Genomic DNA, 144179 nt, shown 5'->3' on the forward strand with positions numbered 1-144179 from the left:
ATTATACCTCGTTCAAAAGGATTTATATTTTTCTTTCTATACATACCCATATTTTAAAAGAAAATCTGAAGAACAACAGACAACATCATCTTTACTAAATCTGTGAAAAGTAGAAAAAAAGAATAATTGATGACGTTTAATATAATTTTTTTTCCCCTGCAGAGTACTACAGCCATCCAAGATCAAAAAACAGTCTGGTGAAAGGAAACTCATTTTAATGCTTCAGATTAAATCGTGTCCACAGTAATGTTCAGTTCCATTGGCATGAGCAGTCTATAGGCTCTTGAATGACGTACATAATTTCAGTGCCATTTCCTGAGCAGCGTAATGGTACAGTCAGGTTACGTGTTCCAGTTTCTCGACAACATTTACAGAATCTTAAATGGCTATCAATATTGACATTGAAAATTGTTGCAGATGGGCATTTTCCGTCACAAGACGCCACGTTTATCTATGAGTAAAATAAGAGCTGAAATTAGCCATCTCAAATGTTATTACGAAGATATTACATTTCAAACTTCTTTGTGACTAAAACACATTTTCACATTTGAAAAGGACTCTGGTCTTAAAAATATTTTCTCTTCTAAGACTCTTTCATTTATTCATTCAAAGTGTAGACACATATTCAATTAAACTTTTTTGTTGTTGTTTAATCATGTGTTCTGCCTTAACCTTGAGCAAAGTGTGCTGTGGATACCAAACTTGAATCCCTAGTTTAAAAATTCATAACTTCAAAACAGCATAGCAAAATTGATGTTCTCTTCATGTTCACTGCTGAAAAGTTAAATTCTTCTAAGCAAAATGAAGGAAAGTCTGTCCTTCTCCTCAAACATTCAACAGCAAAAGCATATCAGTGCAAAAGCTTTTCCCTTTCTTGTTCATACTGCTTGTGACTAATGGCACACCAATATCAGCTGTGTTATCACTGGAGCAAATATATTCAAAAAGCAGATGCAGTAACAAACCAGCAAGGGCAGAGACTGGCCATAAAATTATTTGTGCTCTCAACTTCAGCAGAGCAAAGATTTCTCTTCACTAATGCATTGTGTGAAAAGTCTTCTTAGCTGATACTTTGACAGAAAATAAATTGGTACTCTTTGACGAAAACTTAAGCAGAGGTCATGTGCTGGGAAATCAAGAATGGCCATAATAGATTTAGTTCTTTTGTGGCAGTTTTAAATATGATTTCTTATGCAAGTGAGGTGTACGAAAGGTGCTTTGATCCACTCACTTCCAAATAAACCGTGAACAAATGGGCCATGTCCAAACAAGCTAGACCAAAAGGTTACTCCTACAGCTTTCCTGAAATTTGACATAGGGAAAAAAAAAAAGGCCTTGTCCTAGGCATTAATAATCTCAGTTACTATTAATAATTAATTAATTAAATGTAATTTTGCTCAACCCTATCCAATGTTTGACAGCATTAATCCAGCTGAAGAGCATATATGTAGTTCCAAACCAGCTACAGTAGACACCACCATTTGATGGGCCAAATTCACACAATTGAAATAGAGCACCAAGGGTTTTGGGTGGGGGAAGTGGAGAGGAAAGGAGATAGAGCTAAGGGTATTAATAGAGATCTTGAGGGCATGAAAACTTGGAGGTAGTTCTGGGTGATAGGCAAGGGAATTTGGACTGTGGGAAGGGTGAGTAGCCATCAAGGACATGGGGAACAAGAAGATTCTAGGGAAAGAGATGTGGATAGAGATGGGACGTGGGTAGGTCTTTTTGGAAGATGGCTAGAGGGTGAAGATAAGGAATCTACACTGGAAAGTCATTAAAAGGAAGGCTTCATTTCTCGTGCCATTCATGGAATGACCTGGCCAACATTCTGGTTTCTCCTCTCTGAACCCTCTCTAGTTCTGCAGCAGGGTAGAGGGATCATAACATCACAGAGCACCCTCAGTAGTACAGCACCATTGGCTCGTAACAGACACTAAAATGAGTTTGTTTTCACTCCCTGTCCTGTTCCCTAAATGTCGTAACTTTTAGCCTTTCTGTCTGCAGGAGAGTATTTGGCAGAGGTTTCCACAGAACTGGATGTAAAGGCAAAGTCCTTTTCATTTAGCTTAAAAACTAATGAGCTTTGACTAAATCATTCTTTTTAACAGCCTTTGCTTTAGTCAATACCATATCAATATTTTGTCATATTGCTGCCCCTTAACCTACTTTGTTGAAGTATCTGTGAAGGTCTCCACAGTCTTCTCTTAACTGTGGCAAATAACTGTATTTTCATCTACATACTTAAACTCCCTCACTAACAACCCTTCTTCTAAAACTGAATAAATACACGCCACACTCTTCCATCTGCTATTAAACTTTGAGCACGTCACTGTTGGCCTCCTTTCAGGATGGAAATGAACCTGCTGAACTTTCAATCTGTGATGATACTTTGCCTCTTCCCTTATGACTGTTCAGGTTCCTCAAGAGAATCTCACCAGAGACCTTTTGGAAGTCTGAATATGTTGTGTTGATCGCTTCTCCTTTAAGTGCTTCATGAGAAGCACATTTGCCCTTGGATATGTCCTGGGTTTGTAGCTGGGGCTACACAGAAGCTGAGAATTAAGATCTCTTAAGCACATCCATAAATAAATGGGATTGTGAATTCGTGATATGGAGACATGTGCTATGTGGAGAAGATGCCTAGAAAGTAAATGTTTTCAAAGCGGAATGCAGCAGTGCTCCCATCACCTCCTAACTGGAAACATTTCTACTCCTCTTTTGGAGTGGGATGTTATTTCATGGTGAAGAGTTCAATGGCTCTGTTAGTTCCAAGCAATTCTGCTGTGTACTTTCCATTTGAAGCCAGATGTTTTTCTAGGTAGGAGGGTAGAGTCTTTCAGCCATAGGAACAGCTAATTTTACTCCATTTAGTAGAATAACATTCCTAGGGTGAACGGTCTGCTTTTGTGAAGACAGCAGCATTTTTTGTTGCTTGTTGATAGCTGTAACCGACTTCTTAATAGTTGATTTGGTATGCCATAGGCTCAGAATTAAACAAAGCTCTCTTATGCTTACCGGGCTTTGACTTATACAGTCGTGTTTTCTTATGGTTGTCCTGATTGTCATTTTCTGGCAAATCCTTTCTTCCTTTTTGCCTGATAAAATACAGAAAATGCATAATGAATCTATGCACTTTTTGTGCTGTATTTCCTACTAAAAAAGTGAAACTATTAAAACAATTTTAATAATTAAACTTTGTTTTCTTTGATGTACAAAATGAAAGTGTTACTCATAATTAAATATTTTTAGAAAATACGTTAATAAATCCTTCCTGTGCAGAATTATCAATTTTATAGCTGACACATGAGGCATCAAATGGCCCATTAAGCTATACAGATTTTATAATTATTAAAATAATAATATGATTTTAAATCGTACATATGGTAAGACAAATATAAGATTTAGAAAAACAAGGATGTCTCAAGTAATTTTGAATGGTATTAGAATTAATTCTGTTTTAATAGGAAAATTGAATGTAAATGAGATTTTGACTCTGCATTTTAGAAAATTTTCAGAACTTCACATTTGGTAAGGTAAAGCTGTGAATGTAATTACAGCCTTGATGCTATTTTGAATGATTAAAATGTAAATAAAACTGTATAATGTCAATATATTTTTGAGAAACGTACTTCAAGGAAGCTTTGAAAGAGAGAGATGCATATATTTGCTAAATATGGTGCAGTGGTTGCTACCAGAACAGAACCGTGTAGCACTGAGTCAGCATATGTATCTAGGAGCAGGGAAATACTGAATTTTTAAGTACATTCTGGAAGATATTGGTAGGAGGGTTTTTCTTTTATTTGAAACATAAAGCTGTAGAGTGCAATGCAATTTTTAACATAATAAAAATCATAATATAATACAGAAATAATTAAACATATTACTTTTTTATGCTTCACTCTATATCAGCAGTTTTTAAGATATTTAAAAATCAGGCTAGCCATGGAGTACAGCTAGATTTTATTCTGTGCATTGCAGGATCAAACAAGATTCTGTTACTGAAGTAGCAGATCACTGTACGATGGAAGTTGTTATCCTACAGGGTCTTGGCTTTCCTTCCTCAACAACACTTAAGAAAAAGAAGTCCTGTGGTATTTCCATCAGAAAGCACTTGCCAGCATGGACATGTGTAGGCAACACAGTCTGTACTTCTACAAGTCGTACAGAGGGATATATGACATTTCAGCATATAAGGTGCTGATGTCTACTGAAAACTCTGCTGCTATACTTTTCTTGCTCCCACCTTCAGCTATCAAGAAGATTTGCATTCAGTATCAGGTGTGCTTTTTTCACTCACTCCTTATTTGAGTAAGGAGCTTCTGTGACTTACCTATCCTTAAAAGCAAATAATTACAATCATAATGCCACAGTTCTGTAACATTCTGTGATTTCTGGCGCAAAGAATATTTATTAACATGTAAATGTATGTTCCCCCACCTCCCAACATATTTATAACTTCGTAAAACATGTTATTTGCGACAAAGAAATACAGCATAAATCCATATCTGCAAAGGTGAGATCAGGCATTAGTGCACGCTTTTGCTCTATTTTAAGGCAAAAACAGTTCATTCAGAGACTTGGAATCAGATTTAGAATCTCTTGGTAACAGTATTCATGGTGATGGTATTTTTTAAAGTAGCATTTCTTACTAGAGCTACCCTGCTCAGTAAGTTCACGTATTAAAACCAGTTTCAGAAGTGGACAGGAGGAGGATCCATCAGCATCATATACCATAAATGGACAAGACTAATTCTGACAACAGGTGCTGAGCAGTGAACCCCAACCAGGCTTTAGGAAATGACTGATCTGGGAGGCTAATAGGGGATCAGCATCTCTCAGTATCAGCCCCAATACCATTAACTTCACGGTAACATTTAACAGTGAGTACAGCTATATGCATATATCAAGCAGTGTTTAAACTATTATTTTAAAAAAGAAAAAAAAAAAAAGAAGATACGTTATTAAAAGTAATACCTGGTTCACAATTAATACTATCAGTAGGCACTACTGGACTAATGGCAAAGGGCAATAGACCCAATCCAGAACCTGGCAGAATCATTAGGAATGTAAGTTTCTCATGAAATAAAAACATTTTTATATAAATGACATTTCATTAATTCTTACACTGCCAGCTACAATTTATCTTTTAGCAAAAGATGATGAACTTTCCTGTTAGTCTTCCAAATTTAGAAACTCTGCAGCTGCTTCAAGTCTCACTAAGTATGGCCTAAACTTTATTGCTCTCCTGGTTAACACAAAATTGGAATGATGCTTCCTTGTAAATCAAACTTGTGCAATGAGTCTCTCTAAGGCAAGGTAAGAATTAAATATATGCTCTCACTTTTGCATGCATTGAATCAAGCTCTTTTAGAAAGATTATTTGTTCCCATTAAAACCCCAAGGTGTTGCAAGCTCTATTTGTAAGTACTCTTTTTAACTGCTTCACCACAAGGCACATGCTTTTAGTTAAAACAAAATAAAATAGCATATCATGTAGGAATTATATCTGGGTTTGTAGCAGCCACCTCAGCAAGTATTTCTGAAGTATAACGATGCATTTCCTGAGGCCACAGCATATGGCCAAAATGATGAATCTTCCTGGTCAACAGAAAGCCAGTAGTCACTAATAATTTAGGTAATTTGGAGGAATTTATAAATATTTTTCAACATAGCTTATCTCATTAGAGGAAAAATACTGAATAATAAGATTTTAGTGCAATTCTGGTATGTGACTTTGCTGCTTCTCATTAAAAAAAATAGCTTCTATTTTCTTTGTTTTGGGTACAATAGAACAAGAATACTTGTAATTCACTTTAAAAGCTTTGTATATCTTAGAAACCTGAGTACAGTTTCGTGTTTAATAAATATTAATATTTCCCCTTATATCACCAAATTATTTACAATACGTTGCACTTCTGAATTTTAATAACTGTGCAATGCATAGTTATGTCTGTGATTTCCTTTTCAATATTATCAAATAAAGGCTTGCCTAAAAATGTTCCAAAGACTAATTTTCTTATAAAGTTGAACATAAAATAGGCTAAAAAAAAAAGAGGGGGGGAGGATTTTCTGTGGCATTTAACAAGTTTTTGCTCTACACAATTAGTTTTACACAACAGTGTTTTATTTTTATGTATACATAATTAAATAGCTTGATAATAAAACCTTTTCTAGTCAAAACTGCAGAGAAAACCAGTTTGTTCTCAATTAACATTTAAAATTGCGTGTCTTATGAAACCTTTAAATTAGGTTTCATCACAATTCTTCATGTTTTAAAGTTATACACTCAGAAAATGTGAATGTATTCCCAGATAGTAAAAAGTCAAATTTATGTAATGGTTGCTAATATCAGTATTACTATAAATTTTCCTCATTTGGAATTAAAAAATAATAATAATAAAAAAAAAATCCAATATTTTAGCCCTAGAAAATACATACTTGTGATAAAGAATAAACTGGTAAGTTTAGAGACGTATTTCAAAACAAAAAATTAGGAATCAATTTTAGGGAAGGAAATCCTTATCCTTTTTGGTGAAAATCATATTTTAGAGGCAGCTTAGGAAGAAAGTATTTATCTTTGAATACTTTGAAAGAGATGAATACTTTGAATACTTCTTATCTTCCACAGGTTATATTTGGAGAAATTTGGTTATACTCCAGAACAACAGTGTTACAAATCACCAAGTCAGCAGCCAGATGAAGCAAGACCTTTTAAAAGGAATAGTTAGTTAACTATAACATTTTTCTGTGATTTGGAGAGGGACTGCATGCTTTTTCCTTCTTTATGTCCCAGCAACTGAGGTTAAAAAACAAGCCCTCCAAAACCAAAGCCAAACTAGCACATACTGCAGCCTTCAGCACTTACAGGTCTTGCAGCAGCCATCATTGTACGTCTGCACAGTTCCTCCGTTCTAGGAAAATAAGAGGAGAATATATCAAGAAAGACTGTGCCCAATGCAAATGTGAATTGTATCTCAAGACATTCTATGTTTTAAATATGTCCAACTAATGAAAGATAATATCACTGATAATTGCACAAATATAATCAGCTGAAGGTTTGGTTTACAAATTCTTTACAGCCTTTGACATCGAAAACAAACTTGTCACTGCGTATCTGATCTAGTCCCTTTGAATAAGCCACTTTGTTTCTATGAGCATCTTTTTATGTCATCCACTACCATCTATTTCCTCACCACTGAGATTTATTAGGATAGTTCAAAAAATTCATATATGCAGCTTTGCTGATTATTTACACTGATCATATGCCAAAGAGAAAATTAATACCTAATAAGTAGCTCTTTACAATATTAACGATATATGTGTATGTACACACTTTTGAAAGAGAACATTATCTGCAGAATTTCAGAACCATCAGTGTGCTCAATTCTTTTTCTCGGTTATAGTCTGTTACTGATTCCTCCTAAAATTGCTTGTTAGCTAGAAAGTAGAAATGTATGACAGTGAAGAAAATGTCCTTTTGAAATTAAAAGAGAGCATGAGAGGAAGAAACAGAGAGACTGATTTGGAACCTGTCAGAACGCGTGCAAGCAATAAACATGGACCCACAATTTTAGTATATAGCTCAGATCTGTCTGTCAAGCAGACAACCGAACACAAATAGCACCCTTACAGCAGCAGCAGACAAAAGCCCTTTTAAAACTTCCATCTTTTCATGCTAGTATACATACTTTATCTCATTAATGAAAAAATACTGAATTAGTTGTTTCAAAACTTCTTAAAAGAGCACTTAAACTCGGCCTCTTAAATCCCTGTTCCCAAGCTGCCTGTCAGAAGAGCCTTCTCCTTGACTGCTGGCTCAAGTTTATGCTCAGTATCTCTGGAAAACAGGTCAGGCTGAGTCAAGATGTGAATTTCAGGGCTTCATTCTTTAAAATCTTAACCATTATTACTAAGGAAAGATCCTAATAGACATTGGCAAAAAGGGTTCCAAGGAAGAAACTAGAGCATAAAGTCAAAGTAGAACAAACATTAATTTTAGATAGAATGCCTTCTTCAGGACTGGAATAAATAAGGACTTTCTGAAACAAAAGCAATGCGTAAATAGGACTTGTGCTAAATTTATAATCTGTAGTTAAGACAGCAATGGTACTTACCCTCTCTACATGTATATTTGTTTTATTTTTATTTGTAGCTTATATTAAATATATGGTGTACTACAAGTGCAAGAATTATAAGAAGTAGTATAAAGTTAGAGAAGTATTAAATTAGGAATTAAAATTGTAAACAAACACGTGATATACATGAAGCATCCACATTCTTCAAACCAGTTTATATGTATATGCCAAATTTACATTTTTAGATATATGATGATGGTAGATCCCCATTCTTGCATGATAGATATTTTTTGTTATGTTACACAATGGTTAGTTTAAGAGACAATAAAGTTTATATATACTCTGTCATCTTTCTCATCTTTGCACAGCTTAAGGAATTTTAAATATAGCCCACTTCAGCCTCCAGAATTGCTGAATTGCCTGATCTAATTTATTCAGTGTATGTACACTAGGAACTTGGCAAAGTGTTTTTCCAAACTAAAGTAAAACATGGTGATTAGCACTTTATATAATGCTGTCTCAAGCATGATTCCAATTCCACAATACTTTAACATCAGTCACCATTAAGACAAACTTTCATACTCTTCACAGATATTTTGTCAGTCAAAAAGCAAACAGGAACATAGAAAACAACACTGTAAATTGCTCACTTACATGTTTTTACTTACCACTTTTTCAGTTTAAAGAAAGTGCATGTGGTGTGCATGCACTGTCAAGTGTAAACCAAACTCCAGATCAGTTATTGTCACTTACCTCACCCAAAGTACAAACCTTTGTACACTCAGTGTCATTAAAAGGAGGGCAGACAACACCTGATGCCAGTATGACAGCCCCCACAGCAGTCTTTGCACACTTGTAGTTGGTGCAGTTGGAGCTCCATGTGCTCCCTTCCTGAATACATAAAACAAAATCATTGACAGGAGAAAAAATAAAACTTTCCAGCTTTATCTTCAACACCAAATGTCTGAAAAAGTGGTGCACTCATGCTATAGCACCTATTGCAGTGGAAAGTTTGCTGCAGACCACCCATGGGCAGCAAAGGGAAAGACTGTCCTCTAAATACCACTGGCTACTCCTGCCTGGATCCATGACTCTAGTCTCCAGCATGCTTAGCACAGCTTCCCTAGTGCAGAACGAAAGGGCTCTGGGCCAGAAAAAAGGTCTGGTAGTTTCTTTTGCTCCAAAAGCAATGGGAAGTATTAATCAAGTCATGGCTGCATCTAAATTTTCTCATATGTGGATGCTGGAACACACCATCAGGATCCTGAACCCCAGTGCTTCAGTTTGCACACTTTCCTTCTGTAGCAACCAAAATGAAGAGAGGAGTGGGCCTGGGAACAGGGGGACATAGGAGTCCTGATGTGGACTCAGAAACTGCTAACTCATCTAAATCCCAGTATATGACTTTTTCAATTTGAACCCTGCCCTGCATTTAGAGCATATCCAGCCTTAAGCAAATGCTGACATTCACGTATTTTTGTAGAAAATATTACAACCAATAAAATGAAATAAGGTGTTCACCTAGAGTGAACTGACAAGTCTTTAAATAAACATGCTTTTTTCCTATCATATACCATAAATATTCCCTAATTGCATAGCCAGCAGTTAGGAAGAATGAAGAAGGACATGCAGTATGAGTTAAGTGAGAAGTGACTGTCAGATGACTGTTTAGCATATCATTATGGCTATTTTCTATCTCTGCACAAAGGCACTTACCTCGTACACAATCAGTGTTCCATTCTCAGTATGAAAAGAGCAGGACACATTTTGGCAAGTACCACAACAAGTATGGTGACTGGAGGAAGGAATATATATTTGATGCTGGAAAGAAAGAAAAACAAAACAAAACAAAACCAAAACAAAATAAAACAAACAAAAAAAAAAAAAGGAAAAAAAACATAGAGTATTTGAAAATTAATTGATTTCTGAAACTAAAAATAACAAGAGAAACAATATATAAACAAATGAATGTATGTGTTTACATATTCTGATATACTTAGATATGGTGCTAGAAATTACATCTCAGAATAATCCTAGAGACAAAAGGTACACATCATCACTATTAATTTCTCAGGTTCTTGCTGAGCAAACAGGACTAGCAAAAGTCTTCACTTTGACTTCGATCCTAATTGTGTAGTTTTTCTCACAAATGGCATCATTCCTCTATTTTAAGGATACTCACCCCTTCACATTGCTGGGAGCAGTTCACCATTGTAAAATGCATGGCATTGTATCCTGTGTTCTGGTCTTTTTCTTGTAAACACTGTACTGTGTAACAAAGGTCTCCATCCAAGTACTGAATCACTGACTGTCCAGGATTCAGTACTGTGACATCTTGGAAGATACACACATCATCCTTCTCTAACACCAAAAGAAACAAATGTTACCAGAAGGGGAAAAAAAATCATCAAGCAAATTAACAGAATCACTGAAGGCAAAAGTAAGGCAAGGTCCTACTCTCTGCTAAAGTTTGCTCACTTTTAGACTTGATTAGTCTGTGATTTTGATTACCAAGCAAGGAGGAGAGGGAGATATAATTCAGCTTAAGAAAATACTACAAAATGCAAAACTGTCTAAAATGTATAGTGTTATTGTTATGGAAATAACAAAAATATCTGTTGTTCTTATTTTGAAAGAGTTCTAATATTTAACATTAGGCTAAGCACACTGTACGAATTATTCTGTACATCACAAAATGTAGCCTTTCTGTCAATTAAAATAGTATGTCTACAGTTACCTGTGGGAAACAACCATGCTCAAGCTGTACTCGAAGTGTGTGCCTTGCTCCCAGAGACAGTTTAGCCTGGGCTGCAGTGAGGATTGCAGCACATCTGAAGAACCCACATGCACAGTACAGCTGAAATTTGGTCTGCCTGGGGTAGCTGAGTGAGGGAAGGGAGCAGAGATTGGATCTTAAGACTGGGCACCTGCCCTTGTGCTGTCTGACAGGTCTGTGAGATGTCATCTCCTTTGTGCTCAATAGTTCAACATGCAGTTGAACATGAGTCAAGAGTGTTTGAACATGAGTCAACACTGTACCAGGGGAGGTTCAGGTTGGACATTAGGAAAAGGTTCTCCACCCAGAGGGTGGTGGAGCATTGGAACAGGCTCCAAACAGAGGTGTCACAGCCTCAGGCCTGACAGTGTTCAAGAAGAGATTGGACAATGTCCTTAGACATACGGTGTGAATTTTGGGTTTGTCCTATGCAGAGACAGGAGTTGGACTCAATGATCCTTGTGGATCTCTTCCAACTCAGGACATAATATGACAGTGAGCTAGGAGCAGTTGCACTGCTGAGACTCAACAAAGTTTCAGAACCCACTTCCTACCTGCCTCTTGCCATAGAGACAGTACCTGGCTCTGAAACCACGGGTACTTTTACAACACTCCTGTGCCCCATCAATACAGACAGAAAATGGATGGGTTAGCAGACAAAGTATCATCTTCAGAAAAGAGAGCATAATTGCATAGATAGGCAGACATCCAGAAAATCAAGATAATAGACTGTTTATGTTTGAGAAGGTTGTTATGGTCCTACTTCTGCTTCCTTTGTGTGCCCTTTTACTAAAAACTAAAAAAGAAAAAACAGATAGCAACATGAAAAAGTTACCACAAATGTAGTGAGTGCATCCACAAGCACTGGAAACACTACTGTCTATTCTTTTAACTTCTCCCTGAGTATAAAAATATAAAAGAGTTTCCAAAGTCATACACAATTAAATGTAGTGCTAAACAGACAGTTTTTCTCTAAAAATGTAAAATATTACTTTCCTTACTTCCACCCCTGCTTTCATGAAAGAGAAAAATTGCAATGCACTCAAGGAACAGCTGCATGTTCAGTGTATTTATCTCTTTTAAAAGGAGCAAAGGACTTCATTTTCCTCTAGGAATGCATATAAAGAGCAGAGGGGCTAAACAGCAATTTTTCCTAAAGCAAAAAGTTATTTCAATCATAAACATATTAGCAGAAGACTGCCTTCTATGAATTTTCTTCCAAAAGATCAGTGAAAACTACTCAAATTTGTAGCTCCTGCTCAGACTTTACATTATGCAGTCTTCACAGAAAGGTAAGAGAAAGTCAAGCTACAGGCACTACCCCTGTCACTGTAATAATAATGGGAGTTTCAAAATTTACTCATCATTGTTTTCCAGATCACAGTCTCTATTACAAAAAGGTTTGTGAAGAGCAAGATGTTTATGATTTCTTATATCAGCTAAATTCTGTAATGTTTAATCATTTTAATTAAAAGCATAAATGATTAACAAAATAACACATTTCTCCAGATGATACATATGATCATAAAGCTCATTCCTCATTAATTATTGAAAGCAATTGGGAATTATTTACATGGAAAACCTTCCCAGCATATTGCTTCAAGTCAGCATTGAACAGAATAATATTACAGTTGTTTTTTTCTTTTGATGTTTTTGATGTCTTAGAACACACAAAGCGAAAATTCCCCAAGGAACAGCTGACAACACTGGGCAGACACTTGATGAAGTTACAGCCTGTCTCTGTCCAGCCTCATCACATTGTACAACAAATTGAAACAAGGAAAGGAAAGGCTGAAAGGCAAGAGGGCTGAACATCACTAATAAAAATATCTAAAGGACAGTGCTTACCAATTTACAGGTCAGCATAGTAGTGTTTTCACAGCTACATTCTGAGAACAAGATAAGTATATTAGTCAGTTAGCTAATCGTTAGCTTTTGTTAACAGCAATGATAAGGAATAAAGCACTAATTACCACAGTGCCATTCTGGACAACACTGCCCAGGTATTTTTTCCTTCACAAGTGTCTTTTCATCTGTGCAATTCATAGGAGGCTCAGAACAAAGATTTTCATCGCAAACTAAATGGAGGGAAAAGATACGTATGAGAATTTACTCTTCCTTTTTTTTTTTTTTTCTCTCAGCTGTAAAGCACATTTCTGTAAGATAACAGGGAGTGACGGCCCTCCTAGGATGACACTAAGAAGAAAATACTTGCCTGTCTTATCAGAGGTGGTTTCCTGGGACTCTGGAAGAGGACTACATACTAAGATCTAACTTTCTACCTGCCAGAATCTGGCCAAACGAGTGCCAAACACCTTTGCAGAAACTTTCACCTGGGTACAAATGCTAGGAAAAGGAAAGGACCCAAATATGGAACCAGCTGAAGAAAAAATTACTGAACTCCAAACTTACTGGAAGGCAATTTAACTACTTGAAATTACCCAAAGGCTGCAATAGGAGAGAAGTTAATCAAAACTAAGCAGTTGCCCTTGTGGACAGTACTAAGAACGTACAACACAGTTTGTTTTATGAGGCTACCAAAGAGACTACATTACACTGCAAATATTTTTATTCTGGCTGCTTATTGTTTGAATAGTAGTCAACCCAGGAGTATTTGAAACCCTTGGCCTACTCCTTCCCCTAAAAGCTAAAAGTGCGAAGAAACTGCCTAAACACTAATGAATGGTAGAATAGAACAACACATAGACATAATTGGATATTTATACTCCAAGAATGGGATTCAGTTCCATGGTAACTAATGGGTATTTAGATCACCCTGAAAGTGGCTATATATTGTCTTGTGAACTATATAACCTCTTCAGACTCCACTGACTGGGTTGATTAGACCACCACTGAGTATACCAAGGACTTTGAACCTACCTCAAATGCAGACACCCTCATTTAGCTTTCAATTCCTATCTGAAGCCCACCCTAAACGATGAATCAAAAAAATACCCACACACACAGACTGTCATTTTTACTAAATCTGGTAACTTATTAAACTGACAATTATCACACTCACCACAGTAGTAATGAGGACAACAGTAATGTATGGTATGAAGGTCTACAGTCAGAATTTCCCCTTCATTACACAATGGAACTGGCTCAATACAGGATTCACAAACTAAATTAAAAAACATCAGACATTTACAAAGTTTTAAATAATAAAAAGTTAGCACATGTGAATTCTATTTAACAAGCTATATAAAAAGTTTGGATAACTGAGGTTTTATGGATTGACATTGAAATATAAAAATATAGCGAAGTTCAAGTATGAGATTCAAAATGATGTTAGAAATAAAAGATCTCAGCACCCAAGAATAATTCATGCTTCAGTCAGCCTGACCCATGTGAAGTCTCACATCTCCAAGAATTCCTGGCTTAATTTGTTAGGTTTAGAACTGTAGACTTTTTTCATAAATACCTGACTATTTCTTAGTTATTCATAAAAATTGTAGAGGCTTTTTTACCACAGAGATAAGAGAAACAACAGGGATCTTCCTGTTTTGCTTCAACAATAAATTGATCTTCTCTGCAGTCCAGCTGGGAAGCATTGAAACAAACTGAAGGATCACATTCTGTAGGACGTGAAATAAACAGTCTTTTTAAAAGAGTCAGAGAAACAATACTAAAAAAAAAAGATAAAGAAAATCTATTCTTCATCTCCTTATTAAAACAATATATCCCAAACTGACTGCAAATCAAAAGTGACACAAAAAATATTGGAGAGTGAGAAAAAGAAATACACGATTGCCTGGTGCTATTTACAGTGTCCCATTCTGTTAACAATCAAAACAACTTGTAGGACAGATTTTCTTACAACACATAATACAAGTATGGAAAATGTCCCAGTAACTGTGTTTTTGTGTTTCCCTTACCACAACGGTACTCTGGACAGCAGGAGAGGGGGTGGTAGCCTAGCACTAATTTTTCATTTGGTTTGCATGTTGGAATAATGGCATCACACAAGGACATGTTACATTCTGTGGGATAAAAAGACAATCAATTTCATCATATTTGAACAGATACAAGTGCAGACCCTATAGTTTGAGATATTTATACCATCTAGTATAGAGATCCACAAACTAAGAGCAGCCCAAGTCAGCTTGAAGTACACTCCATACCATGACGTAAACCTCCAGGCTCAGCCTGGGGCTGGTACAGCTCCATTCACATGGCACTGTGCAAGCACAGTTATATCCCTCTTAAAGTGGGTATTTACTTGCTCTGCTTCCTACACATGAAGTCAGCTAAAATCTGTCAGTGAAAATATTCCTTAAGTAAATCAACAATACAGTGTTGGTTACAGGTATCTAACTGACAGTCAAAAGCACCATGTCAGCTTGACCATTCGTTCTCATTTTCCTTGAAGATGTTGTGAAGAATTAAATATCTTTAGCTCGACATCTTTTTCTAACAACCATGGCCAGATAGAATATTAGTATTCAGTGATCAGGTCACAGGATACTGCTTCTGGGAAACAGCAGCAGGTCAGAGGATACTGCTCTTGACACCAAATCACTAATAGGAAAAGTGCTTCAGCACACATGGCTCTGATGACTGTGCCAATTACCAAGGTACTTCTATCACTGAGTATTTATCAATTTCTTTTGAAGTTCCACCCAAGAGCTTAAAAACAAATTTTTAACAGAAGTTTTGTTTCACAAGTGGACTTCTAAGAAAAAAAAATAAAATCAGTCCATTCGCAGAAAGAAAACAAACCTGCTTCTCTGGCCTGACAAGTCACAAGTACCTAAAAATCTGTTCTGAAAAATGTTACATCAAACCCTCTCTAAAGATTATCATCTGTCAGAGAATGTCAAGCACTAACTTTATACTTCTGTTACTGAAAACAAGCATGGTACATACCACAAACTTTCTTTGGACAACAAGCTCTCTCTTCAATAATATGGACAATAACTTCCCCTTCTCTTTCACAGACTGGTGGTGGATCTTCATGGCATTCAGGTTCTACAGCAACAATGGTTCCATTTTCTAAACAGTTGTACATGCAACAGCCTCTCATGGACCCATTCCAGATCTCCCCAGCAGAACGGGGTTGTCCTTTGTTATCTGTACACGCTGAGAGAAAAACATGATATCCCTTCAACAAACAGAGAGCGCAGATTTCCCGCAAGCAGCTCTCAGTTGTAGAAAATTAATGCATAAAATAAAAGCACTGTTGAGCATTATGATCAAGGAATCCAAGAAAAGATTATTATCGTAAAAACTCCAAATGGACAAATGCTTTACTATGGGTGAAAATAAATACTGACTGCAAGGGAAAGAACCTGCCCATGCTTTTCCTTTCTGAGGACACCAGAAAAGAAAGACAGAGACCTAGGGAAGAATGACCGTCATTTTTCCCCCACAGAAGTCCATCAGCACAGGGTCTTCAGTCCAAGTCAACTGAAAGCACAAAATGCTGTAGCTTGAGATATAGCTGGACTCTGTTGAATGGACCTGTACCAGAATCACACTTACTGAGGACTAACACAAAACTTAAACATCGATTACAATGAGCTGCAGTTAATATTAGCATAACTGCAAAACCACTCTGTCCTGCTTTACTTACTACATTTTTCTTCTGGTATACAGAGGTCAGAGTCTGTTCTATGCAGAACAGTGCCATTTTTACACACACAGTCTTCCCTTAAGTAAGAACAGTGAGAATCTTCATAGAACCACTTATTCAAGCATGTCTTGGCTTCACAGGGTTGCACACAAGGCTGGTATTCCTTCCCCTCAGGACAACTCAATGCTGAAAGTCATAAAAATAGGACATTGGGTGTTGCTGTCATTCAGCATTTCATTGGATAAACAGCTAGTAAGAACGAGTGGATCATAGAAAGCATACATTTATATTTTTAACAGTACCTTAGGTAAGAAACTCATTTAATCAAGATTCAAAATTATTAACACCACTTTGACTAAAACAATAAATCTTCAGAACTTGTACCCTGATTTACTAATGCTGTGATAGAATGAGATGGTATTTCCAATAACAATAGATCTTTTTTTAAACTCATCACTAAACACTACAGCAGTTTAAAGTCACATTCGGGTATAGAACGTGGCTATCTGCTTACAGCAGTAATCAGATGTCCTCCATTTAATGCAAATGTTGTGCTTGTTGCATAAAGCCACATATGCAGAAAGTGCATCACACTCATAATTCCAAAAATAAGTACTGTTGATCCACATCTTCTCACAAAACTCCTGTGGTGAAACCTAGGAACATATTGTAATTGAGAATTAACAAGTAGAAGAGCCTTCTGTAATTAAAATAAATCATTAATTACAAGAAATAACACAGCTGGAAGGGGAGAAATCACAAGCAGTGTTTAAAGTAAAAATCTAATTTTTCTGCCAGAAAGTTCATTACACTGATGACTCTGTTATGTATCCTTGTCCAGTTGCTTCATGGCTGTGAAGTACACAATACACTCCATCCACTCTGATTCTGCCACCATTGGGTTTAGGAAAGAAAACAAATTTCACAATGGATGAACAAAACGCTTAGCAATTTTGATGTTATGTCAGGTTTTGTTATAAACCAGGAAAAGACGCAATTGCATTGTATCTGAGGCTATGAGGGTTGTCCTGGAAGCACATAAGAAGTAGGAATTCTGACTATTCAGATTACTTTTTGTTATTATAGAATAAGATCTTTTAAAACAATTATGAAAAGCATCCTGCTACCCACTGGTACTATTCTCCCTTCTTGATTCCAAACTACTTAACGCTGCTTCCTCCTATTAGGTTTCTGTGGCAAATATCTATTAATATAAAAAAAAAAAATCTATTTAACTCCTTTCTTTCAGAAGAACTCCCTCCATTTTTTTCCATCTGAGGAAGGTGAAGAGAGGTCTTTGGAGTTCGAAGGAAGAGGCTCAGCTGCCTGTAGTACCTTTAACAGCATTTGTCTGTGATGAAAACCTAAGAGTAACACAATGCAAAACAAGGTTGTGAAGGCAAAACAGCAAGAAATGAATCACGAATCTGGACACATCTGCCTCTGAGAAAGAAAGGGTCAACTGAGTAATCAGTCCTTTTTATTTTAAATTAAGTGGGAAAAGTATGTCAGACCTCAGAGATTTGGGGCTTCCTCATTTCCCATTCCTGGAAGTAGCGACACTGCACTACCCAACTCTAGAAGTAGTCTGCATGCTATAGGTATATTCCCCTCAGAAAGTACAATGTCCAGAAAAAAATGATCATGATTTCTTTTAGAAATGCTACCAAATTGTCAAAATAATAGTGACTACATCAAAATTTGCTTAACTGGAAATTTCTTTAGTCCAATTAGTCTCAGACTGGATGAGTTGCTGTTGTGTGTGGCAGAAGCACGAGGCTTTCCATTCTAGTGACCCATGTCAAGCCTTTATCAAAAATAACTCTTTTGGAATGTGTTTGTGTTGAGATGATAATTTGGTATCTTGCCTTTGAGCTTTGCCTACTCAATAATTTAAGAAACAGCATAATAGCACAGGGATCCATATAGATGTGTGTTTACAATGGACAACATGCCAGAAGTATTAAAGCCAGTATGACAGAAGTATTAAAGCCACTCATCCAGTTGTCAATTCATGAAAGTAAGCAAAACATAAAAATGTGCATCTGTCTTTTCTTAACTATACATGTTTTATTTAACTTTCACCTGGAATTTCTCTGATCTTCATACTCACTTGCTTGTGACAAGGGATGAAAACGCTTCTGTTTAATAGTTCCATACAGTATGTGCAGTTATCTTCAGTACAGTTTCTCGCTGGTCTCCTGGTTGTCACATCAAGTGATTTCTCAATTTCCCAACTCTTAATGAACACTTCAATTTCCTCCATACTTGTAATTATGGTCCTGTTTTGCATTTTTAGGTCATCAGTAGGGTCTCCATTACACATCCCTGGAAATAGAGCATCACATTCAGAGCACAAAAAAACATGCCGTAGTACTTCCTTTGGGAAAGAAAAGCACTCTTAGGTAAGTTTAACATTGCATCAGGCTCACCTGTGAGACATAGTCATCTGAATTTATACATGAAAGCAGCTATATGTCCACTTGTGATTTTGTCAGCTCCACGGCTTAGCAAAACAAGCAGCTCATACAATAGAAATGATGATATTTTTCACAACAATGAATTTACTTTTGAGAAAAACTGCTATCCAACTGCCACTTCTCTATTGGAAACTTTTCCCTTTTCTTTACTTGATTTCAATGATATTCTTAAACACAGGCAGAAGATAAGTACATTTTTTGAAAGTTAATTAAACACAATATACTGATCATTACTTGCTCTGAGAACTACTTTATTAGCAAGTAGTGCTTTGAAACAGAATTATTGATTTATTACTGTTAATTAACAGAATTTCACACGCCCACCTCAAATAGGATTGTCAATGTAGTTAATGGAGGTCACAAAGAGAGTTATAGGGACAAAAGTCACAAACACAAAAGGGAGGTGTAAATTTTAAATTATAAACTACTAAGAAAAAAATAGCCACCATAGCCTCACCACAAAGTCCTTCTGTCTTCATCGTTGTGTTAGAGTATAATCCATACTGAATATCTATGATGCCTGTAACATGAGCCCACTTGATGCTAACACCTGCTGGGGTATTAATGACGTACATTGCACCAGTATCCTGAATACTCAGTCCTTCTTTTGAAAATGGTAATGATTGAAATACAGAATCCACTACTACCTAAAATAAACCAAATAGATTTTAGGGATAAAAACAGATTGTGATGATGTCTTTACATCTTATAGCAAAAAACATTTTTTACAGTCTCTGCCACATGCAATAACAGTCACAGTGCTTAAACCACAGTTTCCTGTCAGTGCCATTTCCTATAATTGCAAATGAAGTAGGCAGGAGAAAAAATAATTATATTGAAATATTTTCTAATTAAGGAAGTAATTAATCTCTTTCATCACATACCATATGATTAAAAACAAACAAACAAACAAAACCCACAAAAAACAACACACACACAAACAAACAAAACAGCTCATGCTGGTTATTCAAAGTTATCTGCTCTGTCCTGTTATTGACAAGCAGGAAAGGCAGCTAAAGTATTTCTGAAGTATTTATCACATCTTGGAACATTTCTGTCCAGTTCTAGATTATCTGGAAATGTAGTCTCAAGTATAAATGCCTTTTACAGCTTCTTTAAAATATTAAAAAAAAAAACTTTGAAGTGTCATTTTGGATAAATGACATGTAAGTGAAGCATGGTATTAGAAATGTGTGTTCTTTGATTCTAGCATACCATGAACTACTGGGAACCTGAACTGCAAAAGTAATCCCAGTTCTCTAGTACATTCATTATCAGTCTGATCTATTGCATCCTGCAGCTCTCCAGCTGTCTCTTAAGTGTACAAATAGTATATACTGGTGATATATACTTACCTTTCTTGCTAAACGATTGATAAGTAATTTATGTGTGCGTGTTGTTACATTTAGTTTCTTAAAGCAGAGCCCTGAAGTGCTTGCAGGGGGCACCTTGAAAGAAAAGTGACAAGTTTAGTTACTATTGTTTTTCTAATCGTCTACCAGTGCCATAGGGAATTTTTTCAATATGTGTAATATTAATGTGTTTTAAAATTAGTAAAAGAAAAAAGTACTCACTTGTTTTCTTATTGAATTTGCACTCTGTAAAACATTAAAAAATATATTAGAAATGAAATTATAACTAGCAGTATTCTTGTTTGGCAAAAATCCATTGACTATTTTCTTTGTGTTTGAAGTTCTTCTACAATCAGCATCATAATTAAACTAATTTAATATGTTCCTTATAAATAATAAAAAACACACATTTCCCAGCTAGTGTAGTGCACCTTTCAACGGACTATGTTTAGAAACTTGATTTACTCATTAAAGATCTAATTCAAAGAACACAATTAGCAGAACCAGTTGAGTTAAAAATATACAGAAAGACAATGGTCATGCCAATAAAATCACCTGCCTTGAACTTTGGTGAAACTGCTATTTTACCCAAGGCCTCTTTCTGCACAAGATTGTAGCTCATATATATCTCAGCTGGCTTTTAACTAAACAGCTTTAACATTGAGAGCAACTCATTGCCAGCATCACAAGACTCAGCATATGCTGCAAAGCCGTTTAAAAAAATATTTCCTAAAGAACTGCACCTCCAGATTTCCAAAGCCCATCTGCCTATGTGAGCTGTTTTCACACCTTTAGACTGCAACCAAGAAACAGTGAAGAGAGCAATTTAAAGGAAAACCTCTAAAATAGTGCAAGACTCAGGACTTAAAAGAGAAATGTGCAGTTGCCTAGTGAGAGTAGATAAGAGACCAAATAGGGACGGGAAGGAAAGAAGCTTGATGAGGTTCCTCGTCAGGAACTTGTTTATCCACAAAACAAAGATGGAAATACAAGCCTGTTGTGCAATGGCTGCATAGATTAGGACTCTGGATAATGCAAAGGAAACATATGTACAGACTCTGAGGATGAGACTGACCTGACCTATACTGGGAGTCTGAAAATAAAGTGGCTGCATCCCCCCTGTAGGTAGTGCAGAGAGTGAGACAACTACAAAGAATAACCCATCACACTAATCCCAAACTCACAAATACCTTCCTAAAATAACTATAAAATATTTTCATGAGTGTTCAAAAGATTTTAGTGGTTTGACTATATTGTAAAGTACAAATTCGAGGCCTCAAGAAGATTTGTGGGTGGAGAGCCTGAAAATATTCAAAGTTTTGTCACATCTGATAATTTAAAAGGAATACATGTGAATTTCCTTATAACATAATACAACAATAAAAATTTAAGCAGATAAAATTTGTTTTTCTAGATAGCATGATGAAGCATGCTCCTTGAAAATTAAATAACTTGCGATTTTTCTATGGGTATGGCTTTTGTCTCAGAGTTTTAAGTGACATATATTTGCAGAATTTCATACCTACAACACAAAAATTCAAGGAAGTATTACAATTATTGTGGAAATGCAAGAATCTTACCTGATTAGCAGGACATTTTTCAATATGAGCAACAATAATTTCTCCTGGTAACTTGACTAAAATGTAGGAAGCCATATTGCAAAGGGCGATGTTGTTTCCATCAAATGTAATAATACTCAGTTCTGACAATACAGAACACTGACCTGAAAAAGAACTGTCATTTAATGAGGTTACCACAAAACTGAACATGAGGCATTTCTAAAAACCTCTGTAAAAAACAACTTCTGTAAAAAATCTGTAGTTAGAGTTAACTGAAATTTGGGGGCTCTGGTTTTCAGAAAATGCCAGTATTTAATTTGCTTTCTTCACAAAATGTTGAAATCTCACCATTTCTAGTGAAAGAAATTCTGAAAAGTCTCAGCTGGAAAATGTTGATGTTTATGTTGCAGATTGCATTTCAATGTTTTCATTCAAAGCAAAATATTTTGACTGTCTTGAATGTTAATTCAAAGATACAAAAACATTCACTATATTTCATTCTGTTTTGCTGATGAAGAGCTCTTTTAAATTCATTCCATCGTTCAACCTCATGTTCCCACTGTAATTAATCCTTCATTTATTACTTGAAATTTACAGATAAAGGCTCCATGTTGTATTTAGAAATAAAACTGTGACTTACAGGGACATTTCCATTCTGGGCAACAACTATCGGTGTTAACTTGAACTGGCATTCCTCGAAAGCCACAGTCTGGCTTCTGCACATTCTTCGGGCAGTTCCTTGAAAGGTTGTATAACATCCAACCCATATTAACACATACATACTGGCTACATTTGTCAACAGGTTCAAGGTATCTTGGCTGTCATACAAGGGAAAAACAACCAGAATCAACTTTATATTCATTGCCCTTATGGAGTCCAAGTGATCATTGCCCTGCTCTGAGACAGGATCAACCTATCTATATGACTTCTCACTGGCTAATTTGGAATTAATTGGTTTTGTGTGGTTGTAATAGGTGAATATGATGCACATCCATTCATCCATGTACTCGTTCCATCTAGCTTTGGTGGAATACCCTTTGTAAAGCGTTATGCATTGAGGCTATTATATTCACCAATGATCTGAAGCATTTTAAGAGATACAGAATCATGCATTCCCATCATTTTAAATTCTATGACAATGAAATAAAGGGGAAAAAAAGACAGAGTGAGATTATGCAGAAGTCCAAAAATTTCATGGATTATGGCTTTTTCTGCACCTCAGAAATATATTTTGCTAGCTAGAATCAGCACATAGCTTTAAAAGCCATGTTTTTCAGAGCAATACATCCAGGTTACAGAATATACCACAGCATCATAAGAGCAGCGATACAACAGACTTCTAAGTATAATAGAGTACTTTAAAATATACAAATAAAAACAAGCATAGGAAGTATTTGGTATTACATATGGTATTACATATGCAGCATAACAGAAATGGACTGAATAGCACCATATATTTTAACACATAAGGGTAAGTAAAACTGATCATACCACACATTCGGAAGACGTTACATCCGGAACTCCAGAAAGAGAGAGATTTTTCACTGAGGTTGTATTTCTTGAAAAAGGCGAACTCTGAACTGCAGATACTGTCAGATAAGGCAGGGAGGATTTCTCAGTTGTGGTTGACTTTATCTTGGTAACATTTCTTTGCTCATGTGAAGTCTGACCACTTTCTAAAATACCCACAGTTCTTTCAAATGAGGTTGCATATTTGACTTCTGAAGCTGTAAATGAGGTACTCTTCGTCTCTGATAATGGATTTGTAGTACCAGTTGTTTTCATGATCATGATTTTTTGAGTTTCTTTAGTGCTCTGTGAAGCTTGAGTCACTGCAGGTGTAAATAAAGATTTGTGTGACACATGCATGGGTGTTTCTATGGTGGTAGGAACTGAGGCTGAAGCTGTATAAAACTCCAAACTGGCAAGAAAAGCATCAGAGGTTTTTGTAGTATTCCTAGGGGCTACAGTAGTGCCAGAAGAAACTAATAAACTGGCTGAAGAGCTAGGTGGTATTTTTGCAAAAATGTAAGGTGCTTTTAAGGATGTAGCATTCACTGTTGTGTTCATGATCATTGGTGTAGTGAATTGAGTGATGATTCCAGCTGACGCGGCTGATTTTGTTCCATCTTCTTCTGAAGAACTTACCAAAGAACTCTGGTTTCCTAGAGAAACAGTAGAGATACGAGTAGTCTTAGTAGAAGGTGAAGACATAGAGACCCTGCCGGACTGGCTTTCTAAAGTGGCTTCAGGAACTTTAGTCATTAGTAAAGAGGGCATTACAGTGGATGTTTTGAGCGCTGCTGAAAGGCTGGTAGAAGGGCTTATTAATGTAGAAAAATCTACGGAAGAAGTTTCAAAGTGTGGACTTGTTGAGGTTCCTTCTGTATCTAGAGATGAAACTGATGTTTGAGTAATAGTTATATTTTGTGTTAATGATGATGTCATACTGACTGAGGGAATCAATGAAGAACTTGTAGTACGAGATGTCGCATAGGATGGTACTGATGTTGATAACAAGATTGTAAATAAAGATTATGACCTTGTAAAAGAAGGATCTTTAGGAATAAAAGCACCTGAACTTTGTGCCACAGGGTCAGTGGTCATTAATGTAGCATTTAGAGGTAATATCCATGTCCTAAGAGGGAAGACTGGCTTCTTAGAAATTGATGACACTGAAAAGGAATCGATGTGCGTTATGTATTAATTTTCTGTCAAGGATTTACTTGCTTTAGACATATCAGAGACTGTTGGATTGACTAGAAGAGTGGAAGCAGTAAAAGATACTTTATAAAGACTTTTGGAGGCAACTTGTGGTGAAGATAAGGTTGTTATGGGCAGAGCAGCAGAAATACTGCCTTTGGTTAATGGAGATGTCTGCTTGAGAACAATCACTGAAATTTCCACTAGAAACAGCTTTGGAGAAAAACTAGTTAAATAACTTGTATTTAATGATATCAGAGACGTTTTAGACAAGGGGTTTGCTGTTTCAAAGTAAGAAACTGTGATTAATAGAGGAAAACTTATCTCAAAGCTAGCAAATCTAGTAGTCACAGGAATTTGAAGAGCAGATAAGTCAATGCAGAAACAGGTGTTAGGTGAACTGCCGTTTGACCAACGTCAGACTTAGTTCTAACAGATGAAGTATATATAGGAGAAGTAGATGTGTTTAGTGTCAGCTGTGAACCTAGAAGAAATACAGGTCTTGTGAAAGTTGCTCTGCCAGCCAGCAAAGCAAAGACACTTCAGAGGGTACTTCTGCTCCCTTAGAATGACTTACTGAAGGACTCCTATTCTTCCCAATCCCTGAAGGCACCTCAGAAGTGACAAAAGATGGCTTGGAGGTTAAAGTTGTTAATGCTGAGGTAGAGGGAACAGTTCCTAACTGAACAGTTGATGTTTCAAGTGGAAATGGGACTGCCACTAGGGAAGTGGGTGTTAATAACACAGAACATATTGGAAAAGGACTTGCACTGAGTTGTTGAAGCTGCTGTTGTAATGTAACTGGATGCAGTTGAACTGACAGTATGTGATGTGATTGCTGAAGCCTGAAGAACAGTTGGAAAATCTGAGGAAGATATGAGTTTGGAAAGGACAGTAGGGCTGGCTGTGCTGGGAAATACATCAGAAGGTTCCACTGTACTTGGTAATGAAAACGTTGAGTAGGTGGCTGCATGAGACGCTTCCAGTGAATAAAAGTCTGTAATGGACTGTACTGACATATTCATTCCCGTTAAAGTTGTGTTTGCCTCCATGGTTATTTTGTCTGTCACACCAACATGAGTTGACTCAGTCCCTGAAGTAACAAATAAAGGAGGTATGTGAGGAAATCTCTCTGTGGTAGCACTCATGTGAGAGATTAACAATGAAGGTTTTGTTCCAATTGCTGATTCTGTAGGTGTCACAGGTATGCCTAAAAGGAAAAAATGATGTTTCACTGTCTTTTATGGATTATTGGTAAAGAAAAATAGCAACATCTATCTCTACTCAAGTCCCATTTAAACATTAACAAACCATTTTGCTGAGAAGATAACTTGCCAATGGTTCCAAGTTACTTGATGTCTTTGAGGAACTCAGCTAACTCAAGAAGTTTCCTAATTTTATTTGTGAAAGAAGTAGCTAATTTTTTATCATTAGTGAAAACTTTAATTTTGCAGAGCAGTTTTGAAGCAGCAAATTTAGTAAATCCAAAATAGTAGAATATTTGAAATAAAGATAACTTTGGAAGGTAGTATGCTATATAACTTTGTACTAGCAAATATCAGGCATTTAGGTATTGTACTAGCAAATATCAAGCATTTAGGTATTTAATTCAAAACTCAAAAAATAAAAAAAAAAAAGAGAGAGAGAATTAAAATGTGATTGTTATATTAAAATAATACTGTATCCCCCAAATAAGCAAACAATGTGCTGTCTTCACACACCAGAAATTATGAAATAGATGCACTGAATTTGTCAGTGGTGGCTCATCAGCTGAAAAGTCTGAAATTTTTGCCACAGTAGTGTTTCTTCCATTTGGGATCTTTCTCTTATATACATATGATATATTAGCAGCATATAGTCAAATATAGTTGTGATATAACACCATCACAAAAGGTTGAATTTAACACACTATTAGAGAAATGAAAGAAATCAACTTGTTTGGATATTGGAGATGTACTTGGGATGACTGGGAATGAAGTCTATGTCCCAGAGAGACATTCTTGGACAGAAAGGTATTCTGGTGAAGCGTTTAACAAAAAAAATCCCAAGAATGTACATTTGATTAAAACCTTTCCTGGGATCTGTAGAGTGATTTATAAGATTAAATCAATAAAATAAAATATACTTACAGTCTTCTGGATAAACACATTTAAGTGTGACTTCATCAAGGATCATGTTTTTGGGGCAGTATGGCAAGCATCCTTCAACCCTTTAAAATATTGTGTAGTTAATTCTAAAGCCACAGTAGAAATATAGATTAATTTTAAATTATTTTACTTTAGCAAAATTAAACATTTGAATGTCTTCCCCATCAGTCCTGAGAACTTTCCAGTGTAAATGGGAACACAGCATTTTGAGGCATTTTAATGTCAAAAAAGACACTGAACAGCACAATTCTGTTTCAAAATTGTTAATAATCAATTGTTTGCATAGGCTGAAGAACATGATAGCTTTGGACCATTCTACTTTCACAACCAGGTAGAAGTTCAGATCCCTAAGCAGAAAGGTTTCCCTTGGGATGAAGAACTTCTCCGTAAGACCACTTTTTTACCTTGATACATTTGAGACATTAAAATATTTAGACTGACTCCATAGAAAGTCTCATTGTTGTGCACTTTGAGCACAGGAGAGTGCAGACAAGTCCATATATGCCCTCACTTTTTCATTTTTGGGGAATTTTTAATAAGAAAATTATGACGTTAACAAGCAGTGTACCCATATGGAAAAAAAACCTAAGAATAACAACAGTGAAAATTAGTAATGTTAGTAATATTCCTAATTATAAAATGAATATGCTAGGGAGGTATTCCAAAATTTAAAATATCTTTGCTTTTCCATCAGATTGTTGTCTCTTGAGTTTTTAGGCATTTTTCCTTTTAGTTTATTGTGGCTCCATAGATGCCGGGGAGATTAACGGAGACACATCAGACGTGTGAAATCCCTCATGTCACACCAATGAGCATCTCCCAGTATAAAGTTCCTTTCTTTTACAGGAGAGGGCATAGTCCACCCTTATTATTCCTACAGTTTTCAGTCTTGGTCGTGTAAACAGGAGAGGTCGTCATTTACAGCATCGTGGAATGCTGTTTTAGGATGTGAATATAAATCTACAGAAGGGAATAGCCTTCATTTAATTTAATAAGTTTCTACTTAACCACTACCAGAAGCAAATCCCCTGGGCTATGTACAAACCCTCTTATTCTTGTGTTGAAGTATCACATGTAAACAGGAATATATACCGTGGGAAAAGAAAGGCTTGTTACAGATGTTTTCACATGACATGTGAGAGTTGCTCACTAGAGAGATACTGAAATCTGGACGAGTAAAAATATACGGATATTGCAGCTGCAGTAATTTTCAGATAGTTCACGGTACACATATTAAAAAAACAAACAAACAAACAAAAACTATGGCAGGAATATGAGCTTAATTTTACTTACGGGGGAAGGAATTTACATGCTATTCCTTCAGGATCACTACATGTTTTAACACAAGGATTAGCACAAGATTCATATCGCCATTCACACATTCTTCTATAAGGCACAGATGCATCGAGTTCTGAGAAAGAAGGAAAAGGTATTATTTATTGGCTGTGTAGTCAACAAATCATAAATTTTATACTTTTATACACTGGCATTTTCAGAAAAATGAAAAAAAGAAAACCAAGTAGAGAAATTTTTGAGACCTTTCAAACAGGGAAGATTTTGTTCATTTTCAGTTTCAACTATTTTAAGAAGTTAAATCAAGCTAAAACACACCGAAGCTTCAAAGATACAAACAGCAACTTACTTTTACAAAATACTCTGTTAAAAACCCTTAAAAATCAGTTAAAGGTACTGCTGGTTGCAGAAGCAATAAGGTTACCCCATTCATTTAAAAGAACTGTTATCTATAGCTCACTAAGAAGACATGAATGTGAATCTTTTTATGACACCATATTTATTTGGCAAGAGTAAAACAGTAAAAAATGTAGTTCAAAGATAAACTTATTATCATATCTGCAAAAATTAGAAAATAATAGCATTTGGAGGCTGAGTGGAAGACAAATCACAGAATCACAGAATGTTAGGGACTGGAAGGGACCTCAAAAGATCATCTAGTCCAATCCCCCTACTGGAGCAGGAACACCTAGATGAGGTTACACGGGAAGGCGGGTTTTGAATGTCTCCAGAGAAGGAGATACCACAACCTCCCTGGACAGCCTGTTCCAGTGCTCTGGCACCCTTATTGTGAAGAAGTTTCTTCTCATATATAAGTCCATCCTTGTGAAGGCAGAATAGTAATTAAAAATAGGATAAAACATATTTGTTACTATCACTGATGAAACACAAGTTCTCTGAAGGCCAGCAGAAAAAACATGCTTATCCCTGGGGATTATGTAGAATTTACCTTCAATATTAAAGCTACTCAAATGTTTGAATTCTTCTGAATCATCATACTTTGCCACTTTAACACCAGATGAGGTGAGAATGATGAAAAAGCCTTTTTTACTGTGCAGTTCAAAGGCGCTGAGCCTGGGACTCCAGAGGCCATGGTGGTGGAAAAAGGTGGCTCGTCTCCGAAAGGAGGCACTTGCCTGCCACTGTTCCAACCCAATGGTTTCATTGTTGTGTACATACAGAAAGTAGTTTGGCCTTTCAGCAGACTCAAGGGAAACAAGAGAGAGAACTTGCACAAAAGAAAAAAGAAAAATAAAATAGGTCAATTTTCACAGAAAACAACCTAAAAGTGAGATTACAGTCTAAATATTGGCTAAGTGACTCCTTTTAAACAACTGCTTTTCACAATAAAAAGTATTTCAGTTTTAGGTAACACACACAAAAAAGTTTAAATGCAGCGCCCAGAGCAGACTCGATCACATAATCCAGAGCCACCAAAGAAATAATCAGTTAGATCTATACATTATATATTAGTCTATAAATTACGTATGTTATTATATATCCTATGCATTCAGCCTACTGCTACCAGCTTTTGAAATTATTCATATGCAGTTTCAAGTTTGGACTTTCTCAAATTGGGACAGTTTTTTTTTCTCCATTTTGGACAAATGCCTGACAGTTCAGCTATACCAAAATTTCATTACTAAATAGTAACACACAAATATTGTAGTAACACGCTGGAGTTTAGCTTGAGGCCAGGCTTTTGGTTTACATTCAACCATATCCACCATTACAGTAAGAAAATTTGTGGCCAGATAGAAAACTCGACCTTTCATTTGCTCTACCTATGCCAGAAATCAAAAGTGAAGAAAATTCTCTGACCTTTTAAGCACTTAGAAGAACATTAATTTCAGATTCAGTTGTCAACTGGAATAAAGTCTTATAGTGTCTATAATCCATATGAATACTATCTCATTCCTCATAGATACGAAAACTACCTGTGTGCTGCACAGATATAGTGAATATTTCTCTTACAATTTACATTAGTTGGAGATGTACAAGACTGATTCTTCTGTTCTATATAATTTCTCCTTTCAAAATAATATCTAAAAAGCTAATTTCTCCACTGCAAAGTTGTCAACTGCTTATGAATATAGTTTCAAATTTTACTGTGAAAACAGCCCTTCTCTACATTGAGTTTTGAGAGTTTGAGATTTTTCAACAAATTAAATTCTATGAGAAAGCCATGACAGAATCTGTATTGACTTAATTGGCACAAACCAAATATATGTGAAGAAAGATATTATGCAGAAAGAAAAATATTTAAACATGTTTCTTTTGGGTTGTATAGCTTGGATCAGTCTCTGATAAGTGAAAAACAGAGTTTAGGAATAGCTGTTCACCTAAGAAACTTCCTTCTACATTGTATGGAGATGCTGCTCACTAACAATGCAGGAGACAGATTTGTTGTTGTAAGTTGCACATTTTATAGTCCACTGAAAGTCACAAAAAAGAAGAAAAGATAAGGCAGAAGTGATTTTACTAAAGACAAAAATATCCTACATTCGCCTTCAGTGTTGATATATACTGGATACACGTCCAAAATTTTCCAGTTTCCATTTATACAAACTATTTTTTTTCACAGAGAAATTCTATTTGCTTGTTGTTCACAATACTTCTAAAAAAAATCTTTGAAAAATCAGCTTTAAAGATGGCAGAAAGATTTTTCAATATTTTATTCTTTAAAAAAATGAGCATTTCTCCTCAAAAATAGAACACATGGTTTTGAAATGGGATGCTTCATCCTCATTTATTCCAGTAACTAAAAATGTCTAGACTGTTTGAAGAGATAGAGAAGATGCAGAAAAAATCATTCAATAGTTTGAAAAATATGTACTGAAATTAGCAAAATTGTTGAGAACACTTACATGAATCTTTATCTTTGAAAAGACCTGGAGTTATCATGAAACTGAAATATACGTTTCCATATGTTCTAGTTCTAGGCAGGGGAAATATCCTTCTGCTGGATATGTTAGCCCCTATAATTGTGTCATTCATTCCATAACTTGCCAAAATATAGGGTCCTTCACCAAGACCTAAGGGAAGAAAAATCAAATAGAGAAAAAAACCAAATCTTCTTGTATAACATACGAAACTTAAGTCTTAGTTGACATAATGTATTGCCTTAAATATTTCACCATACCTGGAATCAATAAATTTGGAACTACAGCTCAGTGCCTCAAGCTATTATGCTGGAGTAGCTCTGTATCTCTGTTCAATGTAGTCCCTTTTTCTTTGCTTTCTGCCCAATATACAACAGGTTTCCCTTCCTTTTCAATATTGTGCTCCCCACAAAGCACATGCACAGTATGCAAACATAAGAGGGGATGCCACAGGAATTCAGTTTGTTGAATGCATACTACTCTTATTCCAAGGAACTGTTCCTTACAGAACAATACTTGGGAGACTTGTGCATAAAATGCTGTAACCAATAAATTTCAAAATATAATACATCCCAGTCCCAAAATTTACAGTAGAAGCACAAGATAACATCCTTCTAGAGCTTCTCCCTGACTGCCAAGATACACTGCATGGTGCATTAATCCACCCCTGTATTGAATATGATGAGGTTATTAATTGAGACATTGGGGAATACTAAGATCATTCAACACAGCTGGGCTACTGACCTTCATCCATTAAAAATAGAAGCAGTGTTAAACTACATAAACTAAGTCAAGGAAAAAGCCCGTCAACTAATTCAATTGAGTTTTTAATTGAGCCAGATTAATCTCTTTTATATGTCATTGTAAGAAGGAAAAATAAAACAAAGCAAGCCACTTCAAGGTGAAAACCTAGAAGATAATTGTATAGTGTGACAAAGGTTCATAACATTTATGAATTTTTTAATTTTTGTTCCAAAAATCACACCAAATTAATTATTATTCCCATTAATCTTAATTAAGTATCATCTCAGATGCATTATTTCCACACTATTCATTTTTGGAGGACTTGAGTCTCCTTGTGCCAAAGGCAATTAATTCAGCAAGGTGAAAATTAAAATGGCAATAGCCATGTATAACCTTGTAAGATGCATACTACGTGTCAGTATTTGAATTCCTTACTAAAGTAGAATTATCTGTTTGTGTTTATATAGGACAAATGTCAAGTAATACATGAGGCATTTCACAGAAAACCAGTATTTTAGATATCCATAGCAGAACAGGAGGGAAGACCAAGTCAGTAAAATGACATAATGATATTAAATAGGCAAGGAATATGTTGCAAACTGACATGCAATACCCCAGGCTCATACAAGTCACCTCTCTTTTCTAATGAATTTGAAGGTCCAGTGAGCTCAAGGGATTGTGACTAAGGAATCCTACCCTAGGGAATGGGCAGAACGGAAAAGAGAGAACGTCCAGCACTGCTGCAGCTGACAGAGATTCTTCTCAGCACAAGTTGTGAAGGGTTTGATTTGCAGTGTGCACTGTATGACATTTCATCTGAGATTCCAGACGTGTCATTTTGCTTACAAGTATGATGTTTATTTCCATGCCACTACTGTCCCTGGACAGAGAGCAGAAAGGCCCGTGGGGACTTGCTTTGCTAGCTTGCTGAGCTTGTTAAACTCACAAAATCAGAAGTACCATAAAAAAAAAAAAAACAAAACAAACCTCTCTAACCTGTGAAAGATTTGTTTCTAGGTCATAGCTAGCTGATATGCTAGAAAACATGAAGCACAAGTGTATTCAGCAAGGCATATAAATATGAGTATGAGTCAAAGTCAGCAATATCAAATACTATGTACCTTGATTGTAGTATTCACAGTCATAAGCTAAAACAAAAAGAAAAGCACATTATTATTATTAAGCAACAACAGAATTTATGTATATCTGCATCCTAAAAATGTAAAATTCTCTTTCATCAGCAGAAGTTGCATTTCCCATGATGTATTTCAAGCCAGTGACTTTATTTTCTTAGGCTTTTATTCAGTGACATACAGCTGTATTTAAATAAATGTGTCAGGACAGCAGACCTAAAGCACAAGTTATTCTATAGCTGAGAACCCTTCTCGCTGTCAGTGAAGAGTAGAACAGACTGATTCTCTTTGCAGCCCCACATAGAACACTGGATATACCCCAGATCTGGTACACTGGTGCCTTTACAACACTCCACAGGGGCATACCGTCGCCACAGCCTCTTCAGTAAAACAGCAGAATTGGGTGTATGAGACTAACAACTAACATATAGACAAATTGAAATAAGTGAAGAAGTATCTTTATTAGCCACATGCTTCTGTCGTATCTGTATTACTGGGCAGCAAAAGGCCAAAGGTGGCTCAAACAGGAGCTCAGGTGCAAGGCCAGCCTTGGTACCTACCACAGAGTGAAGGAGATCGCCAGTGAATTGGTGCTCCTTGCTGGCAGCACTTGTGAGCATAAGCTGCAATACTGGTACACAAACACTCGCAGTCCCCACCAAGATTGCAGTTGCATGTGTCTGTGTGACAATTTTTGACAAAAGAGGTCACATCAATCTGGAGGGAAGGGGAAAAAAAAAGAGGGCTGGTGACTTAGTTGCATGAACTGCACAAATTCCTGTTGCACTGTTTTCATCACGAGTGCTACCTCTGTACTGACTGAAAGAATTTTACGTGAAAATAAGGCATTTTCTAAGGTTTGGATACTTTCCTATATAAAAAGTACACTCTTATTGTCAGCTTGTATCTACGTTGCAGGTCAAGAGAAAATGTCATTGAGTGACTATTAACACGTGTCTGTCCACACACTTGCTGTTCATCGATTTTGCAGAGTGTACTGAAACTGGCAGTTCTGTGTTTTTATAAGGCAAATACTGCCATCTATAGTCATCCTGTCAGTTGTGCATGAACAACAAAATCAGAGCTGCAGCTTTGATTATCAAGTAATTAACATAATAATTTGTAGCAGCGAATTTGGTCGGGCAAGAAAGCTTGAATGTGCTGGTGACATTTTGCAGAAAAATATTTCTGCCCTTATGAAGATTTTAATATCCTTTGTCCAAAAACCTTCATTAGAATAGAAACCCATGTCCTCACTCTAAAATCCTATCACATTATTTCGTGGTTTTACATGATAGGCTATTTCTTGGGGTTTAATCATCTTTTTTGTAATGTTGCGCAACGTTTCCAAAACAACATTCCTGTTCAACACATGGAATGTTTAAAGCAATGCTTTTCTTTCATTTAGGCTCTAGTCTAGCTCAGTTGGGGAGCACTCAAATGGCACACGTCAGATTACAGAAATACCATCACAGTAACAAAGCAGCACTTATCTAACACGGAGACAGCTTCTCAGCTGGCAGTTGCTAGAAGCTGGCAGGGATACGAAGACTGTTTTTCTGCCTTCAGTGGAGAGAGATGCCATTTTGGTTTAATTCTTTTTCTTGTTTTGAAAATAGGGACACCACTGGGGTGCGGCCACGAGCGTTAGCTCCATTGAAAATGGTTGTAATAGCTTTGCAGGAACCACCGAGCAGCAGATCAACTCCCAAGAGCTCAACCTGTCTCTCACATCTGCAGGACAGTCTCTCCATGGGTCAGCAACATCCCGCTGTTGTGACAAACTGGGAGCCTCAGGTCAAGGCTTCTGCTGAGTTCAGGAGTCATGGGGAAGCTCTTTTTTTCTGTGAGTGTTGAGGCTCCTCAGCCCCCACTGAGTTCAGCACTTAGCTGGGTAACCGCAACCCATTAGTCACTGCCAGCCAGAGACGCAAGATATTTTCTCCATGAAAACGGGGTTTTCCAGCCTCAGTTGAACTCTGAGGCAGCCTGTCCCAGGGGCAGGAACTTGCCTCTGGGCACAGCAGGACCCACCATTGCCTACACAGCAGAATCATCTCTAAAGGACTGCTCCAAGCACAGCCTGAAACCCACACCGACATTTTCTGTTCCTTCCGTGCCCCCAGTGTCAGTCCCTGCTTGGGCTTTTTCCCTTGGCATCCAGTTCCCCACTCATGCAGCCAGCAGTCGGCTGCAGAAATCCCTGACAGGAGGTCACTTTACATTAGTAAGAGCTGTATTTTCACACACTGATCAAGAGGTTGTAAAAACACCTGAAAGATGTTTGCTTTACAGTCTGTCCCATACAAGATAGATATGTGCATGTGAAAATACTTGGCTACTGATTAAATGACATGTTTTGCACCTGACATGGATTTTTTAACATAATTATGCTCAATTTTTTGGCATAATGTTTGCAAATTTAAATGACAACATGGATAAGATACAGAAAATGAATGTTCAAGAGAAAACATCTTTCTTTATGAGTTATAATAATACGGCTCCTTAAAAACTCTCAAAAGTTCCATTTTTATTTATTACTTTCCACTTTGAAAATACACTCATTGCTATGTTCTCAGGCATATGTCCAAAAAATTCTTTACATAGTAACTAGAGTCAACATTAATAAATATCTTGGGTTAAGCTACTGCAACCTCCTCCTCAGGCAAATTCCTAACCATGTTGATATCAAACTTAGTCTTGAAAGTCAGGAGGTTCAGCTGGGACTTCTAATGATCTAATTTAGTATTAATAGTCATAAAGAAAATAAGAGACTGAGATGAAGTTTTGTAGTGGTTCTTGCTTTCACAGGTGTAAAGAAGTACCTTCAATAGCTAAATAGCTTTGGGAGGATAAAACCAAAAACACCGAAAGATATATAGAGCATGTCTTGTGTTGATAAAGGGTGAACTAAAATGGAATAAAAGATCCCACACAAGCCGTTGTTGTCCCCATCTTGTCTAGAACAAACTTAAGGACATTCTTATAACTCAAATCCTGGGCTAAGACAGGTTTTGGGAAAATAAGAACACCAAACCTCAGAATTTTGATAAAAAGCAGATGATAAGCTGTTAGCCAATTAAAAATACCAATAATTCTGAAGCTGAAATCTCATTCTCTCATATTTCTTTCTAAATTGAGTAGGACAGTCAACAAAATACATTTGAGTTAAACTGAGGGAAATTACACAAATGTTTATTTTAGAATCCTGCAGTATATACAGAAGCCATAAAAATTTAGTTATCTATATAAATAAAATATATAAATAAAACATAAAGAGAGCAGAACCTTGATTATCCAGTCTACTAACTCATGGCTCCCAGTTATCACTATAATGCTTAGGCTCCACTCCAGGAACAAGGAGCACTGCACAAACATAGCCCACCCACATAGAGATACAGGGCTCTACTCTGTATCCTCTACGGCATTCAGGCTGAGGGGAATGGCAAGAAGAAATTAATTACTGGAATTTTAATATTTTCCTGCATGAGAGCACATCTTGGATATTTAATAAACTTACCACATTGCGACAAGGTGCAAAAACATCACTGTATAAAATTGAGCATTCCTTTTTGGCATAAGGGAACTTGCTCTGATGTACCTCACATGGTCTTAATGTTTCATTTGGGCTCTTGCACTTAAAAACAAGCAAAAACACCACAAATGTTATATAGGAAGGTGTGTTTACCATGGACTCAGCTATACTATAGTATCACAAAATTCAATACCTGCACACTCAGAAAAAATAAAATAAAGTTTGAATGCTACCTTCTTCATCTTCCTTTTTCCCTGATTTGTTGTTATAATTGAAAACATTTGCACAAAAAAGAATCTTTGTGTTTTGTTATGAAGTACTAAAATGTTCCTGCTGTCTGCTCAGCGTATAAAGACAAAATGTTTTCTTTGTGACACATTATAATCATTACCAGAGCAACCAACTGTAACATCACAAACAAATACATAGTCCAAACCCATCCCTGATGATTTTGCACTGACTTTAAATGGAGTCACACTACAGATGGCTTCAGCCTTGTAAGCTCAAATAAAGAAGCAGTGGTAGGAAGAGAGCAACTCATAAAAAAAATAGAGTCAAAGATCATTATGATAACTCAAAAACGGCTGAGATACAACTCCCTCTCTTTAAGTCTCTCTTCAAGAAGAAAAACAAACGAGCAGAGAAGTATAACAAAGTGACACTTAGCTCAGAAAACATGAGTTCATCCAAAACCATACACTCTTGGTGCAGCATAGAAGGGGGGTAGTGATGGATCCATAGGCAGATTTGGGGTGTCCTGGCACAGTTTCAATTGCAGCACAGTCGTCCACCTACACTGCCCTCCTGTGTGGATGCTCGGACACGGCCATGGGGGGATGTGCTGCCATGTGGGGTCCCACTGCCATGAGGGGATAATGCTGCCATGGGGAAATAGCACTGCCATGGGGGAATAATGCTGCCACCACCAGGAGGGAGATACCTTGGAAGCATCCCACACTTCACAGGGCTAATGCAAGTGCGTTTGCCAGAAGCAGAACTGAGTCCTAAGCATCTAGTTATGAAATACTCCTTTACAGTATTAAGATTTTGCAGAAAAGATGACCAGGATAGTTCTCTATGAATGCCAAAGGTCTTTTCTGAAAAAATCCCCAAAGTCTACTGTGGAGGTAGATGAAGTGTCAAGTCTGGTGTAGCCCAGGCTGCCTTTGAGGCCAATATTGAACTTAGATCCTGAGTTCTCTGGCAGCCACAGAGATCAGAATATTACATGAGATTTTACAAAAATATATGTATATGGCCACAAAAAAGACAAGTCCAAGTTTGGGCTGCATAAGCAAAGGTCATAACATCCTAGAAGTTAATGTGCTATGCAAATGCTGCACACTTTTAAAGCACCCACTGAACTATATTAATTCAAAAAGAAAATTTCATACACTTAATACAAAGTATTTACAGATATCTTTATGTACCACCTTCTAGATGAGCAGTATAACCTCCAACACTATATGTTTGCCTTGCTTGCTCACACACTTTGAACATTTTATGTAGAATAAAATAGATCCAATGGGAGTTATGGAGGGATAGAAGCCTCAAAATGTTTACTTCAATATAGAATAGGTATTATATGCTTTCATGAGGTAGTATAAGAGATTTTCATTCATTTTGCTGCTGTGAGTCAAGGAGAAAACAGATTAAAAACTGACTCTCACAGACATCTTAAGGGAGTGCTTTACAAATAATGATTTTTTGGGAGGTTCACAAGGCTCACCTTACATCACAAGGCTCACCCTACATCTTCTCAGCACAAATTAATAAAATATTTGTCCTACTGTGTTAAAAAACACAGCTGAGGTCATCCATTCTCTAGAGCCTTTTCCCTCCTTCTCAGAAACAAGTTTCCATACTGGGTTGTGCCTATCGCTGTCCGGAGCCTTTTCTGTCTCACCCCTTCACCACCACTGCTTGTCAGTTCCCTATTTACAAACTACAGCTAAAAATCACCATTTTTTTTCAGTGTTCAGAAAGAAAGCTTTTTTCCAGACCTTCAAATTCTATTTACTTTCAATATCCTGATGGCTCCAACACCAGAGATATTACAATTGTTTTTAAAATTTGGCTGAATCCAAAATATCAGAAGCAATGTATCTAACTTTGTAGAAAAGTATAATCCAGCCAGCTATGATAGTTACCTCATATAGGGAAAAATACATTCTTCCCTAAAGAGATTGTTTGGTCTCATTTAAATTCAGTACATATTTGCTATGACATAAGACATTTTCAACTCATTTCACATCTATAGACATAAAAATTTAAATGTCCTCTTATACAAAGACCATGTATTTAGAAAATCCCTGTACATCATGTGCTTATAACATGTTCATTTATAGATTAAAATTGTCATTTTTGCTGGACATGGGACTTACCTGCCCTAATACCCAGCTGTCTCCAAACACCTGTGCATTTCTCACCTCCATGTTATTTGATGTAGTCAGATCATTTGAAGTATATTTGTCAAAATTGCCACACAATCCTGCCAGTTTACCCTAAAAGAGATGGATTATATTTTTTACATATACTGACAGTCAATAACCAGTACAAATGACGTATGTGGAATAAAATATTCTTAAACTGAAAAAGGTGAATGCAACTCTAACTTATGCTTTGAAAATATCTGACACTCTGCTATGCTTACAGTTCTATATTGCGTATAACTTTTAATAGAAATTTATGTTTTCCTTTTCTCTTTCTTTTTTCCAGAACCTGTCCTTACTGTCTGTCTGTGAAAAGGGACTGGAATCTAGTCATATGTTTTTTTCTGAAAGCTTAGTACTTCATCCAGTCCAAGAGTCAAAAGTTCAGGTGAATTACCTCATTATTGTGAAGCCTGACTAGTTGTTGTCATTAAAACTTGCTGCCTCTAATTTTAGCTCACAATAGCAAGAATGTTTGTAACAGCAGTTACAAAAGAGCTGCAACTTTTTTGTGTTGGGGTATGTGCTGCTGATGGAAAAAGTATATATACATGCATACACATACGTAGACAAAAATATGTTTCTGCACAACACTAAAATGTGGAGTTGCATTTCTAGGGTGCTGTGGCTCACTCTCATGATTTTCTTTTTATTTAAGGTCTGCTGCAGATATTATCTTACTGGACTGAAGCCCCTGGAAGAAACAGTCATTGGAACCAGAAAGAGCTTGAAGTATTGGTGTCCTTGCATGCAACCTGTAGAATTCAGCTCCCTGCTAGCTTACTCAAAAACAGAAGAATTTTCTTTTTTTCACTGTGTGTACTGATGGCTGATATCAGCTTGTATGTGAAGTAAGCATTTTATGTTTACTGGGACAAAAGCCTGCAATAATGTTGTTTTAAAAACAGATTAGATGGTCATTGTAACTTTGAGTTACACTTCAAAAAATCTGATATTGTATTCCAGCATAGAGTGCCTTCTTTTACTGGATACAGCCCTTTCTCAATATGTGTATTCATCACAGTATCACAGAATGTTTGGGATTGGAAGGGACCTCAAAAGATCATCTAGTCCAATCCCCCTGCTGGAGCAGGAACGCCTAGGTGAGGTCACACAGGAACATGTCCAGGCGGGTTTTGAATGTCTCCAGCGAAGGAGACTCCACAACCCCCCTGGGCAGCCTGTTCCAGTGCTCTGGCACCCTCACTGAGAAGAAGTTTTTTCTCAAATTTAAGTGGAACCTCTTGTGTTCCAGCTTAATCACATTACCCCTTGTCCTATCATTGTTTGCCACTGAGAAGAGCCTGGCTCCATCCTCATGGCACTCACCCTTTATATATTTATAAACATTAATAAGGTCACCCCTCAGTCTCCTCTTCTCCAAACTAAAGAGACTCAGCTCTCTCAGCCTTTCCTCATAAGGGAGATGCTCCACTCCCTTAATCATCTTCGTTGCCCTACGCTGGACCCTCTCCAGCAGTTCCCTGTCCTTCTTGAACTGAGGGGCCCAGAACTGGACACAATATTCCAGATGTGGTCTCACCAGGGCAGAGTAGAGGGGAAGGAGGACTTCTTTCAATCTACTAACCACCCCGCTTCTAATACACCCCAGGATGCCATTGGCTTTCCTGGCCACAAGGGCACAGTGCTGGCTCATGGTCATCCTGTTGTCCACCAGGACACCCAGGTCCCTTTCCCCTACACTGCTCTCTAATACGTAATTTCCCAACCTATACTGAAACCTGGGGTTGTTCCTGCCCAGATGCAGGACCCTACACTTTCCCTTGTTAAATTTCATTAGGTTATTATATTCATGGTTGAGATGAAGCAGGAATGTATCACACAGTATCACAGTATGTTTGGGATTGGAAGGGACCTCAAAAGATCATCTAGTCCAATCCCCCTGCTGGAGCAGGAACGCCTAGGTGAGGTCGCACAGGAACATGTCCAGGCAGGTTTTGAATGTCTCCAGTGAAGAAGACTCCACAACCCCCCTGGGCAGCCTGTTCCAGTGTTCTGTCACCCTCACTGAAAATGTAATTAATGGATGTGCAGATAAGGTTACTCTGCTGAGACCCAAAGACTGAGTTGCAGAGACACCAAAGCAGATGATGGTGTAGGAATGGAATAGAGAAGAGCAACTGGCAAGAAAAGGAGCCTCATATTCCCTGCATCATGGCAGAACACCATCACAGTACACTTATTAGGTTAAAATGGCAAGCTTTGTCTAGAACTTCTCCTGCATCTTGTCTTCTTAAATTAAACCCAAGATGTGACTCCATCTGCTCATCTCAACAGCCTCTACTATACCTCAGGGTGCAATTCAATCATCAGCCTAATCCAATCTGTGCTACAAACCTGCTGTCTTCCACATCACTAGATATGGAAGCTTCTTTTCCATTGGCTTCAGCAATTATGAAAACAACACAGTGAACTGGGTAACTCAAAACTAACCCCCTCTTCCCACCCCCAGACCAGCTTTGGGTCAGAGCGCTGCATATCTGCAAGGCTGCAATGTATGGAACATGAGAGTAAACATGCCTGGAGGAAACACTCCGTCTCTTCAGGAGTCTGGCCATTAAATCACATTGACAGTCTCTTCTTACCTGGGAAATGCTAGCAGCTGAACTCCGTGATAAACAGCTATATCACTGCGAAAGTTAGTCGTGAAGAAAATACAATCACAGTTATTCAATGAGAGATCATACTAGCAACACAGTTACACAAAATCTCAGGTTTTTATTTCGGCTCACCTTCCATCGAGGTCCAACTTTAACATGCATCATTGTCTTCTTATCCCACAGAATTGTAATGTCCTGTTCTGGAAAGTGTATCACAGTATAATATCCAGCCTTCCAAAGCTGATAGTTAGATTTGTTTTTCTGTCCCCTTAAGGTCTTCTGACAGAAATGAATATTTATTAAGATCTAATAAAGTAACTCTACTAAGATATGCAGCCAAATAATAACAAAGTGTACACTGAACAATACTTTATATTTACCATATAGCTGTATCAATAATATTACTAGAAATGTTCTTTAATACTTTGATATTTTACCTTTTCAATTATTCAAGTTTGCTTTGATTTTGTATTTTGGTTTCCCTTTCAAAACCAAGTGGAGAGAAACAAATATATGCCAATATGCTCTGACTGCTTGAGGCTACCGAGCAGTCTTTGTAGGACAAATAGAACTTGGAAAAAAAAAATTTCTTGGGACCCGCTGCTTTATTCGGGCATAGGCACTTGTACTATGTTAGACTGAGAGTTGTTTTCTAAAAACACGCTCCTTTGGAGTTGTAACAATGCTTATCTTAAAGGGCAACCCAAAAAGGAAAGAAAACTAACCTGCTTCTCAGAAGGTTCACTAAAATAAATCTCAGTGTCTCCAACAGTGATGAAAACATTCTTCGAGCAAACAATATCATTATCAAAGCACTTTTTGTTCTGAGCAATTATAGATATATTTGAGTTATCTGTGCTCTGCAAGATTAAGAAGAAATCATTTTGCTTATAGATTCAATTGCATTTTACTCCTGCAGATTTATGCCAGGTTTACCATCACAAAGAAAGGTGGTTAACTCAGCATTTACACATCTTTGAAATTAAATTTAAGAAAGCTACCGAACAAGGAAATGCATCTTTAAATTCAAAGCTGAACTCACAACCAACTCAAGCTTTGGAGTTAAACATAAAAAGCCATTACTTTCAGCTGTGAGTCCTCTTTTTGAGGATCTCAGAAAACTAAGGAGGATCAGCCTACCTATAAAATAAGAGTCTGGTTAAGGCTTTTAAAATGAGCTCACACATGGAATCCGATATTTACTGTAGACTATGGTTGTCAAAATTGAGACATACTATAAAAAGAGCTTTATTTTTAAACCAAGATACATGAGATCAAGCTGGTTTCGTATTTTTAAAACCAAGAAACCTACCATCTGTCAGTAGTAGATAGAACAATTTTGGTACCACCACCCATCAAAGTTCGCAAAACCATGAGTCATACTCAATGTTATTAGAGGAGGCAAAGGTTTCTGCTGATAATTTTGTTTCTCTTTTTTTCATTAAGATTTGTCTACTCTGTTGCCTTTTGATTTACTGCCTTCCCAATCCCATATATGCTGGTTCTCCAGCCTGTAAATTATTTTGCATTCTGGGCACATAAAATCACTTTTGCACCTTTGGTCAACAAGTCTGTTTATTCACCTACAGCTTCTGTGGTTCTTCTGTACCCTGAGAGAAACACACATGCACCTTATAATTCACATGCTAGGATTGGTACTGGAACAAAGAAGACCAGCTATATTTTCACAGTTGATAATGTTATCACAAGCAAAAATAAAGTTGAGTTACTATTTCTAATTTTAATTTACCTTTCTTTTCATTTGTGTACCAACCCTTGCAAGTCAACAAGAAGCCATAACTATAGAAAAAAACTTGAGAATTAACTTGATAACATTAATAGAAGCCAATGACTGTACTTCTGAATCCACTTTAATTTTTGATTGAATTCAGTCCTACAGTCAGTGCAAACCTGAGGCAGATATGAAATAAAAATCTTGGAGGTGGCAAGCTATATATCTCACCTTCTGACTAATCCAGTCTTATGTGAGACACTTGGGTAGTGCTGGAAAAAAAAGATGTTTAAACTTCTCTTCTTCCTCCTGCTCTCCTTTAAACACTGAGACTATAACTAGCTGAAAATAATTGCAAGTGCTAATGGGCATGGTGGCCAAGACGGGAATGGTGGCTTTCAGTAGTTCCCCAGTCCTGGGATGTCCTCTTGGAGATCTCAGCTTGGACATGATAGGAGGGATCCCTTGCCTTGGTTTGGGCCCACAGCATCTCCCCCAGAGCTCTTGTCCCTACCTTGGTCACTGTGACCCTGAAAGGTCCTAACTATTCTTTCTCTGTTTCACATTAGTGCCCTTGTTCTGTGCTCATCAGAATTCAAGAATAAAAACATATTAGCAGTTTTTCCTCATCAGTGAGAAACATTGCATACAGAAAATATGGGTACTACAGGAAGCAGCTTTTTTTTTTTTTTCCTTAATAAAAGCCATAGTGACCAAACTGTTTAAAAAACACTTTCAATTAAAAAACAAACAAACAAACCTGCATGATGGGAAGTGTAGAGGTATTTTATTTTTGTCGCCACACAGAGCAGGTGCTACATCTTGGCTGCCATTAGTCTGACATAGCCCACAAGTCAGAGGATGCTGCGACTTGGCATAGATAACACTCCACAACAAGCGTGAGCACATGCAATGAACATAAGGTATCGGAGACTGTCTACAAGCTTTATGTTACCCTAATGCCAGGGTTTAAGAAACAGATGGTATGTTTCAGAAATTAGCTTGGAAGACAACAGTTAAGGTGAGTAAAATTAGGCACTAGTGTCTAGTGGTAAAGAGGGATACTAAATCAGCTCTTCATGATGAAATAGGGGAACTCAGTTTGAAAGTCCTGAAAGCTTCAGGGTAAAGCAAAGTTCATCTGTTGCATTTTGTTGTAAAATTGTTTTAGATTTCACTCAGAATAAAATTGGTCACTACCTTTTTGGGAAATACACTGTGTTTTAATTAAGCCAGGCTTGTTGCTGGAGTAAATCCAGTAATTATTCCCCTCCAAGTCAGATAACAGCCCAGAGCATTTTTGGATTTATTGGAGGTGATGTGGTAAATTAAAAAGGAGACAAACTCATTACTTGGGTAGATAGGATGCAAGCTGATATATTCTGTGCTGGACAAATGAAAAGTGAGCAAGGATGCTCCCTCCCGCCATGAGTCCCTTCAGAAAAGGACTTTGCTCACAGTTTCTGGGTCTATTTGATGCCCAGGACATTGTGGGCTGTTTTCATTGCAAAGTTCATTCCTCTTCAGTTATTATAGCTTAGCCTCAGCAAAACGGGACACTCTGAGTTAACAGGGTAGCAATGTCTTCACTGTAAGAAGAGAGATGGTGGGCTTTATTTTTTAAAAAAGGATGGTTAATTCAGGCTAATTATCCTACAGTAAAAATACACCTTTTTTGGCAATGAAGACCGGTTCTTGGAGCAGCAGCGGGTAGCTGTATTAACTCTGGTAATGGAAGCTGCTGCCTGTGCCTTCTGACAGCCCAGGCCAATCCCTTCAGTTGAACAGCATCAACATACTCAAGTCAGAAGTTTTTGTGTACGCTTGGGATTTGAGCCAAGGGCAAAAGTTGAGTTATATTTCAAGTTAACTCTGCAGTAGAGAGAAGCCTGGAGACAGGGAGTGTTTTGCTGACCAAAGCCAGAACAGGGAGTCCTGAAGACATGTGAAGTACTTCCTTACTTGTAAGACTGCATGTTTGTATTAAATTACTAGAAATGTTGCAGGATAGAAATGCAGAGAGACAGTGGTGGTGGTTCAGTAGAGCTATGAGTAAACCAGGCATTTAGGAAAAAGAGCTTTGCATTAAATCCTGAGCCTTCTGTGCTTTCTCTCTTTCTACTTAAATCTTAGACCTAAACCCATATATAAAAACACCATTATGGATTATGTATGTCTTGCAGCTCAAAGCTTTCATGGTAAGATTTGCTTTACATACATACCCTTGCCATTCTCTCTATACATCTCAATAAAAATTTAGTCCTTTTCCAGCCATACAGCACCAGCCAAATTCAAAGGTGAATGACAGTTTCTATCATGGTCGTCAAACAATTCTGTAGCTGGTACATGTGCAGCATCTTCTTTCAGCAGAGAAGAAATAAACTGCAATCGAAACTTAGCACTTAACTATTGGCAACACAAAAGAAAGAACAAGGACTATTTAGATAAACTAAGGATCATCTTTTAATGTTTGTATAAGACAGTGAGGTCCTGGGCAAATCTCAACAACTCTTAGGGATTGTTATAGTATAAATGATAATGATCGAGTTCCATCTCTCTAATCTGCACTGGATCCACCCAGGTATGAAAAGAAGCTTTTGTCACTACCTCTGGAAGAAATGTCTGAGTAGACACTAGGAGGAGGTCTAATGAATAACAAGGTGGGGGTTTTTGTTAGGTTTTCTTTTTTTTTTCTGCGCAGTCTCTTTCCAAGGCAGAGTCACTCTTTACCTTTTTAGGTAAAATGCACCCAACAGGGGATGTACTACAGTTCATCATGTGAAACCTACTTATGCTGACAGAAACTAGAAATAAAATGGTTTTCCCACTGCAAGAGTATCTTCCCACGTAAATTACCATATGCAGCCTGTTCCAACTTAATATCAGTTTCTTTGTGATAACACGGAGTTGCCAAGCAACAGGGAAGACAGAGTCACAGCTCCGGGCAATCAGTCAAAAGCTCATTGTCAGTCCCACTTCTCAGGACATTCTTTTTCTAGCTAGACTTCACTGCACTTTTCTTCCATATTTCTTCCATATTTCTTCCTAGATGAAAAAGCAAGGCATTTCTTTCCTTTTTTTTTTTTTTTTTTTTTTTTTTAGCAGTGCTTGGGAATGCTAGAGTTTATTTTTGTTAGAAACTTTCTATTTCAATATCCCATTAGAAATTTTCTATTGCTATCAACCAATAACAACACTGTGCAGTGTGCCTATGTAGTCACAATGCAGCCTGGGAGAAGAAAATTTAAAAGTGGCTGTATTTATCCTCTTTGAAAATTTTGTTAAAATCTCTCTAACTGTTCAGTGTAAAGACTCATTCTTTTCCATTCTTATTCTCCTGATTTCCCCCTCCTCCCTTTTTTTTGTTCCCTACAATACACCAACTTGCAAACTAGGGTGGCCATAATAGCATCTAGGGACATATTGGAAACTGGGTATAGATTAGTCCTGTTTTTCTTTTGTTTTAATGACTCTTTAGAGATTTTCATATATAGACACACACACAAATAAATGCAAAAGCTCTAAAAACACCGAAAAAAAATATACAGTAGCTTTAAAAGTAGGATTTTTTTTCTTCCTACCTATTTTCAGAGATACCATTAGCTCTTTTCAGATTTAGCCTTTCAGGAAATTTTATGGAAACTCAGAATTAGTTTGGTTGTTTATATTGGGCCCTGAGTTTCTTCAGAAGGAACCTAACATTACTTCCAGTGAGGTTGTTCCTAGGAGAAGCATGTTTGCCCAGATTTAGTGAGCATTTAGACTTAAATATTGAAGTGCTTTGGAGAGCAGACAAATGCCTTGACATCTCACACGATTTGCTCTCTTAGTTTCTTGTGCCATTTAATGGCTGGGTTTACCTCCAGATAATCAGTGAAAACATATTAATTGTGCCAAACTCATTCACTATTTACACTAAGAAACACTGCTGATTGAAAGGCTTTTTTCGTTTTGCCAGTGTGATAATTTCATCTGTACCATTTCAAAATGATACACATACGTTCTGTGTAACTCTATTTAATCTCTGGTTTTGCATCCTGTACAAATTTGTGTCAGCAAATGCTTTTCTGCATAGCTATTCAAACATTGCAGCAATATTGCTTGGAGTCAGCAGATGGCACTGATACACACTCAGTTTGGAAAGAAATCCATGTGAAAGTTGGGGTATAATATCACAAGAATTATAGTGGGTGATCCTCTTACAGGACAGAGAAAAGGAAGAGTAATATTACTTATTTTTCCACTGATGTTATGTATTTTTACACAAGTACTTAAAAAGACACATTTAGGAACTAAGAACCTATTCACACACACACGCACACACACAGAGGCACATAATATTTTTTCTCGGCATCTTCTACAGTGCAGCAGATTATGTTATTATTTTCACTTACAATATGGCAAAGAAACTTGCAACATACCTGTAAGATATGACATTTCTAGCACTGTAGCACAGTTGAGCAGAAATGAAGGAGAGCAACGTGACTGAGTAGATTCACCAATGCAAATTCAAAGGGAGTGAGATTATTCCAGCTACTCGTTCATCTTCAAACTACTTCCAGATGTCTGCTAATGCATCCATGATAACTCTTTCCTATTTCTTTAAGTGACTTCCAAAAAGGATGCACCTCAGGCAGAATAAACTCTCAAACAACTCTTGAGAAAGATACAAGTATCTGTGTTTATGTATACAAGCAATTAAAACAATAGCTCATTATATCATATTTTCTTTATTATGCATAGTTTTTCTGTAATAGATTTTAGGGAAATATAGTTGTTGGGTGTTCTGAGGATTTATCAACAATATTTTTTTTATTAAAATAATTTTTGAAATCTACTGCTAATAATGAAATTACATGACAGAATATTTTACTTTATATACTTCAAAACTTCGTCAATGTTTCTTAATTTTGAAAAATTTCATTAGATCAGATAGAGATCACTGGAAAGGTTTTGTTTTTCTTTTTTATATTTTAAGGGAACTATATTAAAAGGTTTGAGGAAAGATCATTTAAAGCAGATTTTCTTTTGTTTCATTTACTTAGCTTTGCTTGCTTGTGTATCAGATTTGGCTTTTGCACAGGTCACATTACTGCAATCCTTTTCTAATTAAAAATGAGATATTTTGAAGATCAAGGATTTGGGAACTTCCAAATATTTGTTTCCCAGTGACACATTCTGCAACACAAGCTATTCTGAATCACAAATCAGCAGCACAGCTGGTGGTGTTAGTTTTAAATATCTAAAAGCAGGTATATGTATGTATATATATGAGACCTATTAGTACTGTTTTATTAATAAGTGCATGATAAATGTCAATATTTTATTATTGTTGGTTGTAATGATAAAGCACAACATAATAGAGGAAAAAAAGGACAAGACACAGCCGTGATAAATTTGCCTTTTCTGAGCTCCAGCACACGGTGGCAGGAGCTAGAAAGCTGGAACTTGCAGAAAGCTTTTACTTTTTAAATATAATGAATGTTAATAGTGTTCATTTACACTGCTGAAGTTTAGTATCTATGCATTCAGAAATAAAAATACCTATAACCTGACCTAAACCAGAGTAAATTTAATTCACAGTTCTTTTAGTTCACCAACACCAAGGCAGATGCCAGAAAATGTGGAGCAGCACCTGCAGGGGACTTGTCTGAGCATCCTCCCACCTCAAACACAGCCAAAGGCTTTCATTTTACTGCTGCCAACATATCGCACCATTTCCTGAAACAGCAGCACATGATGCTGGTTTTTGCTTATCTTTTACTGCCGTTATCAGTAGAACATGGACATCAATAGTACCCACCAGAGGTGATCAAACTCAGGCAGTCGTTCTTACAGTGAACTGCCTTTTCAGGCAGCCATCAGATATAACATCTTGGAGTCAGTGTAGCCAAATGAATGTTGGATGCTGGACATTAACCCAAAAGCAGAAATTCAAGGTGAAAAGGTTGCTTTTCTTGAAGCTGTGTGGTCACTAAATGGCAAGTTCCTCAGAGAGAATCCAAATTCTGAGTCACGCCATGCATACACCACCTCCAAATTGCCATTTTCATAGCAAGAAACTTATCTCCAAGCCTTTCCTGGAAGTCCTCCGTGCTAATCACAAATCAAAATAAATCCATCCTTTGTTGGAGAATAAAAGTGATTCATTCACTGCATAATTTAATGGTCTGGAGAACCAGGTGGTGGAGATGGAAAGGCACGCAGAGGTAATTGAGTCTGAAATCACTGAACTGGAGAAAATGGAACCAGAGCATAAAGCCATTGCCAACTGTAATCAAATCTTTTGCTCACAGAAAGGGCAGAACAAATGAAAAAACAGGTACAAGCCAACGTTATCTGAGCACTGTGCTTCCCAGATAAATACAAGGATGGAAAGGGATGTATCATGCAAGGAGCTCACTGCTGACCTTTCCAGGACTTCCAGAGACACAGAAAAAAAGAGGGCATCCAGAAAGGTTTCATCTGAAATTATGGCACTGATGAAAAGCAAACTGTTGCTATTCTTCGCAACTAGAGCCAGGCAAACTATTCACAGTAAATAATATTTTCAGTGAAATGCAGCCTCTATCTTTTTTTGACACAAATTGGCATGCAAGTTGTCAAGAAACACATCATTATTTCTACAGAGTTACTGTTACTATAAATTATTTGACAAGTGGTTTAGGTGGACATATTTTGGCACATCACTTACCCATAAAACTATTTGCTGGAATATGGCTTTGCACATTAGATATGTTAATTAAAAAATGAAAGGCATTCTGATTGGAACCCTATGTTACACTTTTAGTCCCTGAATAGATGAAAAATACTTTTAGAGTCAGGTTTCCAGTTTAAAACACTTGTAATTTCAGATTCAACACTACCTACTTTCCCATTAAAGTGTTCAGAGCCTATTAAAAGAAAATATTTGTCTTAACTATGAATGGTCACTTGACAATATTGGTTAAACATAAACCTGCAGCTTTAGTCCTCCATAGGATGACTAACAGCAAGCCAAAATGCATTAATTTTACAAACAGGCAAAGAGACATCATGCAAAATACTATTTCATTTTATAGGTTTGCCAACTTCATGGATCTACAGATTGGCTACCTAGCACAAATGATGTTGAAAAAAGCTGCACATTAAATTACAGATATTCAATAAGGGGAAATGGGATAAAGGCTGCTCCTGCCTCCTCAGATGTGACAAGTGAGTAATTGTAGAACTGTTGCTTTGTGTGTGATTGATCCAGTTTATGCTCAGACAACATTAAGCAAATTTACCAATCAAGATAAATATATCAGCAAGTAATGGGTAAAAGATTATCAGTGCATCAACCAACTTCTGAATTAAGCTCTCTAATAAAAGCATCATAAACCAGGAGCCTTGATTTTTCCTCAAGTTACAGAAGAAGAGTGTGCAAGAAAAGAGCTCCCTTGCTGTATTCCCTAGGGCAGACCAGGTATCTAACACTGAGGAGTGCTCATCAATAGGATAGTCATTCGGGAAACTGTAATACTGGTTCAATTATTTGATCAAATGCCTGATTGTTGCTTTCATAATCTTCCAACACACTAAATCTGGTGGTAACTTTGGCTTTAAAGAGCCTTCAAGTTTGCATCAAAAAGACTTAAAATGTGACTTTAAAATGGCCACAGCCCCAGTGTCAGATGACAAGAAGTGAAAATATTTTCATTACATACTTTAAAGTTAGGACTAGTCTGTAACATGTGAATACTTGAGGATGAAAGCTTAGTTCTGCTGACCTTCATCTTGCAGGATATAGGAATAAAACAGTCCTTCCTTTTCTTGTCTTTAGGAACTTATTGACAAACTACTAAAGTTAATGGAAAGACTAAAGTGGGTTGGTTTGGGTTTGTTTTTTTGTTTGTTTGTTTGGGGTTTTTTAAGACAAAAGAGTTCTCTGTCATTCAGGGATAGTCTGGTGGATAGACTATCCCTTTAAACACTTGCTTGGAGACTCCCCCAAATCAGAGAAAATATAATTCTTCTCAGCAGAGAACAGATGTGAGAGGCTCCAAGGGCACTGAACCTACAAGCCCTAATAACACACTGAAAACTGCGAGACTCAAAAACTACCACAAAGCTAGAAAAAATCCAACACCTGTGATAGGAAGGCAGTGATTTCACTATAAAAGCAGAAGTCTATGAAACAGGCAAGTGGAAGAAACACACTGCAAGTACAAATAACACACAGTAAAAGTTTGCTAGAAACATAACATCACTTTGTTAGGGGAAAAAATGGAGCATCATCAAAGAAGATGAGAAAGAAAATTGAAGAAAAATTATTTAAATATTTTTAATTAAGAAATCGGCTTAAATTCATCAATATTCAGATAAGATAAAATAGTTTACATGATCTACACTGACAAGACTTAAATGAGTTGTTTTGCTAATATTTTTCTTTCTTTCCTTCGAAATTACTGAGGCTTTAAAACGTTAGAAGTAAATATTGATGTGTTCTCAGTGAACATCATTTTTCCATACAGTGGCTCCTGTATGGGACTCCTAATTCTTGAAAAAGGTGAAGTTATAATTTCATGAAACATTACTGCCTTAATTTTCTTAATTGTTGCATTAAGTCTTTTGGGTCATTTTCTGACTGATGGATACATCTGCTGAACTAGTTATAAAGAGATTTTTCATACACCTATTGTCACCTTAAGCAAAAAGTCCTGGCAGTGATACTGAGGTTGAAAATGAAGTTTGAAATTCCATAACTGGCTGAAAGGTGACACTTGATTTTTCTCCCAAAAGAGCACAAGAGCTCCTTATTAAAACCTTAGTAAAAGGTAAGGATGACTTATTTGTTTGGTACAGTGCAATGCAGTGACAAATTAAAGAGCTGTTCAAATAGATCACATTTAGGGAGGCTAAAAGCCAAGTTGAACAGTGAGGGCTGGTAACATGGATGGGAACAATGCATTATCATGCCACTGGGGACATGGAATTCAGATTATAATTCTTGAACTCAGTTCTATGTCTAGAAAGAACTAGTATGCTAACAAATTTATTGTAGTATTGCACTGCTACAACACCTTTGTTTAGAGTATGTAATATAGCAGAGACAAAGCTGTCCACTTCTCACAGAAGATTAGTGAAAGGAAAAGGACAAAGTTATTACAGTTTTGTATATACAACATTACAACCACTTCAGCTGTTTTAATTTCAGGTATTTGGTGAACCTTTTCATGTTATCCATAAAAATCAGCCTCGTAACAGCACTGCAAACTAACATTAAGTCAACGGACTGTGTACTAGCAACTATCAGATCTATGTTCTGTAATACCTTACAGGTAGGGAGTATGAAGCACATGGCACATACCATACCTACCATGGTAGGAGCCTTAGACTAGATGATCTTTAAAGGTCCTTCTAACCCAAACTATTCTATAGTTCTATGATTTATGTAAAAAAAAAAATATATATATATATATGTGTATATATATATATTACTGGTTTGTAGAACAAGTAGCACAGTTTAGGTAGCAGGACTGCCCTGGACAGCTGTGCCTGCTGAGGTGTTACGCAAGGTGCTTAAAATTTTGCAACTACATATACTTTCTCACCTTTCATCTGGCTTCTTTATAGAAGGCTATAAGAGGCAGGGCTGTCTCACCTTCTGAATAAAGAGTAGCTCAAGGGATACTTATTGTATTACTCTGATAACTACTATTAAAAATGTCACTGCACATGGCCACATGGATGATTATGAAGAGAAGACCACGGAAACCTCTGCTCTAGGAACAACAAAAGTGTATTTCAAAAAAGAGCAGCCTCATCATGCTGTCACGTCTGGACATACAATGTAGTTTAACCACATCAGCATGTGATATAACTGTGGTGTAACTGTGTACATGCAAATAAAAGCATATGTGAAATTGAAGAACAGCTGCCACCAGGAAGATGCCAATTACATCTGTTTCATATATTATTTTTCACATAAAATTATATTCCTGCACACTAGTACCTAATTTAGTGTCTATCTTCAGGTTTTTTTCTCTTCAATGATTTTCATATTTCATTGTTGAATTTCATCCTCCATTTTACCATGCAGTATTTTCTGCCATGAGACCTCCTGAACATTTTGGTGGCTCCTTTTTGTTTCAGCTGTTCAAATGGACCTTTATCATCAGCATGTTCCACTTCAAACCTCACACCATGTTTTCAAAATTGTTTCTGAATGTGCTGAGCACAGGCTTCAGTGTGGATCCCTATGGTATGTCACTGGGATTTCTGCATTCTAAAAACAAGCAATTTGTTCCTAATCTTTAATTTCTAACTTTTAATGTATGTCTCAAAGAATCTTCACTCTCATCCAATGAGAGACTAGCCTCTAATAAAATATTTGTTGAAATCTGTCTCTAAAAGATCTTTAAGCTAAAATACACACATTGAACTGATCATCCTCATGCATATGTTTATTGTCTTTATGGAATAATTGAGAAGATTCATCATGCATGAGGGTTTTTTTCACAAGAAAAGAGTTCAACTCTTCCCCAATATCATGTCATTCCTCTTTATTAGAATTTCTATTAATTTCCTTCATATGGAAATCAGACACATGGGTCTGTTCCTGCCAAATTCTGCCTTGGAGTCCTTTTGAAATATTTGGTTATACTACCATCTTCCATTCCTCTGATTCCAGGATTGCACATCACATAGTTCATCAGTTCTGTGTTTTAGTTCCCTCAAAGCTCTTGGGCATCTGGCATATGATCCCATCCTTTGTTTCTTTTTTATATTTTTTTCCCCTTAAACTTCTCCAAACATTTCACAGTCAAAAATGAGCCCACAAATACATCATGTGTTCCAGACATAATTATGCAGTGCCTAATTTGCAATAAACAGTCTCTCAATATAGATCCTGAAAGTTTTCCATATACTAAAGTAAAAAAGAAAAATTATGAACAAATTAGGCCATACTTTCTCACATTAGCTAAGTTTGGGGAAAACAAACCAAAACAAAACAGTTTGAAAAGTCTGAAAAGCAGGTCTATGTAGGCAGCATCTTCATCATTTGTGTCATCATGTTTTCTGAAGAAAAGCCTGTTGGCAATGTGCCACATGCCTTAATTATGTGGCTGCCAACTTTATTCTTGGATTCCAAGACTCCAAATGCTCCCCATGTTTTATTTCCAGACATGTACTTTCTTATAGAGCAGGGTGGCAAGTGACATTTTATTGTAAAAGCAAAATATTCTAGTATAAAAGTAAAGTTTGAAAAAGCAGCATAGATTCATCTTACACACCTCTCTGCCCAGTTGGCCTAGGAATGAAGAAACGACAACCACTTTTCCACCACATCATACAGGCAAGACGATTTTACAGATAAAGTAACCCTATTTTTTTGCATCTTAAAAGAGGAAGGTTTGTGCAAAGGTTCCTATACCTCTAAGAGTAAGAGCTCTTTTATGAGACAATATGATTCATGCCAGGAATTTGTTATGAGGTATTCTTATTATCTTTATCAAACCTCTCTGTTTCGTTTTGGGGTTTTTTTTAACCAAAGGAAGAAAATATGGAACCAATCTATTTTATTTCACAGCTGTGAATACTCTACTAAAACATATATGAAATGAACTATTTGCAGTAGTCCGTGTTGATAAACCGTGCCTTTTCTTAGACAGTTAGGGTTGACAGAAAATGAACATTCTTCTAAACACATTACTGTAACTCAGAAGACAGACTCCTAGCCTTAATAATAGCAACAATGATAATAAACAATAGTGTTGTTAGTAATAGAATATATTTCTAAATGTCAGTAATGGTATTTTTAAACAAAAAAGGCTAGCAATGTACTGTAAATGTGTGCTATGAGGAACATCAGCACATAGCTGCCAGATAATCTCAATGAAGGATTTCATAGTTGAATTATGAAATCCTTGTGTTTGATATTATTATACACATACACTCCAGATCTGATGCAGATAACTTTCAGGAGAGATTCCAAGCAGCCTCAGAGGTCCCTCTACTAACCCTCTACCAAGCAGTGTTTATAGATACTTGTTGAATAAATCTATACTTTATACCTCATTCTAAAAGACTTTCTCTAGTGTTATTCTTTGTTCATGATGAAAGCATGGTTCAGGTAGAACAGAAAACATTGTTTTCTATTTTCCTCTAGATCACATAGACACATAAGGACACATCCATGTACATTTTCAAACGTCTGAGCACAAAATGTCCTTTACAGATTCTTCCTTTCAGACACATCTGTTCTGTACCTGTATTCTTAATGTTTGTTTCTACAGATCATCTGATGTTCAAAGCATTTGCCCTCTCACAGAAAGTTTCACTTGGACACACAGAAATGTATGAATAATCCTCCTACCTTTAGCAGGTAAGCTTGGCAGTCACTGACATAATCATACTCCAATCCGTCAAAGGTATAATAATGTCGATCTCCATAAATAGTACATACAGCAGGACAGGGGTAACTAGTGCAATTGAATATCCCTCTCCGACAAACACTACAAGAAAAATCAGCAATTGGTTTCTCCTCATAGCAGGGTCATTTTCTTTTTATTTTCAACAAAAAGATTTCTTGGGTCCTTTATTTCAAGTCACACAGAAGTTCATGAAAGAGAGAATAGTCTCAGACCTTGAAACACAGAGCTGTTCTGGAGGTTGCTTCTGGAATTACTGGTGATGCCATAGCAGAAAAATGCTGAGGATTTTGCCATCAGCACATATGTACAATACAGATGCATAAAAATGGAATGCAAAATCTTAAAATTTTCATGGCTTTTGCAAATATTTCCATCACTGACTCCAGTATAGTTAAGACACTGTGCCACAACATGCTCATTCATAAAACATCAATATTATTTTTTTTCTCAAGAAATGTTGATAAATTTTCAGAGACATAAACTTCACATGTTCAATGCAAAAGACCTCTGGTTGCTATCCATAAGATTTCAGGGCATCAAACAAGTACAAAATAAGTTTAAGAAATAATTGCTCATATTTCAAGGGATTATCTTTCCTGTTCAGCTACATTCAGTAGTACTGACAGCTTCCAGTTTCACTTGTGTAAGTGTGTAACTTCTGTTGATTTGCCACTGATGTTTGTAACTGATTAAAAACTGCCATGCTAAACTTATTAAAAAATTATTAAATATATACTTAAGTGATTATAAATATTTTGACTAGCAAATTATAATGGATGAAAAACTTTCGCATTAATAGCAGTCAGGTAAGGCTCCTTAAAAAAAGATGCTGGGTGCTAGCTTGTTTTCGATTCTAATGCTTTTTTATTTCCTTTTGTTCTTTTTTTTTATTGCCCATTTTCTTCCTATACTCATGCTGAATAGGAACTCACACTGCAAACAGTCCAGTTCCCAAAGACTATTTACCACTGTCATATATTTAATTTGTCTTTTTTTCCCTTTGGTTATTTTTCATGATATTGTATTCTCAAAATGCCAAATAACTTTTCTTTCAGAGGTTAACTGATACATGTGGAATCAAGAATTTGTTCTTGACTGTTTTTTAACTTGGATATCTTCTACTTCCTTTTCAGACCAGAAGCACTCACCCATAAGTCTGCCTACTCTTTCAAGTCTATTACTAAGCCTAATAAAAGATGTATCTTGTAACTGTCTTTTCAAAAAACATATACATTTCTGATTTGCAATGTACTCAATACATTTTCATATCAGTTTCCCTTTGTGGCTAGGCCCAGATGATTTGGAAGTATGCAAAATTCAGGTCACTCACCAGGTGTAACATGGTGTAGCTATCACTTCTCCTGACAGAAATTCCCTGTCTTTCCAGGTGCACGGACAACTGTCAGGAATATAACATCTCCCTCTATGCTCAGCCATCCTTCAAAATAAAGGAATTATTAAGATGAAGGTGTAAATTCACAAGTAGATCAACATAACTGAACATGCATTGTATTGTCTAAACCCCTCCGAGGACAACTGGTCTTCCATGCAGCCAAAGGACAATTGTTTGAGCATTAAGAACTGCCCAAATCAGATGATCTCCACTGTGCCCAGCTGGAGACTTCGCAAAACTCACAGCTGTGGCTGTCCTTTTACCTCAAAAGTGATATCTTGAAAGAACACAGGTAGCATAGGTACTCCTGCACACAAACTGCAGAGCATCTACTCATTCCGCATGCTGCAGAGGCTGCAGCTGGGCTGCCCTTCCCTCTCTGCTGCTCCCTCATCCTCCTGTTGCAGCCACAAAAATGATCAGAGGGCTGGAGCACGTCTCCTATGGAGACAGGCTAAGAGAGCTGGGGTTATTCAGTCCGGAGAAGAGAAAGCTCTGGGAAGACCTTATTACAGCCTTTCAGTACTTAAAATGGACCTATAAAAAATAAGGCTTTTGTGACTTGTCCATATATATTTGATATCATGAGGTATATGTTTAACATTTTCTTGTATAAAAAGAGGACTTCTGAATACAATTTTTAAGATAACCCTGCTGGCCCCTTCCTAGCCGAAAGCCATGCTCATTTTTTGGAACCATGAGCCCGAAAGACATAATGGTTCCAGAAATACAACTTAACACCAGTGATGGTACTAACTGAACTAAATGTTACATATTTACTTTTCTAATAGCAAAATAAGTGCTTATTCTCTTATTTTATTTTATGTGTTTTGCTCCATTATTTGACAGAACCTTGGGATTTGCCTTCTCTCTACCCCTTTCATAGTTTATCATTCAGAAAATAATCAAGTAACATATTCAATTTGAAATGGTATAATACTGCCTGACTGTGAGAGCAGGGCTTTAGCTCTTATTTTTAACTTATATTTTAATTATTTCAAAATCTCAAATGAACTTCCATGACAATGCTGCCAGTTTAAGCTCATGCAAATATGATGGTGATGCTTCAGTAAAAAAATTTATATGATGCCTTGTACAAATTCATGCATTTTTGTGTTAAAAACAATCAGTTATTTCTGCAACACTTATAACTCTCGAAAGCTAACTCCTCAGTTGAGGCAGAGGTTGTAGAGGACTACAGAATAGCAGGCAAGAACAACTAGTGAAATCTTAAATAGCTACACCTGAAATCTGTCCTTCACCAGTGCTCAGTCACCTATGAACACCACAAGTTGCTGGAAGGGGAATTCTGGCAATCTCATCACACTCTGATCTGTGGACAACTGATATGCTGTTAGGGCACCACTGGCTACACATACAGTGAAATAAAATCAAACGTTGAGGGAAACCAGGGAGCACTCCACCTGAGGTCAAATCGCAGCAATTTACACCGTGTATTTGACTCTTCAAAACTGAAAGTGCACACAGAAAGTGTCAGGGGAGGGAATGGAAATTGATGCAGTGAGAGGTGGTTGTTCCTGACAGAAACTTCACAACAAATGCTTTTAGCTTTTGTACTTTGATTTGATCCCTGCAAAGCTCAGTAGACTGTTTCTGGGCACCAAATCCAAACACATGAGCTGAGAAAACAAAAACTTTGGCTGAGTTCAGATGGGCAGAGAGAATGAAGGTGAAGAGGATGGGATGCAGGCCACACCAAACTCCGTCCCTGCCCCAGACTGGGCATCAATCAATATTGTATGCCTGAGTAGAAGTCCAGGTGAGACAATCACTTGGGCAGCAATCAGGCTTGCAGATGGTTTACATTACAATTTTTTGTTGTGTTTGGTTCTACACTCAAATAAACTATACTGTGCAAGTGGTAGGTGTCATCTCCTGCCCAGAGAGTCCCAAGCAGCGGCCAGTTGGACTGGTGGCAAACTGGACATCTCATGGCATAGTGTAATGATGGTCTCAGGATGGAGAAACTGGGGGACTCCAATTGAGGAAGCATTATAGCAGGGAGCCTCACACCTGCAAGGAGGAGGAAAGGGCTCTCAAAGACAAAATAAGAACTTGGTCTTTTAACTGTGACTGTATATCTGCAAAAATTTATAGAACAATAGCTTCAAAATTAGAGGTGTGATACCACTGGAATTTAAAAAGCAAAAGAATATGGAGAGTTAAACTGTGAAAAATACATATATGGCTTGTGCTGCAGGCTGTTCTGCCAAAGCTTACCCAGGGGGGCAAATGCAGCCACTTGCACAGGGTGGTGAGGGGACACAGGAGAAGTTCATGGCAAGGTTTGCGCAAGAGATCCCGCAATTCACACCCGCTGCTGGTAATCCAGGCACTGGAGATCTGCAGTCATAGTAGATTTTTCCTTCAGGGCATATGTGAACTTCAAATGCAAAATGCAGGTTAAATGAGATCTACTGCTCTTTTACACAGGTTTTCTATTTGTTTTTGTTTACAGTCTATTTATTTTAGTGCACAGTTAGCCTACAATACAGTACATATAAGAATACAACTCTATAACTACATTTGTATTACAGAGATATAAAATTAATATATGCTTTCATGTGATAAAAACACCCTTAATATCAATCATCTCAATCTATGCACCATGGATCTAAAATACAGCCCATTCTTAAAGATGGAGTTATGACACTTTAGGTAGACAGAATCTTTCAGGAGGCATTATTTTCGGTGTTCTGCTATCCTTTCTAAATCTATTATAAAGTAATGGAAAATTTGCTTTCTAGAAATCAGGATCTTATGGCTTCGTAAACATGGATAGCAAGCCTAATATAATGTATTCCCATAAGAACAAATTGACCTACACCTCACATGTTGGGTTTTTTTTTCGTTTCCCAAGTGACTTAGTAGTACAATTTGTGCTACAGAAAAAGGAAAAAACATGACAACTTGTGCTCCTAAGCTCCTTTTTCAAACATGGAATGACATTAAGTATCTCATAACGAAAATACATATGAGGAGAAAAGCAAATGACTATTCAATGTCAAAATTTTCTCTGTGTAACTGTAGTATGAGACAAGACTGTAAATTACCTGTATTTTCTGTAGTGGCTTCAATACATTTCACTGTTCCATTCAAACACTGACTGGAAAAGAAAAGCAAACCCACCTTTATTTAAGGGGTAAATTTTTTTAGCCACCATGTTAAAAAAAGATAATGCAACTTAACCCAATTTAAATAAGAGAAATCAGGAAGAGAAGGAGGATTAAATTCCAAAAGCATGAGTTCTGACCAACATTTTGTTGCTGTTTTCCAATCACTGATCTGTAACAAGGACCCAAATTCACAAAGGTATTTATGTACTATTTAATTACCTAACTTTCACTGAAACAAAAGAGAAGCTGGATCTGTCAGCATCTGTGGGAACACAGGGCCGGGTGATTCAGGATGCTGACAGTGGAACACAAAACCTTGTTCACCTTGGTGAATATGGAAGGATACGGTATGCAAATTTCCTGTTGCACAGACTTTGGGATACACAGATTGAGTCATTTTGCAATAAAATACAGGATTGTAGGAAAACACATCTGACAATAAACCTAGTCCTCGTTTTTTCCGTAAAAAAAAACCCAAAGCATTGCAGAGACATAGAAATGGCAGAAAAATTAAGCTCCTACTCTCACTTCTTTAACTATGTGATTGCCAAGCTTCAATTGTAACAACACATAATACATAAGACCTCACCAAGAATCAGCCTTGATATTTAAGTCACAAACATAATTTTAAATCAGCATGTTGGGGGCATTTCTTGTAAAATGAAAAAATTTGACCAGAAAACCTGGGAGGTTTCCACACTTGTTTCAGTGAAATCAGCATTCTTCCACGAATTAACAATATAAAATGACACAAATATAGCTTTCTGCGAGCCTTTGTTTGGAAGACTTTCCAAAATAGAATCACATTGTTTATTCTTCCAAAATCAGCCTCATATTTCTATCATAATGCCCCTACATCTACAAACAGAACTGCAACCTCTGTGTGTGTGTTTTGTGATACTCTTTACTCCCTGGCTTACAGAATTTTCCAGGTATCATGTTGGTAAAATAAGCAGATACATAATCCAATTTAATTATGCTTCATTTTACTTAACGTGCAGAACAAAAAAAAAAAAAAAACAAAAACAAAAAAAAAATTCACACAGTAGACCTTCATTCTATGTGAAAAAATTCTCAAGGCTCTTGAGCAGCATCCACACTGTGACATGAAATATAAAACTCTTGGCACTCAAACCTACCAGGAGCCTGTTGGCGTAGGGAGGATTTCTCCAGGCTGGAGAGCTTTGCCCTTGTAATGACAACGACAGGCAGATCTGTTAAAAGAATATTTATGCATGTAGATACAAAAGCAAGATGAAGTGGGATTTAAGGGCAATCCATTTATCAAGCTATTATGACAATCAGGCCTTATAATTCATTAACTCAATCCATATTTACAATATACTTCTAAAGGCAAAAACTAAAGGATGACACTCTGACTGTATTGAAGTCAGTGGCAAAACTCCTACCATCTTCAACAAAGTCAGCACTTTCCTCAGTCTCTATATTCTTTATTTACTGGTTCTTTGCATTAGTCTTACAAAGACGAGTTTTTCTTCCCAGTTATGGGAATAGTATGGCAATATTTAGTTTCCATTCATAGTGATGTCAAAATGAGTGGACAGAAGAATTATCATACCAAAATCCACTGTCTCTCTCTGTGATAAGAGCCAGATCAGACAGAAGTAGCAACAGAATTCCCTAGAAACCATGCATAAATATGGGAATACCAAGTTACCTCACACTATTTAATAGTTTGAAACAGCCTTTATCCCTACAGTATGAACATTATTCATCTTTCCAAAATAAATGTTACAATGAACAGCAATAGCTTTGTATAATCTTGATATTTATATAAATACACATTCCAGTTTTTAATTCAGTACCTGTACTCAGTAACTCTACATGATATTAAGCTGTAAAATCTTGGTACACAACGTAAAAATACTATTTCCTTTCATCAACCATTTCCTTCCATTTAACTGAAGCGTTTGGCATACTATCCCTGACTTTATGGATTGCTGCTACATAGATTGCTTCTCTTTTTTTCCTAAGTGTTAAAAAAAAAATAAATAAAATGTGAAAATGCTTTCCCGTGAATTAAAAAAAGTTTCATCATCCTCCTTTAAAGCAGTGTGATATCTTCTCTGAAGTGCAGTAGGTGGCTGTACACAAAGTAGCAGATGAGGCTCCAGTACTGATTAGTACAAAAGAGTATGAAATCTTCATGTATTGCTTTCTATTCTGTTTAGGCAGTCTAAATCTTGAGACAATCAGCAGAAAAACTACTTTAAATCTTGCTGGAAAGAGGAAAATGTGCCTATGCATATGTTCTATTTTCTTATGACTTACATCGATACACAAAAGTTGACTGACTCTTCAAAATATTTCCCATCTGGACAATTACATCCTTCTGCACAGTCATCACCACAGGCATTTGTCATAGAAAGTGAAGCACAGGAGTGTTTACAAAAAGAAGAACACTGATGATAAAGCATACCACTGTGACACATCACAGCTGGAAGAAAGAGACGGAGAGAGGAGAACAACATACTCTTAAAATGTGAAAAATGGAAAACAAAGCAATATATCATAGGAGTGCAAAACAGCAAAGCAAAATGGTCCCTTGCTGCACTGGGTGAGTTAAAATGCATGAGGAAAATACACTATTTTACTGATTTCTTAAGTTAGAAATGCTTACATTCAGGTGGTTTTATGTTAGAAAATTCTTGGCTGGAATTGTCTGTCTTGTAAGCAGTAGGTGTCTATTCTTCATATGTTAAGTTTGTGGTGGTGTGCCTATCTAATAACTCAGGCTTCCAAGAGAGGAAGAATGGTCCAGTTGAGGTTGAGGCATCTACCTTTTGGTTTAGAAATGTTTTCCTTTAGGAAATAGCCCTGCTCCTGCCACTCCCTGACTACTTTAACCTCCATGTGACTTAGGATATCAAACTCAGACATTTAAATTCTGTCTGTAGCCTCAAGTAAGGGACAGACGCCCCTTGTGAGGCAGCTCAGGGTCCCCAACTCAGATACCTAACATAAAGGTTATTAGTGTTCTCCCCTGAGTATGGCATTAGCCCACGGCACAACTCCAGTTTCCAGTATTTTGTGGAGGGAATGTTAGTTGTGGAATTTTAGACATTTCTAAAAGATACCCCCTTCTGCAAACATTACTCACCACAGTAAGAAATATGAGATCTGAAGTCAATGACGACCCCGTGCTTGCCACAGACATAAGCGTAGTGTGCTAAGGCATTACACAAACAGCTACTTCCGCATTTGCACGCGTCAAAGCGACATAGCTGGTAGTATAGTCCTGGGCTGATGTAGGCATGGCAGGGAGCAAAAACTTCTTGATTGACGATATCACAGTGAGATGCATACCCAGCTAAGAGAAGGTGAGATTGTCTTAGCCAGACCCATTTTAATATGTTAGTCAAATGAATAGCACAGAATATTAAAACTAAACATAGCCAGTTGTGCAACAAAAACATGTATACAATGTCTTTCTGCAAAGTTCTGTAGATTAAAGGTGATACTGTAAGCAACTCCCTCAACAAAAAAATCCACTTAAGATAAAAATAACTGTATGGATACAGTTACGCCTTCCTCTAGTAGTGAAGGAAACTTAAATTACAAAATAATATATTTCAGAAAAGTTAGTTAGAAGAGTCATCCAAAGCTTAGAACATGTTATTTCCTACTTGATGTTTCATTCAGCTTTGCAGCCGGAAATGGCCATACACTTCTTGGCATATGGACTCAGGAAGCATTACAGCCAGAGCTAGTAGGCGTGCAAGTCCCATTTGGCCATATACCTTCTAGCGCAAACAGACCCTCCTCCTACCACTGAAGTGTACTATCACCACGAGTGGTAGAATATCTTGGGAATACCATAATGTGGATCATATTTAAGCCAATTTTACTAGTAAAAGAGTGTCCCTCTCTTCATCCTCCCTGTTCATTCCCACATACACAGGCTGACACAAGGATTTCTGGAGTCTCTCAGTGAACTAGATTCAAGGAGTGAACTTGACTTGGTTGAAAAGTAACCTGATAAAATAAGTAAACAAAAAGACCAAACAATAGTTTATTTTTTGGTTCATCAGATTAAGACCATAACAGACCTGGAAAAACGTTTGTGCTGGCTCAGCACAGGTGGTAGCATGGGACAGGACCACGTTCTTGGGGACTGCTTTTTCCAGTTATGATTACAGGATGACTGGAAAATTCAGGCTGGAAGGGACCTCAGAAGGTCATCTAGTTCACCCTCCCTCTCTAAGCAGCTTACATTTATGTCAAATTCCACCTTCACTGAGGTAGCACAGAACTGAAGGTGAGGGATGAAGCAGCTTGGAGAGAGCTAACTTGGCTGAGATGCAATGCTTTAGAAAACAAACAATGCTGAAGGCATAAAAAGTCTTAGAATGCCCCAGATTCTTAAAAGTTTACGGTTATTCTAGGCTTGCTCCCACAGGCTCTAAACACAGCCAAATCCCACATCCTTAGTGAGACCTTATGTCTAAAACATTAAAAACATTAGGCTAAATTCTTCTGGAATTGGCAACTATTGTCTGCCCATTGTCTTCATTAATTGAAAAGAACAGCAATATGGAAAGGACGAGACAGTCAAAAAGTTCAACACAGAACATGGGCACATCAAACAGCCAAGACTAAATCTTTCCTCAGGAATTTGAATAAATCTGCAGATCTCAGGTTGTTTGCATCAGTTTGTGTCAGAGAGCATAGATGGAGGATAAAGAAACATTTAATGCAACAAGCATGGAGAAGCCAGAGACAAGACTTTTGATCTGAAGGCTGTCTTGGCAACACACTGTCTCCTATACTTTCTTTGTCAATCTACAAATGCGCATCACATCATTCTTCTTGACTGGCATCATTTACAGGAGTGCAGACGGTGTTCTGGCTAGCACTTTGCATCTATATTATATAGCAGAATTTAGGACTCGGGGCCAGCACACCCAGCATTTAATGATCAACTAGCTTGTATCTATGAAGTATCTACTTCATTTTACATGCTAAAGAAAATAAAAGAAAGAAAAAGAAAGAAGGAAGAAGAAAGAAGGAAGAAGAAAAAAGGAAGAAGAAAGAAGGAAGAAGAAAGAAGGAAGAAGAAAGAAGGAAGAAGAAAGAAGGAAGAAGAAAGAAGAAACAGGAAACAAAGAAAGCACATCTAAAACTGGAGATGAAATACAGATACGTGCAACTCATTCAGAGAGAAAAAAAAAATCCCATAATAATAATATACAGCTAATTCCAGACTCCCGTGTGAAAACATACCATTTTGCTGATTAACATTGCATGGATCAACCACAGGAATATTGATAGGCACAGAACAAGCTGAGGAAACCTTCCATGCATTGGCATGAAGTTGTGGGGTCCCTTCTATCATCCCTGCTGGAGAACTAAAAAGGAAAATGTCAACACTGCAAGCATCCTGCTGGCCTTATGGACTACATACGTGAGGACACAAGTACATCAAAAAGCATGTCGCATTGAATATCCATCATGTCAAAAGAATTCCTATCTATGAGGTATAAAAGAAGAAAGGGCATGTGCAGTTTTTTCCTCAATATTTTACTCATGCAAAATATTCTTATACTTAAAGCCTGCCTTCACTTACGTGTAATTCAAGTGCCCTGAAATCAGCTGGAGGAGGCATTAACAAGAGGAGAATTTGGCCTTCATTCAAGTACATACATTCAGTGAAATGTCAAAAATTTGACCCATTAGCTTCTTACAGTGTTCTAGAGTGGGGCTGTTTACATTTTTATGCTGGTTTTCACCAGGTATTTCAAAAGCATTTATTATTGCTAGAAAAAATTTGTGACGTTTTAGCTTGAGGAACTTTGGAGGAAATAAAGTAAAATAATAAGGAAAGTGTACCCTTCTAATTAAACTGTTCCTGTGGTTCAGAATTATATTTTTTCCTTTAAATTCTGATGTGGGAAAAAAAAAATCAAGTAGTAATAAACATTAATCAGGTGAGGATGATCCTATTATTATCCAATCGTTCACTCATTTTGTCAGTGCTCATGTGTTTGCTCTGATGATAAAGGAGCAGCAGAGAGGAAAAAAGTGCATTCGAAAATATCATCATCCAATAACTTCTATAAATAATATGGTAGTTTTCTAGAATTACTTAGCTAAACATCTGAGAATGACTTAGATAAATTTATGAGTTTCATATTTTTTTAATGACTAACAGTTTAATTGAAACATTTTATATTGGTTAGTTTCATAAAGTATGAGCATGTTAATGAAATGATCATACAATTACATTCAACAAAACTTTTCACTTACTAAACATAATCTAAATGTACAATATGCAACTTACAGAAAATCATCTCTTAAATTCCCATTGTACGTTCCACATAGTCCTAATGTTCTTCTCTTCCAGCCAACATCAACTTGAACATAGATCCTCTCTCCATCTTTAGCAAACAGTATCTTCAAACCAAAACTGGTTTTCAGTTGAACAAATAAAGAAGATATATTCTGAATTTCAATAGCTCCTGAACATTGCAAATGAAAAAGAAAAACAAAGTCACTGAAATCCAACTTCCAGGTTGTATTGGTTTACTGCTTAAACAAAATAGACTTTGAAAACTGAGAAATAAAATGAGAAACTATGCACAACCTCACCTGCAGCCAAATAACCTTGCCCATTCTCCATCTGAACTTATGAGACTGCCCGTTCTCCATCTGAACTTACGAGACTACATGTCTTTTTCATTAGCAACACAAATCATTAATTGCAACTGCCAACAATAAAAAAATCTCTCACTTTTCTGTACCTGCAAGTTATCCAGAAACCACGGTTGCAACGGCATGTCATCCAGAAACCACAGTTGCAACAGCATGTCTCTGGCAATGAGAAGACAAGAAACAATTTGTTTCTTGTCTTGAGGGATAAGATTAATTAACAGAAGTCTGTAAAGTGTATTGCAGTCTTTAGATAGAAGGTTACCTCTCACTACTATTGATACAACATCAGTAGAGCTCCTTCCTTAAACTGTATGTGAACTAAGGCTCTATGAAATTCCCAGCTTTCCTACCCAGCAAATCCATTATGCGAGGAAATTGAAATTTCACAGTCACAGCATTCATTTGCTACACATTGTTGGGCTACTTGTAGCTGCAGATCTACCTTCACAAGCAGCCTCTGTGCATGCATACACACACTTAGGTGCACAAACTGAGAAGAGGCAGATAAAATGTTTGTCAGCTTAAAAATATCCTTAGCTGATAAAACTTACTAGTTACACCCAATTATCACGTGACACCAAAATATTTTTCATAGATTATATTTGTTTTAGGCTATGGAAAGACAAAAAGTGAAATAGGGACTGATTCAAAAGACATAAAACGAAATTATCAGTGAAATTATGAAGCAGAACTGTCAACATAATTGAAAGCATAACTTAGCTATGAAACTCCTTGCCATAGGAAGCTGTTAATGTCAAAAGCAGAACTGTGACTGAACAAATTCAATGCAGAAAAGACACAGCTGCAAAGCTGCAACCACCAGCAGAGAACTCCCTAAATTGCTTTGCTGGAGGCTAGAAAAGGAAAAGGGAACTCCCACTTCACTCTTTCAGAATGGGATTAAATCCAGTAAGAATTTACTACTGATTACTGCAAGACAAAAAATTTAGCAATAACATTCCCACCCTTATTGCTTAATTTTATAACAGCCTTTTAAAGCTGATCTATTTTACTGTCTTTTACAAAAAGATGAAGTAATCTGCCTGAAATCACAATGTAAGTCAGAGCTGAAAGCAATGTAGATCCTGTAGAGCACGTACATTATATTCCATGCCATTTATTCCAGAAAGCTTTAATCAAGCTAGACCTCAACATCAGCATCAAGATGACTTCCAGCCTCTCTTCACTCCCTTTTTTTGCCTTACCTCCTCCCTCCTAAATGTGAGCAAAATAAGTGGAATTTCTAGGTATTCTGCAAGATCAGAAATGTAAAGAAATGGGGGTATAATGAAGGATTCTGTTTCACAGGCTGAGAAAGTACATTTCTAGAACAATTACTGAGGTTATAAGGAGTAAGTGATTGTACATTTCATAAGTTATGCTTGAAGAAATTCCTTTTTTCATAGGCAGATGTTATTGAAAGGCTTTGGAGCATATAAAAGAAAGAATGTGAACCCTGGTAAAATTGTATTCTGCACACTTCTTACCATTAAGGTTAAAAACTTGGTTAGGACCAGTTTGGACTTGACCAGATCTTGTGAGAGTTACTTGTTTACTCACATCATCTTCAAGAACTAGTGTTATGGACTCAATGCAGGCGTGGTCAAAGTTCTAAGAAGAAACAAGTTTCACCATCAGAAAAAGGCAAGGAAACTCATATTACCATGGAAAGCAAAAACAAACAAAAAAATAGTTGTATAGAAAGAAAATACCAGAACTGTCATCAGGTAAATCAGTTGTAAACTGTCACTCAAAAAATTAAAGAAAGCACCCAAAATTGTATGTAGAATGTAATAAATCATTGCATATGCATATAAGAGCAAGGAAAATGCATTTTAGCTGTTATGGCAGTCAAGCAGTAAGTAGACAGATGTTCCCATGTACTGATACAGGGTTCAGAAAGGCCACACTTGCATGGCCACCTGTCCTGGTTTTGTTAAAAACAAGTTTCTCTTTTAGTGAATTTGCCTGTCAGCTAAAGCCTTCATATTAGCTGCATTTTCCTGAAGAACCAGACACATGTTTTGGTAAACATAGCAATGGAACGCAAAGTTATTGATAAGCATGGATGGACATCTCGCAAGAGGGGCAACGAGAAACAGGCAACCAAGAAACTGACCAACTATGTATAACATTCCATTCACGTGAATACTTCATATAAAAGTGGGAGATCACAAGGATCTCATCCCATTTTTTCCCTTCTCCTTATGGCCGACATTAGGAGAGGACCTTGCTAGTCGTCCCTGCGAACTGAGGCCTAGAGAGAGACTGAATCCAGCTCCGGTTGGCTGCAGAGTCCAATCCAGGACTTCGGGTGCCAGCTCTGCAGTTGCTGAGACTTTCAAGATTGGTTTTGTATATTTTGTATTATTTTCTCTATTCTTATTAGTAGCATTAGTAAAACATTTTTAATTTTTCCAACTTTCTTCTCTCTGTCCTTCTTTCCCTCCCGATCGCCTGTCCTGAGTGGGAAGGGGGGAGAGGGAGGGGCAAAAGGGGAAGGAGGAGGGAAGAGGGAGGTTAACAATACATCTGCCAGGGTTTTATCATCACCCCACAATCTAAACCCTCGACACCACCGTGGGTACTCCTTGCTGGGTTAACCCATATTTGAGTGAGATTGACCCTGTCTATATCAAGCTGGTACAGCCAGAGCCCAAATGCAGCAACACAGGAGACAGAAACTCTTGCGCACATGAAGGTACATCTTGCCTTGAAAAACAGGCATGATCTCTGACTGCAGACCAAAAGAATAGAATTTCTCCAGAATTATACTACAATAATTTATATCTGACTATCAGAAAATGGTGACTTACAACCTAACTCAAACCCACCATTTTAGAGTGCTATCCAGGTAGAATTTATGAATCTAAGTACAGGACAAAAGGTGACACACAACCAGCTTAAACCAAGCATTTTATGTTCTGCAAGGCCCCTATATTTTCAACCAGAAACTTTCCAAGGTGCCTAGAGCTGTGCTAAGGGTCATTTTCAGTATCATCCTTGTCTCTCAGTGGTTACCTAACCAACCATTTCATGCTTGAGGCCACCTGAAATGCAGAAACAGGAGGCTCAACACCTATGCAGAAGAAGGAGGTGCTTACAAAAAATAAAAAAAAACAGAGACAGCAGCTCATAGTATAAGTTTTGAAGGGATGGGAGAGACAGTCCTGCAGTAGAGCAGCTTCAGTGCATCACTCCCTGCTGATGCGTTCAGGCATTCCAGCCCTCAGCACATGGGTGGCTGTGAGTCATGGTCTCAAAGCCTCATCTGAGAGCCTAGGTTTTAAAATCATTAAATCCAGCTTGCAGATAAGTACTTTTTATAAGCACTTCTATTCGTAAAGCCAGTTGTTGCATAACTGCCCAAATACTTTTAAACAAATGTGTGGTGGCTAACCTCTTCAATAGTTTTCTAAAGGCATTGTTCTGACAAAATAGTATGATATAATATATCAAATAAAAATCTAAAGCTACCAAAAAAAAAAAAGTCTCTTGCCTAACTAGCAGTGTATTAAACCTGCTCAGTGCTGCCAGGAAGAGTTTTTCTAAAGCCTGTGACATACCATAACCAAAGACACATATACTCATTTAATGTTCATGAATGAGTAACTTTTTAGATTTTAATCTCTCTAAAGATGCAATCGATTTCACAATAGGCAATATGACACATAGCAATACAATTGCTTACAAAAAAAACTGTAAAATGTTTTCAATTTATGATCTTTTCTATAAACATAACCTGATAGTTTACATTAGAACAAGATTGCCTGAAATATCAATGGACACATTTGTTGTGAATGTTCAATAAAAATGTGACTTACCTGTCCACAAGGTGATTTCTGTAAAGTGATTGTGAATTTGTTTTTCCCGGTACCTTTTACCAAAATGTACTGGCAAATCCCAAGAAAGGTAAAATGACGTCCATCAAATGTTGTAAAATGAGAGCTACCTGTGATGGAGCACTCAGCTTGAGAGAAAAAGCATAAACAAAAATGTTCACTTGCATAAGAATGTATTATTATTCTGTAAATGATGAAAGAGATAAATGAGAAACTCTGCATATTTCTAAGCACATAATTCAGGCTAACTTTAATCTATCTAGCTATTATAGCATTTGGAAACAAAATATTTTATATACAAATATTTCCACCAGATACCATCGCAAATAGCACACACTGATGCACAGCATCTTTTGGTTTTAACTAGATGAGACGTCTTTGAGTCACAAGTTCTCAAAAACACAAAAGAGTTTTATCTTTATTACAACTGAAGTTTCCTAGAATCATCTTCTTCATCAGATTTTGGCATGACACAGTGTGAAAGAGGACAAGCTACTTTCTTCTTCCTTCTAGGTACTATGACACCACTTGTTAGCACAGGTATGACGAGGCTGCAGGTGCCTGTTCTCAAGACTCATTTTTATTTGTTTTTCAGTTCAGATCAGGAGAGCACTGTTGAAGCAAGTCTCTAGGGTATCCCCACTTACTACACTTTGATTCACATCATGAGGCAGCATCAGAGCACATGAACTAGATTCATTTGGGCTGCAACTAGTCATAATCAACACACACAAGACATGTGGAGTGGTTCTCAGTGTCAATTGTTTCACACTGCAGATCCATTCTGTCAGGACTTCCTTAGTAACTGCTAAGCCTTATTACCTGATTCAGAGGGAGCTCCTTAATTTGTAAAAAATTCTCTCTTTCACAAGTTTCATAGTGTAATCTTGTCTAAGACATGGAACTGTCGAGGGAGTTTCACTACCTGGCTACTGCATGTTCCTCTGAGTAACTCATTACAGAGACATGTAACCTTTAAAGGTAGTGATCATTATCTAAACATTAATTGCTGTTCCAAGGGAGAAAATACAGCATACTGAGCATCAGAATGATATTTTTCTTATTATTTGCATTACAATTGCACTTAGAAGTGCAAGATCCTTATACCTGGCCTAGGTACTGCACAGGCAATAGAAATAAACTGCCTGCCCCAAAGAACACAGGGATAGAAAACAAGATGTGGATGAAACATGCTGAGTTAGAGAAGCAAATGGGAAAAGGTAAGATAAGTAGGGTCAGGTAGTTAAGAGCTTCACCCCAGCTGACCCACTGCCACTCTCAACATCCATCTCCTTAACTTTCATTCTTAAATGAGCATCCCAAGCCCTTAGATCATATTTGGTTCTGTTGCCTTCTGAAAAGTGTATTCCTTATGTTCATTGAGAAAATAAAAGAATAATGAAAAACAGATACCTGGGCAATCATGTTCAGTGCAGTTCCAAATGCCACCAATACAAATACTAAAAAGAAAAATCAGAAAACAGAAATTCAGTGTTCTGATCTCTTGAATTCACCCTTTCCATGCAACAGCCTACATGTTTTAGTGGTACACAGGGTCCATACTGTAAAACATATAGACTAACTAGACTTTTAAATGTGACCATGATGTTACACTAACTACGAGCAGCAGTCACAGAGAGAGGAAAAACATACGTGAGGCTTTCACATACCAGTTGCTACATTCTTGTTCAATTTTTGAGCCTACAGGGAAGGCAGTTCCATGATAAACACAAGGACAATTCGACACAGAGATACAAGTTCCATTTTCCATAATGAGATCTATTGGGAGGGAAGTTAATAAATGAGAAAAAAACAAGTTAATGAACTCCGGATCACTGCTCTTGCTCCATCTGACTCAAACATTCAAATCTGCCAGAAGGTGATCTCACCAGTCTTAACGGGGGACCAGCAAAAAGAGTTACCCAGGGAGTACAGAGAGTTATGAACAGTGAAGCTCTCTCAAAGCAGCTGCCACTCTGAATAGTTGCTTTATGAAGAATGTCTGCTTTAAGCACATAAAACTGTACAGACTCAAAAATTAAAAGATTCTGAGATCACATATTCTCTAGTCCTCCTAGAACAGGACTGTTCATAGTCCAATCCCCTTTTTGTATTGAGTATAGGTCACAGGAAGTTTGTTTTCTTGTACAAAGCGTAAGACATATGCTGTTTAAACAAAACCTCAGTAGATTTTGGAATAATTCAAATAAAGTGGATTAAATCTGTTCAATATCTTCTTGTAGTAAGCATTAGTGACGGCTCCAGGTTTTAACTGATATTTCATTCTGAGTCACCTTTTTATCCTAGAGAAACGTTTAGAATGCAATAAAAGGAAGAATCACAGTGAGAATAACAACAGCTAGAGCAGAATTTATAATATTCGTATTTTCAGGCTTTAACTTTAAGCACAGTATATTTAGATAACTTTATTATGATGCTAGATAATAGCTTTGCACATATCTTTTTTCACATAAAATTGGCAGCACTTACCATCTGGACAGTAACAGCCATCTAAACAGTGTAGATTGCTGCCAAGACAATCTTTTTCAAAAGTGCAGGTTGGTGGACAACAGCTGATACAGTCACGATGTACAAAGCTGTCTTCACACTTCTCAGCTAGAAAAAAATAGATGGCACGTTGAACATTAGGGCAATTTCTCTTTCTATACTGGACAACCCCTCTCTATCAAATAAACAGTTGTTCAGTGCTTCTGGTATGGGTATTTATTCGAATAAGGTACAATGGATTGTTTGGAGAGGTTTTAACTGATGAACTGTGGTGAATCTCTCAGCAGTATTTAAATGTCTTTACCAAATTCTTACATCCCCTCTCCAAAAGAAGTTATCATTTCAATGACAGGGAAACATGTGCTTATATCTCAGCTAGTTCAGAGTCTTGTGCATGAGACTGAAATGCAATTGATGGGTGGTGGTCATAACTAGAAGGAGCTGGATTAACTGTATAGATTCTGTTATAGGGCCTGTAGAGGCTGAAAGGTTATCTGGGAAGAGAGGCAACATCAGATCTCCACAGAATTTTGTTCTTCATCCTAGAATATGATTAGCACACATGATGTTTCAAGCAATTTGCAGAAACATTAATTTTGTACGGATCTAGATCATATCGAATTTGAATTAAAATATTCTTCAAACAAGTCGTGGACTTAATTGTTCCCCAGCAATAGTGGAGCTAGCTGATCTATTAAAACTTCAGTCCTATACTGACAAATGTTGTCCAGATGGAATTATTTTAAATGAATAGATAGGGTATCTCAAAGGTCACATAGTATGCTTTATTAAAGTCTTACTACAGGCAGGAAAGTCATCCCTCCAGTCTCGCACTGGGGATCCAGCATGAGAGCACGCTCTCGCGTACTCTGTCACCGCCCTGCAGTACGTTTCATCATCATCCACTCTGAAATGATAAAACAAGAGAGTAATCAAGGACCTCAAATCCCAACTACAAATCTCTGCATGGGACACTGCACAGGGTACACGTAGCTGACTCCACTCAGTCATAATGACACACAGGGAAAATACTATGAAAAGGAATGAGCTATACTGAGCACACTGTTGTGGTTTTATCATTTGATCTCATAAAAAGTTATTTCATTTTAACATCACTGCACTGAACAAAATCACTAATTAAAAAAAAAAAAAAAAAAAAGATAAATGCTGGTTATGGTAAAAGAGAAACATGACCTTGTCTTGAAGACAACAGACAACTCAATAGTCTTAAGATCCATGTCTCAGGCCCTCTCCCTCCTGCATGATGTGGAAACTCTGACCTACTCTGAAAAAAGACATTCTGGTCCAAGTAATAAGTTCAAGTTTCCAATTGTCTGTCAGTCCTTGAACTTGGGCAAGAAGAACCCTCTTGGTGGACTCCTGACCTTGTGCTGGAGTACTTGACGCCAGAAGCATTATCCACTGAGTACTGCAGACAGGCTCAGGGATTTACAGCGTGACCTTGGGCCTTAGTCTGTACAGAAGAAGCTGTACACTGCACTTCTGCCAGGATCAAGTTAAGAGACATTCATCAGTGTCTAGGTAAGCTCAAATTTTATTCAGATCTAAGTCACATAAGGTGAGATACCACCAACCTTTTGTTGCTGTGAAAGTCCAGCAACTCCCGCCATTCACTGTGGAGGACGTGACGCCAAAAGGAAAACACGACATTGCTATTATAAGCATGACTGTAACAGATTAGCTGAGTTTGTCTTTCAACACACAAGATCGTGCTTCCAAAATTAATGATCTTAAGAACATATTTGTATTCTGCTTTCAACACATCTGTTATCAAATCAAACACCACTACCACTCTTTGTTACAGTGATCAGAGTCTCTCTAGCTCTCCTTATCTAATCCAATTAAATGGGTTTTAATAGAAAGAATACTTGGCATATATTATGGCCCCACAAAAAAACTTTGTAAACTGACACTAAGCCAGAAGAAGAGAGGTCTCTTTTATAAGAAAAATAAGCCTAAACTAATGAGGTTCTGAGACACAGAAACTTCCTTCAAGGTTTTTAACATTCACACAATTCACATCAATACACATATGCATGTTGACAAAAATCAAATCCACCTTAACACCATTGACAATTATTCAATATCACATTTGAAAACTTGTTTGTCATTATTCTTCTTGTGCTAAGAAACAGTCACAATGAATTCCCGCGTTCCTCCAGAATCATTGATATTTCCCACTAGTATAATTTCCTTGTATTATTGATTCAGGACATCCAGATACAGTTTTCAGGGGGTTTTGTGGTTAGCATCTCCTCTTTTGTCATTAAAAATTCTCTATGGATTTCTCTTCCATGTATTTGTCTAATACTTCCTTGAATCTATGTAAACCTTTAGCAATCCAAATATCCCATGGCAGGCTGGTTCTGTGATCTTTGTTTGCACACTAAATCATTCACTAAGAAGTTGCATCTCCTTCAGTTTGAACTTGGTTCCTCCTAACTTCCCTCAATTCTGCTCAGTTCTGGCCTCAAACAAAAGAGTGAGCATTCATTTCATGCATCAAAAATAAATACACAAGAACTCCAGTCTTACCTGCAAAGATCATTCATACAGCTAGAAATATAAGAATACGGATCTATGCTTTCATGACAGCTGAGAAAAGGAAACTGTAGGAAGATTTGGCACTTGAAGAATATGTCCTGCACATTAAGGAGAGTCAGTAAAGGACGGTTAGCAAATATTTTCTGAACAAGCATAATTCTTTTTTAGCTTTGTTTCCCTGATCTAAGGTCCTTTTAATCCCCATTAAAATGTGAGAATCTCACAGTCTCAATTTATTGTTATGTCTCCTTTATTCCTCCTCCTAAAATCTGTCTATTCTGCCTAGGCTGGCTTGCTTGCATGCAGCTTCTAAACCAGCTGGAATGGAAGAGTGTGAAATTACCACAAAAGAAGGTATTTTGTGCTAATGCAGGAGCTGAGCATGTTACTTCTGCAGTATTTCACACTTTTCAAAATAATGAGCTGTAAGATGCCAGGACTGGAAACTGAACCCAAGTTTAATGCAGCAATGAAGAGTTCTGCCAAGCAGACCTGTGGCACTTGGCACACCCTATCTGAGCCTTTATACTTTTAAGCTAAACATCTGAAGATCTTCAGACATTCTCTAGCAACAGTCCTGACCTGAATCTTCTCGTTTTGAGAGCCTCAATGCATTTAAGGCTTTTTTCAATACGGTGTATATTATTACACTCTTGTACCATCGCTAGGCAGTGAAGATTAAGAAAGTATATATATATATAATATATATATTACATTATTAATTTACCTCAGTGGATTCTGCATCACCTGAGCAAGGACTGGAAAAATCTGAAGCAGTAGGTACACAAACTACGTCGTCTGAGGTTTGCACAGCCCAGCTATTTGCAAATTCAGCGATGTCTTCTGTATATTCACCTACTGCATGAAAACATTAAAAGAGCATCCAGGGGGAATAAAAAATAGTCAATATAAACACAAAAGACAGCTTGGAAATTTCTGGTAGTTTTTCGATGTGTTCATTACCTCAGAGATATGTTTGGAGTGTGGGTGGTGTGGAAAAATGTTATTTTTATTTTTAAATTTCAGATAGTATTTTATAGTGCATTTAAATGAAAATATAAGAACAAATTAAAAAAAAAAAAGCCAAGGTGTTGATTGGGTACAATCACTGAAAATTGTATAAAAAATATACAAATAAGGACGAGCATAAAGCATTCAATACTTAAGAAAAAGTCACATTTTTTTAAAACGGTTTAAGGCTTTCATCACATTTCACAAAGGTTAGCACTGTTATCTCCCTCATTTTCCCTTGCAGCAGAAAAGCCCTATGGCAAACACACCACTACACACTACATGCCCAGCTATCCTCACAGCATGAGCATGGGAGAATTAATGAGTGAGATGCATGACTGGAAGTCATGGCAACCAGCTGAAGAAGATACACGAACACACAAGAAGGTTGGCAGTAAAGAAACAGACCCCAAATTTCCATATTTTTGCATCAAGAACTAAACATTACATTTTCTCTATGTTCTTAAGTGTGTTAAAAAAGGCACATTACCTCCACGTTGAAGAACCTTATAGTAACTGATATCTATGCCAGCGCTATCTGTATCTATACATGGTTGGGAGACAGAGTATTGAAATGAAATCAGCTACAGCTTTTTTCACAGAGTTGTACTATCCAAAACTTAATCTAACTTCTTCCAGTACAAGATGTACAAGTTTTGACATTGCAATGTGGAAAGCCCCAAAGAACACTAATCAGATATTTGTATTTGGATCTCCACAAACAAAGATAAGATCCTAACCACCAGTATATTTTACTTAAGAGCAAGGGAGAGTTAGACATTTCTCCCTCTCCGACAGAATAGTTCTTTGTGCAGAAAACCCTTCCCAAACATAAAAAGATGTGTTTTGGTCTAGAGGTAAACATATTGACATAACTCTGTTTCTGCAAAAACATTAAAGATGCTTTATTTATATTTCAACATGCCATGAAAAAATTTCTAAGTCCTCAAAAAATGCCACCAAATAAAATCATTGTCCTTGAAACTGTTCTATACACAGGTACAGCCTTGTATATTAAAACAATGCAAAGGTGCCATTAAAGATGAAAATAAAGAAACAGAAAAGGAGTTTGGTTTTAAACTGCGATTCAAAATGGGGTATTATGTGCCTCTCAGCCATCTATTTGTTTGGAGCATTGCAAATAGCATTCAAGCATTTGTTTGGAGCATTCAAACTCTGGAAAACTCAAGATAGATGTAAGAGCTTACCTTACACTACTGGGAGAAGTAGTTTAGCTGGGGAAGATAAATCATCATCCCAGACTATTTATAACATTTGGAAAGACTTAGGAAAAAAGTTGCAGCTTAGAAGTTATTCTAATTAGCAGTCTATTCTTGTGAAGATATCAGAAACTGGTGCTTAGAATTTGCGTACATTCAAGGCATCACGTTATACAACTGGTTCAAGGTAAAAAATAATTCATAATGCTCTTGATTGTACACTACAATAATACTCTAATTTCTGAAGAATTTCTGAAGAAACATGCTAGAAGAAATTACAATGGTGAAGAAATGCAGCTCTGGAAATGAAGAAAGCTAAGAGTTTGAACTCTTTATAACAGATAATACATTTAAAGATACTGAAATCAATATTTTTTAGAGATCATGTGAATTCATTATGTCCTCCAAACTCCATTTTTCTCCATTATACATATTACCAGTTTTAACTACTTATTATACATATTATATACCAGTGTGCAGAAGTTAATGCATGAAAAAGGGAATTTAACTCCTCTTATGGCAGAAGAGGTATAAGAAATTTATAATGGGCAGATTTTTAAAGACTACACAAAGATACGTACACTGTGTGTTCCTTCACTTCAAAAGTCAAAAAGCTTCACTATCAACCATTAAAAAAATGAGGAAAAACAAAGGAGGGAAGCAAGTTACAGTGAGATAACTTTTGTGACTTAATAATATGCAAGGCCATGGGTCTGGATTATCTCAGCAATTAATGGTAACAGTAAAACAGTCCTATCTTTGTTTTTATCGGAGACTGAGAAAAATATTCCTTATATTCTCAAGCTTGTTCTTTTAATTTTTTTTTCCACATTAGTTGTAAGTTGGACAAAAATCCCTGTTGAATATTCCCTACATAGACTACAGAATATTCTACCAGTTTGGCAAGTCGTCTCTGCTCCAGGCACAGCACTGGACAATTCCTCATCCTGCAGCGTAGTTGAGGGCACGTAATATACCAAAACAACAAAGAGATACAAGGAACTCCCTGGCAACAGCCTTGAAATTTATATATTTCAACTAGTATTTTTATGATGCTCATATAAACAAATGACTTGAGATGGTGTTTTTTCAAATATTAATAATTTGGCTCCTCTCCTTCTCCCTCAATCCTTAAACATAGAGAAAACCACAAGCATTTTTTTGTTTATTTATTATTTGAAGGCATTTTCATTAGCTAAGATAAATGTACCCCAAGTGCTTTGTTCATCAAGAAAAGGCTTAAACATACATGTAAATATTTGCTTGAAAAGGGACCTTTTCCCTTAGCATCTTTAATGGTGAGCTAGAGCAGATATTCCATTTTCTACCGAAATAAATGAAACTGCCTTTTTACTGTATTCTATATAAAGTCAACACAGAAAGTTTTCACACAAGGTAAATGTGTATTTCTAAGCTATTTACTTACTATTTTGTAGTATCAGGTCATCATATTTATTGCCATTAAAATTTCCACAGAGGCCACAAGGTTTCCCCATATGTTCTTCTGTCAGCTTAATATAAATACCAGAGTTTCCATCCCAAGCAAGAGAAAAACCAAAGGTTGTCTTCACCAGAATATAGTCAGCCAGTCTCTCAAGGAAAGCATTTCCAATTGTTTGAGGCAATGTTAATCTGGAAAAATAAACAGTCTGCTTCAAAGTTCTCATAAGAAACGAGGTTAGTGCTATAAAAATACCACTCAAACATCACCTTCTAACTCACAAAGCCCTTTTTCCCAGGTGTGTACAGTTGCTTCCATTCAATTCTTTGTAATTTTTTTACTATATTTTCTTCTGCTTACTTCTCTACATCAACCATCAAAAATGAAATGTTTTTCTGCTGTATACACCTATCAGTTGTACCAATTATAAGCCTGAAAGAATAATGAATCTCAATTTTCAAAGCCCAGCATGAGCACAATGAAGAATATGTGACTTCATGAGTATGCTGCATTGCAGAAGGAGCTATGTGACACTGTGACCACCAGCAGCCCTTTGGGCACAGGGTCCTCATTGGGTTAGATGTCTGCAAATGGAGGAATTTACAGTACAGAAAATAGCATTGATCAAAATATCTTCCTCCTGGTGCCAGAGAACGCTGGACGACAATATTGCAGCGTGGATCTAATCCTAATCTTCCAAAGTTGCTTCTGTTGGGATGAACAGCATCACTGTAGCTGTCAGTCTCAGATGGTAACGGCTACAACCTCAAAAAGGATGGCAAGAACACCTTAACAACTCTTTGAAATTTTCTGTGCTTTATCAACCAGTAAAACATGCAGACTTTATTGATACAAAGTAGGGACAGGTGATTGTTAGGTTACACCTGAGGTGAACACAAGGTTCCTGTGGGGAGTTGTGGCAGTTGCACATCCTCCCCTGCCCCGGGGCAAGGTGACTTCACCTCTGCCAGCTGATGGGGTAGGAGGGCTGGGACCCTTGGTCAATTGAAAGGGTCTTTAACAAGACCCTGAATCAATTGACAGGGTCATTAACAGAGGAGGTGCCCAGAGTAGCTGCAAAGCTTCTGGACTATGCCCACAGTCAGACCTGACCAGGCTATAAAACAGGGTCCTCACTGAAGACCCACTTTGAGTGGTTTTCTTGGAGCAGCAGATCTATGAACTGGAGCCCTCCCCTTAGACTGGGATGCCATCTAAGGAGCCTTCCCAGGACTGAGTGCACCTCACCTTCTCATTTGGTTAAGTGGCTATTTACTGAATATATCCTTGAATGAGCCCTTGCCTAACCCAGGCAACGGTAAGTCCTTCCCTAACCCAGCTAAGTGATTATTTCTTGTGGATAGCCTGTAGTCAGAGGGCTCTGGTTTTGTTTCTTGTGAGTGAAGTGCATGCATGCTGTGGATTCTCATTATTCTTACGTTGTTGTGCCCCAATAATCTTCTCAGCTGATATCTGAACCTGTATTTTTTGTTGTCGGAGTGCTAACTAATTGTATACACCCTGCTTCTAGTCGGTTTATTTGTTACACTTTTCCAGATAGAGTAAAGTCTGTTTTGGAACTTGTTGTCTGTGTAAAACTGACTTTGTGGTGCCTCTGTGAAAGGAGTGTATGCTATCCTCACTCAGGTTTTACAATAGCACCATTACATCTACTCACACATTTTATCAACCGCAATACAAAATAGTGAGAGATAAATAAATAAATATACATATCAAATTATCTTCTATGGCTGGTGTAAAAAGCAACATTTTTCCGACCTCTGTGCTATCTTTTTGTAGTAAAATGTTAAAACCCACCCTTAGAACACTTACCTGATTCCTTCTTTTCTTACTTCATGTCCTGAAATAGTTATCTCTTCTTGGTTTGAAAAAAATAAGCTGATGTACCTCTGACAATTATATACTGAACCATAACAGTGAGGACTGTTATGAACCTTAGAGGGGAAAAATATACACACAATAAGAATAAATGTTTGTTCTCAATAATTTCATGCAAATTTTCATAAATTCATATCTTATATTTTATATTTCTATGTACCCATTACTGAAAGAGCTTTGCAAAAAAAAACTTAGAATATGAAAATAATAGTTACAAAATATCCAGAACTGGAAGTTCATGCTACCCAATACTACTAAGAAATACAAACAAGACGAACTGTTTAATAGCACAAAGCATCACAAGACAGTGGTTTAAAGACTGGATGAAATACTCAGCTATTTTACATAGATGAATTTCAGAGACACTGTAGTGAGCTGTCTTATAACTGCCGATGTAGGACCTTGTTATTTACACTGAGGAGACACCCCTATTGCTCTGTTTCCAGAGGGCTGATCTATAAGAGGCAACAACAAACCAATAAAAAACCTCAGCATAATACCCGCATTCTCCGCACCAGCTGCAACTGGTACCAGCTGAACTATAACACACCTTCCCGAGCCACTCAGGATTTGTTGAGATTTTGGAGTGCTCCCACAGATTACTGCAGGTATGTAACTTATGTGGATCTGTTAAAACCTATTTCACACTGGCTTTCCAGCGCTGCTAATGAAGAAGGGAAGGCTTTCCCAAAGTCTGCCTCTGCCTGTTATTAGGATATAGTATAGTGAGCCATGGTATTGGTTTGAATTGCATATCAGCTTCCCCAGTGTGAACACAGCAATAGAAATACAGGTTTCAGACAGCCAGAGAGATTTGCAAAACTGTGTGTCTCAGATATTGTCAATGTATGACTTCCATGACTGCCCACTACTAGAGATCACAGATGCATGCTTCCAGAAGTGAAAACCATGCAACTCCTATCACAGCATGTCTACAGTGTTAGGGCAGTCAAGTAAATCTTGCACAAAATATGTGTAATCAGACCCTGAAACAGGCATGATAAGCCAGTACTCTTCCTTTTAATAGTCTGGCAAAAAGGAGGCTACCCATAAAGTCAGAGTTCCTTTCCATTCCTGGCCTTTGGCATAGCAGAGCACAACTCCTGCAGGGAGGTCCTTGTCCCCAGAGACCATGGAGCTTTCGTTGGCCAGGGTGTGATCTCACAACCTGGAAACTGTGGGTTCAGATTTATACTGACTGATGACAGGGATACAGCTCTCCAACTTTCTGTGCATATGCTCTGATCGATTAACTACTACACAGCTTTGAAATACACACATAATCTAAGTAAGTTTTAAGCACATACCTACACCAAGGGCTTGAGCAAGACTTCAACATCTTTCCTTCATCTCAGGGGAGCTGGGCTACCCAAAGCTGTGGGATGCCTTAGACTACAGTGCTTCACAAGCTGATTTTAGACAAAGCCTCTGATTTTAGGGAACATGTTGTGAATCTTAGATACCTATCATTATCTAAATTAAAATGTAGGCATAGTTTATGTAACTCAAATATGACACCTATGACTGTGCATCAGCTTTCTCTGAGAAGGATGGGAGTGCATTACTTGACAGTCCTGTGAAGCTCAATAAATTAGTAACTGGGAAACATTTTGCCAACGTAGTAATGAAGTCTGTAAAAGTAACCAGAGCTATCATTTTTGTAGAAAAGCTTTGCTGGTAAACACATACACTGCTAACACATACTCAAATTAATCTTCCTAAACTAACAATCCTGGAAGTAAAAAAACAGTTACTGTTTCTTTGAGTAAAATAAACCAAAACAGGAAAAGCATTAGAGTTTTGGGGTTTTTGTATAAAGAAAATAATAATTAAAGACATCATAAATGTTACTGGTGTTGACAGATGATTTCTATGTAAACCTGGCCCAAGAAATAAACACAATCAAGGAAAACCAAAATAATTCTTTTGGTTTTTTTTCTCCTCTGGAGAGGTGGATTATTAAAGCCAGAAGGGCCATAATGTGAGGACTTGGCAAGGTTCTTGGCTCTCCATTGCCCAACCTGTAGTGACTGCAATGCTTCAACATTACTTATTACTTTTTTGAGTAAACATTTTCAGTTTTTAACAAAACATGACATTTGCTCCAGCAACATTTGCTTCCAGAGCAACTGGGATCCACTGAAATATTGATTCTAGATTTTAATACAATCTTGGGCTTTGCTACAGCGTTTTCTGAAAAATCCTGAAATATCATAGCAGCATAAAGAATCAAAATAAAATTGTGGAAGGCAGATGTAACAGCATCTGTCTATAACCTGAGTGAATAGAAATGGCAGTCTTAATGGCAGATTTATCTTCAGTAGGGGCTATTACCTGGGGGGAGATGAGATCACGTATTTATAAATAAACTAGTCCTTGGAGTAGAAATCACAGTCTAAGTCTGCCCTTGCACCTGTGAGCACTGTGGCCACCAGGGCTCAGAAGCAGGATCCCTCTTGTCCCCTCTCCCCTGTTCAATCAGCACTGAATCCCACTCATTGTTCAAAAAGTAACATAATGAGCTTGTATCCTCTCCCCACAGTAACCGAGAGCCTGACAAATAGGGTGTCTTCCTTCAGAGAGGGTATAGGTTTGAACTCTCCCTGACCCAAAGTCATTTAACCATGGACACTCAGCAATTTGAGGAAATCACTAAAAAGAGTGCTTTCCATACATAGGTCAAGACAAAGGCTTCTGAGCTGTTAATCTTCTCTGCATGACGTAGAGGTAATCCGAAATTAGAACGCAAATCTCCAGAGAGGACAGAGTTTTCCACAGGCCAGGAAAACAGCTCCCCATAGCATCCCGACAGATGCGAATGGGGGTCCTGTATGCTTCAGTGCCAAGCTATCAGGCAGGTGACAGCTCTTTACGCCTTACTCTGCAACTCTTTTTCTTTTCTTTCTTTCTTTTTAATTTTTTTTACAAACTAACAGCTAAAGTTTACTGAAGTTTCTGAAGTCTGCTTTAAGACCCACTTTTGCTCCCAGAAAGGAGAGATGAGAAATCCTTATTAGGATAAGGGGAGTAAGAAATACTATTTTTAATATACTGACTGCTGATTATAATTTCATCAGTGTTTTGAGTTACTGCACATAGGCGTAGACATTTTCCAGCAGCATAGTTTTATATTTAAGTAAGCAATACAGCCGTTTGATCCATTTATTGTGTGTCTAGTTATTTTACTTGTGATGAAAAATAAGTCCTGTAATACAGGAATACTCAGTGTGTTATTTTTAGCATATGCTCACATACTTACCCAAACAGTGTACTGGGGTTCTGGAGTACTGCAGTCTTTTGCAAAAATATAGGAGCAATTTCCCGGGAAGTAGTAGTAGATGCCATCAAATGTTTCAAAATGATACTGTCCCCATGATTTGCAAATCCCATCTCGGTCCTTACCAGAGTTAGGTACTGGAAAGAACAAGCACAGTAATCAAAAATTGACAGGCGTCTACAAAATAAAGAGCTCAAAACCAAAACAAGAACTTAGAAAGGAAATAAACCGCAAGGACAAAATATAACCTAATTTCTTCAACTTTCGATAAAGTCAGTACATTTTTTTAAACTGTTGGCTGCAGTTTTAGTCATGTGCAGTCATCATTTTTAATTTGCTTCAGTGGATACATTGTAATTACAAGTACAGGTAAAGGATTTAGATCTACTGCAGATTCTGGAGGACAATACTTGTTGAGCCCTGCACACAGCAGATTCCAGAAACCAGTGCATTGCAATAGTTGGTAGTTTTATTTGCAATAAGTCACTGTTTGTTAGAAAATTGCAGTGACTTTTTTGTTCAGCTAACTATAAAAAAAAGCTGGCTGGCTACTGATGGACTAGACAGTGATCTATTTGTTACAGTATCTGTGTATCATTACAACCTGATGTTACTCTACATATAACCCCAACATATCTAATTTTAATCTTCTTAGCTACTTGTGGAATGATAATCTTACTACAGAGGAATCACAAATGTGCTGTTAACAGTAGTGTTTTAAAAACCTGATCCTTAAACCTCACTTGAAGCTGAAGATGGAATCTTTGGGCCCAACACCTACCAATTTGGCACCTGCTTCCTTGAGCCTGAAATAGCTGACAGTCACAATCACCTGCCTCTGTGCAGGCTGCTCCATTAAGGCACTCCTGACGACATGGACCTGTAAGCAAGCACAGTAGCATCTTAGTACATACTATATTTTGCAAACAAGCTCAGAGACCAACATTAAATCAGTTTATTGCTAAATTATAAACTAAGAAAATTAACCAACAACAATCTCTAGATTTTAACATTTACTCAATTTTATCCTTTGGTTAATCCTTGGTTAAAAGAGAAGCAAGGTTCCCTCTCATTTGGTTTGAGACTTGTAAACTAACAAAGGAGCAAAAGGTCAGCCTCCTCCCAGCAAACAAAAGGTCAAGTTCCCATGCAAAGAAACCAAATCCCAATCCTGCTGATCTTGAAATACATAGGACACAGATTATTCTAATTGACTAAATTAAGCACAATTTATACTTATGTTCAGCTCCTCCCTCCTAAGCATTACAGCAAAGGGTACATTCAGCTTATAAACAGTCCAGAATATATAATTTACAGAGTCAAAAGCAGCTATAAATAACCTTCCCCTCATGCTAAAAAAAAAAAAAAAAAAAAAATCCGTTAAAAAGGTTATTTCTGCTTAAGAGGTGGCTGAAGTCAGAGACTTAAGATTCCATGGGAATGGCTTGTTTTATGTTATAGTTAGTAATTGTTTCCAAAAGCAGTTTCATTAAAGGGTTTTATGGTCTGGAAGCTAGGACCTCACTGTAATCTCTGTAATCTACTAACCACTTGATGAGGTGGTTCTAAATCATAATTCCCCGAAAGAAAGGTAGTCACAAAGTAAAATTCATCATGTTTTGCACATAGTTTCTTTGTTTCTTGGGGGAGGATTAAAACCCTAGGTACTAATGCTTACAATCTTGCTGACGAAGATCAAAAAAGCCTTGCAAAAAGCAGGAAGTAAATTAAATAAACAGGCCTTTCAACTCCCAATGAAGCTATGGTAAAGCTGCTAGTGACATCAAATGGGAAAAAAAAAAAATGGGACTTTCACAGTAAAGCACACACAGAAGTTACCACTAATTCAGAACATCAGCCTTCACCGGGAAAACTCCTTTCCTTGCTTAGTTTTGAATTTTTCCCATTTAACAGTTGCTTCCAAATATACACAAATGCTCCAAAAATACAGACGAGGCAGAAAATATTGTTTATGGAACAGCAGCAATGTAGAAAACTTATCTGTTGTTGTTAGACTTGTGAGCTGTGAAGTTACATATATCCATTTACATGGAAAACCACAACAGAAAACACATACCAAGACATACGTATTTTCCAAGAATACCAAAGTTCAGTTGCAAACAATGAACTTTTCTGCAAAATAACTTCTGTAGCTTGGACATGCTTTATATGTCTGTACGATGCCTAAAACCTTCCAGGAGCAGACACATGCTCATTGCCTTAGCACCACCGTCCCTTCACATAACCAGCTACACACCTCTCTGACATACTTACTCCGCCAAGGCCACAAAAAGTGTCAGAAAAGAAACATTGTAATGGAACTAAACTTTTTTAAAAAATCAAAGATTTGCCTTAGTTAGCTGTTCAAATTCGGTTGTAAGGCTATGTTGAAAGTACAATTTTAATGGGAATTTTCTATGACTTAACACGGACAAAACGAGATAATGAGGTAGACCAGAGGTTTGTAGGGTCGTAATGAGGAGGGCTTCCACAGCCCGTGGTGACATAGGAGGGCTGACAGGAAGGCAGGAGCCACTCTCATCCCATGGGTGCAAGGAACACGGCACTGACCTCCTGGCAGACTCTGTGTCAAGGCTCCATGAAGGTGCGACCGAGGAGAGGCACCTTGAATCTGTCAGAGAAATGTAAAAGCAAAATCAGGGTGTTAGTGCTTTACAAGTGAGATGATAGAAGCCTGAGGCCTCACAGCCTAACATTGGGTTGGGACTTTTAACACAAAAAGGTAACCTACGGCTTGGCCAGCACACAGCACAGCTACAGGTGCTGCAGGAGGAATTGGCAGCCTGGGCCATTTGGGGAAGGCAACGCCTGCAGCAACTGTGGGGAGGGAAAGCACAGCTTTTGGGGGGGTGGAGAAGGACACAGCTGTGCTGTGGGATCACTACACGCCTTACAGTCCCAGTAAAACAGCAGGGATCCATTGGAAGGAAGAGTGAGAGGATGGAGAGCACTTGTGCTGTTTTCACTTTGGTCAAATACCAATAGGTCATGAGCCTGGAGATCCGATATCCCTCCATTTCCCCTTTTCCCCTAACTCATGCTCTGTGCTGCACCCCAGTCATCCTGCTGTGCATGGATGGATTTAATGTCCCCCTTGACGTCCTTCAGAATTGCATTTCAGTTCATCCCAAACAAAAGAGGAAACGGATCTGCCTGATGTGCTTCCTGTCTTGTTTGGGAACCGGGGAGCATCGGACAATAAGGAAGCCCTGGATCTGACCCAGCAATCTGCTACTGGAGTTTGTCACGTCGCATCATCCCTTCCAAGAGCTGATCCCATTCCAGGCTGAAAGTGCTCTGGGGTTTTTGCCCCCACTACTCTGATTGGAAAGTTTACCAGAGTGAAGTGCTGGGTAGTTAGATATTTCCCTCTCACATTTATTCATGGCCAGTTTCAACCCTTTTGTTTTACAAAGCTTGGCCCTTTTGCTTAAATAGCTCTTCCTCTATGTGGTTTATTCCCTCTCTGAGGTACTATGAGAAAATAGTTACCCTTCTATGCTCCCCACAGACGTATGTATCAGCCTTCAGCTGTACAGCTAAGCAAAACAAATTGTTCAAGTCTTCGCTTGTAAGTTGATTTCTTTCTTCCCTCCTGCCACCCGTCAGGAGTCTGAGCTAACGGATCTCGATGTGAACAGCACTGTGCAAGGAATAGGCCAGGTTGAGTCTCACTAATGCCTCATATAGCAACATAAATGCTTCCCTTTTCCAACTGGAAACACCGTATAGGGTGCATCCAAGTCGCACAATCTGCCTAAAATCAACCTGAAGTGGACTTCACCAAGTCACCACCTGTAAGCCCTCTGCACAAAAACTATTCCTGGTCCCCCTGGTCTGTCGTTAGCCAGAGAGGATCCTTTCCCTCCCTGCACAACAAGACCTTTTTCCATTTCTCCCGCTAGTTACTCTGAGCCAAGTCTCCTCAGGAATGCAGCTTTTGGCCTTTGCATTATTTCGGGAGGTGGAGCACCCTCCTGGGACACCATCAGTCCCCAGGGCCCATTTCCCTCAGAGGCTTGATTCTCCTTAGCCACACCAGCTGCCCTCTGCCTCGATGAGGAGGCACACAGATCTCAAAGGGACTCAGAGAAAATCTTCCATGGTTTAGCTGCAGGCTCCCTGCAAGGCCATGAGGAGGGACTGCCTTGGGCTTCACACCTGCCCCCATCAAATGGGGTTATAACCCTTGCTTGGACTCCAAAACCCGAAATGTATATCAGCAGTGGAATGAGATTCCACCATTTGTTATTTAATTTCAGCACAACATGGCTGGACACAGCGCTGAGGCAGCAGTGGGCTGGGGCAATGGAGGGAGCGCTGCTGTCGGCGCCACCATGGTGCCTCTCACCAAACACTGACAGCTTTCTGGGGCTCTCTGTTCACCTTCACAAAAGATGGAGGCGTCACGGTTTTATTTCCCACTCGGCTCGTCAGGGTGGGTCACGCACCGGGCACCTTGCTGAGAGTGAATGAGGGGGTGAGGCCATGGGCTCAGGTGGGGGCGAGCAGACAGGGAATGGCCGCTCCTCCTCCTTGTCCTCCTGCCCTTCTCCCCACAAAGGCTCCTTTGTAAGGACAGCAAAGGCCCAGAGGAAAAAAAGGGGGGAGGATTTCCCCTCCCTCCCGCTTTTGGAGGTAAAACCTACCTCAGCTGTTACAAGATCTCTTTTCTGTCGACTTGCATTAAACCCGTTTCTGGAAGAAAACAAAAAGGATTTTGTATAATCAAAGGTCCTTGGAGCAACCTGAATAAGCAGGTCCTCAAAGAGAAGTGTTTCTCTCTGATTACCATCACTTTATCAAAGAGGTCTTTCTTGGGTTAACATTTTAAAAGGTGATTTTTTTTTCTTCTTTTTTTTTTTTAAATTTTCATGGTCTCAGTTTTCAGAATTGGGAAGCACTCCGAACTCTGCTCAGACAGGGAGGTACCTGGAGCTTGTGGGTGAGACACAAACAAGCAAAATAGGCTTACACAACAGGATACAAAATTGTAAAGCATCTTCATATTTACTTAACTCTGGGTGTGAGTGGCTGCGAGTTCCCCTCAGTATTATTTGAATATACCCTGATGGTACTTTTAATAGCAAGAGATGTATCTCCAGCTGTAGCTGACTTAAATTTGTGACTAAGTTTAGAAAGCAGGGCATCAAACTATAAAACATACCTAGTTTTATCAACAGTCCAAGATGGTATATCATTTGACATGCATATGTGTTCGCTAGATATATATTGGAGGTCATTAGATATCTGAAGCTACGTCCAACTGGATGCTTTCATTGAAATTGATGGCACAGTTCCCATTTAATTCAATGGGATCAGGAACATTCCCTAGTTTGGGTTTTGTTTGGATTTCAGCTTCTACATGAAAACTCGTATTGAAAATGTTTATTTTAAGGCCGTATAGCACTTTTCTGTGCTCCAAAAAGCAGCTAGGATTTTATCATGCAATTAAAACTGTAGCAGGGTACTCATTTAATGTATTTTTCCAGTAATGAAATCATGATCTCATCCTGGTTTCGTTCCATTGTTGCTCTAAGCTTTCTTGCGACCATAGAAGTGTCATTTTTCATACAGATCTCCATTTTTCAAACAGAGGACCAGTGTCCTTTATGTAAATTCTTTGAGAAGAGTTGTAAACACTCTGAAAGTGTGTTTTACATCCAATGTAGATGCGGATGACATTCTACATGTCAAATTCAAGGCTATATTTTATGTTGTAGCTTGCACTGCGTCACACTTATTCATTCTTGTTCTGTTTGTAGGACTTGACAAATAAGGAATAAAAACTTACCTTGAAGTTCTTCTCAATAGAGAAAGCTTGCAATAAGATCCTGTAGATTAAAAAGTCATCAAGTTAAATGTTTTTTCTACAGCCTCACTCTGCACTTGGCAAACAGCAGTTTGTCAAGTTTAAAGCAACACTATTGAATTTTGGTTTTGAGTGACCCTAAGTTTTCCAGAGCATCTTTACACAAACTTTTTCTGTTCCCAAGGAATGTAGCACTACATGTTTTCTTTCCTGAGAGTTTGATTCTGTCAAGTACTCATCACCCGCAAGAGAATTCATAGTTCTTCCAAGGCTCAGACTAAAACTACTAAAATACAAGAGATGCTTAGAGCTTTCCAGAATCAAACCTCTACTGTTACCTATAATAATTTTCTGAATGTTACTTGGAATTGTAATCCATTTAAAACACTTCAAAAAAACCACAACCAACCAAACAAAAAAAACACCACTCCTTTTTCATATCGCCTTATAAATCTTTGTAGTTGTTGCAAGAAAACTGTCCATAAGGTCCATTTGCATTAAATAGAAAATAGGGTCATTTGCATAACCAGAAGACCAATTATTTACCTTAGCATTCTAAAAATGCTTAAACAGACTACAGGTGCAGTCTGATCAAACCAAATCATAGCCCATTGAAAATCATTATCTGCTACCCACCTGACAAAAATGGCAAGAAAGCCAAGAAACTCAAATTTCATTCCTAAATAATTATTTCATAACAAATTAAGACATAAAAATGTGTTGAAAAAAAACCCCAAACACCTCTATTTTAGTTTCTATGCTTTCAAAGAGAATAGTAATATATACTTCTTAAACCTGCATTAAAAAATACTTTTATTTATAAAATCCAGCAAGGGTAAAAAAAAAATTGCTTTATAATGACAGAAAAAGAGGTAGCCGTATTATTAAAGTATCTAGAAAAATATTTTTTAAAGTTTGTATTACTGCAAAAAAGGATTGAAGGTCTTACCTTGCAAAGAGTACAGCAGTGAATGAAGCAAGAATATACTCCACGGTATCATTAAATTGAGCTTTCCCACAATGTTCATTTCAGTATAACTTAGTAAGAGGAAATTTATCCAAATTAATGCATTTGATTACGATGGCATCTTAGAACTATGTATTTCTATAGCGTGTATAAATCCTTTAAAAGTCAGATAGCGAGATGCTTTATTTAAAATAATGCAATGCAGAAAAGGAAAAGGAAAGGAGACATGAAGCCTGGTAGCCACATGCAGCTTCAGGAGCTTTGCAAGCGTTGCGGACAACCAACTGGCTGGGTGTCTCTCGTTAGTGATGCATGGTGACTCCTCAGCAGAGTCTGGATTAGTTACACTTTCGCTGGACCTGCGAGCATTATCCCTCTGCTGAATTGAATTGGCCCTTTATAACGTGGCAGACAATGACACAGAAATGTTGCCATGTCGTGATGATCTGAGCGTTCCTGCAGCCGTCACGCACCTTTGTGCGCTCTGAGGTGTGTGCTGAGTGCTGCCCTTTACTGCTTACGACAGTGAAATATTTTAGCAAGAACCTGCAATTATTCTGTTGTATAAACTATAACCGGATGGTTTTAGAGATTAACATATTAGTGTTATTCTAAAAGGAGAAACATGAACTTCCATTAATACACCTGGATTTTTAAGAATATTTTAGACACATTTTTGTATCTATTTTGCATTTCTTCACAAAAGCATCCCAGAACATAATTATATTTCATTTTTAATAAAACATGTTATGAAATGCTCATATTAGCAAAAATAAGAAGTCAACAGGCCCAATGGGGTTTGTTCCTAATTTTCATTAAAATATAAAAATAGAATTTCACCCAAATTAGAAATTACCATATTTTAAAATAGAAATATCTTACCTGCTTTACTATAACATTAATGTTGCATTTTTAAAGACACATATAATGCTAATTGAAACTGCTGCTACTCATTTTGTTTTGCAAAGCCTATCTTTTTCCTAGGATGTGCTTTGTGGGACACTGTGAGCACATTACAGAGGGGGAGCTTGAACAACAATAAAATTCAGAACCTGGTGGCCCCTCTCAGGTAAAAAGTTCTCCTGTCATTTCTTCTAGCCCTTTCTCTTCCACGCTCCTCAGCTGGACTGGAAGAAAAGGCAAAGGAAAACACGAAACCTCTCCAACTGCAGACAAAGACAAACCCTGTGTCCACACAGTAGCCAAGAACACTCATGCTCCAGATCTGGACCAGCTGGACCGATGGGCTGAGGCAAACTCTACAAGGTTCAACAAGGCCAAGTGCCAGATCCTGCACTTGGGTCACAACAACCCCAGGCAGTGCTACACGCTCGGGGAAGAGTGGCTGGAAAGCTACCTGGAGGAAAAGGATATAGGAGTATTGGTTGACAGCAGCTGAACATGAGCCAGCAGTGTGCCCAGGTGGGCAAAAACGCCAACAGCATCCTGGCTTGTATCAGGAAAAGTGTGGCCAGCAGGACAAGGGAAGGGATCGCGCCCCTGTACTCAGCACTGGTGAGGCCCCACCTCAAATCCTGTGTTCGGTTTTGGGTCCCTCACTACAAGAAAGACATTGAGGTGATGGAGAGAGTTCAGAGGAGGGTGACAAAGCTGGTGAGTGGTCTGGAGCACAAGTCTGATGAGGAGCAGCTGAAGGAACTGGGGCTGTTCAGCCTGAAGAAAAGGAGGCTGAGGGGAGACCTTATGGTTCTCTACACCTACCTGAAAGGAGGGTTGTTGCATGGAGGGTGTTACGTCTCCCAAGTAACAAGTGATAGGATGAATGGAAAGGGCCTCAACTTGTGCTAGGGGAGGTTCAGGTTGGATATTGGGAAAAACTTATTCGCTGAAAATGTTGTCAGGCTTTGGAACAGGCTGCTGGAGGTGTTTAAAAGACATGTAGATGAGATTCTTATGGACATGGGTTAGTGACAGTGTAAACGGCTGGATCTGATGATCTTGAGAGTCTTTTCCAATCAAAATGATTCTATGATTCTACGCAGGTTCAGGATCACTAGTGGCAAGGATACTTATTGCAAGCTGATACGTTGTAAAACTACACTATGGAATATTTCTTAAGAATTATTTCTATTACCGTTGAATCTGAGAGGCTGACATCCATACAATTTGAAATTCAATAATTTTTTTGCTTTGTTTCATTTTTTTGCTGTCTAGTTTTAGGCTGGTCTCACGGACTGAATGCTTATCTGCAGCTGCAGAGCATCATCCGGCTTAGTTTCACCTTCTCCACGTGGTCCAAAACCACTCCAGATTGCAAACTGAAACAAAAGAAGTGAGCTCCTGCTCCAAACTGACACAGTCATGTAGTCATACTAGTAGGCTGTAATCATTTATGTGGCCACCTATCCTATAGGAGGTGGCAGAGGTAAATCAACATTTCACTCCCTCATAAATCTATAGAACAATGCCTGGAGGTTGCTGTCAAGCGTGAGATGACCCAAGCACTAGGGCTTCCAAATTCCACTACCAATCTCCGAGTTATCTCACTTTCAAGATAAATACAGTTTAGAAACTTCTTCAAACTCTCCTAAGAAATCTGACCTGGGATTCTTCCCTTCTTCAAGACCATTTTTCACATCATGGTTAATATGCAGCTTCACAAATAAATCTTTCCATCAATATAAATTAATTATTTTGGTTTAACAGAAACTATAAAAAAATAGCCTTTTTTCTCTGTCTCCTTTTTTTTTTTCAACAATTTTTCTGTTACAAAGTTGAGGGAATATTTAGTGTACATTAGTATTTCACAATTGCTTAGCTTGTAACATTTAAAAAGTAGGCCAAGCCTCATCAACTGCAAAGGGACTTTTTAAGACTTAGAGCAATAGTCTTCATTAGCTCTGGATATCTCTGCTCAAGGCAGGGTAGGAAGTAGCACAGTCCCAAGTACATGAAGTATGTTAGCTAATAAGGAAAAATAATTATTTAGCCAAGTACACTGAACTGTAACTCCCGGGACTATATTAAGAAAGAGAGAGAAAAAAAATAATCCAATTATATCAAGGCAATAGCACACATTACCTATACCAGCTAGCATAATACTAACTGGGACTTAATGAAAAATTTGAGGAGAAACAATGTGTTTGAAAATAATCATTTTGGTAAGAAAATAAACACAATACAGAATATACATTGGCTCATACTTAGAAAATGTCAGTGGTACATTTTTAAGCTATAGATTCTTCTTTAAAAATAAAATTTAAAGTTCTCTATATTAATATATCTGCACGTCACAGTCAATAAATTAATTTGCCCCAAATTTTCCAGCATAACATTTGAGAGGACTTAATTTTACATACAGGTTATGCAGTTACCAGCATTGTGAACACTGACAGAAAAAATAACCACCTTCAGAGCCAGGGCTACAAGCTTGCGCTGGTTTGGAATGAGATCCACCATCTTCATGAAAAAAAACAGGGTACTTTTTAGAGCTCACATTCCAGCCTTCACCGACCCAGTATTTTCAACAAATAATTCAAGTGAGGCCACGTTTTGATGTGCACGCCTAATCTGCCTAAGGATTAGTATCAATGAAACTAATGAAAGAGCTGGACAATACAAGGCCAGAGGCATTTATTCTGCTCCAAGAACTACCTCAACAGTGGCTCAAGAGCCTCAGCTAGGGCCTTGAAGATCGAACTGTTACTACTTCTCTGTGGAAGAGTGTCACTGGTCAGAGCAGACTGCCATCCCCGCAGAAAAACAACATCAGGAATGGAAACACCTTTATGAAGAAGTTCACCTTCAAACTTCATGGTAGTTCTCCTTCCCCAATGAAGTTAAGCCCTCTAGTGGGTGATCAGTAAGTAACCATTTAGAATAAAAGTCTTCAGCCACCCAGGCAGACACCAGCCTGATTCCATAGACATTTCTCATTTAGAAAGTCTGTGGAGATGACATCACTCTACAGGATTAATAGAGCATTTTTATAGGATCAGAGTTCAGTTCAGAAAGCATTTTTATTATGCTAAGAGCCTTTTGGTTGAAGAAATGACGCACAGATATGACCTATGGATATATTAGTGGTAATGTTTTCTTTTCAACCTTTCCGTAAAAGAGTAGCAAAACAAAAATCCCCAGTTGCTACAAGCTGTTCTGTGGGCAGAAAAACTGGTGAATTAGATTTCCCTGTAACTGCAAAATCCACACATAAGGTTACTGGCATCAGGTATTGCATCTCCTGCTGCCTCCCTGAGTTTCACACCTCAGTAACTTTGTGTTCTCTTTTTTTCCCTCCATCCGACTGCTCTAACAGCTCAGCAAAAACTACTTCTGGACAAACCACAGCATTGGGTGGGGATGTGCCAACTGGCAGGCCAGCACGTATCTCCTAAGCAGTGAGAGAGACATTGCTTTTCACTCACCACACAAGCCAAACAACTAAAAAGCTTATTTTTCCTCAGCTGGAGCTAATTAACATCTATCAATACACTAGTTTCCACAGAACTCATAGGAATTCAAGCAATCAAAATGTGAACTTGGCCCTGCATAGTATATTTTCCTTAGGAAGCCAGGCTAGGAGGCAGAATATCACATTCTTCAGCAGCCCAAGAGCTAGAATTTGTGAGCAACTCTACTGCAAGGTGTAAGCTCTGAGGAACTCACTGGATGAGAAAAGGGTCAGGTCCAAGGGTGCAGAAAGGGAGGACTAAGGAAAGCAAACCATACAACTTCCCAGAGACACAGCATCTGAAGGAGACTATCTCATTCACTTAGTGTGAGACAAAAAACCCGATGTGTAAATTGGTGATAGAACATACAACAGTCCCTTCCCCTTCAATGGGAGTGTGAGGGGTGTGAACAAGAACGTTCTACTCCAGTCATGTCACGCAGGATTTTGTGGCAGACGTTGACAGCTAAAATGGGAGATGGATGAAGAATTCATTTTCAGAAGGATTTTTTTCAAGTTACACATTTAACTCTTGAATAACTACACTTCAGTAAAGATGCCTTTCTACAGAAGAAAAGCAGAGACATCATAACAAATGCTAACACCTATAAAAAGCCATGAGTACTCACTTTCCTAAACTAGAGCAAAAAGGCAAAATTGTACTGTTCTTTCCAATTCCCCAATCCAACTCACAAATGAAGCTGGTCCAGCTTTGGCTGAGTACACTGAAATTACCTACCATGAAACAAGTGAGAGAAGAAATACCACGTTAATAGAAAGCCCAACAAAAGTCTCATGTATCGAGGTGCTCCTATAACTATGTTGGTATTGGCACACAAATGTACAATGCACAAAAATACGACGCACAAAAATACCAGGCTTAGAGCGATGCAGCAGAAGCCAGGGTCTTGGTTGCTTGGGTCAGCTCATGTCCAAGGCCTCGTTCAATTTCCTGCAACTCTTCCAAGGGACAGAATTTGCCCTTCCGACAGCCTTTTGTTGGCACATGCCACGTCTTACTTGAAACTTTACTCTTCTTTGTCCCCAGCAGATCACTTCCAGAATAAAAATCCTCTTTTTTATTGCATGAGAAACTGAAAATTCTCCACCATATCTTTTTACGTTTGATACACACACACCCTAACTAGATCTTTGAAAATTACCGTCATATTTTTGACTCCAGGTTTTTCCCACTTACCTACCTAAGGCCTTCAAATTGCTGCACCTGGCTCATGACATAAGCAACTGTCTGCTGTCTGGCTTCCAAAGGGATTTTTCTGGGGTTTTTTTTTGTTTGTTTTTGGTTGTGGGTTGTGTGTGGTAGGGCTTTTTGCTGGTTTTTGTTGTTTGTTTGGATTTTGTATGTGTGGTAGTAGTGGTGCTTCAAGCATTTAACATTCTGTAAGTCTACATGCCTCTGTGCGTGTACTGTGTGAACACGTGAAGGCCAAATCATTTAGACCCAATCTTAGCTATAACATAAAACCTTTGTTTTACATTCACAAAATACTATTTTGAAAGACAATATATGGAGTTTGTTATGTAAAAAAAACAAAAAAACCAACATTCCGATATAATAATCCAGAAAACTGCCTCTGTATTATCTGGTAAAGCAGAAGTTCAATAATCCTCTCCTCTGCCCTCATAATTACGTTGGTTTTCACAGTGTAAACTTTAAACTTCAGCATCATGTTGAGGCAGTTACCCTAACACAGGTAAATTCCTTGCCACTGACTGCTAAGGATACACAAACAAAAGCATTGGTGTAGACAATAGTCATTGCCATAGATTATTCTATAGTGCTGTTTAGAATTTAACTCTCAGTATGGTATTTCAGGCGAACATACAAGGAAAACAGAAGTCCTTCATCAGAACACAAGCCACCAGCACTGAAGCATTATGCCAAAAGATGCTTAATATGTTGTGTTACACTGGCGCAGCGCACTAAAGCAAGTCACACAACACTGAAGTTACCAGCTAGGAATCAGATCCACACTCATATACATACAGATCAAGTCTGTAACCAGGCTGAGACATACATTTTTGCATGGGAAGAGCATGTGATACTCATGCTGGACCACAATGCCACAAGTAGCCATCCAGGTACTGGAGAAGATCCATCTTATTTAGATTTACCAGAAAGGCAAAGACTAAACTCTGCTTTAATCAACTGCTACAGTGCTGCATGTACTCACAGAAAAACATCATGTAAGCCTTCTTTAATTTCTGATAACTGCACATTTATCAACAGGAGAAAGCTTTTTCTTTGTTTGCAAGACCCTACCTATCTAGAGTTACTATGAATCTATTTACCCACACAGAAAAACACGATTTAGACAAATGAAATGTATCAAATTCTCTTTATTGTCACATGACTGTAGAACAATTTTAACGGTAAGACTTCTGGTAGCGCGCACGAGCACCAGGTCCTCCAAATTTCTTGGATTCACAACGGCGAGGATCTGCAACCAGCAGAGTCCTATCGTACTGGATTAGAATATCCTTGATCTCTTTCTTGGAAGCTTCATCAACATCTGTTTAAAAACAAAAAGTCTTCAGTTTAAGAAGGTGCACAGGGAACAAATTTATATTAATATATTTTGCATCAAAACTACCAGAAGCCGTACATTTCCACTTAAGGCAACAACACATACAACAATCAAATCTACTTACATTTTTGATAGTAAGCCACCAATGCTTTGGAGATAGCTTGACGGATAGCTGTTAAAAAAATTTTAAAAAAAAAAAGGCAGTGGATCAGTAAGGATTGCAAATGTATTTAAAACTTAAACACAAAGTGCCAGTTATCTGAGATACTTGCTGTCCTGTTTTCTGCCAAATTTTCCTCTCCCTCAATCTCCCATCCCACATACTCCACGTGACGTTTACTTTGGCAAATGCAAAGAAATCTGTGCCAAGAGGCCACCCGTAGTTCATCTGTTGATTTGACAGCTGCCAGCTAGCCAAGAAATTGTACAAGGGCAGTCCTGATCACCTTTCTGCCAACTACTAATGTAGGTTCATCTTCTACCTACAGGTAGTTTTCAAAATCCTCAGAAACACAGTTCTCTGAAATGTCTACACATTTCAACAAGGATAAAACGGATCAGTGTGTTCATAGACTGAAGCAAAAGGGACAACAGGAAGATAGGAACAATTCTTCCAGCAGACCTGGAAATAAGCCTGTAGCACAGTAACCCAGCAATCAAAACTCAAAGCAATAGCATGAAGTAACCGTAAAGATGTTGGTGTTCTGACAGATAACAGCCTAAAACCAGAATTTTGATGAAAATCGAAATTTTCTGAAAAATGAATGCAATCAACTTGGGAGACTGAAACATGTCTATGCTCTTTCTGCAGCTTCAGCTCCACTTCACTAATCTATACCCAAACTGAAACAGCAGAACTGATCTATCACTTGTAAAGGGTGACTATACCAAGAAGTATGTTTTCAGTCTTTTCTGCAAGGGAAAAAACTGCCCAGCTTTGCACGTCAGCTGATAGATGGTTCTCAACAACTTGGAAATTTACAACTAAACATACAACTTCTAATGACAAATTCCCTTTTGCTCTCCCCAAATCTTTGTGCTCAGCAGCACCTGAACTTTCCTGTCACGCTGCAAGACACAAATATACTTTTCTCACACCTCCCAAAACTTAATCAACATACTTCATTCTACTTATATGTTACAGATTTGCATATAAAATACAACCAGTAAGCCCTTATGAAAAACTACATTTGTGTGGTGGAAAAATAAATAGAATGTCAGGACGCACAAGTTACTATTCTAAACTAAAGCCTCTTAAATCTGTGGCTTGGCCTGTTCTAGCCTACATGGAAGATCTGACACGGAACCATACCATAGATTTGTGCTACGTGGCCACCACCCTTTACACGGACTCTGATGTCAACACCAGCAAACCGCTCCTTCCCCAGGAGGAGGACAGGTTCAAGCAGCTGGAAAACAAAACACAAAGAAAATTCACCTGTGATCAGAAACAACAAGGATCAGAGCCTGTAGTGTGTTTACCACATATGAGCTTATTGAATGTTCTGAAAAACACAGACTTGATTTTAGAAGCACACAATTCAATGTAACTACATCTCCTGCACAGCTCTTTGACATCTACCAGTGCTGTTATAAAATAAACTTGCTGAAGTCTTCAGTTTACCTTTTTATGTCTCAGAAATCTAAATAGCAAAGCATACGCACAAGGTAATTCACTTTGTATTAACATAGTCACTTTGATTCTCTCAGCAGTGTTCAAACAATCCTAAGTCCTAAACAATCTTCTAAAAAGGAGTGGTTGAAGTCACTCATTTAAATTTTAAAAATAGATGTGGTGCTGAAAATACTTCGCAAAATTACATTAACATACACGAACCCAGTTAAGCAAAAAGCCCACCCTTCCTAACAAGGCAATCATAGGACAGTTTTCTGAATTTTCATAACAGCATGTACATTTCAGGTAATCAGGTAACACACAACCAAAAATTTAGTACTACCAATAAGGCAAGCAACTCTTCTCCATCCCCAAGCAATTATACGTAAAAAGGTATTTGAACATCCAAGGTGGGGTGGCAGGAGAAGGCTGGGTGGATGCTTACTTTATATTGCAGAGTTCTGGGCTCAATCATTTCCAGAGGTCTTCCATTCACTTTGATGAGGCCATTTCCTCTCTTGCAGTGGGCAACAGCAGTTGCTGTTTTCTGAAAATCCAAATGCGTATTAGTACAGCATTTTCATTTTTGCATTACCAGTGTGAAGCACATTTCTATTTATTTAGAACAATCTAAAAATCTTAAGTATCTGTCAGAGATTAGTATCTCTCACTAAACAAAACAGTTCTGCTGCTTACATTTGCAGGTATTTACTAAAAGTATTAAGACACCTTCTTAATAAAATTTATTTAATTTACAGTTATAAGTGCTATATAGCTATAATAGTTATAAAGGAGGGAAAGATACCCTCTCCATTCTGCAACACAATATTTTTGTGGCTCATGTCCTCACGAAGGCCTATTCAAACAAGTGAATCCCAGAAGTGCGAACTATGCTATAAACTAGAACATTTATGGGTATAAACCAGAACACAGGAGGTAGTATTTAAGTTTGAGAATAAACTTCTTCACAGTGAGGGTGCCAGAGCACTGGAACAGGCTGCCCAGGGAGGTTGTGGAGTCTCCTTCTCTGGAGACATTCAAAACCCACCTGAACGCATTCCTGTGTAATCTCATCTAGGTGTTCCTGCTCCGGCAGGGGGATTGGACTAGATGATCTTTCAAGATCCCTTTCGATCTCTAACATTCCCTGTAACTTTTATTGTCCCACCACCCCCCGGTAACATGGCTGTCGCACACAGGCAATGTATGAGGCCCCAACAGCCCGGGAACGACAACGGCGGCTGCTCCCGAGAGGTGGAGTAGAGATCGCACGCAGAGGGCTCGAACCCACTCCTTAAAAGAGCAAATCTCTCCCCCCGCTCCCGCAGGGCCCTGGGGACACCGCGAGCTCGGCACCCACGGAGCACGACACGTGGAGCTGCCCAAGAGGCCCCGCACCGGCGGCAGCCCGCGCCCCGGCCCCGCCACACGGCTCAGGCCCAGAGCTGGGGCCGCGGGATCCCGAGCGCCTGAGGTCTCCGGGCGCGGCCCAGCCCGGCAACGAGGAGGAGACAGCGCGGCCGCGGCGCCCCGGCCTCACCTTCCGCCCGAAGACCTGGACGCTCTGTAAGGGACCCTTGGCCGGCATGGCTGCTCCTGCAAGAGAGAGGGAGGCGGCGTTAGCGCTACCGGGGGGTAGAAGGCGCGGGCAGCGCGGCGGAGGCCGGAGCCCCCGCACACTCACCCTCCCCTCGGCGGCGGCACCGCGAAAAGGCCGAACGGGGCTTCCCAGGCTCTTCTCAGGGGCAGCCGGGCCGCAAAGCGCAACGCCGTCTTCCGGCGGTGCGACAGAACACACGTTCAGCCCTCCCCCGTCCGGTCGCACTTTGCGGCAGCCCGGAGCTGGGCAGGCAGGGGGAGCGGGCGGGCAGCGCGCGCACTTGCCGTTAACGGCCGTCCCGTGCGGCGCCTCGGGGAAGGAGGGAGGACGGACCGTGTCTCTGTCTCTCCGGTTGCTTCTGGCGGGGCCGCGGCTGCCGCCTCCCCGCCGGCACAGAGACGCGGCCCCCTGGCGCTGCGGCCGCCGGAGAGGCTCGATGGGTGCTGAGGATGGTTAAACGGCGTCCACAGGACCTTTTGTGAGGCTCTTCGCCTTGGCACCATGGTGCAGGGTCACTGTGGGGGACTACGGTGGGTCCGTGGATTCCCTGACGGAGGGTATGGGAACAGAGCTTGACCTTGAAGATACGAAGGTGCACCCGTGAGAAAGAAGGGAGTGAGAGAGTAACATTGACGGTAACAAAATTAACCAGTGGTGTGTTACTATTGCGGCCTGTAACCAATAGCAAAAAGACACATGAGCTGCTAAAGACTACATAAAAAGGCGTTTGTGGCAATAAATGAAGACTTTACATAAGAACTTTGTGTCGTTTGTCTGTCTCAACTGCAACAGGTCACTTAGTCTCTTCCCCCTCCCCGGTTTGCACTGTGGTTCATTGCGGATTGTTTGTTATTTTAAAAAGTTGTAGTACACAGAATTACTTCACTTTCTCTTTTTTACCCGAAAGGATGGAACCCTGCTTTTACAGCTACTCGAAGGACTTCTTGAGAGAGCCACAGCCTGCGAGAGGCTTTTTCTTCAGTTCCTTAGGAAGCATCTAGTGTTAGGTACCCAGTGACAAGCAGAACCCAGCTGGGCTTCTGGTATAAAGACAACAAATTGATACCTTCCCTGAAAGGCTTAGAGTCACTCTTTGGACCACCTTGAGATGCAGCAATACAGACCACATAAGGTTTTTTTTTAGTTTGAGGTTTGGTAAAGTGCTGGAGAAGATGAAGCATTAAACCCTGTATTCTATTCCGGCACTGGACACCAAGGCACATTCAGGCAATTCATTATACCAACTTAAACAGTCAGTGATCATTATGTTTAAAATAAGGAGTTCTTAGATTCAGGGCATGCACAGAGCACCATCAATTTGAGCTTTTATCTGTGTTTTCCTTGTTTAGTATCTGTCTTAAAACATGGAGATTAGTCACTTTCAGATTGAAAATATTTTACTTCTAAGGCTTCATATTTAATATGCAAAGTTTTACAGAAGGAAAAAAGCAGAATCTTTTCAATGGAGCAAGGTCATGCTTCTTAGATATTTTAAACAATAGAGATTTAAATTGCTATGATTAATTAGAAAGTTGACTGCTCAAATGAAACAATCAGTTCCTTTGTCTTTGGACAGGATTTTAAATACTGAACATTAGTCATGAGTCATGTGAGGATTTAAACAAGCACTTAGCTTTATGCAATTGGAGTGATTAGTTCTATTCAAGTGAATAGTACTGTGCAGAGCGTGTAACACTTAGCACATCTCAAACCTCCAATTGTACAAAGCTTTAACATGTGACCCAAAAAGTGATGGGTTTTTTGAAGGCTGTTTCCTAAGGAACAGTGTTTATGCAGTCACAGATGTCTATCATCCACTCTTTTCTGATCATCAGGGGAAGGGGAATGGTCGCCAGCTTGTTGGGCAGTTTCAGTTAGTTTTCACAGAATAATGGAAGTTTCAAAACCAAATTAGTTTGTACATATTTGGTGAAAATATGTGGCTTTGTATAAGAGAGAACTTGCATAATGAAAGCAGCTGCAAGAGCTGAAATATTGGACATTACAAAACCTTAGGTGAAAAAGAGAAAACATTATACCTAATTAACCCAGTTAGATGAAAAAGTTCAGCTAAGATTTAGGATCAACCCAAAGGTGAGCTATTAGTAAATGAGTTTTGTTAGGTGTCCAGGACACTTTTAAAGGAAAGAAAATCTCTACTTTGTGGGCATTATCTGAGGTCTGCTAATGAAGATCTGTGGTTTAATACCAAGTACACCGTTAACTGGGGGGTTTTCAAATGGCTGGGTTTATAAAGCTTACATTTTGGAAACATGCTTTTTTAGGTCCTTCAGAATTCATCTTCCTTTGGCTGTTCATCTGCTGTGTGCTCTTCCTGGAATTGAAAACATTAATCCTGGAAGAGCATGTGTATAAAACCAGTGATGTGCATACACCTATGTATCTTTCTGTTTTCTGTTACCAAAATGAGAAGAAAACCAATGAATATTGGTAGTGTTGCCTAGAAGATAAGGTTAGAGGCTTTGTGTTCTTTTTTCCTTTGGGAAGTGGGAATAGGAGCTAAAAGGCATTTAGAAACCACCTACCACAGAAATTAGGCTGTAATATGGGGAGAATTAGATCATAAGTATCATTGTATATAAAAGTAACAAAAAGCAGAGTGAGGGAAATCCCTCAGGTAAGATACTGTACTTTTAAGAAAAGTCCAAGCACAAACAATGTCACTACTTAGTTTTACTGGGAACAGAATACTTCAAAACAGTAGTGTATCTCTGATTTCAAAAGAGTAACAAAGGAAGACTCTCCAAGCACCACCTACAGACTCTTGTATTTTATTCCTTTTTATCTGTAAAATTGCACCTGTGGAATGTAAGGCCCTTGTTTAGCAGCCTTCTTATTTTAAATTACCGTGCACCAATGTGAAGAGTTACACAGCATGCAAAACTCAGTATTCAGGCCCAGAGAAATTAAAGCATATTTGCTGGTAAACCACTCTTAACAGAAAGAGCATTTCAAGAGAAAGTTGGCAGGTTTGAAGCCATCTTGGTAAGGTTTTTTTAATTATTTCCTTTGCACCAACAAGCATCTTAAAAGGACTAAATCTTTTACACAGGTGTTCAGCAAGGCTTTAGGAGATTGAGACTGACCAACCTCCTCCGCTGGAGCTGCTTTGACCTCATTGTAGGCTGTGGTGTGAGATGCTGCTGTGACCTCCTGTCCTCCCCCAGCCCAGGCACGTGCGCTGCTGCTCTGCCAGTTTGCTGGGAAAAGCCGCAGTCCAGCAGCGGGTTTAGCGCTATAGGGGAACAGCTCCAAGTGTTTCCTCTCTTTGCGACAGGAGCACAAAGCTTGTGTAGGTAACATGGCTCCATGGGGAGGAGGACAGGAAGGGAATGGCAGAAGATGGGCAAAGGTGGACCGAGCAGAGGTGCTGGGCTGGGCAGCTCTTTCTTTGTTTGGAAATTTGCTGGTGTGGAGCACATGGACAACTAGTACAAATCTGGGTGTCAGGCACTGCCCACCAATACTATCAGGCTGACGTAGTGCAACCCATGAACTTAAAATGTATGCTTATTTGTTACTTGAATGCTAACGGAAAGTTTATTTGGCTCCCTATACAGGAGTATAATCTATTGAAGATTTTTGCTGTTTACATGTTTGTGCGAGGTTTGTTTGTTTCCTTGTTTTTCTTTCTGTTTTGTTTTGTAGTTTGGAATTTAAAATAGCAAGTAACTGGGCTGCCGTGCAGAATCATGATGTTGGTTCTCCGCTTGGACCTTGTCATCTTTCAAATCAAATTCACATGTAAGTTCAAAAGGTAAACATTCCAGGAGGATGACATTGTAGCTTCCACTTAACACAGAAATATGTAGCTACTGAGAGTATAAGGCAACAAAGAGTCAAGGTCAATATGTTAACAAGGCCAGTTGTAATGTGACTCTAAATTTCCTCCTATTTAAAGGAGAGAACATACTTTCCATGGAAAAACAGTGTGAGAATTAATGATATTATCTTCCTAATGTAATGCCTGAAAGGTGAGATAGCAAAATATGGTCAGTTGCTTCTGTGTGTGTTGCAACAGAAAATTTTTAAAAATCATCGTAAAAGTAAAGGGGCACTTTGGGGAACCATGAAAACACGTTTCTTCTACATAGTGCGTAATCACATTAGAAAAAAATCCATGCCTTCTACCAAAACATCCCATTTTACAATTGAATTATACATTGTAAGATAGGGGGGTTTTTTTAGGAGAGTGGATAATTATAACAAGGGAAAAGATTTGTTGATATTTCATGCATGAAAAACAAAGCATATTGCCTGAAGTTTTTATTTCAGACAGCAAAATCATTTCCATACACTTCAGAAGGCTCCTGTCTTGTACAAATTTATACCTTTGGAAAATCAGTGGGCTTCTTCACTGAGAAGTATGAAATATTTCAGGAAAGAAGATACTGACGTGCTTCTTTTTTCCTGGCAGCTCTTACAGTCTGAAAGATCTGGGATACCGGAATATAGTTCTCAGATTACATTTTGCAACTGATGCATGTTTGATGATAAAGCATAATTAGCTAATGGATCTCATTATTTCTGATGCTTGCTTTTCACAGATCATATTCGTCCAGGCGGCAGCTGAAGAGTTTTCTAAACTCAATTAGTACAAGAATGCTGTGACCAATGGAAAAACATTCGATGCATGCCAGAAAACAGATCTTCCCAGCTCTTGGAAATCCATTCTGAAAACAAATAAGGATCGCACAATATTTTTTTCCTAAGAAAATATTTAAAATATAAAGCAAAATTTTTGGTTTAATTATTCTTCTGTGAGGAAGCTCTATAGCATAGGTTCTAGAATGTAAGGATATAGATTATCCTGATTGGTGTGAATACTGACTCCCATTTGCAGATTATAAATGTTAATGTCACACTGAGATTGTTAACAACAACCAACTTGTACTGTAGAAGTTGACACAGTGACAGGCATATTCACACTGAAATTCATTGCATGTAAATAATTAGCAATACAATAAGTTACTCAGGACCATAGTAGCATAGCTACTTGGGAAAAATCACAATTAATGATTGTCTTGACTTTAGTTTTGAAAGAATAGGATAGCTCTTCCAGTACAATAAACAAAAGAAATAGGAAGCCCATCTTGGATCCAAACATACAGACAGACATTAAGGCTTGTTGTTTTAGCTCTGTTACCTGACTTGTTGCTGGAATCTCATAAAATGTTGTGACTTAAATTTACAACATGTGTCCTATTTACAAAGGCTAGAAATGCATATATGCAGTTACTGTAGTTTAGCAGGAAGGTTTATTAACTGCTCATTTTAGAATCTGTCCATATATTAAAGGATAAAATCTAAAAATCTAGGACTTAGATTTGGAATATGAATTCATCTATTTTCAGCCTCTCTCGCAGTGCACAAGGCTTTAGGGAAATTCATTGACAGTAAATTAGAATTACTTAAATCTCCTGTACATCCACAGAAGCTGCACTTAAGCACGTGTGCATGAGCTCATACACCCACACTTTTACATGTCAACAGGAATCAAAGTTGTGAGAAGCTGACCGGGCAACAACCCAGTACCCCCAAGCTATACAAATAAGCCAACAAGTAAATAGAATCACGTACATGAAACAATTTATTTTTTTAGAACAGAACGGCATTTCCAGGCTTCCTGCTGTATGTTGCTGCCCCTGGAGGCTGCTGCTCCGTTTAGTTCCCTTATTTAGCAACTGAACACAGCAGGGTCCAGTGGGATCCAGCTGCCCTCTCTCAACTCTTCTGCAGAGTTGTTGTCTTGGGTCTTAGCTTCCACAGGCCTGTTGGGATCCTTTCTACTTTTCCGTGCTAAAGGAATTTGGGGGAGAGGGTCTGCAGAACTGGACGCCTATTTTGCACATCTTTAAAATGCAGGCTGCTTGTCTCGGTTGTGTTCAGATTACAAACATAATATCACGCTCTGAGATCTGTAGGTCTACATTTCTCTGTAAATCTCACTTTTGATGTCACGCACACAGAAGGATGCTGTCTTTTAGGCAGGTGAGAAGGTGTGATTATTGTTATTGACTGCAGAAATAGGCTATTACATATGCACATGCTTAATTTGCTGAAACATCAATCACAGTGTAGAACAGAAAGAGGTGGGTTTCTGTGAAGTTATATTAATCTCTACTGAGGTCATTTCTATTTCTGATTTTGAATCTGTTTGTTGTTTCAAGTGAAACATTTTTCCATTGCCTGTGGTAATAGGGCAGATAAGGCAGAAGCATCAGAGCTCATGAACTGTTGCGTACTGACTGACCTACCAGAGAACGGAGACATTTTCTCCAGAAACTGGAGCAGCTGAACTCTGAAGGAGAATGAACCCTTTTGGCAAGGCTTTGTAAAGGCTCCGGATGGAAAATCTTCTGTTTATGAAGCAGAGAGAGCAAGCAGAAATGTAGTGACTGTCCAGCTTGTAGCATTAGGGGAAAATAATATGAGTAATACATTTTATTTGCCCAGGGCTGAACACGGCTAGGTTATCTGGACCCTGCACACTGCCAATAATTGTGGAGCCATCAGACCCAAGAGAGTCCCCATCTGATGAGGCATTGATAAAGTAGTGGTTACCTGTGACCAGCTGTAGCTCTTGAACTGAGACAGAGGTTGGTGCTTGGTGTCTTGTTACATGTTAAAAGGTGAAGCATTTTAAAGTAATCTGTCCACCCCACCTAGCCCTCTGTTGAGGGAAAGCAGTGAAGAAGTCGTAGGATCTGGTATCTCCAAATGGCTTTCATAATTCATTTCTCCACTGTTCCCAAGAGAATCTAGCCTGTAATATCTACTCACTAGGAGATCTACACACAGTTCACAGAAACACAAACACATGCAGCATTACAACACACGTATTAAAATGATTTTTTTTTACAAGATCAAAAACAGATAGAAAAGTGCTGTGGGAAAGCTTTTACCAAATAAAAATGTCTGTGGAGGCTTGATCATATGTGGGCCTGTGAATAACACTCGGGAGACTATAAACTTTAGACAAACCAGATGGTGAGACAGCAAACCAGATGGTTTTATTTATGCAGACAAAGTTCACGTTTAGTGAGGTACTTTGTTCTTCTAGAGAAGGTTTCACACACAAAGAATTATATACATGCCCTATGATGATGGACTGAAACATTCATACAAATGTCTCATCAAGTAGTCCTTTTGATAGAAATATCATAATTACATCACTGGGATACTTGTGGGCTGCTCTTGTATATGGTGTTGCTTCTTTTTACCACAGTAGCATCCAAAGGCTTTAGTGGGGATTATAACCAGCTTTTGTTATGTTATAAAATTGCATAGGAAGATACAGTCCTTCTTCAGCAGAATTTAGGATCTAAGAAAGATTAAATGTAACACAGAAGTTGGGCAATAATAGAAGAAATTAAGAGTTAGGTAATAGCCTTTTATTGAAAGAATTTGATGAGTTTCAACTAGGAACAAGCTCTCCTGTTCAGTATTTATGAAAAGGATAGAAAAACAACCTTGACATTAACCAAACTGACCTTCTAGTCATTTAGGTTTAGTTTTACTTCAAACCCAGAAAGAACATTTGTCTTAACCGTAAAGTATATGCATACCTGCTTCTCCTTCTCTTTTAAAAGCTGCCTCATCAAAACCTGTTGAAATCTCAAGGTCCCTTGAAATGCTGTATTTTGCGAACTGTCATCTGTACTCATTCAGATGTGCTTCAGCCACTCCAAGAAACTGTTACTGACTGGTAGGGGGCAGTTCTCTGACAGAATGGCAAACAATAGGTAGATTCCAGATTATTTCAATGCAAAATTAACATCTTAGGTTAAAAATCTAAGCTCTACTGCTCAGTAGCCTCCCGCAAGACAGCAGTCATAGCAACTGATGATCTATAATGTCTTAACATAATTCTCTTTTGAGTGTTTATTTATGTCATAATTTCATAGGAGCTTTTGACCTCGATTTTTTTATTTTTTCTGATGGTACTACCTGTATCTTCTTGCTGGTCTTAGAAACCAAGTATTTCTGACAAGTGTATTTCCACAGTCTTAACATAGGTGTGGCATATAGTGACACATATGTTGTCACTAGAAGATTAAGAAGCAAAAGAACTTTCTTTGGTGACTTTCTTGATGTGGTTTAAAAAAAAAACCAAACAGATACATGAACTTTTACCATCCCTTCCTTATGAAGAATCACACCTCAATTGTAAACACCGCTTCAACGAAGATCCATTCTCTTCCTATTTACATTCAGCTTTGCTAGGGCTTTCATCCTATCCATATTCTTGTTCAGCTACTGGTTTTATAAAAGTGTTCTTTAAGGGTTATGACTGCTCAACAGAAGTTTGGAGATTCAGAAAATACAGAGCAGAGCAAAGATTTTCTTTTACACTGGTGGCAAAAGTGGCAGGCTGATCTAAACGTTAGAAAGACCACCTCATGATTTTTCCTGGCAAGTATTATCTTTCCAAAATAAATATCATAGAAATAATGGCACTAGTGTTGCATCTATGAATCATAACAAAAGGAAAATATGTATTTTTAAAAATCAAAATGACTTATTTAATTTTATGGCAATAGAAATCGAGTATAATGTACAATATCTCAGTTTGAGAAAAAAACTTAACTGAAAAAAATAAACCACTGAGCACATCAACACAGAAATTATAGTTTCCCTACAGAATGGGAGACCCATATGCATTTCACACTCCAAAAGAAATTAAATAGGATTTTCATGTAGCTATTGAATACAGAGATTGGATGGACACGGATTGGAGAAACAATAATGCCCTTGCCCTAGCAAAACACCCCTCACAGCATGAGATACTTGTGCTTTGTACGTGGCCCTTCGTGCTCTAACAGGCACCTCAGATGTTGTGTCACTTCAGCAGGTCAGATGCTGCTCTGGGCTCCATGGGAATCCCTGAGTTCAGTACGTTTTCTTCACAAGGAATAAAAATGCGGTGTATCAATCATACAGCATCAGAGAAAGGTATTACTCAGAACAGTGAGCAATAATCCTCCCACACTGAGTTTGCTGCCTGTGGTTTTACGCAGTAGAAGATACTGTTGATGCGAGCTTGCAGTCTTGTCAAATGAAGGGGTTTGGACAGTAATATAAATGTGGAAATACAAACTCTGGTGATTTCATACCACACGGAAATCAGTAGTTAGATGGGAAATGAACCCAAGGTTTCAAAAATGTTTAAAATGTGTATAGCAGGAGGTGCCTGAGTCCTGTTTGCAGAATGACATAGATTCAGAGTATATATATACTTGAAATTAATTCGATTAGACTTTTTAAAGTGTCAGTGTCTTTTGAAAATTATATTTCTGTTCATTATCACTGGAAGTCTTTGGAACATTTATTTTCTATCTGTTGTGCTCTCTGTATTGAGTGGACTTGCCCTCTCTGTTCTAGCAAATCCATTACTGGGTAGGAGCTGAAAACAAGCAGGTCAAAGGTTCTCACAGACAGGCCAGGGTTGTGCTTGAGTCAAATGCAGCAGGTCTGAGAGAATGTATTCCATTGGATTTAAAGAAACTCTGGACTGTTATTCTTATATAAACACTTTTTCTTTTCCTTTCATTCTTTTTTTTTTTATTATTATTTTTTAAGATCAGAGCTAAAAGCTCTTGAAGTCTGTTTATTGTGCATTCTGGGATCAGTTGCTAGTCATTTATTTTAAGAGTTAAGGTATTTTGACATAAAAAGTCCCATATAATCTCTATCATGTAATTCCGTTCCGTGGTCAGTGACATTTTTGATAGATAAGACATCAATGTAACTTTTCACAATCTTCCCAAAACCAGTTTAATGCTAAGTATGTATTTTTGTCACATCACATGGAGCTGATATTAATATGCTTTTTAAATCCATAGACAGCATCAGGTTTCAAATCTGTTGGAGTTTGATTTTAATGTATTAAATGTTTGGACCTTTTTAATTAAAATAATAGAATGCTTGAGATTTTCCCATATGTATTAATTTTTAAAACATCGTTCATAAAGTTCACATTTAATAGAGAGAATTTTAAGCATGCTTCAATAAAATATTAAAATGTTATATGTCGATTTATCATTTTGAACAGAATTTTTTGCAGTGAGTTGTGTCTTGTAAGAGTTTGAGAGGATACTTGCCTTTCAATAGCACAAAGAGTTGAACTACCCTTCGTGTAAAAATTTTAAAAATACCATTTTGTCTCTGTGTGATCTCAGCCTGTGCATATATGAATTTCCTCTATGCAATTAGGAAATCTTCTGAATGCAAAGACTTAAACAAACTAACCAATAGTTTTGAATACGCGCAGAGGCTTTGCCTTCACAGAATCACAGAATGTTAGGGATTGGAAGGGACCTCAAAAGATCATCTAGTCCAATCCCTCTGCCAGAGCAGGAACATCTAGATGAGGTTACGCATGTAGGCGTCCAGGTGGGTTTTGAATGTCTCCAGAGTAGGAGACTCCACAACCTCCCTGGGCAGCCTGTTCCAGTGCTCTGTCACCCTCACTGAGAAGTTTCTCCTCAAATTTCAGTGGAACCTTTTGTGTTCCAGTTTGTACCCATTACCCCTTGTTCTATCATTGGTTGTCACCGAGAAAAGCCTGGCTCCATCCTCGTGACACTCACCCCTTATATATCTGTAAACATTAATGAGGTTACCCCTCAGTCTCCTCCAAGCTAAAGAGCCCCAGCTCCCTCAGCCTTTCCTCATAAGGGAGATGCTCCACTCCCTTAATCATCTTTGTTGCCCTGTGCTGGACTCTCTCCAGCAGTTCCCTGTCCTTCTTGAACTGAGGGGCCCAGAACTGGACACAATATTCCAGATGTGGTCTCACCAGGGCAGAGTAGAGGGGAAGGAGGACCTCTCTTGACCTACTAACCACCCCCCTTCTAATACACCCCAGGATGCCATTGGCCTTCCTGGCCACAAGGGCACAGTGCTGGCTCATGGTCATCCTGCTGTCCACCAGGACCCCCAGGTCCCTTTCTCCTATGCTGCTCTCTAATAGGTCATTCCCCAACTTATACTGGAACCTGGGGTTGTTCCTGCCCAGATGCAAGACTTTACACTTTCCCTTGTTATATTTCATTAAATTTTTCCCCGCCCAACTCTCCAGCCTGTCCAGGTCTCGCTGGATGGCAGCACAGCCTTCTGGCGTGTCAGCCACCCCTCCCAGCTTGGTGTCATCAGCAAACTTGCTGACAGTGCACTCTATTCCCTCATCCAAATCACTGATGAATATATTGAATAATATAGGCCCCAGTACTGACCCCTGAGGCACTCCACTAGATACAGGCCTCCAACTAGACTCAGCCCTATTGACCACGACTTCTTCCCTTCAGCCAGTTCGCAGTCCACCTCACTGCCCGGTCATCTAGACCGCACTCCCTCAATTTAGCTGTTAGGATGCTGTGGGAGACTGTGTCAAGTGCCTTACTTCAGCATCAGAAGCTACACAGTCCCCATCAATCTTCCTGATTTAATTTTAATTCAGTGTGTTTATTGATTGCTTACCAAATGTGGCAACTTGGAAACCGTAGCAACCGAAATCTTGCTTTGTATAAAGCAGTGTCAGTGCAAACTTCTCTGCTTATAGTTTGAGATGCACATTTTATCTGAAGTCTATAGGTTCCTGTTAATGTCTGTATGTTTGGATTTGAAACTTTGTTGGCATATGTCCCTAAGTAGCAATGTGACAACTGTTCAATAGGCAGCTCTGGTCCAAACTATATACCTCTGCTCTAAAGAATAGATGTAGTTATTCTTTGCCCAACATCCAAAAGAAACAACCACTTTGTGTGCTATTCCGAGAATGAGAAAGTAATCTCAAAATGCACTTTCTTTCTGCTTTTCCTGCATTAACTCTCCAGAGGAAAGACTGGGCAGAGGGTTCAGGTCAGACAGAGAGTTTACATCTTCTGCAGTGCCAGCTCATACCACTCGGACTGCACTATAAGAACCAACGGATGATTTCACATGTGACTATTGCATAACTATCTAGTGATCAGACCTCCAGCCCTTCTAATTGGAGCTAGATTCAAAATCAGTTTGCTTAAAGTGACCTTTGCCACTTCTGTCATCTGTTCGGCATCCTTGTAGAAGTGCTTATGACTAAAGGCCTCCTCAAACACAACTGAAAACCATGGTAGGACGTTTTTTTCAGCCAATGATCTATCTGGCCCTTTCCCACTCCACATGAATGTTCCTTCCATTTCTGCTCTCCTTGCTAATTCACTCCGTATCCTTCACCCTTTTGTCTCTCTTTGCTTTGTCAGAGAATTGTGACAATCCTGGAAGAGACTCAGTGCTGATCTCAGTGCATGTGGGTGGATAGGAATGGGGAGGGTGAAGCTGGGCTGGTGCCCAGCCCTACGTAGCTGTGGGTGCCCTTGGACATGGGTCAGCATTACTGCCAGTTGCAATGGGGTGAATGGTAAAGCTCTCTTAGCTTTTCCATCACCACCTAGTGACAACTGTATCTCCAACCCCATCTTTACACAGCGGACAAGCTAAGCCAAAGTGTGTTTGCACTAACTCAAATACATCTCTACTAATCCCCACTAAACAACACCTAGAAATCAGCTAATTACATTCGTTTCATTTACTCAAATATAACTATTGACAAAATATTGTATTAAACTTTGATGCAGATCTGAAAACCAACAGTCTTCAAGCTGACTTTGTCAGGGAACAGGGGGAGCAGGGCTGCTCCTCGAGGTGTGATGAGCTGGGAGCTGAGGGTGACCCCAGTGCAGGCAGTGACTCCAACCAAAGGGGCACCATCCCATGGGGACTGAGCTGGCAGCTGCTAACGGGTTCTGTTTCACTTTTTTTTGTTAATTTGTTTTGGCAAGTATGGCTGCTTCTTGATTTGCCTGTTTCTGTGAAAATCCTGCAATCCATGGATACCACCTACTTATAAAGAGAAATATTACTGCCTTAAATTGCTGGTGGTTTAGTGTAAAAATATTGTGAAATAATTAACTTTTTGTGAGCTTTGGTCCTTTTGACCTCTCCCAGCACTCTTCTGGCAGTTTGAGAAGCGCTGCTCTAGCCAATAGCTTATACTATCAGCAATTCGGCAAATTAAAAAGAAATATTAACCTGGAAGTAATCAAGCAGCTTTCTTGAATATTAAGGCACTTCTACTGAGATGCCTGCTGGCGTTTAAATAACTGTAGTGTTTATTTGTGTTCGTATTGTCTCTAGGGGCCTCCACCACCCTAAAGAGTTGCTTGTTCTCCTCTCCGCAGGCACGTGCATCCGGTGTCACCCCACAAACAAGAGGCTTGAGAACAAACAGGAACCCGCCAGCACTGGGTGGGGAGAAAAACTGCAGGGCCAGCGAAGGGACCCGGTAAGTGACAAGCAGATGGTGAGAGGCCGAGCTGTGGATTCAGCGGGGCTGAGCCCTCACCTACTGCTGCCCTCACAGAAATACACTCACTCCCCATTAAAATTTAGATTTCTCCTTTCGCAAATCATCACTGATGCTTATATGCTTTCTTTTTTTGTTGGTTTTTTTTTCTTTTCCCATGATTCATTCTCCAAAGGTTGTTTCTGCTGCCCTGGGAGAACAGCAGGAAGCCCCAGTTGTTCTGTGTTTCCCCATCTCACAGCCCTGGCTGTGCCACCTCTCCTTGAACACCCGCAGCTCCCTCTGTGCCATCTTGCAACAAGAACAGGAGGGATTAGGGTTGTCGCCTTTAACTCATTCTGCAATACTGCAATACCTTCCTGTGCAAGCTATACCCACCACTGTATTTAGGTTACTTTAGCCCAGGTATTTTATGTTCTTCTGACAAAAAAAAAACAGGGTGAGGGCAGCAGTTTCATTTATTTTTTCCATCTGCTTTGTGGCACTTCCAGCAGTGCAGAGCAACTGTAAACCCTGCTTAATTGGGCAATTAAACTTTATGATTGCTCTGCAGCCCTGAAGAGATAAAAGGCAGTCAGAATGCACCAGGAAATTTCACCCATCAGTTTGAAAAACTAAGGATGCACAAACATCTCGTCAGACCAACCCACAGCCTGTGCAGAGAGGCTGAGCATCCTCTCTGGCCCTGCTAGGCCGTGCTGGCTGCAGGATGTCCAGAAGACAGGTGTACACAGAGTTTAGGAACAGTGTACCTTTGCAGAAATCTGTCTTTATGGTTTTTAGGATCAAATCGTACTGTTCAGGAGCACCTCTGATGTAAAATTTCATCTTTCTTTCTAGTAACCCATCTGGAAATAGAAGAATAACTACTGCTAGCAGTCTCATCACCATTTTGTTGGTCTTTCTTGGTTGCGGTCACTAGCACTGTTTGTCTAAAACATGAAAGTAACAGAAGTGTCACAAGGATGGAGCCAGGCTCTTCTCAGTGACAACCAATGACAGGACAAGGGGCAGTGAATACAAACTAGAACACAGGAGTTTCCACTTAAATATGAGAAGAAACTTCTTCACAGTGAGGATGACAGAACACTGGAACAGGCTGCCCAGGGAGGTTGTGGAGTCTCCTTCTCTGGAGACATTCAAATTCTGCGTGGACACATTCCTGCGTAACCTCATCTAAGTGTTCCTGCTCTGGCAGGGATTTGGACTAGATGATCTTTCAAGGTCCCTTCCAATCCCTGACAGTCTGTGATACTGTGATTCTGTGATTCTGTGATTCTGTGAAGTGGTCTGAGAGCAGGAGGCAGGTCCAGGAGCAATACTGGTCCCAGTCTCTGCTCCCAGTGTGCTCCTGACCCCATGGGTGACCTTGAACCGAAACCCTCGGTCTCTCCTTTGCAAAAGCTGAGGTCTGCGTTTAGAAGTGTGCATTGTAAACCTACCTCTTGAAATGCCTCTTCCAGCGGAGAGGTGTTAAATGTGCCAGGAAGGGGTTAAGTGGGTCTGGCTCTTTCATAAGGACAGACATTTTGTTATTCCCTAAGGAAATGGGAGCTGCTTTCTAGAGAGAGAAGGGACATGGGCTGTGCACGGTTCTGAACGACCCACAGAAAGGCTCGAGATGAATTATGTAGAGATTGTAACTAGAATATGAAGTTATTGCTAATACCCTTGTCAGTGAAAACCGTCTCTAGGAAGAAGATTTAGTTTAAGATTATGTAAGTAAAGCACCCACACAAAACCTACTATTCCTTTTTCTCATTCCGTTCGCATTAAAAAATCTACTTGTTCTGTTATAAAGACTTTTTTTTGCTCTTACTCTTAGCTGTGCAAGTAGCTGGGAAATGTCCCTTTTAGATTTTGTGGCTGCCTGGTTACCACAGCTTCTCGCTATCCAAATAGACTCGCTCTGTTAGGGCTGTGAGATGGGGAGAGATAAACAGAGGGAGCAATTGTGGCTTCCTGCCACCAGCCCTGCTCCCAACACAAGGCAGCAAGAGCAGATGAGCCGTTTCTGCAGCGGCGATGGGAAGCTGTGGCCTCACAGGAACAGGGCAACTGAAACACACAGCCCAATATCCTGAGAGTGGGATAAGTAACGCCAAATAACGCACTCTCTTCTTGCTCCACTTCACTCGTGCAATAGCTTTGAGGCAGCTGTTTTTCTATGCAGATATGCATAGAAAGTATCAGGTTTGAGGTAATGCAGTGGGATGCGCTATATGCAAAGCTTACTGTGGTGGCAGCCAAATCAAATATGATGTAATGCAGTCATTTATCAACTGGGATTGTTGCATCAGTGTTGCCTAAAAGTAACTGTCAGGTGTTGAGTTCTGTCACCTGACCTTACATGTTCCTTTTTTATTCAATCTTGGAAACTGCAAAAGAACAAAAAGAAAATTTGCTGATGGGAGACAAAATAAGGGAAATGAAACAGAAACAATAAAGTTGAAATTAGAGAAGCACCAGCGATGCGAAAGAGGCAAGATCCAAAACACAAACAGCTCTCAAGCCAACCAGCCTTTCCATTCACTGGGGTGGGATGTGGAACATCAGAAACTGCAGGACTCTTTCTGCCGTCGCAGGGCTTTGTAGCCGGAGTCTAATCAGACCCACTTTTGCATAGGGGAGGGAAATATAATCCGTTTGTTGTTTTTTTAACTTGCAGCGAGGTTGCACAGGGTGCAATTAACTGGCGCTAACAGTAGCCAAGCCCGGCCGTGTTTCACGCCGAAGGAAAGTTGCACAATGCTGTGGGTGGCAGAGTGCTCCCGGGAGGCACACTGCACTGGGGCTGCACTTGCATCACTTCCTCAAACAGAGATTGACTGATGTGATATATATTTATTTTTATTCAGCTTTTTTTTCTCAATCCACACGTTACACTCGCATGCTGTTTGCAGAGCTAGGTTTTGAAGAGAAGACCATAAATGCTCAAACTGAGTGCACTGTATTTTAACGTAAGCTCTCCTTGACTTTTCCATTTTTTTCTGTTTCTCTGGCATCTCAGAATGGAAATTCTGCTAACGCACTGAATAAAAAGGGAATGGCTTTATTGAATTAAAATTAGATTCCTTGTGATATTTATCATCATTTTAATTCACTTTACTTTGGGCTGTCTTCAACTTGCGCTTTCTTAATGTGCTGCAGATTTCCGAGTTGACAGCGGATAACTGTGAGGAGCCAAGAGCCGGTCAGGATGCAACTGGAGTTTTAACCCACAGGAAAGTGTAGGAGGTAGTTTAGAATTTAAGTTTTTGTTTTGTTTTGTTTTGTTTTCCATGGGAAAAAGATACCTCTGCTCTGTCCCCTGTGCATGGGAGAGATGTGAAAGAAGGGAGGTCTGGCAATTTCCTGCTTTCCTACTTAGCAAGCCCCTGACAGCAACTGTCAGCGTCCTACCCTTTAGCCTACTATTTAGCACTGACTATTTTTGATGAAATGATTAACAGAAATGGATTTAATTATGATAAATTACATGCTCAGATTCAGTGTCTACCAGGACTGGAAGGGAATGTCACTCTGGGAAATGGTGTTTCGATTTGTCTGGTGCTTCTGCATGACTTTATTTCATCAAAATCCATTTGTTTCATTGAATTAGCCTTGATTATGTTGTTACTATTAATGTGGATTAGGCAACAAGTTCAGCTTTGAGAACTAAAATTTATTATTTCTAGCATTACAACAGTGAAAGATATGAGATGACAACCAAAAGTAGACATGGTTCATCACTCAAAAATGACAGCTCATCAGCTGAGCTGTGTGAGCACCTTTAACTGTCATGAAAACGTAAACGTGCTTTTTCTGTAGTAGTTTAAATCTGTATATTTAACTTGTTTTTAACTCATGTATAGGTAATGAAACAGCTCAGAATACTATTTCCAACAATGGTTACTTGAGAAAAAAAGTTGGAAGAAAATGCATGAACCAACAAATTTCCTCCCTTTCCTGACCTATCCAATGAACAGCTAGCAATTAGCTCTTCCTCCAAAATAAACTGCACATGGATTATCCTGTTTAATAGGCAGCTTCGGATTTACACTCCACGAATTTCTCTCACCTCTTTTTCTTAACTCATCTGTACTTTGAAGTTCAAATTCTGAAGTTCAGGTGCTTCCATATTAAGTAAAAAACAAACAAACAAAAAAACCCCACACAAACCCCGCAACAAAATCTATTTTTTTTTTTCAGTTTGCTGTCTACCAATTTCATTGGATGCCATTTATCACAAGAAATAATGAGTCATAATTTTATTCACCTCTTGATCCCAAACATGTTTTTTTGTAGGTCCTCAGTGTATCTTTTTTCACATGCATGTTTCCCAAGGTGAAAAATTTGATCCGTACTGAGTTCTCACACAGGAGTTGGCCAGTATCTATTGTTCATCTCTAAGACATTTCTACCACTGCTTACCCAAACTGATCACGGTGTTCACATTTGGATCATGGTGGCACAGCCTTCTTTTTAAATTTTATCATCTCGCTTTTGATGATTGCTGACCATTGTGGGCATTTCTAGGTTAATATCTACTAGGTATTTCTTAGATTACTTTTAGAGGTAGATGGATCTCCCTGTGTCCTTAAGTGGAAGCCTATCTTCCAGACGTGGTTTTGTATTGCATTCTGATGGCCAGGTACCTAATCCTATATTGTCTGCTTTGAAATCAGTATGCATGGAATAGTGATCTTCAGATTAGAAAACAGTGGATCATTAGAGATATTTTTGACTGCAGAAGACCAGTTTGCATTAAAAATTAACCCGCTTCAAGTCTTTTGCTCCTCTGTTCAATAATGTGTCATTTCCATAAAAGCTATGAGACTCTAGAAAAAGTAACTATCAGGCTACGACATTTATGAGTTAAAATTATAACCTTAAACTTAAGTATTGTGGTCTTTCATATCAGCATTGGGGCACGATATTAAAATCCTTAATTTAATGTAGTAAAAATACCAGATCTATAACAAGGCATGCTAAGCTGCATTCCATTTTTTCCTGCTTGGTGATCCCTACTTAACTTACTGCCTGTAAAAAGAAACTCTAAATGGGCAGCACCTGGGAAGGTCAAAGAATGACTCTTTGACAACTCGTGTTCAAATATGCCAAGAAGAAGCGGAGGAAAGTTCCTGTAGCACTAGCAGAGGAATTTGCAAGAGGTAAGGACGGCTGAAGCCATGTAAGGGCCTTGGAAAAAGGCATGATTTTGCTGCTTTGGTGTTGATTGTATCTGAAAGGTCCTGCTTCCCTTCTTCTCCTGCACACATACATCTTCTACAGATTAGACGGATATATATTTACACTAAAAAGGGAGTTTGCCCCCACCTTAGCTCTTCGTCTATCCTGCGTAATAACAGCTGCTAAAGGAAAACACACATTTCTTGCAGCTCTGCTCTGTAATTGTTGATGGAATCTGTCTTATTCCAATTAAAATGATAAATCATGGGGCCGTGGTAAATTTCCCATGCTTCAATAGACCCTCGTTTGAGCCAGTTGTGTTCAATGCGTTGTGTAGTGCGGGGGCTCATTACTCAATACCTCTCAGATTAAATGAAAGCTCCTTTTGTCCAGGAGCAGGAGCTGGAATGCCAACACACGGCAGTGCAGGATGCACCTCCCCTCATTGCTGTGGAGAATAGGTGCTGCTCTGCTCCGCCACCAGCCTCTCTCTGCCTTAAATCAAGATGTCCTGAAGTAAGCACACGTCCCTCAGATGTTTCAGCGCTCTCTGCTTTCTGTGCAAAATCCTTATCAAACTGTTGCTTTGCCTTTTGTAAATGCTGCATCTCTCTCCAGTGATAGACAAAACAGTCTTGTGGGTCATCCCAGGACCATATTTTGTCTTGTTGTTGCCCAGAATGGTGCAAGATCCATTTTCAAAGTGTGCCCCAAAATAAACAAGCAAAAATCTGAAAATACTTACTGCTGTCATCACAAATCCACAGATTCAAACAAAGTCTATGGCATATTAGAAATAACTTTTGCTTCTGGTCAGTATTTTAATTTCAAAGATCATATTTTCCTAAACATACTTTCATTTTCATCAAGATACTGATTTTGAAAAGCGTGCTTTTGCACTTGAATGTATTCATCCAAATTTTGCTCAGTTTTGGGGATGTCAGTCCATATTTTGCTTGCAATTCTTTTTTTGACTGAGAAAATGAAGAGCAGGACATAAAAATATTGCTTTGTCTTCTCCTCTAAACATTTTTGGTTTTTTTCCACCTTGCCCACAAAGAAAGGAAAATAAATAAGACATAATAGTGGTCTACTTCCTCCACTGTTTTTCATCATTTCCTAGCTCTGAACTAGGCTTGTAAAGAATTACACCAGTAGTTTGGTAATTTGTTGTTTATCATGTTTCTTATTTGTTTGTTAAGAATTTAAAGCAGTATGAATTACTGAGAAAGACAATGAAGCTAAAGTTAATGCTAAAACACTATTATTAGTGTTTTAGAGGGATATTTTAGATGGTCTACAGTTTGCAAGATCCCTGCACTTGATGATTAATAATGTTTTTTTCAGTACACTCTCTGTTTCTTGTAAAGCTGACAAAATATGAAATGGTAATCATAATAATACTATGGCTATAAGCAAATAATTAAAATTATCCCCCCCAATTTTGATTATTGAGATTTAACTTAAAATATGTAACACCTTCTTTTGCTCCATACTTTCAGTCATAGCTAAAATCCACCAATTAGTACAATAAATTCTCCCCTGGTTTCACTGGAATGTGGGTGAGATAGTTTAGATTTGAATTATTGTGCAGCTTTGAAGAGAATCAAAATGATCGTACAAACAACTTCTTTAAAAGCTGTCTACAGTTTTCATGTTTCCAACAGATTGCTCAATCAGAATGCAAGACCTGAGGGTTGTATTTGTCTTTATCCTTGACCTGTGAGTCTCTGGTACCAAGAATTACATTTAAAAAAAAATAAAGGACATTTTTCTGTCCTCTTCATATGCTAACATATCAGTGAGCAACTGTTTCAGCACACAAAAGCAAGAGAAGTAAAGTTTGTTTTGATTTCTGAGTGCTTTTACATTTCTACATCCAAAGGACAGGAGTGGTAATGAAGTGCCTGAAGTACTTGGAAAAATAATACACCAGGATTAACTATTCAACGAGTGTAGAGATCATGATGGGGACAGCCTGCGCTGTTTCTGAACTTGCGGAGTTCCCTATTTTCTGAAAAGAGGAACCATATGAGGCAATAGATACTCAAAAAAAAAAAAAGCAGATTTCACCAACCTCAGAGGGTGATAGGTAAAGTCAAAGAGAAACAAAGAAGCTGGGAGAAGAGAGGATGAGAAGGCTCTGTTACCCACCCGGGTGCAGGAGAAGAACACTAAAAACCCCAGCGTGACTGCGACAGTGCGAGAGCAACAGGCTACAAGGGAGGGGGAAAGCAGAGAGAGGCCGTGGCTGTGAGGAGGAGCAGGAAATCCTTCTGTAATTGCCCTCAGAGGAAGAGGAAGGCAGAGAAGGCTTTGGTCTGCTGCGCTGAGGGGAGGAGAGATCTGCACAGATGATGCTGAGAAGGCTGAAGTGTTTAATGCCTTTTTGCTGCAGAACTCTCTGCAAAGGGCATCTGCTACCAGATGTCACCCAAGTGACAAAGGGCTAGGGTAAAGAAAACACAAGCACTTAAATAAGTTCATGGTTCCCAAATCAGCTAGTGAGAATGTCACCTGATAAAACTCATCCTGAAGCATTAGAGTAAGCCGAGATCTGCTATGGGGGATTAACCTCATTCAAATGTAGCCAACTGAAAGCTCACCTCACAGTACAAATTATTTCTTTATTTTAGGGGTCTCTGACCACTCCTCAGGGTTCTCCTCACTGTGCACATGGCCCAGGAGCCCATTTCAGTCTCCTGGGACCATCAGTCCCTGCTCCGGTGATGCTGCAGCAGAGCTGGTCTACAGCTCCTCCCAGCCCTTCCCTGCAGGAATACTTAAGTTTAAAAATATATTACCAGGTGGTCTCACTCCCTTTTCAGTAAATATGTCTAAACAAGGAAGGGAAATATCCACCGACCACTGAAACAATGCAGATTAAATCTTTTGCCTTGTACACTCCAAAGTGTGGAAGAACCATTCCAAAATATCTGCATCTGCCACCTGTTCCCTCTGCATCCTGACCTCCATGCAAAATGACTTTGTTTTCCCAGCGTGTCATTTAAATGAAGGTATTTACTCCACACATATCTGTAATACTTGTTCAGCTCTTAGAAACTGCAACTATTCAGCACCTGGCAGATTGCATAATGCAGCCCGATGAAAGAGAAATATGGTCAATAAGTCCTTAACATAACCCTTTCATCTCTTCTTGCCAGCAGCTTGTCTCTCTGCAGTTTCCTTTTACAGGGTGATTTGGAAGTTCCTTTTGAGTAGCTTACATTTTAGCTCTGGTTGGACATGAAATAACTCCACATGCTGTACTGGAGGGAACATGTTGTTCTGCTCTCATAGGCACAGCTGCCTAGGCAGAGGAGACTATTAACTAATGAGACATCCAGATAAAGTGAGTAGATACCTGCAAAAAAAAATACTACCTCATTAGAGATATCCTATCTTGCAGCACAGCTCTTTGGAGAACCCATTTGGCTAGTGAAATATGAAATGAAAGGACAAACACGCAGATGATCCTTTTAAATCAGTTTAATTAAAAAGGAAGGCCAGTCCCTACTTTTGCTTCCTTTCATTTTAATCAAGCAAAAAAAATGTAATGTAATTTGTGTACCATAGGCAGCCAAAATAGTAGAAAAAACCTGCTGCACAGTTTTATCAGCTTAATCTTTTTCTTCTGAATGTCATTTGGCATTTGCGCTCAGAACTCATATGGACAAAATCCTTAGAAAAATATTCAAAGGGAACACTGCCAAATTTGGTGGCTGTGTCCTAGTTAAACGCTCTTTCCTCTTTTAGCTTTGTATTGCAAATGAAAGATACCCAAACAGGACTATCCATCTGTGGAAAGGTTGATTACAGAGGTGCCCGACTGCGTTGTCAATAGAGAGGGAACTGTGATTTATCTTTTTTTTAATGGAAAAGTACCAGTCCCTCATCAAATGTACTTCTTGTTCAGCAGAGGTGACTGCAGTGGTGACTGCAGGAGAACCATTACAATCCCAGTCTCCATTACTCCCGAGTCAGGAAAGGAGCCAGTAGCACCAGTTCAGCTGCTTCCCAAGTCCTCTGAGTCGGCGACTGGGTGTTTCTGCTAAACAGACACAAGCTGGAGGGATCGAGGATATTTATATTTCTTTAACTGTTCTGAGGAGACTTCTCTCACTTCCTTACCACGCTCCTTTCATGTGATTTTTGACTGGCAGTCTTTCTGGACCCAGATTGTTGCTGCTCAAAATGTGTCTATTCTAGAGCCTCTTGCCCTTGAAAGGACTCAAAAGAGAGTTAGTGTTTTACTAACTTTTCTTCAACTGTTTCTAAAAGTTATCAAATACAGACAGGCCTTCTCATTTAGGTAAATCTGAATTCCAAGTGAAAATTGATGTGACAGCCTCTTTGCCTTTGAAACCATCTCCAATACAATCACTAGAGAACTTTAAGAGAGGGAGAGAGCATATGAGGAAAGGTGGCCTCCTCAGGTCTTTGTTTACTAAGAGAAAAAGATGACTCTGGGTGGCGTTTGGATAGTCTGCCTGTTACTAGGGGGGTTGCTCCAGGAAAGAGGACAAAGCAAGTGCATGGGGTTTCTTCCTTTGCAGTGCCTCTTGCTCCTTTGCTCCTGCCTTTTTGATTATCATCTTTCACTGCTCATTTCCTTGTGTATACAACCACCTTTTGGTTGCATTTTTGCCTTTGTCTTCTTCTATTTATTTTCTGGAGTTTGCTGTGTGTATTGATGGCCTTTAGTACCAGAAGGCAGAGGTCCAGCCATTGAAAACTGCTTATGTCTAGTCTCTTCATGAAAAAAACCCACCTGGGGCCAGTTCTGGACAGAGGTGCATTAGCGCAGTCATATGGGCAGGTTTATCCATCTGAAATCAGTCTTGCTTAAGAAGGCAGGACAAGTGCACATGGCAAAATAGTTTGAGTTTGCAAAATGTCAGAGCTGAGTGCTTCCCTGCCTGCTCTGGTTTCACAGTGCTGCTGCTCTTCACTCCTTTCCATGCAGGCTTAGGTTCCCCCCTATCAAGGTGTTTGCATTTGAGTGGATCCTCCAGTTTTGCTCAGAACAATTTGTTTGCTGCATGATTCGCTCCTCACAGAAGGACTTTGTCTCCCGTGGGGCTTTATCATGTCCTAGGAGATGATAAGCACTATGTGGAATCAGGACCTCTTTGTGGAGTGGTCTGGGAAATGTTTAGCAGAAGGAAGATCTTATCAAGCTCATTAATTACTCACGTTTATAAAATTGTCTATAAAATGTATATGGTTGCATTGATCTAATTTTAGAATGCAATCTTAAAACATTCCTTAGGTTCAGTGTCAAGACTGAAGTATTCAATTCCTTTTGAAGTTTACCTTTCTCCTTTTTTCACCTTATAAACCATCTTCAAATGTTTTCTTATTCACTGTGGTGTTATTGAGGACCTTATATGTTCAAACCACATTTGTTCACCACTCTAGCACATTTTTTTTATTTTTTAAGTCAAATTATAGCTTTATAATAGAGGCTACTGAAGAGCAAATTCATGGAAGTCAGCAAAGAAGATGGAATTGCCTCTGAAAAATTCTGCAGTGCATTTGTAATATGAACTCCAAACAATCTGTCTGGATTTGCAGGCCACTGGATGTCACTTTTGCTTTACACTTATAGAATAAAACCTGGATTTTTAAGGTATTTTACTTTTTACCTACAGATACATTTCTGATGCAGCGCTTGTGATATTTGGGATGGCACTTGGTGTCTTCTACTTCTTGACTTCCAGACAAATCTCTCTGAGGATTAGCATTCCTCTGTGTCATATCACAATAACTGATGACGACAGTGGCAAAACAGCTTGTAAGAAAAATTTCCAAAAGCAGGGAAGGTTCTGTGACAGACCTTAATCCAGGTCCCTTCCTGTAAAGAGGGGTATGTACGTGGCCTCTTTGATCACATTGGAGGTGATTGTAGGCCCCCAACCAGGATCAAGTAGGAGGCTGGACATGATGAAGTAGGGCCTGAAACATCATTTGAAGGACCTCAGTGATGCAAGATGGTGGATTGTCCTGTTGCTGTCTTATATTTGAGTTATATTAATAGAAGATGGTCCTGGGAGAAAGCCTGAAAGACCCTGTTGATGGTGAATTCTTCAGTGGCTCAGAAAGAAGAACACTAGCAAGTAATTATTACCTTAAAATCATTGTGCCATGAATATCCTTCCATGGATATTTATTTTTACTGATAAGACTCTTGCCTATATTTCCCAGGAAGAATTAGAATGTTAAATTTTAGTAGTTGGCTATTGAGGTGGAAACATCCTGGGACAAGGGATCAACTGAAGTGTAAGAGAAACTTTGTTTTTTTAACTTGCATGAATTATCAAGGCTTGGTGCACAGAAAAGCTAAAGATGAAGAGCAAATATCTATTGTGTTGGAAAACAGCAAATCTCACCAGAGCACAGAGGGAAATACACTTCGAGAGAGGGATTAATGTGGAAAGCTCCCTTCACCTGACCCATAAGGCTCCAGCTCCCACTGGAGCAAGGACTGATCACCCTCAGCCTGGATCATCCCTGCGGTTTGTCAGATGGTGATTCTTCTGCGTATTTAAATGCACTGTATGCAAGGAGGTGTATTAGTGAAGGAAGACCCTAGGTGTTTGCATTTCCTTAAAAAACTTCAGTTATTCAAGATAACATACTTGAATATGTATGACTAACATCTTTTTTAATATTAACTTGATTTGATTTTGTAAATCCAGTAGTAATGTGGTATGACAATTGATATCTCAAAAGCATAATTAAGTAATGAATTAGTCATGACATCAAAAGAAGCCCGTTCACAAAAATACATTTTCATGTATGTCTAGGAAGTTAAAGGAAAAAAATGGTATAACATGGTATTTTTATTATGATCAGCATTTTCAAAAATGCCATGCTTGAAAACTACGTGAGGTTTCATATATGTTCTAGTACTTCTGTAGGCCCCAGTTGCCATAGGAACAGCTTTGAGGTGCTAAGTATTTTTCTAGCATCAATACTTTACCATCTATTTCCTCCTGCAAGCATCATTCTCAGCAGCAACCAAGGGGCAAGCAAGGAAAAATGGTAGAACTATAATGTAGGAACACAAAACATCTCCTCATAGGGTGGACAGAGTCACCGATGAAAGCCATTTTTGGTTTTTAGTGCAATAGAACAAAATAATAATACCACTCTGAACCATTGCTGCAGTTTTAATACCAAATGCTAAAATATGAGGTACTCGATAATGTTTTTAAGTTATACACAGTACATGACATAAAATCAGATTGCAAGTGATTGTGCATAATACAGCACTGCAGATCAGGAATTCTTTTCAAGATCAGTAAATGAACAAGGAAATAAGTGATGTCATTTTTAGTCTTCTTCAGTTTCTATGGCTACTGAAAACCAAGCTTAGAAACTGAATGATGCATGTGTTTAACATGGCAAATGATTAAAAGTGTAAATAACAGTTTACTTCTGAATGTTATTCTGGCTTCCTGTACTTGAATTGCCTTTATATGAGCTTGAGATGAGGTAGAACATAATTACTTGTTAATTGCTTTTCAGAAAACAGACTGCAAGAAGACATGTCCAGCAGCAGGAAAAGTTAACAGGCATGAAAACATTGGTTTATATTTAAGCTGAACTTTCCATGGCACAATAATATGTTTATGCTCAGCTGCTGAGGCTCAATCCGGTTACCTAAATGTAGGCATCTTGTGTAACTTCACATGAACCAAAGGTCATCCGCCCTCATCTCTACCTGCCACTCCACAAGGGTGTAGGTTTCCCACGGATCTTGTGTTATCAGCTCTGATGGGTGGCTTAGATACCTCAGAGCTTCTCAAATAGCATCAGGCACCCAAGTTAGGCAACTGAATTGCTCTCATAGTGACTGAAATAGCCTTCAGGCTACTAGAACAACAGCTAAACAAATTCTGGGGTTGTGCTCGGGCAGCAGGCAATGAACTGAAGGAATTATGCTGGGACATGTTAATTGCATCGAGGAATTAGCAGGCAATGAATTTAAAAGTTCATCTGAGGAGGGAACGCAAGAAAAATAGTTTGGGAAATGATGCATTGAACACAAAAAGAAAGAAACACAGGTTTTGTGTTCCGATAAGATCACAACGACTGATGTAACCTGCTTGCCTCTTGACGTATCAGATCATACTGGTACAACTTACACGCATCCGAATGATTGTCTGGCACAGAATACTGGAAATGATTCAGTATTTAAGTACTGTATCAGGCAAAGCTCCTTTTTCCTCACAGGCCTTACACCTTGCCTCTCTGAGCATTCCTCTTTCGAGCACAGTCTGTGTTTTTTATGGTTCTATGCCAACCATACAGAGGCTTTTTTAAACATGGGCAACTTTTAGTTCATAGGGACACATACAATTTCTTCACCCACCAAAAAAAATATGTAAATCTGTAATTAATCACTTGTTAAAATTAATGCAGTTTGATCTCTTTTGGTTTGGACCTGCTCTTCTCTACAGCTGCTCTTCTCCCTGCAAGGCCACCACCCACTGTTGGCTTCACCGAGGTCTCCCCTTCCTCAGCTCCATCCCCCAGGTCTCACAGGCTTGGCCTGGAAAGGCTTCACTTCTCACCTCTGCCGGCCCTGGGCCTCCATCCCCAAAATGTAACGGCAACTGGGCCTCCATCCGCCCCGAAATGGCCACGGCGACAGAACCACAGCCACTCTGGGGGGTTTCTTCCAGTTACAGGCTGTTTTCTCCCAGATGGCGTGTTTCTCTTTTTAGTAATCACCAAGTTTCTCTTTTAGATTACACCTATAAGTAGAAATCAAAGGATGTTCCTTAAACCGAAATTATGAACCTGCAACAATTTATGCTTTAGGAAAAGTCTCTCACATCCAGTAGTCATTTGGATCTTCTCTTTTTGTGATTTTTGCCTTCTTGAAAACTTGGTATATATCTGGCAGCACATTTAGAAGAGTATTAAATTAAGTCAATATAAATGGACTCAATCAGTTTCCTTTTATCCATACAGGAAATGAAGAGGACTTTGTGTCAGATTAATTCATTGAATTAAGACATTGTCTGAACACCAAAATTACCTTGTTCATGCATCAGTGTAAAAAATAAATTAAGAGTGATAAGCAGTGTAGTGCCTTGCCAAGTGATGGTATTCTGAGAGTCTGAAGCATAATAGGGTCCAAATGCTATGCATCACATTTATTCAGTTTTCCAGACTGATATTTCCTTTCATTTTCTTTTTGAATCTTCATCAGTTTGTTTCTCTTTTTCCTCTGAATCCATGTAAAGTTGTCTCAGGTTTTATCTGATTTCTTTTGTTTCCTTTTTTTATACATACAGTATGTGAGGATGGATGCTAAATTTTATCACAATAACTTTAATCACAACGGAAAAAAAGGTATGCCTTCATTGGAGGCTTCACTGTAAAATGTGAGTTCACCAGAGAGTTTTCATTTTTAAACAAGTAATACTTTATGTGAGTCATTCATGGAGGTATGCAGCTGCATGAGCATATAGTTCATACTGTCTTGTGAGCTGTTCTGGGAGCTTCTATAATGTGATTGGTTTTATTTCTATAGATAGAAAAGACCTCTTCGACACTTGTATTTACATTTCTTTCCTCCAAAATATTCCAGAATGGTAATTACCAGGGATAGCAGTAGCAAGCAAATATGACAGAGGAAAAAGCAGTATATGTAAAGAAACATAAACATTTTATCCAGTTGGGTTTTTTTGGGACATGTTTAAATAAAGAAATGCACACTGTACAGCAAGACATGTACACAGCTTGGCAGAGGTTTTATAGCTGAAATTAAACTACTCCCTGGCTACAAAGAAGAGTCTCAAACAAATCTCTTTAAAGTTCTCTTTGCACTTCTTTGCATCAACATAAATTTACAGGAGTACATCTAAGAAAGCCATTGTATTACCATTTTTGCCAGTATTTACTGTGATAATTAACTAATTCTGTCACGTGGTATGAACTACAGTGTTCTGGTTTTGAAACTTTTATTATTATTATTATTGTTTTCTGAGAGTATAATTATGCTGGCCTCCAAAAAGGGATTGGGCAATTTTCCCTGTTTAAAGGGAATGACGAAATGTTGGAAGTATTTGAAGCCCAAGGAGCTTCTGAAAAGATTTATAGAAGTTACTGCTATAACTGTCCAGTCTTGGAGAGCTGCCACTTGGAAGGGCCCTGCTAAGACTTTGAACTTAATTTGTCAGCATCACGTCCTTAAAATGTAATCTGCAGCACTTCAGCTGTCTCCCCAAAACTACAACACCAGTGCACTGGTAAACTGGAGCAGATATTCATGAGTCTGGGATCCCAGAGGAGCTGGTCACAAAGATATTCCTCGAGAACAGTGGAAACTTCATATGCTATAAGAATCTTCTTTTGGTCCCTCACTGCGTGCTGTTGGCACAAGGCAGTCAGAGAGCAAGGGCTTTGTGGTTCCTTTATGCCCCAATAATCCTGGCTACTAAAATAGCCTTTTTGAGACTGCTGGCATCTCTGCTAGCCTTTCAATTCTCTGCTATACACCAGTCTCAACAGGGTTCCACAACGAGGAGAAAATAAAGTTGGCTTAAAACCTGTTTTGCACAGCCTGGGTGCTGCTCTGAACACTCTCTTCACCGCACCGAAGATCTGAGCTCGCCTTTGTGGTGGAAAGTTTATGCAGAAATAGCAAGACTCTATTTTTATGTAGCGAGCTTGTAGTATTTTCTTCCTGCTCTAACTGAAAGCTTAATGATAAGGGGGATAGCATCTGTGAAGTGTTGTGTATTATTGTGTAATGCTCCTAGGCTACTGTATTACTGATGTAAACTCCAAATTCAAGATGCTGTTGTTGGGTGTATTAAGAAGTTACTAATCTTCATGCTGTCAAGTGGCAATTGAATTTCTTTAGCTAAAGAGCACTGCTGATCAGCTGTCACTGAAGCAACACATTGCTTTTTAAGACAGACATCTTTGACTAATATATTCATCTAGTTTGTCACGAAAAAATGCCTGCATATTGTGCTGTCCACAGAACCTTATGCACAATTATATGTAACTTGATGCTTAATCTTTTAGCACAATTAGAAGGGCTTCTAAGACAACCAGCCTTTGACACTGGCAGTTTAAGCCATCTGCTCCAGCCTGGTGCATGGTCTAAATAAATCATAGCTATGTCACAACCTAAATATCTGGAGTCTGTTTCTCTCTTAGTAGAAACAAAATCTATTCTATATGTGAGGTGCTGAATTTTTAGCAGCAAGTAAAAGCTCTAACCAGGCTTAATTTAATTGTCCCTGGGTATTGACCAAGTCATTTTACATTAGGATAGAAATGAATGCCTTACATACTTGTAAGCTGAGATTTCTCTCATTGGATTTTTAACACAGTATTTAAGATCTTCTCCAAGAAATATTCACTTAGTGAAATCCTGGTCCCAATTAATGTAATGGCAAACCTCCCACTGACATTTGGGGGGCTGAGATTTAACTCATAGGCTGAAAGCTGAGTGTAACTTTTGAATTCGTTGGACAGAAACCTGAGATCCAGCAGGAAGGGCATATATTAGATAGATAATAAGTTTATTTCTAGCCTGCATGCCAACAAGCAAGCAAAAACATGTTTATATCATTTGCAATGACACAAGGAAAGCAACTACTCCCTACAGGTACTACAAGATGCAGCATATATTTGTCCCACCCCATTTTTTCTGTATTCAGAAAGATAGCTTATATTTTGAAGTATTTAATTTATTCCTGAACCAAAAGAATAGTCACTGCTTTTAAGAAAAAGAGATCTCTAGATTATACCTTTAGATAATGCCATTCATACTTAATGTACAGAATTTTAAAATGCACAAAATTAAGTAGGAGTTTTGATTTTATTTATTATATATGTACACACAGTACTTGGAAAAGATTCATCTGCATCTATGAATACTTTCCAGATTACTCTACGAGTGCAAATTATAGAATAATTGTTCCGTTGCCAACTAATAATTAAATAAAACACAAAGCAAGATTTCTAAACAACAGTTTTAGAATCGACTATAGAGATCTTGGGAGACACTTCATTATCTTCTTGAATATTACATCTCTTTTTCTCATGGCATGGTCTATCAAAGCAGCAATTTCAACAGTCTTCCTCAGATTCCTAGTGCAGTAAACAGCATAAAAGTAGATAGGCAGCCACCAGCAAGTACTTACAGCCAAAATTACCTGTGGTGAACTCGGAGGGAAAAGCACATGTTGCAGGAAGGCAGAGCTTGGAGGCAGCACAGCCGGGCAAGTCGTGTGCATCTGATTTGCCAGCTCAGTGTCCCGGTAAATGAGACTGTTAATAAAGAGACAGCTCAATTTTAGAAACAGGGAGTCCTCTCGTGCCGATGTGCCGCACGAAGCAGGGCAGTCAGAGGAATGTTTCCAGTGTCCATTACTCTTTCTTCACCTGATGTGATTGGCAAGAGGAGCATGCGGACACAGAAAAAAACAGAGGGGCTGCCTCATTATAAAAAATAAATGTGCTCTGAGGCTGAGAAAAGTGAAGTTCTTCAGAGGCGTTTCCATCCAGAAAGCGGGGGTCTGAGGAAGAGTCAGGCCTGGCTACCTTTCGAGTGAGATATTGTCTCGTCTCGCATTAACATTTTTCTCCCTGAGTGCCCTGTTCCTATGAATAAGTCATAGTTTGTTTGGGAGAAGCCTTTCTCAGTCACTGCATTTACCTTCTTGGGCCTGGCTGCTGAAAGGCAGCCCCTGGCAGACACTGGATCCAGTCAGACCTGCTGCGGAGCAGTGGCTGAGTGCCGAAGGAGCCACGGCCGTGGAGGGGAGAACGTCCTGTCTCCACCCGGGCAGGGAGGGATGGACGAAGGGAGACAGAGATTGAAGGAGGGAGGAATAGAGGGAGAGAGGGATGGAGGGATGGAGGGCACAGCCCACCACAGAATGGGTGGATATGGGAGAGACCAGTGGGGTGTCTCAGGGCGGCTTAGCTCGTAGTTATGGAAGCAGCCGCTTTTGCACGCTCTGCTCCTCTGAAGCCAGGACAAGCAGGCAGTGCTCACCCTGAAATAAAAAACAGGAAAAAGCTCCAGAGGTGTATGCTGTACCAGTACAACTAACCATTCTGTAACGTGCATAGGCTAGTTCTTTGTTGATAACCACAGTGTTTACACAGTGGGTGTTTAGGTGGTCCTGGACTCTTTCTTCAACATTATGCTATAAATCAGATTTCCAAGGAAAACAGTTTTTCAAGTAGTACACCGCTTCCTTGTATAATCTTAGTATTAAAATTTGCCACAGAAATTTGAATTATGTCCCAACTTACTCCAACTTCTATCTTCCAGTGAAAATGGAAAATTAAGTTTTATTGCTGTTTAAACATCATTAATGAAATGGCTACCAAAGATGTTCAGAGATCCATGGTCAAATAAGACATTTAAAGAGAAAGTCCCAGTAGCTGTTTTAATTAATGTACATGCCTTGACCCATTGAAGTTAATAGTAGGATTGCCATTTGCCTGAGTGAAAAAGACATCACTCACCCAATTTGCCATGCAATTTCCTGGTCTAGGGCTGGACCGAGAACTGGTCTAGGGCTATTCAATCTGGTTACCTTTGCAGATTTGCATTCAGTAGATAAGTGAATTAAGTCCCATTGAAGCAACAGATAATATTTTAGCAAGGAGAAGCCAGTTTAGGAAGCCTTCCAGTCTCCTACATCACTACTACCCACCTGCCCGTCCTTGCCTCCCTTCATCTTTTAAAACTGAGCTTCATAGCACACGCTCCCACATCACTTCCCTGCAAAGCCCCTTTCACATAAATCTGGCATGTATTCAGCCCTGAATGGAAGGCAGAGCATTGATTATTGGTTATCACTGGACAAAATATTTTATTTGAAATTACTTTTTTTCAGGGAAAAAAAAAAAAGCAAGCACACTCTGTAGATAGAAGAAACAGTCTCTGCACCTGCTTGTCTTTTCTAAGGCTAGAATCTGAAAAAAGGTTATCTTTCTGCTTTTGGAGACTCCAACAGTATGTGTGTGCGCTTATGTGTTCACTTGCAAAAGATCTCACAATTTTCTCTCCACCTCATCACAAGCCAGTGACTTCTAATCATTCTGTCTTCCTCTGAGCTCACAAACATGGTGAATCAATGCTTTCAATCCAAAATTGAGCCTCCTGTTTCTGAAATGAATTGCACAGAAAACAACTCATATTGCGTTGCTTTTTTAGCTTTCCAATAACTTCCTCTTAAGGAAGATCTTATGTTCCCTTACTATTCAGTCACCAGCACATATAACTATCTTTAGAAAATTACGTCTCAGCTCCACATTGCTTTAATGACACACACGTAATTGCTCTCAGTCATGATCATCAACCAGTACAGTCTCAGAACTATTACAAATTAATTTGTTACTCACATGAAATCGGAGAAGCAAAGCACATACTCTGGCTTCCAAGGATGGCGTGAATATAAGTATAGCCCTTGGGGTTGGGCAAGAAAGCCCCAGGCGTGCTGCTGTTTGAGCCATACACGGAGGGTCTATCCATTTTCTGACATGGCACTGGAAAGCAGTCCCAGCCAGGCCTGAAATGGTGGCCTAAGCTGTAAAAGAAAAAAGAGCTTCTTAAACATCTTTTACAATATTTAATTAACTCACATAAATCAGTTAAATAGCATCATATGGGGGAGATATCACCTTCATATATAAGGTGAGTTTCTTCACCTTGTGTTACAACAACATTTGTGATTTTATGCGAATAACTGGTGTAATAGAAAAAAATATGCCAGACTGAATTTATAAAAGGTAAGGCAGGTAAAACCTTTATGTTAGCTTTTAACTAAAAACATATGATTCCAGCAGTACCATTGATGTTAACGGAGTCAAGGTTATGAACGACAAAGGACAGAATGAGTAAAATAGGTTTACGACATGAATCACGCCGCTGAGTTAATACTAAGAGGAAGCAGAGATGATATATTTATCATTGTAATGTTCACTTCATGACTCATCCAAATGCCAAAAAATAAAGTATGTGAATGATTAGGCAGTGAAGATAGGTGTTAGGGAGGGAGGGACAATGGAAAATATTATTACGATGATAAAAACAACTTGACCTATTCATTAATTTGAAGATAATCTGTTGCTTTTCCAATTAGCCTAAGAATAAATACATTTTTTTTTTCTCTATGAAAGACAATTCCAATGATTTGGATGACAGTCAAATATGTTTGAATGACAGGCTGCATAAAATGATTTAAGGCTTTATTTGGCACATACTTTTCGTGTGAATCAGCGTGCTTATTTTTCTTATGATTCCTCACCTCCACGCTTTAGGGCCATAAATCAAATCCTTAATGTTTAAAAACTGGATGAAGAGTGGCAGCTGTAACATCTAAAGCATCAAGCCAAGCCTGTGGTGTAAAAGATTTTTCTACCAGATCATTTTGGGGATTACAGTCTCTGTTGATTTGGATATTGTTAAAACTGTATTTTACATATAACATACAAATTGCCAACTTAAAAAGGTCAATTGCATGAAAAACACGCAACAGTAGATAGCAGTTTGGTTCTGCCAACCCTAAATTGTTGCGGGGGGGGAGGGTGTTATTATTTTTGGAGCTGGAATTGTGGTTTTCACTGTCTCCATATTTCAAACATCCTTTGGCTTCCTCCAGTCTGCATGGGGTAGGACAATTAAAGCCATGTCTGACCAAATGTAAGTACGTCACATGGGGCTATCAGCTGTTGAACTAGTTATCTGTGCTACCCTTCTAGTCAGTGGAAACAAAGAGGTTCTTCCAAGATTCAAGTAGTTTCATCCAAAGGTAGGAATCTAAAAGGCATGGGATGAATCATGTCTCCAAGCACCTAGTTCTTTCCACTCTAAGGCAGGATGATGAGAGGTTCATGTCTGAAGTCAGAAGGGATGAGTTCCACCCTGAAAGTCTGACCTGGGACTGAGTAACTGGGGACAAAGTATAGAGGGAAGACACAATAAACACATCTCATTGTTACAGGCCATGACTATGCTATATGTCTGGATTTGACAGGTCTAATTCACTTATCAATTTCTTCCAACATTTAGAAAACAAAGACACTATGAGAGAGAGTAGCAGGAATCAGGGAACAGATAGCAATCAACATACAGAAATGGAAACGAAGAGACATATGTGAGAGAGAAGGTGGTGAGGGACAGACAATGTAAGAGAAGATTTTATTTGGCTGTTGTCACCCCAGACACTTCAATGGATGTGCACAGGCATAGCTGAAGGAATCACATTGCTAAGTCTGGATAAAGCAAAGTTGAATGAATCCATGCAGATAAGATCAGAGCTTCTCTGAACCAAAATTGCAGCTCTTGCTTTTAGCATTTCTCTCTTGCACATCTCTGCTTACTTATGAAGCCTGAGAACGGCAAAACTGAAGCTCTCAGAGCTAGTGCTGTAAGAAATATATCAAATTTCTTCATAACCAAGGGCAACCAGAAGTCACTCCCAAATACAGAATCCTGATTTGGAGAGATTTCTAAAGCAATAACACCAAGATACATGTCTTGAAAATGTTTCTATCACTAGCTTGGAGATATTTGCCATAAGGTTTCCAAATGGATTTTCAAGGTACTTCTCTTTCCTGTACTTAGCTAGGACAACAGGCAGAACTGACTGAAAATGCAGTGACTTTGCGTTTTCCAAACAGGTTTGGTGTTGTTGTTCATTGGCATGGAAATAAATGTCTTCTCTGTGCATCAGCACACACATTGATGTACATAAGTAATGACCAAGAATGCATTAAATAGTAGCTTTCATCTCCTTTGTAAATAATGAGATTTATTTATAATTCTATTGTCTTAAATTGACATGCTTCAAAATCTCTAGCTGGTGAATTCAACAGACCACAAATGCTTTAATATCCAGATGTAATCTGGATTGTATCATCCGGATTAGGTTGAAATTTACCACAAAGAAATGAACCTAGCTGTATTCTGCAATGCTAATCAAACAGAACACCATGTCATTAGAACATTTCCACTGCATTTTCAAGGATTAGTATTTCCATGAGTAATGGTAGGAGAATAGGACCAAGAATAAATATAATTTTTAATACACAGCAATCCAGAATCTTTTTATATTAAAAAACCTAGCTGGATAGTACAAAAAAAGTCACAATCCTGGGATATTAGCATGAGTGTAAATATTCAATTGCATTGCTTTTTGTGAACAGTAAACTTACCTATGTGTTTCATCTTTTAAAAAATGTAATGGAAAACAGAAATGGCAAAACCTTCACCTGAGAGATCTGATTAACAAAAACCACTGATGAAGTCAGCTAAAACTCTCATAAACTGCTGGGTTCTCCATATAAATATCACAATATTTGTATCATGTACTGACTTTTGTTCAATAAAGTGAGAATCATTAATCATTCCAGAGCAAAACTATTAATTAGGTGCAGTTGGATTAGCAAACCAATGGGGAATAGGGATGAGCTAGACAGAAAGTACTTTCTATAATATGTTTCTTTTAGGAAGATACTTACTAATCAGTAGCATTTGCAGGAATGATAATTACACTGTTAATTCTCTGGACTGAGAGCTAAGGAACTGAGTTTAGTTTTGGGCTGTGTCCCAGACATAACATATAATCTTGTGCAAACCTTCAGAATTGGCCTTTCATTCCCAATTCCTTAATTTCTGAGTACATGGCCTGAATTTCAGACCTGTTAGGTGCACACAGATCCTGTTGACTTTAATTGAAACAACAAGTGCATAGCAGTCTTGAAAATGAGTTTCCGAGTCATGTCAATTTGGTTAATTAGAAATTGAACAACTCAAAGCTAATGATTGCTTGGAAACGTGGTCTTAGTGACGCTGCCTCAGTTTCTTCTTTTGCAAAATGGACATAACATTTTCCATTCATTACTTAACAAGAAGCCTTTCGTAAAATGACTTCATCCTATATATTTTAACGTAAATATATCAGCTAAAAGCATGGATGAGGAGTGACTTATAAACATTGTAGATAGGCAATTGCACATTGATTGCTGCATATGGAAACTTATTCCTTCCAGATTTTGGTAATGAAAACAAAGTACGTGTGAAAAATGACTGTGGGGCTCCACTAAATCATTTACCCACAATGTTTGAGCACTGTTTCCCATAAAGGAGCAGAAACATTGTCAGTCTTGTGACTACAGTACTGAGGAAGGTGAAAGATAGCATCTTTGGAATGAAACTAAAGAAATATGACTCATCCTTTTTTGTCGCCTGCCAAGCTTACCTTGACATTTATTTCTTTGCTGGAGCGCAGAACATGTTTACAGAAGTTTACTCCATGCAAATGCATCTGGATTTCCTCTGAACTGTCAGCAGCTTGCACAATGAGAAGTGAGACTTAGTTTTCCACCTCATGGAATATTCTTTGTTCATGATGGTAAATTAAATGGTAACATGGCTCTGAACACTGAGAGCATACACGGGCAGCCTCTTATTTTGGAATCTTCATATCCCAGTGAGAACTCTGTAACCTTCCCCTGTCTTTAGAAGATGAAAGCAGAACTTAGATGTGAGTTGGCTGAGACCTCCCTGGGTAAGAACTTTACATCTTAGGCCATGTTTCCAAATGACAAACAAGGCAGAAGTCCTGCAAAGATTGTGACATGGTTTACAGGGTTTTTATGACCTAGGCCATGTCTGCATGAAAAGAGTTGAAACAAAGTATTCTCGATGCATTATAATACAAAGCAAAATGCATTTGTTTAAAAAAATCATTAGTGATTTACTCTTTACAGGGAATACACGCACAGTTAGAGATCACCTCTTTGGTGAGGGAGGGTAATTTTCTTAATTTCTCTTTTACTGGAGTGGATATGATGGTCTGATCAAACCAAAACTTAGTTTAGTTTAATATGGTAATTTACTGATACAAGCAAAACCAGCTTTTGCATGGTTTACACCTTCTGGACACATATTCATAAGGGGTTTATGCTTGTAACTAGGCAAACTTCTTAAATGTAGTTAGATTCATGCAATTTTTCCAGTCTAGACAAACTATCTTGGTGCCATACAAATCAAGGCAATTTTTTTTAGCTTCATAAGCAGTAAATGCAATTGTTGTGCCGTCGGAAAGCAGTCACCAGCATAAAACTAAGGAAGAGTGACAATAGTCTAAAGGATGTGGAGCTCTAAAATGCATTCCCATGTAGACATTTACCAGTATTTGTGGGTATGGTTTTTACTTCTTTATCAAATATTTTTGTCTTGTAATCACATTGTCAAACCAAAACGTTTTATATTATTTTATATGTTATAGAAGAAATGGCACAGGTAATTCTTCTCTCATTTAAACAGAATACGGCTCTTATGACAGAAGCATCTAGGCATTAAACAACATACTTTGCATAATAATATTTACTTGGTATTATGTTATGATGACATCAGAGAAGTAAGCAAATTTTTCCAACTCTGTATTACTTAGAGAAATTATTTACTCCTGCCTACTTCACATTTATAAAGTAAAAGAGAGGAAAAATTAAGAATTCTATTATTGCAAGAGCAATCTTTGGTGACAGCAGCATCACATGCATATTATATCCTCACCTTTGTAATTAGTTTAAAGAATGTAATTTAACTGATTAGATAATAGTAGCCTGGACCATATCTCCTGTTATTTGTTGTGTTTGGAAAAGATGATTATATATGTTTAAGTTCTCTATTATGTGTACGTTTGATTTTAATGTTGTATATAATTGACTACATAAGTTGCTTTGTATTTAGAGCTTTTGCTGCATGGCCATAAGCTGATCTACCCAAATAAGTAAACAAATGAGCCCAAAGGGTTGTGTGAATATATGATACATGGCAGTCCTCAGGGACCCATACTCCAAAAGGGATATGTTTTTTCATCTGTGAAGACTGATGCCAGGCTTCTTGGTTTTGAACAGCATCACCCTCTTTGAAGAAAAATACATGCATCATTTGGGTTAATTTTTAATATTTATCCAGTGTTTCAACTTCAGGAAATTTAGTTGAGCTACTTTAAGGTATATCACTGCTTTAGAGGAGTACCAAATATTTTTTAGGTAAAGTTTGCTCCTAGCTATTTCTGTGCTAACCCTCTCCAGGAACATATGGACTAATTTGGATTTTTGTATGTGAGATCCTTCTCTCACTTTCAGCCATGCGATAAGAAGAGCCATGCTGGTGAGGAACAAAGGAGATTAAGGACTAATTCTCATTTACATCTCCTTCTGCTAGTCAGGATCAAACTTCCCCTACAAGCTACGAACCTGCTCATTTAAGGGAGCCAAAGAGAGTTGTGTCTCCTCAGACCATTGCTTGTAATCACCAATTTCCCAGAGACTTTAAGTGCTGCTTTGGGAATAGTATCTGACCATAACATTCTCTGACATCTGTACACTTTCAAAATGTCCTGTACAAACACAGCAGCTTCAAGAACTTACTGTTGTACAGGTTGACCATGAGTGAACAATGTGCCTTTGTGGCCAAGAAGGCCAACGGTACCCTGGGGTGCATTATGAAGAGTGTGACCAGCAGGTTGAGGGAGGTTCTCTTCCCCCTCTACTCTGCCCTGGTGAGGCTGCATCTGTGGTACTGCATCAAGTTCTGTGCTCCCCAGTGTAAGAAGGACAAGGAATTACTGGAGGGAGTCCAGCAGCAGGCTACGAAGATGATTAGGGGCCTAGAGAATCTTTCTTAAGAAGAGAGACTGAGAGAGCCAGGTCTGTTCAGACTGGAGAAGAGAAGGCTGAGAGGGGATCTCATCAATGTTTATAGATATCTCAAGGGTGGATGTCAAGAGGATGGGATCTGACTCCTTTCAGTGGTGCCTGATGGGACAATGAGGGGCAATGGACACAAGCTGAAGCACAGGAGGTTCCATCTGAATATGAGGAGAAACTTCTTTATTCTGAGGGTGCCGGAGCCCTGGAACAGGCTGCCCAGAGGGGTTGTGGAGTCTCCTTCTCTGGAGACATTCAAGACCTGCTCAGACACATTACTGTGTGATCTACTCTGGTGAACCTGCTTTAGCAGGTGAGTTGGACTAGATGATCTTTCAAGGACCCTTCCAGCTCTAACCATTCTGTGATTCTGTGATTCCCTTGTATTGTAAGAGTCTTGTGCCCTCATGCCATTTATTTAATTAACTGGCAGAGTATTAAGAGCTAGTTTTGATCCCTTCATGTTTAGACCCGCTGAAAGTTTCCCACTACGAATCAGAACCAACCTCAAGACCTCATTTCTCTAACTTGAGTGTGCCGTCACCAAACATGCCTCCCATGTTGGCTCAAGAACTTATATCTTCAATTATGTCCTCTTTCCTTTGTTCAAGATATGACCTAGCAGACATCAAAAAGCTAATGCCCATTTCAGGAGGTATGAGTGCAGTGGCAGGAACGGTGTAGATACATCTACCTTTTGGCACTTCCACTAGCCATGCTGAAGCCCTATTTTTAGGTTCCCTGTAATCTAAGTGGAGGGTCCTGACTTAGGATGTCACTGTAGAGGGCATTTCCAGGCCAGAAATGCTTTTCATCTGGCTAGGACAATCACAAAAGACAAGGAAGCCCCTCTGTACTCTGCCTACCTGTTGCAGAATTGCCTTCTGCCATAATTTAGCAGCAGAACCTGTCTTTAAAGGTGTCATCAGCTCTCAGCACAGTCACTGTGTCTGGCACAGGTCACCATGCCATCAACCTAAGTAGCTTTACTCTCTTCCTCAACACTGTTCACCTGGGGCATCAGAGAGCAGCTAACAGATGTCATCCCTTCAGCAGAAACCCACCTCCTCCCTTGTTTCAAGTAGATTATTTCACTCAAAGTGGAAAAAAAAACATTGGTCTGCCCTAGATCAGAAACTACATGTAAAAACGAGTTAATACCTGTGAGATGGTTTAAGGTCTTAGTCAAGAATAATCTGCTTTGGAAAACCATAAAAATTTACGTAGACCAGATGCAACATATTTCTCTGGTCAGATTGGGCTAGGGATCAGGCTATAACTGCTGGCTAGTTATAAGAATGAACTTTTTCTGGGAAGTGAAAAACTCCATCTTAACTGTCAAGTTTCTCTTTAACAAGAAGCCTAAATTTACTTCAAATTAAAAAGATAGTATCTCTGAAAAGAAACTCAGGTGAAACACTCCAGAGGAACACACTGGCTGGAAACTAAGCTGCCAGAGTCCTACAAAGTTAAGAGCAATACGTTGTTAAAACAGTTGCTATGAGATATTTTCAGTATGGGAGTTGATATTAAATACTGAAATATATACAGTCACTCCTAATATAAGCCATGTAAGACTAAATAATTACAAATGTATGGTGAGCAATAAATGTACTAGGGCTCCAGATGACTAAACTCGGATTTCTCTATGAATACCCAGACTGAATCTGTGGTAAACCACCTTTACAGCATTCCTTATGTCTATTGCAGTTCTAAATCAGATAATTATATCAAAGCCTTATTATTCTAGTAGTTGACTAACATCTGTTCACTTGCCACAACAAACAAACTGTACGTTAACAATGTAATTTCTTTTAAGATATGGCTTAGTTGGTGCCTCCCCTGAGACCAGGAATCTGCATATCAAACTTCGTAATTTCTTGCTAGAAGGAAAATGTTGAGAGGGGTGTTTATTAAAGTCCAATTATCCATTTGATTGGTTCATTTTTTATAAATAGAGGGCCATATTGTTCTGTATTTACACACCACATGAACTGTATTACTCCAAAAATAGTGTCACTGCAGTGACTTGCAATATGGAAACCCTTGCATGGTCCAGATATTATCTTCTCAGTTGCTAAGAAGGCTCTAATCAAAAGAAAAGCATCACACTTGATTTGGGATGAAAAGACACAGAAAGCCAAATGAAAATTTCCAGTTGTTCTATGGATTTGAAGATTGGACTGTATTCCACAGATCTCCCAAATACTCACTTCTAAATAAAGCTGTGAACTACAGATGCTCTACTAATTTTAAGTTTGAGTCTATAAACACTCTAGAAAAGTAAATGAGGTTCCAATACAGCATGTAATTCTTGCTTTATCACTGGTATGAGGCATATACACAAGCTAAAAATAGAGAACAGTATTTATTATCTTATTTTAAAGCTCTGTATTTGATAATGTTTATTGTACTCTAAATTTCTGTGCTGCCTGTTAACCACTTGCCAGATATTGTTGCAAAATTGAGAGAGCAAAGTAATGCCTAATGAGGAAATGTACTGCTTTGACTATGACTGTAGGCATCATGAAGTCTTAGAAGATGTCGATGCAGATAAAATAATGGAGAAAACACAGGATCAGGCAGTTTTATCACATCTAACAGCAATTATTAGGAATTCCATGAAACCTGCCATATCCTCTATGTGTTATATGATCACTTGTAATCACACCAGAATAAAACTTAAGCTTTAAGACTCTCTAGGCCCCTCAAAACAGAAACCCTCTGCTGCTGTTGAATTTTATGTTGGTGGAAGCCAGTTGAGTAATTAAAGCCTACGGTGTTTGTACTCAAAACACAGACTGAGGAACCCAGATCCAAATCTACCCTAGTGTAGCCAGCGTAATGTATTTTTTCTTTGGATTAATTGGTTCAAAGCCTGTTGAATTTAATGGCAGTCTCTCCATTGACCTCAGGGAGTTCTGGGCTGCACTTTGCATTTGGAGACTTGTTTGCTAATAAGCCTGTAGGGAGTAAGTGCATGCTTGCCAGCAGCTCACCTCACTAAAGGTTTAACTTCACAGGAAGGGAAAAAAGAATAATCCCAGCATGGACTCCCTAAAAAGGGGATTTTGTATAGAGCAATAAAGGAATATTGTTTACCTTTTCATAAATGAAAGCTTTAAGATTCAGTCAGCTGTTTCTTCTTCAATAACATTTCTTAGAAAGTATTTATGAGAATGGCAGGAACGTGAGTACACTGTAATTCAGATAATGGGGCGTTGCTTGACAATGTTTAAAGATCTAGTAGCCAAAGAAATGATAGGCAAATGTGCCTTTGGGAAATTAAATTTTGCCGTATTGCACAGCTTCAGACAATAACGGAGGATGAGCAGCTGAATTTATGTCATCTATTTTGTCATGATTATTGGTATGGAAAATAGAGTACTAACCATGATTAGCTCTGCATCAGCACATGACCTCTTGCTTTAAATAAACTGTCCAATGTCAGAAAAGTGAAACACCAAATGAAGTTCTGGCAAGGCTCTTTCTCCATTACATCATTAAAATTTTACATTCAGGTGAAGCTTTTGGGGTGAAATA

At 38.5% G+C, this 144179-nt stretch overlaps 2 protein-coding genes and 1 long non-coding RNA gene across 4 annotated transcripts; 1 reads left to right on the top strand and 2 right to left on the bottom strand.

The window, feature by feature from the left end:
- Positions 1 to 250: 250 nt before the first annotated feature.
- On the bottom strand, positions 251 to 91287 carry OTOGL (otogelin like; the record flags this gene model as incomplete). The annotated part of the gene is made up of 59 exons (XM_080364137.1): positions 91188 to 91287; positions 90221 to 90260; positions 89076 to 89124; positions 86968 to 87037; positions 85187 to 85285; positions 84388 to 84542; positions 81063 to 81184; positions 79215 to 79420; positions 76285 to 76415; positions 75549 to 75655; positions 73793 to 73899; positions 72975 to 73100; positions 72155 to 72263; positions 71898 to 71944; positions 70467 to 70612; positions 68130 to 68253; positions 66272 to 66449; positions 65215 to 65339; positions 63092 to 63301; positions 62263 to 62428; positions 61110 to 61184; positions 59908 to 59960; positions 59075 to 59237; positions 56771 to 56878; positions 55383 to 55521; positions 42036 to 42170; positions 41443 to 41589; positions 38642 to 38761; positions 36243 to 36359; positions 33283 to 33439; positions 32711 to 32737; positions 30831 to 30998; positions 28913 to 29191; positions 27964 to 28081; positions 26653 to 26732; positions 25464 to 25733; positions 23312 to 23985; positions 22461 to 22638; positions 21842 to 21984; positions 20484 to 20507; positions 20265 to 20357; positions 19367 to 19556; positions 18543 to 18757; positions 16944 to 17085; positions 16430 to 16615; positions 15724 to 15936; positions 14733 to 14837; positions 14325 to 14432; positions 13877 to 13978; positions 12828 to 12932; positions 12703 to 12743; positions 11690 to 11753; positions 10261 to 10439; positions 9795 to 9899; positions 8850 to 8969; positions 6869 to 6914; positions 4978 to 5049; positions 3019 to 3098; positions 251 to 451 (listed from the first exon to the last, which is right to left on the bottom strand). The coding sequence occupies exons 1-59, from the start codon at positions 91264 to 91266 to the stop codon at positions 251 to 253; spliced, it is 7938 nt and encodes a 2645-aa protein (XP_080220263.1). The 5' UTR covers positions 91267 to 91287.
- Positions 91288 to 97957: 6670 nt separating this feature from the next.
- On the bottom strand, positions 97958 to 101534 carry RPS16 (ribosomal protein S16). The gene is made up of 6 exons (XM_080359522.1): positions 101465 to 101534; positions 101321 to 101376; positions 100226 to 100327; positions 99478 to 99574; positions 98290 to 98337; positions 97958 to 98150 (listed from the first exon to the last, which is right to left on the bottom strand). Exons 2-6 carry the CDS (start codon positions 101366 to 101368, stop codon positions 98005 to 98007), a joined length of 441 nt encoding a protein of 146 aa, XP_080215648.1. The 5' UTR covers positions 101369 to 101376; positions 101465 to 101534; the 3' UTR covers positions 97958 to 98004.
- A 118-nt stretch (positions 101535 to 101652) lies between these two features.
- On the top strand, positions 101653 to 106091 carry LOC308049729. Of its 2 annotated transcripts, none has more exons than XR_013923325.1 (4): positions 101653 to 102015; positions 104454 to 104573; positions 105050 to 105145; positions 105949 to 106091. It is a non-coding gene; the product is annotated as an uncharacterized lncRNA (long non-coding RNA). The 2 variants fall into 2 exon arrangements; XR_013923326.1 differs by lacking the exon at positions 101653 to 102015 and adding an exon at positions 103727 to 103853.
- Positions 106092 to 144179: the final 38088 nt, after the last annotated feature.

The sequence above is a fragment of the Nesoenas mayeri genome (genome assembly GCF_963082525.1).
Source record: "Nesoenas mayeri genome assembly, chromosome: 1".
Classification (NCBI taxonomy): domain Eukaryota; kingdom Metazoa; phylum Chordata; class Aves; order Columbiformes; family Columbidae; genus Nesoenas; species Nesoenas mayeri.

Bases quoted from the DNA above. Each gene is read 5' to 3' on its own strand.
- RPS16 (XM_080359522.1), bottom strand. From the start codon at position 101,368: ATGCCGGCCAAGGGTCCCTTACAGAGCGTCCAGGTCTTCGGGCGGAAG. The intron at 100,328-101,320 runs GTGAGGCCGGGG...TTGGATTTTCAG, and splicing joins TCCAGGTCTTCGGGCGGAAG to AAAACAGCAACTGCTGTTGC. The intron at 99,575-100,225 runs GTAAGCATCCAC...TTTGTTTTCCAG, and splicing joins CCAGAACTCTGCAATATAAA to CTGCTTGAACCTGTCCTCCT.